This window comes from Erythranthe guttata, chromosome 4 (assembly GCF_056151865.1).
Source record: "Erythranthe guttata isolate IM_541 chromosome 4, IM_541, whole genome shotgun sequence".
Lineage (NCBI taxonomy): Eukaryota > Viridiplantae > Streptophyta > Magnoliopsida > Lamiales > Phrymaceae > Erythranthe > Erythranthe guttata.
In genome coordinates, this window is record NC_142536.1 from 8,955,001 (window position 1) to 9,057,190 (window position 102,190).

Consider the following 102,190-nt stretch of genomic DNA (forward strand, 5'->3'; position numbering starts at 1 on the left):
CGCACCGTAACTATACTTATGTGATATTTATAAGAGTTGGTCAAACAATTGGTGGAGAAAACTTATCTTGACATTCTCATTATAATTTGTCTTATATAATACAAGCTTGAGACTATCTAAGGAAATAAATCAAATTGATTTTGAATCAATTTACAAGGAGAAAGATCTGGAATGAGATAACGTAAATCATGGAATGTCTGATTCTATGTTGATTCCTTTATACGACGCCTCAAAATTAATGTTCCATCAGCAACATTAATTTTGCTACGCATCTTTTGAAAACGAGAACGTGCAAGGGGCTTGGTAAGTAAGTCTGCAAGTTGATCATCTGTATGTACATGTGCTACACGCAAACGACCTCGTTTAACAAAATCCCGAACAAAGTGAAGATCAATGGCTATATGTTTCATCCTGGAGTGCATGACTGGGTTGAGACTTAGTTGAGTGGCACCAACATTATCACAAAGCAACAACGGAGTCTCATGAAGCTTGATACCAAGTTCATTTAGAAGAGATTTAATCCAAGCCATGTCAGAGGCAGCAGTGGCAAGAGCTCGATACTCCGCTTCGGTGGATGAACGTGCAACACCTTTTTGCTTACGAGTGCGCCAACTAATCGGATTGTTACCCAAAAATATAATATACGCAATAGTTGACTTGCGGTCGTCTAGATTACCTCCCCAATCGGCATCGGAGAAACCACGAGTGATTGGATTAACTTGTCGTCGCAAAAGAAGACCAAAATGAATGGTATGTTTCACATAACGTAAGAGCCTTTTAACTTGCTGCCAATGGAAAACCGTAGGCTAATGCGTGAATTGAGCAAGACGGTTGACAGCAAATCCAATGTCTGGGCGTGTAAGAGACAAATACTGAAGAGATCCAATAATCCGACGATATTCAGTGGCATCACATCTTGGAGTGCCATCATTAAGAAGTAGTTTGGTGGTTACCGACATAGGTGTGTGAACCTCTTTCGCTCCTGCCATCTTCAATCTGCTAAGGAGATCATAAACATATCAATTTTGAGAGAGAAACAAACCTTGCTTTACCGGTATCACTTCTACTCCGAGAAAGTAATGCAAATCACTCAATTCTTTTAGGGAGAATTTGACACCCAACGACTTCACAACCTTTGGCAAGAACTGAGTGTTGTTTCCTGTTAGGATCAAGTCATCAATATAGACCAAAATATAAAAGAGAATGCCGTCACGATTGTAGATAAACAGTGAATGGCCTGACTTTGAATTGAAAAATCCCAATTCTAATAAACCGGACCGTAATGCATTGTACCAAGCTCTCGGCGCCTGTTTAAGACCATAAATAGATTTTTGAAGAGCACAAACATACTGAGGATGAGAAGAATCAACAAAGCCTATTGGTTGTTGCATAAAGACTTGCTCAGTAAGCTGGCCATGCAAAAATGCATTATTTACGTCGATTTGGTGGAGCGACCAACCATTTGAGAGAGCCAAAGATAATATTAGGCGAATGGTCGTGGGTTTTATTACCGGGCTGAAAGTTTCGGTGTAGTCCACCCCGGGGCGTTGATTGAACCCTTTCGCGACGAGACGTGCATTGAATCTGTCCACAGTACCATCTGGGTGACGTTTAACACGGAAGACCCACTTGCAGCCAACAATATTACAACCTGGAGGTTTTGGAACGAGTTTCCAAGTGCCATGGAAAACCAAGGCCGTAAACTCATCGGCCATAGCTTTGCGCCATTTGGAGTCCTTAAGTGCTTGAGAGGCACATGTTGGTTCCAAAGGTGATGCAAGAGGATACTTAGTGGTTACGGATGTTGGGGATTGCTAATTTCCGCCCCTAAATTGATGTGGACCAATGATGACATGTGGGTTTCTCAATTTAATAAGGGGTCGAATTGCAATTTTTGTATTGGTGAGAAGGAATATCAACTTACACATGGTTCTTATGCGTATTTGCACTTTCATCCACACAGGGGGTTCTTGAGCAATTTCCAAAAATTGTCCATATTAGACATAGTAATTTTTGTTTATGTCTTTTTTAACCCGTTTTTTGGGTTGTTTTGTAATCGATTGTATAGGACTTTGATTGTCCCGTTTTTATTCCGCTCCGATTGTAGGGGTACTCTTTTCCTTGTGTAGGCCCATAAGCTTTTTAACGAGGCCCCCTTGTACTTTCACAAGTATTTAATGGAATAAAAACATTTTGGCCAAAAAAAAAAAAAAAAAAAAAAAAAAAAAAAAAGTGGTTACGGATAATTGTTTCGGACAAAAAATATTATTTCGAGCTCTAGTTATCATTTGGTGAGTTCGCTGAGTGGCTACAGGTGCAGGAATTGTCGTTAAAGAATGCTCAATTGCAGGTAAAGATTGAGAAGTACAAGGAGCAGCCGTACCTGGATCACAAATCAGAGTGACGGTGGTAGGAGTGTCATGCACAATAGGTGTGTTAGTGGAGCCATCCAAAGAGCCAAGACGAACAGAAGGCACTGGAGAAGGCAATGTGGCATTCATAGGGGAAGGAGCATGAGCTATTACTTTGACTTGATCAGGTTTATTTTTTAAGGGAAACAAGTGTTCATCAAAAGTAACGTGTCGTGAAAGATATAATTTACCCATTTGAAGATCCAAACATTTGAAAGCATGTTGAGTAAGTGAGTATCGAGGAAAACACAAGGTTGAGACTTTGGTTCGAGCTTGTTTGTTCGGTAAGGAACAAGCCAAGGGTAACATTGACAGCCAAAAGTCCGCAACTTGTGATTATCGGGGGTACGATTAAAGAGTGCTTCAAAAGGGCTTTTTCGTGCGAGCAAAGGAGTGGGGAGACGATTGATGAGGTACACCGCAGTGGTTAGAGCATACGTCCAGTAAATAGAAAGGACCGAGGCATGATGGAGAAGCGTCATCCCTGTTTCAACAATGTGACGATGACGACGCTCAACCGTACCATTTTGTTGAGGTGTGTGTGGGGCGGTGGTGTAATGGCTGATACCACGGCTAGTGAGAAAGGACCGAAGTTTAATAAATTCGCCACCATTATCGGAAAAAATGTTTTTTTATTTTGCATAAAAGCTGATTTTCGACTATGTTGGTAAATTTGACAAAGATGGAGTAAACGTCGGATTTGTGGTGTAAGGGATAAAGCCAACAATACTTTGTGAATTGATCAACGAGTAAAATATAGTATTTGTAGCCATCAATAGAAGAAACTGGTGAGGGTCCCCACACATCCGCATATAAAAATTCGAAAGGAGCAGTACTCTTAAGAGAAGTTGAACTAAAAGGTAGTTTATGTGATTTATTGCATTGACAAGAAATACAAGATAATGTAGACTCGGAAGAAACAACAGGTAAGGCATGACTTCGAAGTAAGGACGACAAAATCTTTTGAGATGGATGCCCCAACCGATGATGCCAGAGGTCAAAAGTTACCCGAGTTCTAACTAAGCGAATTTGATTTGCTTGAGGTGATGAGGATGGAAAAGCTACAGGATATACACCATTCTCACACCTACCGCGCATGAGTGTTGCCCCCGTCCTCCGATCCTTCACAAGGTAAAAGAAAGGGTGAAACTCAATAATAACATTGTTATCAAGGGTAAATTTATGAACATAAATTAGATTTTTGTGAATAAGCGGCACATGTAATGTTTCTTTTAATGTAAGAGTTTGAGATGGAGAATGAAGGGTTGTGGAACCAATGTGAGCAATTTTTAAACCTGTACCATCTCCAAGAACCACCTCATCATGTCCCTCGTATTCGAAATGAATAGAGAGATTTGCTTTGTGAGACGCCGCTGAATCAAGAAGCCATTTGCCATTTGATGGTGTAGTCGAGGTAGCACAATTTGCAGCAGGATGTGACTGAAGTTTGAAAAATGTTTTTGTAGTGTGTCCAGGCTTGTCACATATTTGACAAACAACAGATGATTTCCTTGGTCCAGATTTGTTGGTGAAACCTTGTTTAGAGCGAGATCTGTTGTTTTGGAAACGAGTATTAGATGGTTTCGGTTGAGAAGAATTTGCCGTGACGACAAGAGCGGAAGCCTTGTTCTCCATTCGTTTGACGTAATTTTCATGACCAATGAGCAGATCATGCAATTCAACAAAAGAGAGAGAAGTTTCGCGGGTGCGAATGGGTGCGACTATATCTCTAAAGTCCGAACCAAGACCATTAAGCACGTAAAGTGTCAAATCATCGTCGGAAACTGGTGCATCAATAAAAGAAAGTTCATCGGCAAGTCACCTTGACTGCGGGAAGAAACTCAGACACCGTGCGAGAACCCCGTTGAATAAGGGTTAGATCCTCCTTCAACTGCATAATCCGAGCCCGAGATTTGCTTGCAAACAGACGGGCTAGATGTTGCCAAGCATCACGACTGGTAGTGGTCATTGCGATGAGAGGCATCACGGTTTCAGAAACCGATGAGAAGATGGCATTAAGTAGCAACTGGTCTTGTCTATAACAGTGTGCATAGTGAGCCAAATCAGCATCGGGGGACTTCTCAGTGGGTGTCGAAGGACACGGAAGGGTTCCATCCAAGTATCCCATGAGACCATAACCAAATAAGATGGTTGTGAATATTGCATGCCAAGAAGGGTGATTTGATGTTGTAAGTTTGACGGGAAGTTAGCTTGAGGTGTTAATGGTAATGAGAGGCAAGTCAGAAGAAGAGCTGGTGGGTGTAGACATTTTCCCAAAAAAAAAAGAGGATTGTTATTCTCGTAAGAGAAAAACATACTGATACCATATAAGAGTTGGTCAAACAATTGGTGGAGAAAACTTATCTTGGCATTCTCATTATTTGTCTTATATAATACAAGGATGAGACTATCTAAGGAAATAAATTAAATTGATTGTGAATCAATTTACAAGGAGAAAGATCTGGAATGAGATAACGTAAATCATGGTATGTCTGATTCTATGTTGATTCCTTTATAATATCTCTACTAGCTTTTTTCATACTAAATTGATCAATTTTGTGTATGATTCACTTAAAATCTCACCAACTCAATGCGTATAAGTGGTAGTTGTTGTCTTTAGAATACAATTTCAATCAATGCATTTGGAGTTGGATGAGATATGTGAGCAAAATAATGAACGGTGTAACTAAAACAACATATTAAAAACTTTATTATTGTTGTAAATAATATGTGTGTGTGGGGTTTCCTAACATAACCATCCAACTCCCCACTAAATCACTAACCTACCCCATGTCTTCCCATTATGTGTTAGTGGTAGAATAACCTCTTATGTAACTTCCCTTGTAACTCCCGGTGGTTTTTCACCTATATAATGGAAGTCTCCCTCCCCCATATTGACACCCTTATTAATCTCTCTACGGATTTTTGTCTTTGCATTCTCTCTCTATATTATATTATTGTTGTCATACTTTATTTTCCACAATCATCAAACCGAAGAGCAATATCATTAGGGCGATTTACAACACGTTATCAGCACGATTTGTTCGCGGTGATCGTGGAAGAACACTTGTTCGTGGGGCTAGGATACTTGGAGAAATTGTGAGCGTGGTTCGTTTGTGAGACGGTGATCTGCTTTAGAAGAACGTATAATCTTCCCGGTAGTAGTTGAATTTTATCAATTTTCGAGTAAGCCCTAATCCCATGATTTTTTTTATAAAATTTGAAATGTCATGAAATATATGAAGTATATGAGATCTCTTGATTATATGTGAGTAATCAGTATGCATGATTATTTATTTGTGATTACTATCGGATATTGATTATCTTTTTAGAAATGTCAGTATATTATAATGTCTTGCTCACTAGCCTCTTGATTTCGAATACTTCTCTTACCTGATGCGAAAACCACTATGAATGGTTCATTGGTAAGAAATTGTATATTAAAACAGATTTAAATCTGTGTATATACATGCAGTGATGAACGGGTTAGTTTAATAATCATTAACTGTTGGAATATTTTTCAAATTAAATCGGGAAGTATCATACATGTTATTTATGGTTATAGCATGATCAATTATATGATTTATCGAGCATGCTATGTTATGTTCAGATTACAATATAAAATTTAACTTGACTGGCCCAATGTTTATTTCTTTACGTGTAAATTCTTGACAATATTTGATTCGCATTTATACTTTGCCTATTTATATTAGGATGGAACATTTGAGCAAACTTGATTTCACCCCTTTGGATGTATCTGGTGAGAACTATGTGAGTTGGACAATGGATGTTAAGATCCATCTCACTAGTAAGAAATTGAGGATGGCAATTGTCAAGGAAAATCTGCTTAACGAAGCCCAGAAGGCTGAAGCTATGATTCTGATTAGGAGGCACCTAGATGAGGTCCTCCGTTTGGACTACTCATCGATTGAGGATCCCCAAATACTATGGGATGCCCTGGCTAGTCGATTTGATCACCAAAAGACAATCCTCTTGCCTGAAGCAAGAAACAAATGGATTCACTTACGGTTTATGGACTTCAAAACCGTTAACGAGTATAACTCTGAAGTATGTCGCATCAAATCCACCCTGGAGTTTTGTGGAGAGAAACTAACTGATGCTGAGATTCTAGAGAAAACGTACTCTACATTCCCTGCCTCACATATGATACTGTCTCAACAGTACAGAGCCAAGAACTATACTCAGTTTTCAGAGTTGGTCACAGTTCTGCTCCTTGCCGAGAAGAACCTTGATCTTCTTTTGAAGAACAACCAGGCTCGACCAGTTGGTACTCGACCTTTGCCAGAAGCAAATTTGGTCAATCGAAATCCTCAACCTTTGCCAGAAGCAAATTTGGTCAACAGAAACAATCGTGGTGGAGGCAGAGGCCGTGGGTTCAATCGTCGAGTGAGAGGAAGAGGTAATAGGGGCGGACATGTTCCTTATAATAGGCCACCTAATGGTCCCCCACAGTATGGGCAAGGGGGGAATATGCCAAGAGGAGGTAACAATGCTCGACCTAGAGGTGCGCAGCAGAATAGAGCCCCGAATCAGAATCAAAATCAGAATAGAGATACATGGCATAGGTGTGGTGGAACTGGGCATTGGTCACGCACCTGTCGTGCGAGGAACATTATGGTTGGTGGTGTAAATAACAATGCACCACCGGAGACCAACCTAGTTGAGATAGACGTTCTCAATGAGGAGCCCATTGCTCGACTCCCAAATCTGGGCACATCTGACCCAATGACCCAGTTTGGAATATGATTAGAATGTTATTTTATGAGTTTAGACACTATGTTCTTTTATGTTTCTAGTTTATCAGTTTTAACTTATGTTATTTATTTGGTCATGCTTATGAACCAATTTCGTATTTGGATTATGTTTGTGCTTTATTTTCTGGACTATATTTTATGTGGTTATGTTTTAATTCAATTTTTATGGTACTCGGTAGAGTTATCTTGTTTGGATTTTATTAAAATATTTTAAATTGCGGAATATATGATTAGATTTATTTATCTTTCTAGACATGGCATGTGGGGATGAATGTCTGGCAGATAGTGCGACAACGCACACTATCCTTAGGGATAAGTCATATTTTGATAGTTTCATGTCTAGTAAGACTTCTTTGACTACTATATCAGGCACATCTAGTATAATAGATGGTTATGGTAATGCCCATATTATGTTACCTCATGGCACAATTCTGAACATTAGAGAAGCTCTTTATTCTCCACGTTCCAGTAGAACGCTGCTAAGTTTTAAAGATATTCGAGCCAATGGTTATCATGTTGAAACAACTGATGAAAAGGGGATCGAATATATGTGCATCACCTCTAATGTGTACGGCCAGAAGCGTACCTTGGAAAAATTAGAGGGACTTTCGATAGGGTTATATAGGACCAAAATTCGAGTGCCAGAAGCACACCTTGTCGATTGCTCGAAGTCTAGTGATCCGAGCAAATATTTTCTATGGCATGACCGACTGGGACATCCGGGTCAAAATGTGATGCGCCGAATTATTAACACATCTATTGGGCATCCACTAACAAATAAGGATCTTGTACACAATGATAAGATATGTGTACCCTGTTCTATTGGAAAACTTGATCCTATGCCAGCTTATGCACAAACTAGTAAAGATTCTCTTGGTTTCTTGGAACGAATCCAAGGAGATATATGTGGCCCCATCTCACCACCATGTGGACCTTTTAAATATTTTTTGGTGATGGTTGATGCTTCGACTAAGTGGTCACAGGTCGATTTGTTGTCTACGAGGAATGCTGCTTATGCTAAACTCCTCTCTCAAATAATAAGATTGAGAGCACACTATCCAGATTATCCCATTAAGTCTATTCGACTGGATAATGCTGCAGAGTTTACGTCGCGGTCTTTCGACGAATATTGCATGTCTTTAGGTATTGACATAGAACATCATTTAGCGCATGTTCATACCCAAACTGGCCTTGCAGAGGCATTTATTAAGAATTTACAGAGGATTGCACGAACTTTGGTAATGCGCACCAAACTTCCAATCTCTGCTTGGGGCTATGCAATATTGCACGCAGCTATGTTATTACGATTGAGGCCCACTGCAACCCAACCATATTCCGCGTTACAGTTGGTGTCCGGAAGTACACCTAACGTTTCTCATTTACGCACATTTGGGTGTGCAGTTTATGTGCCGATTGCTCCGCCACAACGGACCAAGATGGGACCTCAACGTAGATTGGGCATTTATGTTGGTTACATATCACCATCTATAATACGATATTTAGAACCCTTGACAGGCGATCTCTTTACCGCTCGATTTGCGGACTGTCACTTTGATGAGACCGTCTTCCCGCCGTTAGGGGGAGGAAAGAACGTTCACACTAACGTTCCTGAAGAACGGCGTGAAGTTGTATGGAATGACCCCACTGTGTCTCATCATGATCCCCCTACTTCAGTCAGAGAGTTTGAAGTACGTAGACTCATAGATCTACAGAAAGTAGCCAATAATATGCCAGACTCATTCTCTGACTTAGAAAAAGTGACGAGATCTCATATACCAGCTGCAAACGTGCCTGCAAGGATAGAAGTCCCAGAAGGACAAAACGTGGGAAGGCCATCAGTCCCTGCTAACCAATCATATTTCCCTGCCCAGAAGAGGGGGAGACCAATTGGATCAAAGGATTCTCATCCCCGGAAGCGGATGAATGCCCAACAGTTGAATGAGGTTAGCAATAGCAATAATGGGATCCCACCTGATCCATCTCATGAAATAGTTCCGGACTATGGATCCGTCCTGGAGACGAAATCGGGGGACGCCTCGACATTAGTATCCATTCCCGAGAATAGAGAAATCTCGGTTAGTTATTCATGCATGAATGAGGTGTGGCATCGGGATGAAATAATCATCAATGATGTGTTTGCTTACACAGTAGCTACTGAAATTGTATCGAGTGATGATATTGAGCCTCGATCAATTGATGAATGTAAACAGAGGGATGATTGGCCGAATTGGGAAAAAGCAATCCAGACTGAGTTTGACTCATTGGTAAAAAGGGGAGTGTTTGGGCCGGTAGCTCCTACACCTCCTGGAATTATACCCGTGGGATATAAATGGGTATTCATAAGGAAAAGAAATGAGAAAAACGAGATTATGAGATATAAGGCTCGTCTCGTAGCACAAGGATTTTCTCAGCGACCTGGGATTGACTTTGAGGAGACATATTCTCCTGTTATGGATGTTATTACATTCAGATATCTAGTCAGTTTTGTTGTATCCGAGGAACTGACTATGCAGCTCATGGATGTGGTCACAGCTTATCTATATGGGGATCTAGATACGAGTATATATATGAAAGTTCCTGAAGGACTTCGATTACCCGAAGCAATTAGTTCCAGACCACGGAACACGATCTCAGTTAGGTTGAGACGATCACTTTATGGCTTGAAACAATCTGGAAGAATGTGGTATAATCGCCTAAGTGAATACTTGCTCGGAAGGGGATACGTGAACAATGATATTTGTCCTTGCGTGTTTATTAAGAAAACATGTTCTGGGTTTGCTGTTGTAGCAGTTTATGTTGATGATATGAATTTGATTGGGACTCCTGAAGAAGTCCGTGAAACAACCCAACTCCTAAAACATGAGTTTGAGATGAAAGATCTCGGTAGGACTAATTTCTGTCTCGGACTTGAGATAGTACATCGTGCTGATGGAATTTTGGTCCATCAATCGAACTACATCCAGAAGATGTTAAGACGCTTTAATATGGATAAAGCGAAACCATCGAGCACGCCTATGGTAGTCCGATCATTGGATAGGTCGAAGGATCCGTTCCGTCCTGTGGAGGAGGACGAAGAAGTGTTACCACCTGAAGTGCCGTACCTAAGTGCAATAGGCGCATTATTGTACTTAGCTCAATGTACTCGACCTGATATCGCATTTGCGGTAAATTTGCTAGCAAGATTTAGCTCAGCACCAACACGCCGCCATTGGAATGGTGTAAAGGATGTATTTCGTTACCTTAAGGGTTCAATAGACATGGGTTTGTTCTATCCCTATGCATCATTAAAGGATGCAGAGCTTGTGGGTTATGCTGACGCCGGGTATCTGTCTGACCCACACAAAGCTCGTTCCCAAACTGGATATGTGTTTACCATTGGGAACACAGCTGTGTCTTGGAGGTCTACAAAACAGACTTTAGTTGCCACCTCATCGAATCATGCAGAGATTTTAGCACTTCATGAGGCAGTGCGTGAATGCACTTGGCTTAGAGCCATGAATGGGCATATTCGAGATTCCTGTGGATTGGCTACCACAGAAGATCCTACGATCATATTCGAGGATAATGCAGCGTGCATTGAACAAATGAAGACGGGCTTCATTAAAGGTGACAACACCAAGCACATAGCTCCAAAGTTTTTCTTCAATCAGCAACAACAAGAGCTCAAACAAATAATGATCCAGCAGATCAGAAGTCAGGATAATTGCGCTGATTTATTTACTAAGTCATTACCTAAAGTCACTTTTGAAAAGCATGTTAAGGCTATTGGCCTGCGTAGATTATCTGAGCTCGCTCCCTTATAGACATTAGGGGGAGTTAACTTGAGGGGGAGTACCCTGTAGGTACTCAGTATCCAGAAGATACCTAGATGCCCTATTGTACTCTTTTTCCTTTTTGCGGGATTTATTTTCCCACAGGGTTTTTTGGTTATCCGCTAAAGGTTTTAACGAGGCAATATAGCTGATTGGAAAGATTGTGCGTTGTACTCTTTTTCCTAACCGAGGTTGTTTTGTCCCATTGGGTTTTATTACTCGGAAGGTTTTAATGAGGCAACATGAAATGCACAATAGTGGTTTTGATAGGAATCCCCAAGGGGGAGTGTTGTAAATAATATGTGTGTGTGGGGTTTCCTAACATAACCACCCAACTCCCCACTAAATCACTAACCTACCCCATGTCTTCCCATTATGTGTTAGTGGTAGAATAACCTCTTATGTAACTTCCCTTGTAACTCCCGGTGGTTTTTCACCTATATAATGGAAGTCTCCCTCCCCCATATTGACACCCTTATTAATCTCTCTACGGATTTTTGTCTTTGCATTCTCTCTCTATATTATATTATTGTTGTCATACTTTATTTTCCACAATCATCAAACCGAAGAGCAATATCATTAGGGCGATTTACAACAATTATACTATTCTTTGCAGTACTACACTGATTAGTTTGGTCCATGATCCAATTAAAATCTCAAAGCACAAAAGTTATAGTTTTGTTTGTTGACTTGAATCCATGCATTAAGAGATCGAATGAGTGAGTTATGGGTAAAATGTCGAATGTTGTCACTGATTTAAATGTTTTATATGTAAAGAAAAAAAAATCATGGCTTAGAGCTAAATTTTTTTCCCCTTATAATTGATAGACCGCTCTCATTTGAAAAATATATTGAATTAACTACCAAGGGATTACAATCTTGATGATACCTCTAATTTTTTTATTATTTGTTTGTAAATTTGACATACCCCTCGGCCACATGGAGTATCTATTATATTGTTTAGAGCATCATATTTAAACCCTGCCCAGCTACAATTGTCTCTTTCTATTCATTTTTCTCTCATATCCAAATTTCCGCCTCATAGTTTTGTGGCAGACAGTGGTGTTTCTGGAGTTATAACTTTTACTCTGGTGGTTGCAATTTGATAGTTTAAGCACCGTTGGATTCCTCTCCTCGAGCCCTTTCATTTGATGGTAACTTAGTCATTTTGGAGCTTTGGATTTATTCATTTGGCCCTTTTAACGGGCACATGTATTTTGAGGACGACGGTTCTTCTTGGACATGTAACTTGTTTTCTAGCGGTCGTAGGAATTTGAAAGTTACCTAGTGTTGGATTCCTCTTGTCGAGATCTATCTTTTAGTATTAATTTTGTTCAATTTTGGTTCTCAATTTTTTTTATGTGAGTTTTTCCATTGCGCAGTCTGAATATTGGGTGGTTGGCGGCGGCTAACTAGGGATTTGGTAAGAGGCACTTGGAGTGATGAGTCCTTGAAGGTTTGGTCTACAATTTCGTATCATTCGCAGTTATAGCTTCTCTCTCCATTTCCCTCTTAAATCGCGTTGATTTTGAGTGTTTTGAAACTTCGTCATTTTTTGTTAACTTGCACTAAAGTTTAATTGGAATAATACAACATTGCATTTAACGTTACTAGTCTTGTCTCCCCAAATAACATAACTAAATAATTGTTTTTTGTTTTGCAATTGCAGCTTCATGAAGCCATTGATCTTCTCCTTGAAGGTTCAAAATCTAGTTGAAGCTCTAGATGAATTTGGCAAATTTGACATATATTTCAAGCTATAGTCGACTGCATATTGCACGTTACTACATTTGACTATACTCCTATAGTCTTATATAGTGATATATACATGTGATTGTGTATTCCAATTTGTATTTCTTAGTTACAAGTTGATTTACGATATAATCGATAATATTGGTGTATGTACTTAATTGGCCGACCATAATTTTGGGATAAAAAGAAAAAACACAACTACAGAACTAAAGTTGACTATAGTCATTTGTAGTTGTTTTCAGTACAGTAAACATAACAAGAAAAAAGTTTAAATTTTATTTTCCAAAAGTTTAATAAATAATAAATAAAACAATATAATATATATATATATATATATATATATATATATATATATATATATATATATATATATATATATATATAATTTAGTGATGCGTCTGCATATATCTCAATGAACCATTATTTTTTCTTCTCTTCACTTCTTCTAATTCTTCTTTCGTTTTTGGTAGCAATTTGAAGTTCATTACCAAACACATGGGTCATGAAGATCCGCAACGACTTTGAGCTTCAATACCAACAACTCAGTCAAATCAACGCACCTATTTTCCAAATGAATAGACCAAACAATAATTATCCTTCTCTTTTACTTTATCCTTGAGCTATATTTCTGTTTTTTTATTATAATCCAATATCTTTGTTACATGACTAATAATTCAAATAATCACAACATTACTACTAATCATAAAACTTCAAAAAACAAACATATATTCAACAATTAATATGACACGTGGAATAATTTCATTGGACATTCTCAGACATGAAAATACCAACTTGTCCAATACGCAAACAAACCATTCTAGTTAGCTAAAATATCAAGTGGGTTTGGTCACTCTGAATATATCTACACCAAATATATAAAAGTCCACAAAAAAAAAAAGAACAAAAAAAGAATATAAAAGTAAAAAAGAAAAACATTAATTCAAAATATAAAAGCCAACAAAGCCCTTTGACAACAATAATTAAGCAACAAACCGTAATAATGTCTGTCATTGTCTCTTTGTCTATCACACGCCACTAATTCAATCTCCCTTTTGCTTTTATATATGGATGATCATTTACATAAACAATAAAAACCATACTTTTATTTCTTTCTTTCTTTCTTGTTAATTTCCACATACAAATAAGAACATAGTACTATTATATTGTTCTTAGTGCATAAATATCAATCTATATATCATTAATTCCTTACGTGATCCTCGACTTCGGTCGATTTTTCGTATAATTCAAGATGGCGAATTCGTTCGACGAAGAGTGTGATTATCTGTTCAAAGCTATCCTCATAGGTGATTCGGCGGTGGGGAAGTCGAATCTATTGTCGAGGTTCGCAAAGGATGAGTTCAGCTTGGATTCAAAGCCAACCATCGGAGTCGAATTCGCGTACCGGAATATTCGGGTGGGCGGTAAGCTGATCAAGGCTCAGATATGGGATACTGCTGGCCAAGAAAGGTCATTTCTACTATTCTCTTCCTCTTCCTTTTTTTTTTGCTTATGGATATAGTTTTTATTCTAATTAATATAATTAGCTGTATGAGGAAAAGTTAACTGATTTTACGGCTTTTTTTTTCTTTTCATTTGGAAAAAAGCATTCAATCTTGCAAATTACAAATTGGTCATTTGTTTAAAAGTTTTTCAGTTTGGGCTGAGAATTTGTGGGTTCAATCATCCAAGGTGAACGTCATAAATTTTGGATATTAGATGCCAGACCAATCGATAAGGCGTTTTCACTTTCGGATTGTACTTTGACTCGGTATCACTTTACCCCCTTATACTTTTGATTGCATCGATTTGCTCTCATGTACTTGAAAAATTTATCTCAATGTGGCCCCCACCGTTAGTTTTTAGACATTTGACCTTAATACTGTTTGATCTAACATTTCCCAATCTAAATAATTATTAAAAAAAAATAAAAATAAATAAATTGTGGCTGGGAAATGGAAAGAGAAACTTTTTTTTTGATTAAATAGATCATGCCCTTTTGAGAAATGGTTTCTAAAATAGCATAGTTTGGTTAATGATGTTTTGCTCTTTTCATGTATGTTCTTCTGGCAAACAAGTTAATTAGATTCAACCATACCATTAAAGTGGGATTCTTAGTCATCAATATTGCTTGAATTACGGCCACCCTACGAGGTAAGGTTTAATTACATAAATACCCCTCATTTTTTGGTAATTACAACTATCTCCTCAACTATGTATTGTTTTTCACGTTCACTCTGACGGCGGCAAAATTATCTACTAATGAGATATTTTTTCGTAAGATAATACCTAGTTTAGGGGGCGGTTGTAATTACCAAAATATAAGAGGTGTTTTCGTAATTAGACCTTACCTCTTGGAGTGACCGTAATCTATCCAATTTATGCTATATATAATGTTGAAATCCACTTGTGTACCTGCAAATAATGTTTTAATAATCAAGGTCAAATAACAGCTATACTCTTCTAATGAGAATTTAACTCAAAACCCATGTCATTATTAATATGAGATATATAAATATGTTCATCGGTTCAGATTTCGAGCAATCACGAGTTCATATTACAGAGGGGCACTAGGCGCCCTACTAGTGTACGACGTAACAAGGAGGTCGACATTCGAGAGCTTGAGAAGGTGGTTGAAGGAGCTGAGGGAATTCGGCAGCCCCGAAATGGTTGTGGTTCTCGTCGGAAATAAATCCGATTTAGAAAAATCGAGGGAGGTTAAGTTAGAAGATGGCCGGAGTTTGGCCCAACTCGAACAAGTCTCTTTTATGGAAACTTCTGCTAAGGACAATTTGAATGTTGAAGAGGCATTTATAGAAATGATCACTAGGATTTATGAAATCACAAGTCATAAAAAAAGCCTAGAGGCTAAGGAATGTGACCAAGACACCACTACTACAAGTGTTCAAATATTACAAGGGAAGAATGAAATTATATGTATTGATGAAGTATCTGCCACTAAACAAACTAGGACTTGTTGCTCCTATTGAACTTTTAAAGATTTTTTTTTTTTTTTATAAATATATTGAATTGCATTTTTTATTTTTTTTTTAAATATATATTATACTGTATTGTGGTGTTTCTGTTCAATTAAAATCTGTCTATTGACCTGTTTCTCTAATTAGTCGGATACTTGCAGCAACTCAAATAGTAAATATAAAAATTGAGATATCAAATGCTCACTTGATATTTGAATAATATATTAATATTTATTTAAAAATTATCTATTCCAACAATGATTATAAAATTAATTATCAATTGAATGTTTATGGATGGGTTTGTTTGAAATTGTCACTTGTCAACTTGTGATTGGATGTTTACGTTATAACTCAATTTTCAACAAGCATTTTTACATCCGAAAAGATGAATTATCAAAATATAACCCACATTTGATAACTCCATTGGATTTAAAGATTTTAAATTTCTAATATGTATATAGTGATTAAAAGTTTGAATATCTAATTTAATAACTCCATTCAAGTTGCTCTCGGTACTTACCGTCTTAAGTGGATATGTTGGAATTTCCAAGACATAATTTATTTTGCATTTAACCTATTAATTATTTTGTAATTAATGACAAGCCATTTTTCGAGTTTTGACATAAAACATTGTAAATACATTCAACTTTTGAGTAGATAAATGATAAATCCGTCTAACTTATTTGATGAAGTCTCACTCCCTCTCCCAACTCAAACGCCCAATGGCATTCTCAATCTCTCTCCGACTTGATCTATTCTCCATCTAGTATTACAAATTTTGAATAAAATACTATTAGCTTTTTTCGTTTTACATGTTTTTATGAACAATGAACTTTCAATATTATGGGCGATTTCCATAGAGTGAGTGATTTATTTGCACTCTTATCCAAACGAAATCAATCATACATTGACCCCATTCTCAAATTTTTCTCTAAACTTTTTTTAGGACACTAACCGGTGTTGATTTTTTTTGAATTATTTGGATTTGACTTCTTTTTTTGTCTAATATTTTTTTGAATTATTTATTTTACGCCATTGACCGGTCAAAGCAATAAGATTATTGTGAACACAGTACAATAATCTCACAGTATTACACAGTAATATTAATGTGCTCACAGTAATATTAAGTATATTTTTTTCAAGTATTTTTTTAAACAGCCAATGTGCTAATAGTAATATTATTTTATGAGACAGTAATATTGTAGGTCCATATATTATACAAAGTAATATTACTGTATTAACAACAATATTACTGTCTATTACTGTGTTAATATATACAGTAATATTGCAGGCCAAGGTAGTAATATTAGAGTATTAACAACAATATGACATTTTCAAATTTTATATTAAAATTTATAATACAATTATACCCTTAATCAAACTAATACCCACATTATTTAATCCTAGCCACACCGTCTCTCTCTCTCTCTCTCTCTCTCAAAGTGGCTCAAAGTGATTCGTTTTAGTATTTTGCATTGTTTATGGAATTTAAGTTGTAATAGGAGATATTGTTGAAACTTGATTTTGGGCATGAAATATTGGAATGTCAAATATTGAAATTTGATGGCGTAGAATCCACACCCTCAAGAGCTCACTCCAAATCCTACTTATTTTAGAACACCGGAAAGTGCATCGGACGTTGGATCTTGGACCGACGGTGGTGAGATGACGAACGAAATTTAATAAATATGAGAGAGAATCTAGACGAGAGTATAAAAGTATTCTTATTGATGTTGAATCGTGTCCTTAATCGGACTTATTACAAGACTTTATATAGGAAGATCTCTCTAATTGCTTCATAATTTAACTCGCTTTAATTATGTCGAGATTTACATTGATTGCTCCATTACTAATACTAATTTACATACTTTCCTTATCTATTTAGAAAAAAAGGCTCTTGTTGAGCTCGCCACCTACCCCGTTGATTTGTCTCTGGCATGTTCGGATGGGTTGGCGAGTTCGTTAACCGTGAGTTTCTAAATAGACCTTGTCTTTGATGTGTATTGGGTCGGTAGACCCAATAAATATTGTTCGGCCCATACATTTTATCCTTATACTATTTTAATAAGCTCAATATGGGGAGATTGACCCAAATCTGCTCCTCCCTAGTCTATAGTGATCCTTATACTATTTTAATAATATTTTATCGTCTTGTCCATCAATATTGCTGTCTTCGACAATAATATTACTGTCCCAAACAATAATTTAGATAGAAAAAAAAATTACAAAAAAAAAGTTAAAAAAAATGTCAACGCCGACTGTCTGGCCGGGAAAAAAAAATCAACGCCGGAAAAAACTTTTAGAAAAATAAAATAATTCCTCAAAAATTTGTGAAAATGGGTGTTAATGTGATATATTTGTTTAAATCCGGGGCACTGGGCAATACTGATGAAGTTAGATGGATGAAATTGATTAAAAAAATATATTATGAGAGGTATTTTAGATAAAAGACATGGGACTGAGTTTATTTGCAAAACTGTTTTTTATCTGAATCTATGTGTATATAAGTCCATTGTGATGAGCCTATATGCATTTTGCGCTTTAATTTATTAAAATATAATTTGAACTAAAAATTAAGGATAAATTACACTTACACCTCTGAGGTATACTAAAATAACTTTAAGGTCTCTGTGGTATCGATAATTACAATCACCCCTAAAACATTGTTAGAAACTCTAACAGAATAATATATTAGATACGTTATTCCGATAGAGTTCAAACGGACTATTAGTAGACAACATAGAGTTACGGCGGGCTGACATGACTCCCCTAATATTTTATAACTAAAATTTAAATTAAAACTTATTAAACAATATTTGTTTTTACCAACCTCTAGGTGTAATTTACCTCAAATCCGAAATCGAAATTAATATTACCTGATTTTCCTTGCTTGTGACATTCTGCGCCTCACAGCCGCACTCATTGCCCGACACGTTTACTCCACCAAAAAAGAAGAAAAGAAAAACAAAAAACCCGTCACCAGCTGCAAAACAGGAGAGAGAGAGAGAGAGAGAGAGAGAGAGATTTACTCAGTTCGCCTCCCGCTAAAATGCGCCGGACAGAACAGAACTAAATCTCGATACACCGACAGAAGCTCTCACAAATCAACGGCTTTCAATGGCTCACTGGATCTCCTCCAAGCTCAAAGCTGCCGAAACCCTACTCCACCATGTATGTATACAAAATCCCCTTGTCTAATTCCTTTTTTACTTTTCTATTTTATCAAGATTTTATTTTTTATTTTTATTGTTTTGACCTTGTGTTTGGATCACGATCAATTGACTCGTGATTAAATATGACTGATTCTGGATTTATTGTTTGTGGTTCGGATAATTAGAATTGAGTCATGAAACATTCATTCACAATGAAAATTAGTGTTGATTTTTTTTTTAATTAACAATGAGGGTTAGAGTTGATAAACAAAAACCCAATTAACTATCTGACAAAGCCATCAAGTAAATGCAGAGATGAGTATATAATTCACGTTGAACATTTGAATTACGAGAATTGTAAAAATTCTACATGAATATAAGTAACAAGAAGAACTATAACCTAATGATTCGATAAGAGGAGGCGAAATAATGTGGAGGAAGTTTTGTTTTTTTAGACATAGAGAAGAATGTTTTGTTGATTATATTTGAATTGCGTTGTGTATATATATATATATATATATATATATATATATATATATATATATATATATATATATATATATATATATATATATATATATATATATATATATATATATATATATGTCGTTCATTTCATAATTCGTAATATAAACGAAATATTATTTTATGGAATGGATGAATTAAAATGTATTGGTAATTCATGAATAAGTTAATTTTGTGTACAAAAAAGGAGTTATCAAAATTGATTTGTAAAATCCAACAGTACGGCATGATAGGTCTATGAAGCAATGTGAGTGAAGTTCGTTTTATTAAAACCAGAGACAAAGCAGTTCATTGAAAAATAGGATATTTAATATATATTGCACATGGTGAACTGTTAAAGAGGCTTTATAATGTAAATACAGTGCTTTACATTTTGACTCTGAAACTTCAGTTTCGTGATTCTCTGTGATTGTACTTGAGTGATTAATTATTGAACAAGTTTTCCCGTCTGATTGGGCGGTTCAGATTGATCAGCAAGCTGCAGAATCACTAGGAAAGAATGAAAAGCCGTTATCCGATGATCAATTTAGTGCTGAAAATTCATCCAGAACCCCTGAAACTAAGCCGTTGATGAAAGACCAGCTGAAAAAGAAAGCTTTGGAGAATGTGGGTAACCAAAGTATTACTCAGAGTGATAAACATAATTTAAATGTATTGAGCAGAAATAATAGTGATGTTAACGGGGATGATGAAGCTGAGGGATCATTGAACTTGAACTCAAAGTCCGATTTGTCAAAATCAAAGACAAATTTGAGTAGTGGGCTTACGGACAGTGACTGGACAGAATTACTGAGCGTGCCAGATAAAAAAGGAGTATCTGGGGAAGGGGGTATAAACCGAAGTAGCAATCGAGTTTCAGGGATTCGAGCTTTAAAGAAAGTGGGAAATTCTGGTACAAGGCCGAATCTTTCTACGGTTGATAGGAGTGAAAAAGTTAGGAAAAATGGTGTTTTGAAGGGTTCAAGAAAATCAAACAGTGAGTTGGAGAATAATGCCAGTGCCGATAGCGATGAGAAGGGAAGTAATGTAGGGGATTCTACACCAAGAACTTCGAGCGCACAGTCTCCAAGCAGTGGTGGTGAACTGGATCAAAGGGACAGTAATTCGACAATTGCGATTGATGACATCATAGATGATTCAGACAATTCTTCTCGGGTGAGGTCAACTTCTCGTGAAAGGGAGTTGGATAAGAAGGTGGGATTGAGTGATGGTAAGAAGCAAAAGGGAGGAATCAGTGGGGGTGATAGATCAACACTGGGTTCCAGGAGTTCTAGTTCTATGAAGAAGGTTTCTTCTTTACCCGACGATGGAGAGTCTAATTCTGAGACAGATACAAGTTCGTCGTCAGATTCGGAAAGGGAGAGAGAAAGGGAAGAAAGGATAAAGAGGAGGCAACAGATTCTGGCAGAAAGAGCAGCTGCAAAGGCAATTGAGGCAATCAAAGAGCGCGAGAATTTGGTTGCTCGAATGGAGGGGGAGAAACAGAGTTTGGAGAAAATACTCGACGAGCGAGCCAAACAGCAAGTACAAGAGGTAATTTGTAAATATTTTATTGTCGAACTTAGCACTTTTCAATAGGTTATGAACCGATGAAAGGTTATATAATTTTGTTAAATTGTTTTTTTTTTCTCTTGGATAATGATAGTGCTCTGTCGATATTCTTTTCATCGGTAATCACATGCGACATTCTTCATATTAATTTTATCCTCCGATAACTGTTAGCAATGTTCTTATGGTTTTATGTTCTTGGTAAATAATTGTAAACTCGTTGCGTCTCACGTTTCATTGGTTGATTCTTCTACTCTTATGATATGCAACTTAGTATTTGGTTTTGCTGATTATCCCAGGCTTCAGAATTACAAACAACAATGATGGAGACCATGGAAGCAGTTGAGCTGGAGAAGCAGAAACATAATAGTACTCGGATGGAAGCCCTTACTCGGTTATCGAAACTTGAGGTATTGCACTGAATGGAATCTATCCATATCTATACTCTTTTGTTGGATTTTCTAGAGTTACTTTTTGAAGTTCCTCAGTAAAACACGAATGATTCCACCTTGATGTAATTTTTCCATAAGAAAAAAGCAAAGAAAGGAAAAATCTGTTCCTGGGTCGTACAATTTCCTTCCATTAACATCTTTGAAAATCTTGTTTATTAAAATTTGCTTACTTTAATTTTGCAGAGGGAAAATGCTGATCTCACAAGGTCTCTTGCCAATGTACAGAAGAATCTTGATGTCGAGGTATTCATCGACGCCTTTTTATTGTCTAGTTTTTGTGTTCGCAACAATAACCTCATTTTCTTCCAAGCTTGCAATAGTTTTTAAGTTTCCTCACATTTGTTTTGTTCGCTATTTCTCCATAAAATTGACTGCCAATTTGTAAATATCTCGAGAGTCAAAATATGTATGTTACACCTATCGAGCGTTTCCACTGCTGCTGTTGACCAATGGATTTAGCAAACTAGAAAAGAACCTGCTCCACTTTATTCATTTTCATTCAATTTATGTTGTGCTTCTTTTTGTTTCATGTATGTTACATGCGAATGCAGACAGTTTAAATTATAATTTATGAATATATTACATTTGGATTACTGTTTAAAAACCATTTTTGGTGATTATTAGTTTTTTTACATGCTAAATTGCTAACAAATTGCTGGATTAGGTTGATCACATAGCTGAACTTCGGCAACAAATTCGTATGAAAGAAGCAACTCATGAAGGTTTGTTTATTCAACCTAAGCTGGAGAAGCATGTTTATTGATTGTCGGTTTTTCATGTCTGAATTTACGCTTATTCGTGAATGGCCTGTACTCCTAAAAACCTATCACGCGTATACAATACCTCTTTTTAGAACGTAGACCTGTTTAACTTATAGAGAAGAAGGCTGATTTTATTTTGTCATTCATGATATCGGGCGAATTACTGAACAACCTTTTGTTTTCTCCTCGTAGAATTGAGAAGAAAAATCTCAAATACACACCAAAATGGTGACAAAGTAAGTAACCGTTGTGCTTGCTTCTGTATTATAGCACATTAATTTGTGGTATTAAGTAGTTCAGCATTAATGATACTGCAGTTGCGAGCTTCAAAAGGTGTTGAATTTGAACTGGAGATGCTCGAGGCAGAATATTCTTTCACAACTGATAAATTGGAAAGAATGCAAGATCAGGTGACATCTCTTATCTGAAAAAACTTCGTTCAATGGAGTATGGACATCTGGATTTATTTGATTTGCTGTTAATAGAGTATACTTTTCTTTGGTAACGAGTTATTTCATATGCTGCAACTATATATCGATTTTCTTATGCAATGCAGGCCAAGACTCTAGAAACAAGCATTGAAACAACCCGAAGTGAAATGGAAAATCCAAGTGAAGTAGAAATTGAGCTCAAACGAAGGCTTGGTCAGTTGACTGACCACCTCATTCAGAAGCAAGCACAGGTTCATTTTTCAAACTTTACATCCTCAAATTGGTCAATTGAAATATGGTTTATTTAATTCAAAGCAACATAACAATAAACAGACTGCCCGAATTGATTTCATATCTGTGCTTTGCACGAATAAAAAATAAAATTTCTCTTCATTAGATTTTAGTTATTGGATTCCTTCGTTGAATATAGAATTTACTTCTCTATCAGGTGGAGACGCTCTCGTCAGAGAAGGCAATGCTACTTCTTAGGATGGAGGTAAATTTTCGTTCTTCATCTCGAAAAATCATTAGGCTAATATTAGCATGATGGATGATTTCTCTAAAATTTTCAATTAACGACCATAGGCTATTTCAAGATTGCTGGATGAGAACAAGTCGATGATTGATTCAGCTGATTTTCCCCGCACCTCGTCAAGGGATGACCTGGAATCGTCAGGTTTATGGCAAATCTCTAATTCAAATTTCAGGTCGTTATTCAAAGGAAAAATGCAATCAGGGCAGCAACATTTGGGCTCACTGGTTCGACAATTGGACTCCCTCTTTTGTACTGGTGCTGTGTTTCTGAGAAGAAATTCAACGGCTAGAATTTGGGCTATTGTCTATCTGGTGTGCCTTCATCTATGGGTGCTATACATTCTAACGTCACATTCTCCAGTCTCGGACGATAGTCGATCTGGTGCAGTTGTCTCCCTGCAGAATATTAATTACACAGGAGGAGGTGTTTAACTCTTATTTCGTTCGTAATTTATTTGTTTTCCTTAATTAGTTTTATCCAATATTCGGAAATGGCCTTCGGTGGGGTGTAGTGTATGTGATTTTCCCCTACCTAGTAGAAAACTTAAATGTATAGAACATCTTGAATCATATAGAAAATGGGGAAAATAGAGTAAAAAGATACAAAGCAAAACATTGCGGTAACTGTATTTTTGTAACGGAAAATTGCGTATATTATCAGGTAAAAAGTCCTTTTCACTTTCTCGAAAACACGAGATTTATTTATTTTCCCCTGCGTATGGATCCGAAATTAGTAGGATTCTAAGGAAGATGAATGGAATCGCGATGAATCAGCATTCACGGGTGGAAGAAGTCGAGGAAGTAGGCCTGGAATCTCTCCATCTCTACAGTGGGTAGAGAAACCAAGGCATTAACATCACCATCAACCACACCTGGAAAAAGAAAACAAGTTTCCGTGACAGTGCGTAAAGGGCCAAAGCATATTGGCTTCCCCCATGGATAAACCACCTCGTCGAACCCCAATTTCATCCAAGAACTCACGTTGTATTCTATATATGGCTGGACCTTCCCTCTGTTAATCCCCAACAAGTCTATCATAGATCTCCCGTACTCGTCATTAAATCCCTTGATCCCATCCGAAACCACCTTCACCAGCTCTAAAAAAGGCCAATTTTCGAGATGCTTGCATTCGGCAGAAGCGGGAGCAAACAGCACCGCATTTCCGCAGTACGATGCAGGCAGAGGCGGATTGAGCCTCTGCCTTATATCTATGGAAGTGAGAAGAGTGGACACTCTCTCTCTATCCATGCAGTTGGACGACAAAGCTTTGCACCGCCATATGAGTGCCGCCACTACGCTGTAGGTGGTGATTTTTCCTTCCGTCCTAGTACCATTATTCGCTTTGTCCTTCAAATAATTGACAGCACTTGGATTTAGCTTGAAGATTTTGGAATCCAACGAGTCCCCGACAAGGCCGCCGCCGCCATCATAGTTGTCGGGCTTCTTGCTGAACTCGGGGTGTTTGAAAGCCACGACCGGCGGAGATCTGGCGGCGAGGAGGTGGCGGTCGTTGCATGGGATAGCTTCGAGGGGCTTTTCGTCAACAAATGCTTGGGTTGCTAGATTGGCCATGAACTTTCCGGCTCCCATGCCGTCAAACAAGACATGATTCCATACGAAGCCAATTGCGAAACCACCACACTTGAAGGATGTTACCTTTGAATTCACAAAACAACGGATTCGTTAATCATCATGCGCGTCCATTTATTAGACCAAATTATGATCCACGACCAACGTGCTGATGATTTAATTATGTCAACTCGTTGTTGACTCGAACCCTTAATCGGATTTTTTCAACCCATTGTGATGTGAGGCCCAAGAACTAGAGAACCCTTGTTAGTCATTTATGAACTATGTCATGACTCATGAGCTTAAAATATGTTTATATGATGGTGTTTGCAAAAGTTTTTAGAAATAGATTATGAGTTTTTTTAGCTCGTTATCTATTTTTTAGTGTCTGCAAACTGAACTTTTGCTTTTGCTTCTCTTAAAATGAGCAACTTTAAACTATAATGTGTTAAGCACCCACGACCCTGACTTTTCTATTTAAGTTTATTTTCCAGTAAATTTACAAACACCTTCAACTTTTAGAAATAAGCACTTAAAACACAACTTAACTCATAATCTATAACTTCTAATTTTAAATAAGCTTTTGCAAACATCATCTCTCTCTCTATATATATATGTATGAAAATTTACTTGGAATTTCAAATAAGTACACAAGCATGTAACCTGAAAAATGCAGAGTGGACGGTCTTCGTCATCGCCCGGCCACAAATTATCCAGTGCAAGGTAGTGGAATCCCGGGTTGGAAAAGACGAAATCGTCCCCCAAATCATGAAGCGAATATTCCGAAGAAGCCACCACGAAACCAACTCCGGCTGCTGTGCAGTCTATTTCAAGACGACGGTCCGTGGAGTCCAGCTCGTTCGTTTTCAATCTTCCGGCCGCAAAATCGTACGGCACAAGAACCTTTTCCAGACCCATTTTGAGCCTCTCGGCCACAACCGCGGGAGGAAAATCTGCGTTTCCGTTGAAGAAATGCGCAGTGCATACGTAGTAATTATGCATTTGGTCTATGTTGGACAAGAAAATGGATCTTCTCTCTGTTTTCTCATTGGGTGAAACTAAGATTATTGGTTCCTCGACTCTAACTTTAAGGTCTTGCAGGGAAGGAGACGACAACACCGAAGCCATAGATTCCGGCAAGATGGAAGCGGCGTCGTTTGTTAAGATCCGTTAGTGTGACCTTAGTTTCTTCTTCTTTCATTAGAGATTGGAGATCAAAGTCGTTGTATACTTAAATAACTACATATATTTTTAAGGTTTATATTGCGTTTTGCACTCCTATATATAGTTTTTTAATTGTTACTAATAGAAAAGTTTCATGTTATTTATAAGTGTCATGTAAAATACTTGAGTTAGTAGAAGTTAAATTAGAATAATATACATATTACTTTGGTAACTGTTTGAAATATGGTTGTGTATATATGATATTTTGGTGCTTTGTATTTAAGATTATATTTATGTTTAGATTTCATTTGTTAAGTTTTCTTTTTTTTATTTTTTTTATTTTTTTTTTTATCAATGGAATTGATTTTTAATTGATATTTTATAATCTAATTATATTCAAAACTATATAATAATAATAAATAAAATAAAATAAAAATACAAAAATCCGATTGGACTCTGGTCGAACCGTGATCGAGTTGGTGGTCCGATTTTAATTTACAAGTGTTGGAGTTAAATGATACAATATTTATACTCATTTTCTTGATAAGGGGATCAGAGATCAAGCTCCCTTTCCAAAGCAATGATATATTTACTTTATTTCCTATGAATCAATTTTTAATAACCTAAGGGACGCAAAAGTATTCTAGGGACTCGATCAGACAACTATAATAAACAAGAGGACCCACTGTGAAATAAATAATGATACAGAGGACAGACCACTAGGTTTATATTTGAGAAGATGAAAGGTTTAAGAAAATAATGTCAGTATCGGATTGAAGCCCTTAATGAATATTATAATATCGGATTCCCAATCTGCTTTCGTTCCGTCTGGATTAATTTCCGACAATGTTCTCATTACTTTCGAAGTGAATCATTATATTAGAAAAGCTCGGCGGAACATATGTTAGTTAAATTGTACATGAGCAAAGCCTACTATCGAATTGAATGGATATTTTTACGGTTGGTAATGCTTCGGCTTGGTTTCCATATGCAAGTGGTTGATTTGATTATGAAATGTGTTTCCTCGGCAACGTACTCTTTTATGTTAAATGGTGGCGTTTTCGGGTCCATAATTCCGGATAGAGGCATTTGGTAAGGTGATCCACTTTCGCAGTATTTTTTTTTTTTTTCACGGAGGCACTAAGTGCATTTTTTCGAAGAGAAGAATCAATGAAGAATATTTTGGGATTATCAGTGTGTAATGGGGCGCCACCTATCTCCCACCTCATATTTGCCGATGATACTATTATATTTTGTTATGCAAACAAGCGTTCTGTTCAAAGTATTCGGGAGATTCTTAACTCTTATTAGGAAGCATCTCGACAAATGATTAACTATCAGAAGTCTAATATTGTGTTAGTAAGAACTCCAGGATTGAATCAACTGATAAAATAAAAAGAATCCTTCCACTGGAAATATTGGGAAAACATGAAAAATATTTGGGACTTCCTTTAGTTATTGTTAATCGAAATGGACAGCTTTCTCGCATACTCGGGACAAACTCTTCCAACGTCTTAAAGGTTGGAAAGAAAAATGGCTGTCAAAGCAGGGTAAGGAGATATTGAATATAGCGGTGAAACAAGCCATTTCATCCTATTTTATGGGATGTTTTAAGTTGCCAATTTACTTCTCAAGAGATATCGAAAGATTAATTGCGAGATTTTGGTGGGAGGATTCCTAAGGAAAGGGTATTCACTGGGCAAAGTCGAGTGATTTATGTCGAAATAAACAGTCGGGGGAATGGGTTTTCGCGACCTAGAGGCTTTTAACATGGCTTTACTCGCTAAACAACTTTGAAGACTTCTTGAAAAATCAGAGCGCCTTCTCGATCGAATATTAAGAGCACGCTACTTTCCATATTCTGATTTTTTGGGAGCTACTTTGGGGTCAAACCCTTCATTCACATGGCGTAATATTTTCGGAGCTAACAGCTTAGTGGAGACGAATTCGTTGGCGAGTGGGTAATGGTGAATCTATATTAGTTTGGAAAGATGAATGACTATACAACGGGACTACTTTTATGCCAAAACTCCGCGGGATATTATTCCAATCTACATGAGAGTTTGTGAGTTCATTAATGGTGATACGAAGCAGTGGACGATGGTCTAATTTCTAATATGTTTGTCAAAGAGGATAAACAGAACATTATCCTCTAAATTCTAATCGGGTTAGAGCAACTCCAATAGCTATTCTAAAATTTACCACTTCTTTCCAAATATACACAGTAAACAATGTTTTTTTTTTTTTTTGAAGAAAGTAAATTGCAATTCTAAAAAGGTCCATGTGATAACAAAAAAAAAAAAAAAAAAAAAACTCATTCAGATCTCCTATGGATTTTAGACAAAGTAAGTTTTGCCTAAAATACCCTTCATCAAAGTTGTAAACTTCACCGTCTTCTCAAACGCGTGAAAATACACACTCTGCATCACCCTCATTCATGATGAACAACGTTGACAACACTACTGGCACATGAGCATACGTGATTTCAATCCTCATACACATCCTCGTCATGCGGCCCAATATGATGACCCTAACATCATCAACTCTGTAGTCTCGGGGATCGCCACGTTCGTGGTGGTAGAAACACGAAGTGAGTTCCGATGGGCTTTGAGCTCAGACAATCATAGCTATCTCTGTGTATTGTTTCATGCAGCATCTCGACAAATGATTAACTATCAGAAGTCTAAAATTAAAAACAATTAAAAAAAAAAAGAAAAAATAGGAAATTAAAATAAAATTAAAAACAATTAAAAAAAAAAAAGTAATATGTTTCCCCTCAGCTCCGATTGCTCAAGAATTTTCAGCATTGATTTTTTAAAAATAAGTTAACGTATCCGGGCAACATGTAAGCCCACGCTGTTTCTCGGATTCCATGTAATGACTCTATGGAGGGTCTCGAACACCCTTTGAATTTCACGCTTACTGCCCAATAATATTTTTTTTTTGGTCCCCATCAAAATGAAAACGGAAGAAACAAAAGATTGGGTTTCGTATACTAAGCACGCACAAATGAATTTCCAATATTTTTTTTAATGATATACGTGAAATGGTGATAAAACTAGGGCAGAAGAACAATACACAGAGTCAAAGATAAAAGAAATCCTATAAAACCGTAGAAACACGAAATGGGGCAGAAATTGCCAGCTTTCGGGTCGAAGAGCAGCAGTTTGCAGATGGATCGTTAAAATCACTTAACTAATCTTCCCGGCATTGCTCCTTTGCTGGCTATTTCTATTCCTTGCACAGAGAAAACATAAAATAGCCTTGCTAATTAGTTCCTACAATGATTCAAGTAAATTACATAATTTCTTCTCACTTCTAAAAACTAATACGGGGAAAATTACACCCACCCCCTGAGGTAAGGTTAAATTACGAAAGGGTGATTACAACCACTCTTGCGGTGTCAAATTTAGCGGAATCTTTTAGATTATAGAATATTCTCCACTTTTTACCTGTTTTAACTCATTCGAGCTCCACATTTGGAAACAAGATGATCATAAGATGTGTCTCTTATGCCATACGTGGAGATGTCGAAGTCAAATGTTTTCATTTATGCTTTACAACAATCCAGTGTTAATTCTTTGAAATGGAATCAAATGAACTTTCAGTAAAACCTTTACTTAAAATAAATACATGAATTCTTTAGCAACTTCGAGGTACGACAGAAAAAAACAATTTGAATTTTCGTTACCAGTTTTCGAGGGGAAGACTGCGACTGTAGAGAGGAAACTCAAATAGAAAAGCAGTTTTAAACCATGCCGGCAATTTCCCGTACAGTGCCGGGGGGAGCAAGATGAGAGGACTGATAACAGAAAAAATAAAATAAAATAAAATAAATGAATTAAACCTTTTGTTTTCCCTTCAAAACATTGATATAGATAATAGACACAGAATCTGAAACAAACCTCGTCGTTCTTTTATAGTGCATGTATGTAGAAACATTCCCGTACTTTTTGTCCGCTGATTCCTGTATATATAAGATTTGTTTTTCAGAATAAGTGCATATTCAAATTACTAGTAACAATTTGAATAAAACCAAAAAAAAAAATTAAAATCAAGCAAACCTCGAGAAGCGGTAGACCGCTGATGAAAAGAAGCAATAATGTAAGAAATATCGGCCCTAAGATGACAAGCCATTCGGCATTTTTTAGTACAGGAGTTGCAGCCACAAAAATTCCCCACCACAGAAATATCTGAGCATTAAATACGTAAAGCGTACGTTAGGGAAGAAAATTGCCGTATTTAAATGCAATTTACAACTTCAAAAATTCTAAATGATATTAAACAGTTAGAAGAACAACCTAAAAACGAACCTACTCAACGCTTCCTAGATTCAAATTCTATCATCTGAAATAATCACATGCTCCTTATTCAAACTATGGGTGTAACGAGTTCGAGCCATTAGACTCAAAATGTGTTTTTTTTTAACATAAAATATATGTCAGAAATATAAAAATAAAAAATAAAAAACTCACAAGCCATTCCAGTTAATTTTTTTCTAATATAATAAATATATAAATACAAAATGAAAATTTCATGAGCCAGCTAGCCGACTTAAGAAAAACAAAAAATAGGCTGAAAGTCGAGCCTTCTCGACTCATTTACATCCTATTCAAATACACTTACGAGCATGCCATAGGAGGAAACAATTTAGTTTAACCGATTAAGTTAATATGAACTATTTATTTTGAACATTAGTCCAAGGAATAAAGACTTCAAAATGCTTCCAATAATAAGCATGCAATATATATATATATATATATATATATATATATATATATATATATATATATATATATATATATATCTTTATTTCGAGCAGAAAAAAGAAAAGAAAAAAAAAATTCACCTCGCCAAAATAGTTGGGGTGGCGGGAGTATTTCCAAAGTCCAACATCGCACCATTTCCCCCGATTTTCCGGAGCATTTTTAAATATTAATTTTTGCTGGTCCGAAGTTGCTTCGACAAAAAGGCCTATAGCCCACATAATCCACCCGATAATATCTGCAGCCTCAATGGAAGGATTTCGAGAACTTGCATTAACAACTGTCAGAGGTAAACTCACAGTCCATACCCACACAGCCTGCATTTATTTATATTTATATATTAAATAGACATACTCGTAGGCAAAGCTCCAAATAGCAATCATATTTTCAGAAGGTGAAAAAAGAAAATTCTGAAGAACCTGAAAAATCCAAAAGACGGCTAATTTTGCCAAATTATCGCGCATTTCGTCGAAGCGTCGGTCCTCCCCCCATCGCAGTATCCTGGTCAAAATCAAAACAACACTTTATCCTTAGTACTACTTCGATTGTAGTTTTCGATATTTCGAGTTCTCATTGAATTTCCAGTGTATCGATTATTCATATAGCCTCAGAGGCAACAAAAGATCCTCGAATGAAAGACGGACATTTTTCAGTTTGAGATATATATACCTCATTAATAGAAACAGTCCCAGACGAAGGCCCCAGACGACTACAAGCATGGACAAAACCACCTGAAAATTAACACTACAAAATCAAAATTCGAAACAAAGGTGGAAACAAACACTACGCTACATAACATATGTTACTTACACACATTTTTTCGTTATTAAATTTCTTACTTGATTACTTGTCCTAATTTAGATGCAGTATCTAATATCAACGTCTTACATCTTCGTATCCATTCTCAATATAAAATCATTTTGCATGTTCTTATTTTTCTTAATTACCACAAATTTTGTTTTCTAGTTGCTTCTTCCAAGTTACTCAAACATAGTTAAATTAAGTATCAAGAAATTTTGTGATAATAAAGAAACACACGGATAAGACTTATTTATGAGTAGCAATAACGAAGAAAAAAAGTCGAGATGAAGAAGTCGTCCGAATGAGAAGTTAAATAGAAGAAATCACCTGCCGAAAGTGCCATGATCCTTTCACAACCAAGGTCAACACAGCAAGTATAATAAAATTGGTGCTACCTACAAGGCAAGTAGAAGACATAATTACGAAAAGAAAAAAAAAATCAAAAAAATCACCAAACAATGATATTAAACAGTATTACAATAGGTCATCTTAAAACAAAATTGTCATTATCATTCATTTTCGTTCGACATCATAACAAACTCGTACACAACAACGTTGCAACTCCTCGGATACAAACTTCTAAACGTAGTTCTCGTGATTTCACTAATTACAAAAGGCCTAAAAGTACACTCACGTTCATTTCACAAATTTTAAGGCAATTAAAACAGAGTTATCCCTTCAATTCTTCTTAAACTCAGACCTTACTATAGTAGCAGCAACTTTTCCAATCAATTGAATTATGATTCAATCACTAACGGAGCCAGGAATTTAACTTCGAAGGGGCCGAATTCATTAAAAAAAATCTGAAGGGGGGCATTAATGTTATCATACACGATTTGTTTTAATATTTTTATATAAAATAGTAGGGATTTAAAAATTGTCGGGGGGCCATGGCCCCCTTGGCTCTATGCTGGCTACGCCACTAGATTGAATCATTACAAATATAAACATAATGGGTAGAAATGAAGGGAAAAAAATAGAATGAAAAAAAACCTGCAAAGTCTGTGACTTTGTCGAACTTAAGAAGCGCTGTGATAATAAAGAAGAGCAATTGATAACCCACCTGCAAAAAAAAAAAACAATAACAAAACCAACCATCTTTAAGCATTTTCACAAACACCACAGGCGCACATAAATATATACATAGATGAGACGAAAGAAGTGTGTTTTTGTGTGTGCGGCAGTGTGTGTAGTGTGTGGTGGGATTAAAGAAACAAAACGTACAGTGACAATGGCAGTGAGGGCCAAGAAATGGGAGTCGATGACGGTACCCATTGAACGAATTAAATGGGTATTTCCGATCCCGACCAACAATTTCTTAACAGAATTCAAATGTACTTTCGTTGTTTCTGTTTTGTTTTTGTTTTGTTTATTTGACTTGTCCCGAACTATATCAAGTAGTTTAGTTATTGAGAAGAGAGCAATTTCCTTTTTAGTTTTTTGCTTGAACTTTGAATGAATGTGTGGTTTGGATTGAATGAGGTGCTGTACTAATGCCCACCGTGTCTTATATTACAAAAATTCCTTCTTAAAGAATATTAGGTGGAGTGGTCTCATTAGCTTGTGGATGTCTATTTCTTGTACAAGTTTCTATAGATCAAATGTGAATCAATTAAATTAGAGGTGGTCAATCAGTAGTAAAATTTGGAGCTTTGTAACCTCACCAATTGGGCTGGCAATCGGGTCGTGTGCGTCGATCTTGAATTGGCTCAATCGGGCCATATTATCAGCCTTCACTTCATAGCCGAAAAGCAAAATCTATATAAGATTCACAAAGAACAAATAAGATAAAAATCACAGTTGCAAAATAAGATGAAAACCATAGTCTGTTTTTTGAAAGAAATGAAATTTAATGTTTCAATTATACGATTTACTATTGCCACCGCCATCACTTAATTCATTTTTATCTTTTACTTTTTTCTTATTATTATTATTATTATTAAAAAAGAAATTACAAAATAAAATGATCTAATGTAGTTGTAACATGTCTGTTGAGTCATATCGTTAAAATAATAAATATATTATATATTTAATTATTAACTTAAGTGAGGTACATTATTTGGATTGAACCATAGTAGGCTCAAGTTCGTCTTATAAATGAATCGGATTTAAATAAAATAGCTCAAACTCGCACGGCTTGCTAAAAATTGGATCCGGCTCACATATAATCGGATCGAGCCATCGAGCTTAATTTGGTTAGACTCAACTCAATTCTCGGTCCTATAATTGCCAAGAAAAAAAAAAGACTACGATGTAGAGAAGACTAGTTGGTTGTCTTTGCCTACTTCAAATTTATAATGTCGATGAGATTTTGGTCCATCAAATGAATTACAGCATGAAGATATTGAGACACTTTAACGTGAATGCACATAGCTTAGAGCCATGATTGGATATATTTGAGATTCCTGTGGATTGGTTACCACAGATGATCGTACGATCATATTCAAGGATAATGCAGCGGGCATTGAAAAAATGAAGACGAACTTTATTAAAGGTGACAACAAAAAGCATATAGCTCCAAAGTTTTTTATTCAATCAACAATAACAAGAGCTCACACAAACAATGATCTAAGCAGATCAGAAGTCAGGATAATTGCGCTAACTAACATAATAAATCGTTGCATGGAGTCACTTTTGAAAAACATGTTAAGGATATTAATATGCGTAATTATCCGAGTTTGCTCCCTTATAGACATGAGGGGGAATTAACATATGGGGGAGTATCGTGTAGGTACCCATTATCCAGAAGATATCCGAGTGCCCTATTGTATTTTTTTTCTTTCGTGCGAGGTTTATTTTTTCCATGGGGTTTTCGTTACTCGTCAAGGTTTTAAAAAGACAACTGAAAAGGTTGTGTGTTGTACTCTTTTTCCTAACCGAGATTTTTTTTCCCACTGATTTTATACTCGAAAGCTTTTAATGAGGCAACATGAAAAAGACAATGATGGTTTAATAGAAAAATACAAGAGATTCACAACTTTCCATAATACCATTATCCCCATTATTCCATGTACTTTGTAGTGGTGTAACAACTTTGTAAATTCTTGCAACTTAAGATGGTTTTAACTCTATATAAATGAATTTTATCCCTCCCAATGACACCCACAATTATCTCTTTATGAATTTTGTTCATTTGTATTCTCTTTCTATGTCTGTATATTGTTATTATTATACTTTGTTTCTACAGTTATCAAATCAAAGAGCAACACGAATAGGCCGATTTACAACAGTGTTGAATAAAATAATATATTATTTACACTAAGAAATTCAATGAGTTCTATTTTTTAAGACTAAATAATGTATATAATGATCAATGGACGATTGGAATTCAAAACAAAATAGAAGTAATTATGACAAAGTCAACGAAACAAAATTCAAAACAAAATAGAGGTAATTATGACAAAGTCAACGAAACAACGACAACAATGGCGGCAATAATCAACGAAAACAATGGCAACAATAATGAAAAAAATGAGAAATTAAGATTGGAAACAATCCTTAATGTTCAAGGAAAATTGTGAGATAGTTGAAATTAGAAGCAAATATTAAAAACAAGATAAGTTTAAAGAAAAAAGAAAAGGATAACCACTAAAGAAAAGGAAGTATTACTCTAAGTTTTGATAATAACAATTTCAAATAGTGGGCATAATGACAAATAGGCACAAAATAATATCGTCATAAATGTAAAACGAACAAAACCATAGGAAAAAAAATCTATGTCAACTAAAAAAATCACACACACACACACATATATATATATATATATATATATATATATATATATATATATATATATATATATATATATATATATAAAATTTTTTGTCAAAATCTGCTACAAGCTCAATGATCTTCATCAGTGTGTTTGTTTACTTTATATAAATGTTGAGGTGAATGTATATATTTACAATGAATAACGGTTACAATTTAGAGGTATACAAACCACACATCATGAATTTTAATTTCATGTCTACCGTCTATTAATATGAATCACATTAATTACCATGTAAATTCATGGATGTCTTTGAACTTGTGTAGACCTAATCATAGTATTATATTAATTAATATTGTAAGTCCTTTAATTCAATCAGTGCACTTTCGAATTCATCCAACTAGTTTATTAATATATTCAATGAAAGAAGTAGTATGACCTAGTTGCCCCTAAATATTTAATAAATTAAGGAATATGGTTTCCTCAAAAAATAGAAGAAACCATACAAGATTCGTCCTTTTAGATATAGTATAGATATAAATATAAATATTTATCAAAAAAAAAAAGATATAAATATAAATATAAATAGAGATATAGATAGATAGATTAGTCAAGTGCACGTGCGTTGCCGTGTCGAATTAATTGTCAAATTATTATTAATGTATTTTTTCCATCTTTTATTTGATATATCTTAAAATATTATTATATATTTATACATCAAAATGTATAAACATTCGTGCCATTATTTACAATAAAATATATCTTTTTTCACACTGAAATATTCAAATAGCTTTATTTTTATTGTATATATTTACTCATAAGTCCACTTTATTATTACCTTTATAGTTGAACACTTTTTTTTTTGCCGTTTTTGTTCCACAATTCTTCAAATATTTCAGCATGATCACTAAATCCACAATTCTTCAAATATTTCAGCATGATCACTAAAATTTATTAAAAATATTCACTGGATTTATTAATGATATTAAGCCTAGACAGGTGCACGTCCCTTGCACGTGTCGACTTATTTTTATTTTTATGTTATGATGTGTCAAATTATAATAATAGTATATTATATTTCAATATATATAACATTTGAGAACATTTACGGTCCTTAGTTATCAGGACATAACAATAACTTGAAGCATCAATCCGGTCCAATCCATTCTCCATCGTGTCATAATTGAACTCTTTGAGTTCCGGACATGTTTTAAATTATGGTTGCTAATCTACAAACATGTAGCATAAAGATAAAGCAAAATATTTCAATAGTAATGCTAAGAGAATGTTCTTAGTTTTGTTTAATTTATAGGTATTAGTCACTTTGGTCTTTCCGCAAAATTTTCATAGAGAACACTAATAACTATCAAAATATCGGATGATGGGCAATAGAGGAGATAGTTTAAGTTTAGCCCATGATTCCCATAGCTCATACCTTTTTGCTGATGAGTTCTCCCCTGGCGCCAATTTCCCTACGAAACATAACGTTCCAAATTCATATATATTGAAAGATAAATAATATAGGAATGAAAATTATATTTTTGATAGATAAAAATATCAGCATTCAAATATGTATAGTATATTGCCCATATATAACCTGAGAGCCCAAAAGACAACATTGCGCTCAAGCACTTTGATTTAAAATCATCGCCGATAGTATTCAATATTTTTTGTTGATTCCTGTAAATTTAAAACTTTTCGATCTAAAATATTTTTGTAGGGTAGCTGCCAAGCTCCATATCTAAAATAGATATGTATAAATTCTCCTTATACAGTATTGATTACTGCAAAGGAGAAGATATACTCAAGTATTATAGAAAAAGAAGAAACAAAGATGAATAAAATTGAAAGAGATTATAAAATAAATTATCAGCTCAGTTTTCCAATTTTTCCACACCAGAGATTCACACTGCTTTCCACAATACACCACCAGAGTACCACAAGAAGAACAGATCTTCTTTCTCTCTCACTCACAAACCCTAGTTTCACCTAGAATTCCACAAAGGAAAGAACAGATCAAGTACTCAATCTTACACCCTCACCAAAACCCCTTTTTCAGAACTCACAAAAGAAAAATTGAAGGATTTAGGTCGAGATTAGGTTTGAATTTGTATCTTATCTTCTTCCAGCCTTCATACCCATATTTATAGAGACATAAGTCAAATAGAGCCGGTGAAGGCTGTTCTGGAGGGTAAAAGTCAGCCATGTACCATGCACTTTGACCTCCAGCCATGACAGAGTCAAGGCAGTATAAGGGAGGAAGAAGACAGAAGCAGGAGCACCGGAGAAGATGAAGGAGTTAGGGTTTTCAGAGAATGAGAGATGAGAAGAAAGAGAAGAGAGTATTTAAGTGAGAGAATAAACGGTCTAGATTAATTCCAGAAATCCAACAGATGGATTAGGTTACATCTTATCTTGGGCTCACTAATCCTCTCTTGGAATCAACTCATGATGGCGTATTATAAGGTAGACTAATTGGGCTTCTGGCCCAAAACACATTTGGGCCAAAACCAACAATTTTATCTCACATCTCTTACGTATTTGAGTTCTCAGCTGAGTTAAAATTTCATAAGTGATATGGTGGGGGAGAGAAAGAGTAAATACATGCGAACATAAAAACGGATCAAGAAGATGATTAGCTCTAGAATGACATGTACATCCTATCCAATTCCGGTTGAAAGTTATATATATATATATATATATATATATATATATATATATATATATATATATATATATATATATATATATATATATATATATCATTTTCCGTTAAAAATTAACATCGTTAACTATAGAGGGGATTTTATGCAAGTTTCTTATAACATATGGGGATTTAGTGCATGGTTTTGCAACACAAGTGGGGTCTGCGCAAATTTAATTTATTCATTTAAAATTCAAATTATTTTCTTAAATTAAGTCAAATACATCTATTAATTTAAAATACCGAAAACCAAAAAAAATATTGGAGATGGAAGACGGAACGAATTCTCAAATTATTTATGTTCTTATCGCATATAATTAATCAAGAATAAATTATAAAAATAGATGATAATTCTTACAAAATAATTATATATTTTTGAAAATCAAAATTCTTAAATAAATTAATAAATTATATCATATAAAAATTGTATAAAATATGCGCTAAATCCCCCTATGTTATGCAAAAATTGCATAAAATCCCCTTATATTGTATAGAATATGCACTAAATCCTCCTATGTTATGCAAAAATTGCATAAAATCCCCTTATATTGTATAGAATATGCACTAAATCCCCCTATGTTATGCAAAAAATGCATAAAATCCCCTCTATAGTTAACGGTGTTAACTTTAGACGGAAAATGGGATTTCGTGCAAAGTAAAATGAAATACAAGGGGGCTTTACGCAAGAAAAAAAAAATAAAGAGGGGTTTGGCGCAGGTTTTTCTTAACACATGGGGGTTTTATGATGTTTACCCATAATCAATCAAACCTAACTCTATACAAATGTATGTGCTTTTTCCTTTTAATAGAGCTACTCATGCCAAATTGTGGGCAGCGATGTTGGGCTAGGTCTGGACCGGCAGAAAAGAACCACCACTTCAACCCAATTTACTATATCTAGTAAGCTAACGAAAAACACATGGAGGGGGAGAAATACCCAATCAATGTTTATGATGAGGCATTTGCCTAATAAGGGTCATGATTTTCACGCCTTTTCATTTTTGGGTTCTCGTTTATTCTATGTTCGGCAATAATGGGTTAGTCATAGATTGTTTGATTCTATTCGGAGTAGTCTGGTTGCCACATGGTGCCACATTTTTTGCAGTCGTTGTACATGTTCCATTTTTTGTGGAATTATTAGTGGCCTCGACTGTTGTGGTGAGGTGAACGGACTTTCTCGATTTTCTCAGGCTTTTTATGATTATTCTCATTCTTATATCTTCTCGTTAGTTTGGGCTTCATCTTTTGCCCGTGTTATTCTATTTTTGATAGGTTTTATTTATTTTTATTTTTTTTTTGCCGTTGCAGTTTTAGCCATTTTTCAGGCTTAGCATATTGCCTTAGACTCTTTATGTACTTATTGGGTTTTGATCTTTAGATAGGGTGGAGGTCCAGCCCAACCCCCACCCTCATCGGATGTTCGTTCTTAAAGAAAATTTATAATTATACTAGGAGAGATCCAATTCATAATCCCCAATAAGACAAGAAATGAGTTCATTTTTTTATAATTGCAGGTCGGCTGAAAAGTTATTGTACTAATTGTTATAAATCAATATAATGTTATAGATGTCCACCGTTTTCTTTTTTTGTTATATATATATATATATATATATATATATATATATATATATATATATATATATATATATATATATATATATATATATATATATATATATATATATTAGCTAAAAGGCTTTAATCTATTAACCGATAAAAGTATGAGGGGGGCTCGTTAAAAACCTTGTGGGCCTACATAATGAAAAGAGTACCTCTGAAAATAAGAATAAAAACTAAGCAACATTTCTAGCTAGAACACTAATGCTACAAACCTCCAAAAGTGTGGGAAAAAGATACGAACAAGAGTAATAGAAAAATCTACTTAGGATACGCACTAATTTCCCATTGGATTTTTTTTGGCAAGATTTTAAATGAATACGTACTATTTTCTCATTCGATTATGTTTTGTCCCACTGAGTTTTCCTAACAAAGTTTTTTAAGGAGGCATACACCGTAATGGTGGACATCCAAGGGGGTGTTATAAATCCATATAATGTTATTGATGTCCACCACTATCCTCCACCGTTGTCACACCATAATACAAATTAATGATCCTATTAAAAATTTTGTAACTCATGACCTTTGGAAGGTCTTTCTAGTGCCATTTATAGACCATCATGTAATATGGTCCATGTAATGTGTTCTATACACTTGAAGAAGAAGAAAATAATATACTTGTTTCCCTCTATATTATTATTTCAATTTCTGTTTTGTTATTTATTTATTAGTTTCTTAACACTAAACAAAATATCAATTATTTTTAATTAATCACGACTTATCTTAGTAACCAAACAAGACCATAATCTACTATCCAAGTAAAAGTTCAAGCTCAACTATGTAGCATGCTATTTTCTTTGGCTCCCATTAGAAATTATTTGCACATCACTCGCTGGAAACAAATATACATCAAACATCAATTACAAGCAAATTCATATGAATTTACAAACTGCACAATATTTTAATACAAAAAAGGGATACCAAAAAAACAAAAAAAAAAAAAAAAAAAAAAAAAGGAAACACTTGAAGAACAAGAATACGAAAGGATTTTCTGATCTGACTCAAACTTGTTCTGTACTTTTGTCGATAAATTTCAAACCTTTTTTGGTTCAAAGACAATGCTGCACACGCCTCTTTTTGTATAGGCATTCAATCGGGAGAAAAAAAAAATATGTTGAGAATCTTTCCGTTTATTAGCTTCTACGGTCGTCTAAATTTACAGAAGATTGACCACTTTTATCACTTCTCCTGCTCGATGGTCTTGGCGCTTGTGAACTTGTAATTGGCTTCTGAAGTGGTTTTAATGCTGCCATTATTTCACCGAACGATGGCCGTAAGTTTGGATCCCTACAACACACACACACAAAAATAATGGACTTTGTTAATAGCTTCATTACCAAAAATAAACATATATATGTAATTACAAATATGAAATTTGTTGCTTGCTAAATGATTTAAAACTCACGTTTGCCAGCATTTCATAATAATATCTGCAATAACTGGATCCATGTCTTGCGGTATTTCGAGACGACGGTGCTGAAAACCGACAGCACCAACAACTTGCATAGGGTTCATTCCTCCCCAAGGTTGCTGCAACGTACAAAGCTCCCATAGTATGACGCCGTAGCTATAAACATCACATCTGCATTTTATGTCAACTATTATTATTACAACATTAAAATAAATAAAAAAAAAAAACTTGCATATGTCAACTTTATGAGTTTAGTTTTGAGTTGTTTGAGTTCTACTATAAGCTGTATTTAAGAGATTACATACTTCTCGTTGGATGGCTCGTTTCTTAAAACTTCTGGTGCCATCCACTCTGCCTGAAAATGGGCAACACCAGAATAATTAATTAGCAGTGATATTACAAACCAATTATAATCAGATGCTGCAAGTTAAATGAATCTTAACTTCAAACAGAAAACCATTTGCGGGACTAGAAGTTGATCGGCAAAAGATGTAATAAAAAGATCCAATGGAATTCATATAATAAGTGCAAGGGTGCTAATAGTTTCACACATACAAAGAAAAAGCATGTACCACAAAATTAACCAAATAACAAAAAGGCCCAACTATTTAATTAATCATGGCTTTTCTTGGCCACCAAACGAGGTCTTATAGTACTATCACTCCGAAAGATGCAAAGGTAATTTGTTTCTATTCTGTAATATAACTTATATAGATATTGAATAATGTCCCAGAAATATACAAGGATACGGATAATTTATGGTTACGACTTACGAGAAAAGATTGAAGTAAAATAAGTGAATCAGCTCCAAATAACTAAAAACAAAAGACATATATGCTATATACAGGATACAAATTTGATTATGTTTTAAGTAATTGATACAAAAAAAAGTACACACTAAAATTCGCAGCCATTTCAACTTTTCACCAATTAAATATGAACCTAAATCACCAACTATAACTATGCATTCAGCGACTACGGTGTACTTGCCGATGCATAGATGGTTTATTGCGCTATCCCGTTTCTTCCACACGTCAACTATCTATGTTTATTTTTATTTATCATAAACTCTGCTTCCACACATAATTGAATATACCTTTGAGGAAAGATGCAAATATTAAGACACTAAGAATCGAAACTAGTCTTTTCCTACCACATATATAGAGGCGTAGTAAATTTGAAAATTTTATTTTTGAAGCATAGAACACGACAAAACAACCTTTTAGTGAAGGCGAAACTTGGCAATCAAACATCTCCAAAGGCGTGAGAGTAATAGGGATCAACAGCAATTTGAGCTATCTTCTACAAAAGGGGCTGATAAATTCAACAAAAATTAGCTGGTTGCATGCATGATTCGATCATGCAGCTATTTTTATGAAGGCAAAGGGCATCATAGTAAATAGACACAACTGAGACACGGGGGCGGAATTCGGACAAACATTTCCCACGGAAAAGGAACAAATATACTCCAACATAGAATTGTATTTAAACATCGAAACTCGAACCAGAAACTAGTTACATCAGCAATCTAAGAAACTCATAAGAAAAGAAGGGAAGCAAGGAAAAAAATAACTTATTATCGAGCATCGTAAAGATAACGACCGCAATAAAAGGTGTGAGAGAAGATTACCGTTCCAGCAGTAGACCTCGAAGAGAGAAATGTGCTGTGTTTCATTCTCGACAATCCAAAATCGCACACCTGACAGAAGAAAATAATAAAATGTGGATTATGATTAAATAGAATACGGCCACGCAAACATTATAAATTTAAAAAAGGCGTAACTAAGAAGATCACCTTGACAATCCAATTCTTATCGACAAGAAGATTCGGGGACTTCAAATCTCGATGGACTATCACTGGAGTGGAATTATGCAAATAATTCATTCCTCGGGCCTGTGATATTAATCGTAGTGCAATAATTAGCATAAAAATTAGAAGTTGGGGCGAATAATTAAAAGGCTTCGTAGCGCATTCGTACTGCATCGAGAGCCATCCTCATCCGTCTACGTTCGTCTAGTTGGTTGTTTGGGCGATGAATTAATCTGTACAAACTACCTCTGCAAACACAAAGAAATCGTCTTTTTCAATCCTTATCTTGTTGCTCTCGCTCGGTCAAATTAGTTTTAAAAAATTGTCAAACGCCACATGCAAATTACGATACGGAAAGTCGAAAGGATTCGAATTTTCGCATACCTAGGAAGGAATTCTGTAATAATGGAAAGATTTGGAGGACGAGTGATAGCTCCCATGAAGAGAACTACGTTTGGATGTCTCACTCTTTTCATGATCCGAACCTTGCAAAGAAACGTACAAATGAATTTAAAACAAAGTAGAAACCATTTATAAATAAGTCGAGGATGAAATAGTTACAATATATATATGCTACTGTTAAGTTTCAATCTCGTTACGGGACTAACTTGATCTTCGAACATACCTCGCTTCTGAATTCCTCGAGAGATTCGCCGGTTATATCTTGGTCGAGGAATTTCTTGACTGCAACTTCCTAAAGTTGGAATCAATGTGTAAATACTCTGTCGTCCAAAATCAGTTTGCTGATAAATGAATACACCCATAAAACACAATTGCAATACTTAAGAGATATACAAACGCATATGATCTTAATGAAAATATGAATTACATAACCACGAAAAAACGTAAATTTTAATTTCCAGACAGTAAGATTAGAAATCAAATGGACCGAAAACCAAGTTCTTGAAAACTCACAGTTCCATGCCAGTCTCCACGATATACCTCACCGTAAGATCCTGCAATAAAATATAAACAACATAATTCGGGTTCTTATATTTTTCGTCAAAGACCAATTAAATTTTGGCTGAATAAAAAAATCGAGGATTCGTACCAAGCCCAATACGCTCACCCAAGGCAATATCCTCCCAAGGGATTTCACAATCCGCCACATCATCAAGAGCTGCGTCAGATTTCGAACTCTCGTTCCCAGTCGACCTATCCGAAATCCTCTCACCTTCCAAATTCGCCCCTTGACCCTCCTGTTCCTCACAAACCGCCACATCAACAGCAGCATCACCGTCGCTCTTCACACACCTTGTATCTATCGAATGAACAGCTGCAGTTGTCGCCACAACCGCCGCAGCCGTCGCTGTGGCAGCAGCCGCCACCGGAAGCTGCAGATTCCGGTCAGCAATACTGTTCCCCTTCGAAGCTGCAACCACCATCGAAGAGGCCACAACTGCCGCCGCCGCAGCAGCGGCGGCAGCAACTGGAACACTCTTCGTTTCGATTGCCCCCTTTATACCGTAATGTGGCGGCAGCGGTGGAAGAAAAGCTCGGTCCGGGTTATTATTATTATTATTATTATTATTATTATTATTATTGTTGTTGTTATTTGTATTATTGCCCTTCTTTTTATTTTTGTCTTTTGTGATGGGCTTAACATCCGCCAGCTCGACATCTAACTGATCGGAATACATTTCGGTGAACAAGTTTGGGGGGGCGACCACCCCGCTTTCGAGTAGAACGTCATGGAGTTTCTGAGCTAACTGTGGGTTTTCTTTGGCGGCATCGATCATGTATTGTGAAGCATCTTTGACTTTCATTCTTCGTACAGCTGGCGAGCTAACACCTTCCGTCCAAGAAGGAGATCTTGCGTGCGCAAACGAATGATAAGGCCTGTTTGAGTCTTTCTTTGCATCCCAAAGCTTTTTTGAAGTATCGGCATCGTGTTTAGATTCCTCTACCACAGGAATATTCTCCGTAAACTTGGATCTTTTGTCGACTGCTCTGAACCCTGATGAGTCTTGAGATGAGTTGGTTATTCCGCCACTGGATGAAGAAGGGAAGGAGTATATGGTTTCATTAACGTGGGGCCCACCTGCTGCTGCGTCAGATGGAATGAGTGTGCCGGGGTCCGCCATCAAATCAACAATGCATTCCCTGAATCACATTATCTACTTATTCTCAAGACAGGAGTATATGTTTCGAAAGATACAAGTGTACCGCGTTATCAGCAATAATGCATTTATGGAATCAAAGGCTTCGTTTGGTTGCCAAGATAGGATTAGCAAAGATAAGACTCAATAATCTAATGAAACCCAATTATATTATTGAACCATGGAAGGTCCAATAAATAATCCATGAAAACATAATATTTACGGGTCGACCCGGGAAGTTATTGGGCATACCAAACATCAAACAAAGTTCAAATATTTAGTGAATCATAGCTAATCTCCCCAACCAAACGAAGCCTAAAACTATAGTATCGTGTATTAGAAACTTCCCGTGAATTATTCTTATTTCTTACCTTGCACCATCAATTTTCACAAAGTTCATTGCCACGTCATCAGAACCAGTAAACTGCTTTCCTTTCACTAATCGGCAAGGAATCCCCAAGCTATCAGCCAAAACCTGCACAAACATAACGAACAAAGAAAAAAAAAATAACAATTATATTTTCCAAATAGTTTATTCTTCGCACATCCGTGAGTGAGTTCAATGCTCGTTAGCATATACTCTATAGAGGACACTTGCATATAATGCATGCGACACCTTCGACTCCAATTTTCAACTCAAAAATCAATAAGATAATACCAATACGAACACTCTAGTACAATTTAAATCAGACAGAAAAGATAATCTCTCATGGAGAGAGAGATTTCCGAAAAAGATTAAATAGGAAGCAAGTTCTCTAGAGAAAATAAAGAAGTCACGCAAAATGTGCAAGCATGTATATTAATATACATATTTTTATGTGTATGTATACAAATTGCCAAAACCCAGAAAATATTCGATACCTTGAAAAGCAAAGCGCGATGACGGGCCAAACCAACGGTCAAGGAACCAATAGGCAAAACCATGCTACCATGGCCCGCCTTCAACGTACGGTTGAGATTTTTCCATGCAATCAACATGCTGTCAGGGTCGCCGACCGGGCCCCCCATGTGGTCAGAAACTAAATTAGCAAGCTTCTGCACCATACTGTGTGTTACGTAATTAACAGAATGCGACCGCAGCTTCGAAGCCATATCCATGGCTTTTTGTTCGATGTTCAACAACTTTGTGTCGGCCTCTCTGTTTACAAGAATGGCTTCCCAATTAATATTGTCGGCTACAGGTGTTCCTTGCAAATCGACTAGGGAAGGCATTCTAGAAGAAGTGGAGTCGATTAGGACGCCGTAAAGATCGTAGAAGCCGTCCATAATCTTGTCGTCGTAGCTTAGGGCATTGTAATTCTGTGAAGCATGAATAAATCTAGAATATGAGATTTATGTTAGAATGGAAGTAGAGAGGATCATTGCATAAGGTGGTAATGATTAGGAGGTTTTGGATTATATATTGGAGGAATAATTCTGTCTGTTCGAAAAAACGTTTGGTTTTATTTCGAGGAACTAAAACCAAACATTGTCTTTATATATGCAATAATATTGAGATGTCTCGGATTCAGGCCACAACGTAGATTTTGCATCGAATATAAACATGCGAGTGGGCCTAGTTGTTATTATTTAGAGTTTTCGGCAAATTTCCGTAATCCTATAGTCCTAAGCTAGTTGCTAGTTATAATGGTGTATCTATCCGCGATTGAGGTAGGCTAGAGTTAGCTCGCATAAATTGTAGACATTAAATATAGGACAACTGCAAATGAAATAGCTAAGACATCAAAGCAATTCGGATTAAGCTTAAATAAATGAGAAAAAAATATATCTTGATTATATTTTGCCATATTCAGCGATTTATTTAGAAACTTCTACACTACTTCTTCAATTTACTTATTGGGATTCGCCTAATTCTCTAATTTCAGCTTATGATGTTCGAGTTTATTAGTCGAGGCCAAACCTTAGCACTCAACCTAGTTGTATAGCTTGGCTTATTCTCAATTTTAGGACATGATTACTTATAAGTGACTTAAATAGGAAATCAAAAATACTAGCAATCGCTAACGTTCATTTTCTTCGATAACCAGAAATGCGCCTCGTGAAATTGCTTGAGCAAACTTTCTTCTGCACATAGCACATATTTAATCTACCAATAGGCTACAAGAGATCGGTAGGAAGAGTACTTTAACACTCGATATGTATTCGATTTCATAACATACCACATCTCAATTGAAGCACAACTCGTTCAACTAAACAGTCATTGCACTCAAGCTAACTCGACAATGAAACTGCTATTAATCGTTGTCAAGAAAAAAACAATATTTTGAAACTTACCCAATATCGATAAGCAACAACTTCAGCCGGAGTATTTTCCGGGGGGCAAGAACCCAAACTAATCTGTTTAACAGCTTCAATTTGAACAGCCTCGGGATCCTCTTTAGCACTCAACTCCAAAGCCAACTGAATTTGATACTCCTCTTCGATATCCTGATCCCTCGAATTGTTCGACCCCGAATCGCCCCTCACAGCATCTAAAGCAGCATCTAAGCTACTACTCCCCGCAGAATCGGAAGGTTCGATTCGTTCCCCTCTTGCGACATTCGAGGATGATAGTGGTGGACTGGGATTATTATTACTACTACTACTATGCCTATTCGTCACAGAATTCAACCATCCCGAAATCGCCGAAAAGGGTTTGTTATCGGACTTGGAGTGTGATAATAACAACAGCCTCTCACTCTGTGAACCATCATTCAATCTGCCGTTACCGTTACCGTTACCCCCCTTTGTTGATGAAGTGGAGCTCTCTGATTCCTCGGACTGGTTAGATCCTATGTGCAGTTTCTTTAGGAAATTCTTCATTTTCTTGTCCCTAAAGCTGAAACAGTCAATGCTAGAGAAGCAAGTACAACATGCAATCAAACCTCTCCATTGTGGTCTCAATCCCAAAGCATGAATGAATGAATGACAAAATTCAGAAAATCAAGAATTGGAAAAATAATAAAACCCTTTTGGTCAATACCCAAGAATTTGACCCCAAGAACAAAAACCCAGAATCCCAACTGAAAGAAAACACACACCCTTCTCACAGCAGAGCAAAACCCCAGATCAATAAAATACTACAAGAATTATCAGTTGGACTAAAACTAATAAAGATTGCTCCTTTTCTAATCATCTGATTAAGGTTTCGAAGAGAGAGATAGAGAGAGAATTGATGAGTTGTGAGAGGATAGAGAAACTAGAGAGAGAGAGAGAGAGTAAAATCAAAAGAAGCAAATGCAGCAGCTGCAAAGACAGCGAAGACCAACAAGTGGGAAGTGGGGGGGAGTAGGACCTTGGGCAAAAATGACCACTTCTTCCACAGAATTATTACAAAAGAACCCCTTTTTTTGCCCTTTCTATCTAATAACAAGAACCAAAACCAACTTCAACTTGTCCTCTTTCTCTCTCTCTCCTCTCACTAAACAAAGAAATTCGACCATAACAATCAATTTTAAAAGTCGGGTCTTTATCTGCATAACATAATTGCTAATACTCAAATTGGCGTTTCTTTAGTAGAGTTGGTCACCATAGACAAACTTTGGCTAAATTTTATTTTTCAAGAGTAATATTTTATTCCATATTGGTCAACTGTAATTGGTCAAAGTCTACTTATTTAACTTCTTGGTACATATCCCATATAGGTGGTAATGTATACGTATAATCTACAATATTTAAATGACTAAACCAAAAAATAAGGTTATGTATAGTTTGGTTCGCACATTATTTAGTTTAGGTGGTATGGTAAAATTACGAAAATTCCCCTATTGTTTGGGTAATTACAAAAACGCCCATCAACTATAAATATTTTTACAAGTTCACCATTGAGTATCAAAGTTAGTGGAATATTCTTGATTATATGGAATATTATTACTTGTGTATCCATTTTATCCCATTTGAGCTCCACATTTTGAAAAAAGATGATCATAAGATGTGTTTTTTAGCTTGTATATATCAGATTGTGGTGCATCAGAAACTATATTTTTACACAAAACGAGTACAAGCTAGATCACATTCCACAGAATCTAGATGATTATGTTGAATTTGACACCATAGGGTGGAAGTGTAAGAAGATTCATAGTTGATGGAAGTAGATGTAATTATTCAAACAAGAGGGGGTTTTTCGTAATTTGATCGTACCTCATGGGTGGTTGTAATTTATCCTTTAATTTATAACTTTGGCTTCTCAAATTTAATCGAACGAACATTTATACTCAATAACTATTAGTTATTAGTTGGGGGTAAGTACATATAAATCCCTAAACACAAATTTAAAGTACGGATCAGTCCCTACGAACGTTTCATAGACGTATCAGTCTATAATGCAAAGTTTCACATGCAGTTTAGTCCCTAGAGGCAGGTGAAAATTATAAAATACCCTTTAATTTAATCTAAAATTACATATTTTTTTTCATTTTCTCTCTCTTCTTTTCATCTTTCTTCTCTCTTTCCTCTTTCCTCTTTTTCTCTGTCTCTTTTCTCTCTCCTTTCCTTGCCGTTCCAATTCCATTTTTAGTTTTTTTTTTCAAACAACAAATGAAAATGAACATGAAAAGGCGCAAGAAAAAAAAACTCCTAAATCAATACAAATGAAACAATAAGAACAAAGAAAAGGAAGAACCAAAGTAGTAGAAGAAGAAAAAAACAAAAAGAAAAGAGGAAAGAGACCCATTTTCTAAGAATGGTGAAGGGGAAGAATAAGATTTGATTTTTTCCCCTAATCATTAAATTAGTTCCAATATCTGTTGTTTTGTTGTTTGAGTTAAAGATCGTTTATTTATTGTTGAATTGCATGATTTTGAATACTTTTTCTCCTGTGTATTATTCTTCGATGACATTAGCATGTTCCCAAAGCATTTTAGTCTTAACAAGGATTTGATGTATGATGTTTGATGACTTTGATATAGGATATGGGAAAAAGGCTTATTGTATTATTCTTGGTGATGCACAGTATATGTCATATGCTATAATTGTATTGTTAGTGCATTTGGATGGTGTTGAAACAACGTATTGGAAGAACTGATAACTGTTCGTTTTGCACGATTTTTGCTTATCAAATCTTCGAGTTTTGGGTCTTCGTTCGTCCGAGTTTCGGATTTATTTGTATATATTATTGCGTTTCTTGTTTTATTTCTATTTCAGGGTTTTATTAGGTATTTTTGCCGAGTCGAAGCCATTTGAAAGCGAAACCGAATTTTCAAGCTAATTTTGGGGCCAAGAAGACCCAGATCGCGATCTGACATCTCTGGATCGCGATCTGGTCGAATACCTTAAGCCGTATGCCATTCTAAGATTTTAAGTTATCTAGCTCGTTTTATCTTTGGAATTAATTGCAATGCTTTGACCAATCCGGCAACTTTGTGGGTGTGTTGTCTGAAAACCCTCACGAGACACAACTCGTCCTTTGGGGGTACCCAGGGGTTCAAAGGCTTGTTGCATACGCTAAATGCAATCGTGATTCTCTACGTTAGTGGCCTAGTTTAGTTTGTTGTTTTTATTTCCTTTTTGTTGTTGTTTCGTTTTGATTTACTCGGGACGAATAAAGATCTAAGTTTGAGGGTGTGATAAGTGTTCGTTTTGCACGATTTTTGCTTATCAAATCTTCGAGTTGTAGGTCTTCGTTCGTCCGAGTTTCGGCTTTATTTGTATATATTATTGCGTTTCTTGTTTTATTTCTATTTCAAGGTTTTATTAGGTATTTTTGCCGAGTCGAAGCCATTTGAAAGCGAAACCGAATTTTCAAGCCAATTTTGGGGCCAAGAAGATCGAGATCGTGATCTGACATCTCTGGATCGCGATCTGGGGGTTGTCACAGAGAGAAAATTGATCAAGATCCAGATCGCAATCCAGCAAGTCGGATCGCGATCTGGGGGGTCTTACAGTGCTGAAATGGGTCAAGATCCAGATCGCGATACACATTCCTGGATTGCGATCTGGCATGGCGGTGGGCAGTTCCCCGAGGCTGCCAGATCGCGATCCAAACAACCCAGATCGCGATCTGGGCACGCCTTTTGATAAAGATATTTTGTTTTGCAAAGCTTCTTGAGGAAGCTTTGCATTTCACTATAAATAGAAAGGCCATTTCATTCTTCACTCTTTCTTCGACTTTTTACGGTTTTCGACAGTTCTTCGCGGGAATCATCAACGGGGGTTTCGACTTGGGTTTTTCTTACGCAATTTCTTTACGTTTTGTTCTTCATTTTCTTTGTACATTCTTTTGACATTATGTTTTATGAACTAAGAACATTTTCTTCTAGGGCAATGAAGCCTTGTATATATTGATTTCGATCGTCATTTTTGTTATCTATTTGTCGTGTTTTGATTTCGTTTATATTTCCTGTATTAAATGCTTCTGATTGTTTGATCAGCTCTCAGATTGATATTAAATAGGAATGAACTCGAGAGAGGATTTCTCGTTTGAAGTTAGGAAAACATGGCTCGGAGTGTGGAAACGGAGACGTGATGCACTTCAGGTAGCCCTTAAGGGCTTGGCCTAAATGCTCTCTTAATAGCAGGTTCTGAACGGAGACGTCGGACCTGTGGGTAGACTCTAACTACACTGGAGACGGGGGTTAGAGTACATTAGCGTCTGGGTTAACGAATAGGAATGTGATTTTAGATAGCGGATTTGTAGATCGTTGTTGATTATACATAGGTGGATTTGGCCCTAGAAGTCCCCTTTAAATCGAAGTCCCCCCGCGTTGAGTTGTCGTTACTTTATTTACGTACATTATATATTTGCATGTTTACGATCTTGCATGCTTTTAAATTAGGGTTTCTCACCTTTCCAAATATTTACGATCAGCTAGATAATATAACGATAATATAATTACACTACTCAGCATGTGAATCTACAAGGTCCTTGTGGATAGATATATCCGGAACCACTGTTCTGCAAAATGAGATACTGTATACTTGCGGTAATTTATACGTGAGGAAAATACGTATCAAGTTTTTAGCGCCGTTGCCGGGGACCAATTTGATTTTATCTTTGTTGATAGTGTTACCAATTATCTGACTATTACTTTAGCTATTTACCTGCTTTATTTTCGATTTCTACCTTGATTTTAACCGATCACTTTGTTTATGCCCAGGCGTCGAAATTTGGAAATCATACCTTACGATCCCGAGATTGAAAGGACATTTCGTAGATGAAGGGCCGCGCGCAACCAACAAAGTGAACCAATGGCCGACGATCAAGAAAATCCAGAGCACCTGGCCTTTGAGTACGATCGAGAGCCAGGACGAGATCACGAGCAGCCAAGACCGAACCTGCCACCCGAGCGAACAATGCGAGAATACCGAACTCCAGCTGTGAATGAGAACTATTCGGGAATCAGGAAACCGACGATAGCCGCAAACAACTTCGAGCTGAAGACGGGGCTAATCAACATGGTCATGACGAACCAATTCTCTGGAGCAGCCACTGCAAATCCAAATCTTCATCTTGCCAATTTCTTGGAGATTTGTGACACGATCAAAGTTAATGGTGTTTCTGATGATGCCATCCGGTTGAAGCTATTCTCATTTTCTGTCAGAGACAAAGCAAAGAGTTGGCTTCTGAGTCTTAATCCAGGATCACTCACCTGTTGGGAAGAATTATCACAAGCCTTTCTGGCACGATTCTTTCCACCCTCGAAGACCGCACAACTATGAAGAGATGTAAGAAACTTCAGATAGATGAGCCAAGAGCCGATGCACGAGTCTTGGGAGAGATTCAAGGACTTATTACGACAATGCCCTCAACACGGATTCAACCCGTGGGATCAAATGGAGTTATTCTACAATGGGCTCGACCAACCAGCCTGATCTTTAGTTGATGCTGCTCAGGTGGATCATTGCAAAACAAGACTCCCACAGACGCTCGAGACATTGTCGAGCGAATGTGTGAGAATGCTTACCATTGGCCGTCCGAACGGAGTGGTGTACAAAAGGTGGCCGGAGTTCACCAACTCGATCCTTTAGCCGCAGTTTCAGCACAATTAGCTACTCTATCAAATCAGGTCGCCCAATTATCAGTTCGAGGGCCACAGACCGAACGAGTAGCAGCAGCAAGTACTTCACAAGCCACAAACGACGATTGGGAGCAGGCACACTTTATGAACCACCGATTCAACAATTTCTGGGGAACCAACAATCAGAACCAAAACCCTACTCATTACCACTCGGGAATTCGGAATTACGAGAACTTCTCCTACGCCATCCAAGGAATGCTCTACAACCACCTTCAGATTTCAACCATCAGAGAGAGCAACGAGGGCCAACGTATGACGAGCGTCTTCACCGACAAGAACAGGAAATGGAGGGCCTGAAATCAACAATGAAGAACATGGAGAAGCAAATAGGGCAAATCGCCCAATCCATGTCCACGATGGCAAAGGGTGGATTTCCGAGCAATACCGAAGTCAATCCAAAAGAAAGTTGTCAAGCCATAACCACCCCAAGTGGTTTGCAAATGACCGATCCTCCTTATCCGACTGACAAGTCACCAAGGCCAGCTGTACAACCGACCCCGGTCGAGCCGGAAATCACAATTTCAGGGAGTAGTACAAAGAGGCTAGTAAGCCCAATAACATTTCTTTTCCTGATAATCCCCCTCTTATGATAACTCCTATTTCTTTTCCAGAAAGACAGAAGAAGAAGAAGTTCAAGGATCAATTGAAGAAGTTCATTGAAAAGATCAAACAAATTCGAATCAACATCCCTTTTGCAGAGGCCTTGGAGGTAATGCCAAACTACACCAAGTTCATGAAGGAAGTCCTATTCAAGAAAATTCGGATCGAAGAAGACATACCAGTGACACTCACGGCAACTTGCAGTGCCATTCTTCAGTCGAATCTACCACCGAAAATGAAAGATCCAGCGAGTTACACTATTCCTTGTATTATTGGAAATTCTACTTTCGATAAAGTTTTATGTGATTTGGGGGCAAGTATTAATTTGATGACTATGTCTGTGTTTCTAAAACTGGGCTTAGGAAATTTGAACCGCACTCGCATGACTTTACAACTAGCTGACCGTTCATTGAAATATCCCGATGGGATTGTAGAAGATGTGCTAGTTAAAGTAGATAAATTCATTTTGTCTGTTGATTTTGTGGTACTTGAAATGCCTGAAGATGACGAAGCACCAATCATTTTAGGTCGTCCATTCTTAGCCACTGGTAATTAAGGCGATGATTGATATGGAATTAGGATCTTTAATGCTTAGGGTAAATGGGGAAGAAGTTGTTTTTAATTTGACAGATGCATTTAAACAATCTGAGCATGTTGAGCATTGCAGTAGAATAGACGTGATCAAGGACTGTGTTTTCTCCTTTTTTGATTTGTATGAATTATGTGATTCTGTTGAGCACTGCATTGTTAATTCTATTGATTTGCATTCTGCCTCCCCTGAAACTCCTATTGAAAATGATGTGCTTGATTGTGTGTTGTTTCTTGAGTGTGCCGAGATTTTAGGTGTAGACGAGGTAGGAATCGTCCCCGAGATACCAGTTAGTGTGAAAACGGCCCCCGTACTGGAATTGAAACAATTACCGGATTATCTTTGTTATGCTTTTCTTGGAGCAGACAAGCTTTATCCGGTGATTATTTCTTCTAGTTTGAGCGAGGCCGAAACAAACACACTGTTGGAGGTCCTTAGAGAATATAGGTTGGCTATAGGTTGGTCTATTGAGGATATTAAGGGAATTAGCCCGTCTATTGTTCAACACAAAATTCTAATGGAAGACGTCTATAAACCGAGAGTCCAACCTCAGAGGCGGTTAAACCCGTCAATGAAAGAGGTAGTCAAAAAAGAAGTCTTAAAACTGTTAGGCGCTGGTATGATTTATGCAATTTCTGACAGTCCGTGGGTCAGTCCGGTGCAGGTTGTGCCAAAAAGGGGTGGGATGACGGTTATTGTGAATGATAAAAATGAACTTATTCCGTCTAGAACAGTCACTGGGTGGCGTGTGTGTTTCGATTACCGATTATTGAATGCAGCCACTAGAAAAGACCATTTCCCCCTTCCTTTTATCAATCAAATGCTAGACAGGCTAGGAGATTTCCAGTATTACTGTTTTCTTGATGGTTATTCGAGGTACAATCAAATTTCAATCGCCCCGGAAGACCAAGAAAAAACTAATTTTACTTGCCCCTACGGTACTTTTGCATTTCGTAGGATGCCTTTCGGTTTGTGTAATGCACCTGCTACCTTTCAACGATGTATGATGTCTATTTTTCATGATATGGTAGAAGAATTTCTTGAGGTGTTTATGGATGATTTTTCTGTGTTTGGATCGTCTTTCGATCATTGTGTGCACAATCTAGAACTTGTTTTGAAAAGATGTACAGAAACGAACCTTGTTTTAAATTGGGAAAATGTCATTTTATGGTTCGTGAAGGTATTGTTCTTGGTCACAAGGTCTCGAAAAAGGGTCTTGAGGTGGATAGGGCAAAAATCGAAACGATTGAAAAATTGCCTCCATCGAAGGATGTCAAGGGGGTTAGAAGTTTTTTAGGGCATGCTGGGTTTTACCGTAGATTCATTAAAGATTTTTCGAGAATAGTAAAACCATTATGTCATTTGGTTGAGAAGGAAGCTGTCTTTGATTTTGATTCTGCTTGTTTGCAGGCTTTCACGTTTCTCAAGGAGAAGCTAACCCAATCACCGATTATGATTACTCCAAATTGGGAGGAACCATTCGAGATCATGTGCGATGCGAGCGACTATGCTGTAGGTGCAGTATCGGGATAAAGGAGGGACAAAATCTTCAAAGCCATCTACTATTCGAGTCGTACACTTGACCAAGCACAGAAGAACTATTCAACGACCGAAAAGGAAATGCTTGCTGTCGTTTATGCCGTTGACAAGTTCAGACCGTATATTTTGGGGTCTCAGGTGATCATTTACACCGGCCACGCAGCTATTCGATACTTGTTTGCAAAGAAGGACGCCAAGCCTAGACTTATGAGATGGGTACTCCTACTCCAGAAGTTCGACTTGGAAATCAGAGACAAAAAAGGAAGCGAGAATGTGGTAGCAGATCATCTTTCCAGACTCATACTAGAAAAAGTTCCAGCCGAACGAAATATTCAGGAATCATTCCCAGACGAGCAACTGCTCGCCATTAGTACTCACACTCCGTGGTATGCTGATGTGGCCAACTTCTTGGCCAGTGGAATCATTCATGACGATCTATCTTATCACCAAAAGAAAAAATTCCTTCACGACAGTCGTTTCTATCTATGGGACGAGCCGTTGCTTTTCAGAACCGGCCCCGATCGTGTCATCCGAAGATGTGGTCCGGAAACAGAAGTACGTGAGATTCTCACACATTGCCACTCTTCACCTTGTGGCGGGCATCACGGGGAATCTCGCACAACAGCCAAGGTTCTGCAGTCAGGCTTCTTTTGGCCAACCCTATTCCGAGATAGTTACGAGTTCGTGAAACGGTGTGATCGATGCCAACGAACAGGGAACCTATCCAACAAAAGCCAAATGCCTTTGAACAACATGCAAGAGGTGGAGCTTTTCGATGTTTGGGGAATAGACTTCATGGGACCATTCCCGTCTTCGAACGGGAAATTATACATTCTGCTTGCCGTGGACTACGTGTCCAAATGGGTCGAAGCAATTGCCACCACTGCCAACGATGCTCGTACAGTCCTCAAATTCTTCCACAAGAACATATTATCAAGGTTTGGGACACCTAGGGCGATCATTAGCGATGAAGGATCTCACTTATGCAACAAACTGCTCACTAATCTCACGAACAAGTTGGGGATCCGACACAAAATTGCATTTGCCTATCATCCACAAACAAATGGCCTTGCTGAGTTGTCAAACCGAGAAATCAAATAGATTCTGGAGAAGACCGTGAGCACGAACCGAAAAGATTGGGCGTTGAAGCTCGATAATGCACTTTGGGCCTATCGAACCGCATTCAAAACACCGATTGGGATGTCTCCGTACAAACTCGTGTTTGGGAAAGCGTGCCACCTGCCAGTGGAATTGGAGCACCAAGCTTATTGGGCAGTCAAAAAGCTCAATTTCGATCAAACGGCCACCGGTGATCGTCGATTGCTTCAACTCAACGAAATGGAGGAGTTCAGAAACGATGCCTACGAGAATGCCAAGATTTACAAAGAAAAGACGAAAAAGTGGCATGACAAAAGGATTACAAAGCGAGAGTTCCGGGCAGGTGACCAAGTCCTGCTATTCAATTCTCGGCTACGACTATTTCCGGGAAAGCTCAAGTCCCGTTGGTCAGGACCATTCGTAGTCCTGAGCGCCCCACAAGGAGTTATCGAAATACGAGGACCAGACGGTCCGTCGTTCAAAGTGAATGGGCAACGAGTTAAGCATTACTATCCGAATGGTGCTCCCGATGAAGTGGAGCGTGTTGCACTAATTTTCTCCCAATAAATCCAAAAGAAGTCGAGCCGTTGACTGTAAAACAGGCGCTAAATGGGAGGCACCCCATTATTGCTCATTCTCTGTCATTTTTCTTTTGTTCTTGCTTTCGTTTTCGTTTTTAGTCTTTTCTTGCATTTTTATATTTTTTAGGGTTCAATATCTCTATCTCACCCGTTTAAATTTCAAATTTTGTGCAGATTTGAGGACCCAGATCGCGATCCAGCAAGTCGGATCGCGATTTGGGGGGTCTTACAGAGAGAAAATTGAGGCAAATCCAGATCACGATCCAGAAAGCCGGATCGCAATCTGGGGGGTCTTATAGAGAGCAAAGTGGGGTCAAATCCAGATCGCGATCCAGAAAGCCGGATCGCGGTCTGGGGGGTCTTACAGAGAACAAAGTGGGGTCAAATCCAGATCGCGATCCAGGAAGTCGGATCGCGATTTGGGGGGATCTTACAGAGAGCAAATAGGTTGCGGACCCAGATCGCGATCCGGCCCTTCTAGATCGCGATCTGGGGGCAAAAACTGTACTTGTTCGAAAAACCCTTCTCTTTTTCTCACTTCTTTCTTTTACAAAATTCGAACACCTCCTTTCCCCCAACCCTAAAACTTCGATTTTCTTTCAAATTTCATCTTCAAACTTGCATATTCTTAGATTTTCATCAACTATTAACGATTATTGCTTGTTTATATTAAGAATTCTGGACGAATCTTCAACAAAGGTTTGTTCTTGACCCAATTTTTTTTAGTTTTGCTTGAAAATTTGAATTTCTTCCAATTTTCTTGTTTTGTCCCTTGGTTATTCAATTCTTATTGCTAGTACGTAATTAGGTACTTGATTTTGTGATTTAAAGACTTGTTTAATTGGTTGAACCAATGTTTAGATATATGAATTGCCCTATTATGCTTAATTTTGAATTTTTTGTGAATTTTTGAATGGGTCGAGTCATATTATGCTAATTTTTGCTCGTTGATCGTTATTAATTGTTGTTGTTGTGTTGATTGATGTAGGAGGGTTAGTTTTCGAAAGGAACTAACATTCAAGGAGTTTCAAAGAACTTGCGCACGCCAAGTGTTCGACGAATTGTCCGAGCCAATTTCAAGTTTCATTTTGCACCCTCATTTACACCATGACTTCACCGGCAAACAAACTCCAAAAGACGGGTGAGAATTCCAAGAAAGCCCAACCGAAGGGCAAAGGAAAAGCACCGGAAAAGAAGAAGGGCAAGGCTCAAGGCAAAAAGGGGGGAGAAGGCTCTTCACACTCGCCTTCACATTCGGAGGGACCAACCGAGCAAACCATGCTAAGAACCGGCGACGTGCCACTCAACACGGGCGCCCGAGCCAATCAACGCACGCTCGTGAGCGACATCACCTTCGACGAACACGATGAAGACATCTATGTGAATGTCGAAGCCAAAAGCGAGTTTATCGACCGCCTCCATCGATCGATCGTCCCAGAGCGTGAGTTATGTGTCCGTACGATTGGATGCCCCTCGATCGTGAACAACATCCAAGAAAGGTGTTGGAGAGTACTCGTCGACAAACCAGACACCTACAACGAGAACTTGGTCCGGCTCTTCTACGCCAATGCCGGTCAGTACAAAGGCTCGGTAGTTTTCATCCGGGGCGTCGAAGTTTGTTTTATCCATCCCCCCCCCCCCCCCCCCCCCCCCCCCCCCCCCCCCCCCCCCCCCCTCACCCCGTGTTCCGGACATCCCGACCGAGCCGTTTCAGGCACTGAAGATGGAGATGACGTACAAGGACCTCATTCAGGCCCTGTGCCCCCGAGGATCGTATTGGGCATCAGGAGATAAATGGTTCTATCGAGCCGAGCTCTCGAGGGAGGCAAAGATTTGGATGTATTTCGTCTGCTCCCGACTCATGCCGACGGTTGCAACGGTCCGGCCCTATGCCACTCGCCTCACGTTGATATACGCAATCATGAAGGGCACCCCTCTGAACGTGGGTGCCATTATCCACTCAGAGATTCGACGGTGCATGGGCGACACCTCTTTGGGCCCGATGTTCCCCTCCCTCATCACCGCCTTATGCAAAAATGCCAACGTGGCGATGTTTGCCGACGACAAAGTCACAAAGGCTCCGAAGCCAATCTTCCCGTTCGACAAACTCCAGCCAGCTTCCGGTCCACAGGGCGAGGGCGATGGCCGTGAGCCAGACGTGCCATCATCCGAGGATTCCCGACCAGCCTGAGCCACACCACGAGGCAGAAAAAGACAGCAGACAACAGCAGCAGCAGCTCCACCTCTTCCGAAGTATATGACCGAGTGGATGGATGCTATGGAGGAGAACGTGGGCTGGTTCAAGAAAATGATCAAGGTGATGGCAGCAGCACTCCAGTGCAGGACGGACGACGTCGTCGAGCCACGACCATTCCCACCACGGCCTCGTTTTGACGGAGCATCTACCTCCACCGCAGCCGCAGAAGAAGCTGCACGAGCGGCAGCCACCACACTGGTGAAGCCCGTCTGGGAGGAGCACGAGCGTGGACTTCGCGAGGACGAGGACCGAGCTATCGTGGAAGACCATGACTTCTAGGGACGTTGTGTTTTCCATCCCTTTTATTTTTTATTCTTCTTTTGAGCACATGGACTATGCTAGAGTTTGAGTTTGAGGGTGGTGTTTGTTGAACCTCTTTGTTTTTGTTTTTGTTTATGTTTTTAGTTCGTTTGTTTTGGGATAAGTCGTTGGATTGATATTTCGTTTACGATGTATCTTTGCTAGACTTTGTTTTTATTTTATTTTATTTATCTTATTTTGATTTGGTCTTTTGCATGCATATCATATAATTTAGTTTCGTTTATGTATTTCGATTTCCGTAATTGTGTTATGTTTAGGATCGAGTGTAATGCATTTCCGGGTTCTATTGAAGCAAAGCAATTAATGAATTAGTAGATGGGCTAGTTGATTTTAAAATTAAAATTATGGATAACCGGCTAATTATAGATGAACCTTCCGACTGCGTTTTTGCAACTTGTGTGGATAGCCTTTCAAATCCTTTCCGATTAAGCATGAGCGCACTTTTCAGAGGGGTATAATAGTCTGAGGTGTAGCGGGCGAGTTAGAATTGAATTATGTGTTCACGATTTCCAGTTGTTGGCTAAAAGTTCTATCTATGGTCTTTACGTTTTTTGTGTTATATTGTTAAAAAAAAAAAAAAAAAAAAGAGAAAAATAATAATTTGTGGTATTGTTGTGATTCACGCTCTGATTTCCCCGTCTTTCTGACTCGAGCTTAACCCGTTGGGTGCACCTCGTCGCCTAAGTCTCTCGAGCTTTCGTGCTTGGGGGTTTCTTGGACTAAAGTTCGATACATGGGTCAGGGAGATAACACAGTGGTGTCGAGCCTTGCACGAGTCACAATTATGCCCATTTCAAAAAAAAAATGAGAAAAAAAATTGTGATGAAAATCACCAAAAATATTGTTGTTATCATTTCTTATTGAATAAATAGACCTACTTATGCCCAACTCGAGTTTTTGAATTTCAGAATCAAAACTTGCTTTTCACCCACATTTCTACTCAAAACCCTCGATGATTGTGTTTATTGTTTAATTACGGATTCTTGAGTCTATCTTTCATTTTGGTGTAGAAACAACTAATTGCGTCGGTAGAAAAGTCGAATACCTTAAGCCGTATGCCATTCTAAGATTTTAAGTTATCTAGCTCGTTTTATCTTTGGAATTAATTGCAATGCTTTGACCAATCCGACAACTTTGTGGGTGTGTTGTCTGAAAACCCTCACGAGACACAACTCGTCCTTTGGGGGTACCCAGGGGTTCAAAGGCTTGTTGCATACGCTAAATGCAATCGTGATTCCCTACGTTAGTGGCCTAGTTTAGTTTGTTGTTTTTATTTCCTTTTTGTTGTTGTTTCGTTTTGATTTACTCGGGACGAGTAAAGATCTAAGTTTGAGGGTGTGATAAGTGTTCGTTTTGCACGATTTTTGCTTATCAAATCTCCGAGTTGTGGGTCTTTGTTCGTCCGAGTCTCGGCTTTATTTGTATATATTATTGCGTTTCTTGTTTTATTTCTATTTCAGGGTTTTATTAGGTATTTTTGCCAAGTCGAAGCCATTTGAAAGCGAAACCGAATTTTCAAGCCAATTTTGGGGCCAAGAAGACCCAGATCGCGATCTGACATCTCTGGATCGCGATCTGGGGGTTGTCACAGAGAGAAAATTGATCAAGATCCAGATCGCGATCCAGCAAGTCGGATCGCGATCTGGGGGGTCTTATAGTGCTGAAATGGGTCAAGATCCAGATTGCGATACACATTCCTGGATCGCGATCTGGCATGGCGGTGGGCAGTTCCCCGAGGCTGCCAGATCGCGATCCAAACAACCCAGATCGCGATCTCGGCACGCCTTTTGATAAAGATATTTTGTTTTGCAAAGCTTCTTGAGGAAGCTTTGCATTTCACTATAAATAGAAAGGCCCTTTCATTCTTCACTCTTTCTTCGACTTTTTACGGTTTTCGACAGTTCTTCGCGGGAATCATCAACGGGGGTTTCGACTTGGGTTTTTCTTATGCAATTTCTTTACGTTTTGTTCTTCATTTCCTTTGTACATTCTTTTGACATTATGTTTGTTATGAACTAAGAACATTTTCTTCTAGGGCAATGAAACCTTGTATATATTGATTTCGATCGTCATTTCTGTTATCTATTTGTCGTGTTTTGATTTCGTTTATGTTTTCCTGTATTAAATGCTTCTGATTGTTTGATCAGCTCTCGGATTGATATTAAATAGGAATGAACTCGAGAGAGGATTTCTTGTTCGAAGTTAGGAAAACATAGCTCGGAGTGTGGAAACGGAGACGTGATGCACTTCGGGTAGCCCTTAAGGACTTGGCCTAAATGCTCTCTTAATAGCAGGTTCTGAACGGAGACGTCGGACCTGTGGGTAGACTCTAACTACACTGGAGACGGGGGTTAGAGTACATTAGCGTCTGGGCTAACGAATAGGAATGTGATTTTAGATAGCGGATTTGTAGATCGTTGTTGATTATATTTATGTGGATTTTGCCCTAGAAGTCCCCTTTAAATCGAAGTCCCCCCGCGTTGAGTTGTCGTTACTTTATTTACGTACATTCTATATTTGCATGTTTACGATCTTGCATGCTTTTAAATTAGGGTTTCTCACCTTTCCAAATATTTACTATCGGCTAGATAATATAACGATAATATAATTACACTACTCAGCATGTGAATCTACAAGGTCCTTGTGGATCGATATCCGGAACCACTATTCTGCAAAATGCGATACTGTATACTTGCGGTAATTTATACGTGAGGAAAACGCGTATCAAGTACTGGTAGTGAAACTTTATAGTACGTTGTATTTGTTATAATTGTATTTATTTGTATGTTGTTGGAGGAATCTGCCCTTTTGCTGTAGAGCTAACAATACCATTGGTCAGCTCTACTCGTACTTTTATATTGAAAACATTGTACCAAATCTTTTGATGAATTGCACTTACCTGTTGAACACATGGTATTATATTTTGTGATGAATTGAGTTTATATGGTTGACTAGGCCCCAAAATAATGTAGATAATATAGGCGTACCATACTAATGGACAACAACTATTTTCTAGTTTATTCGAAGATACCGTGTCAATCCAAGACATGTACTTCACATGTGTATTCATTGTACTTACATGTTTCACACATCGCACTATAGTTTGTGATGAATTGAGTTGTATCGATTTCCTTGGCACTGTAATGATCAATTAGTATGGGAGATGCATAAATTATATTTTAGATGAGTACTTTAAGGTTGGTGAGCATTATTATTGCGTTTGGAGTACAAGATGCCATAAATATATTGAATTCCATACATTATACTCATCTAAGTGTACAAGATACCATAAACGTGTTGGATTTGTTACATGATAACCATATAAGTGTATAAGGCTCATGTGTATAGCTAATATTTTCCTCAAATGTTGTCTTAATCGATGTTGATCGACTCCTACATTATCTCATTTCATGTTAATAGTCTTAAAATGAAGAAATGTGTCTTAAAATGATATTATATGGATGCATTGGCCCTACAATAATATTAAAGAATATAACAGTACAATATGAATGGACAATATATCTTTATGAATGAACTCACAGTACTATACGCATGAATAACCCTAACTTTATCAGTTTATACATTGTATTTATTTGTGGAACAAAGCGTATTATGGAATTTGAGGGGCTATCAGTGAGAACCCCCTCTAATGTTTTTTTTAATAAGAGGATCCACCCACTTTGAGCGGGGGAGAGCAAGTATTACAACAAGGAGAGAAAAATGAACATTAGCATCGCATGATTACTGTGACCATTGAAGTGGATTTTGTTCAGTGTTTTTAATATCAATTACGATTCTTCCTTCGGACATAATCTTGATGTGGTTTTCCCTAATGTTCAAACATGTTGAGAACTTGATTTTTGTTCTAGTTTATTTTGTCCTGGTATAAAAACACAATATAGAATAAAAAAGAATCATATTGCATATTGTATTGACTTATTCTAAATATTTATACAACTGCTAACGCAACTATTAAAAACATGCAATTTTTAGATCAACTTCGATCCGTATTAACTATGTAATACAACTATAATTAATCACAAGAAACAACTTTTTTATGTAATCAACTATAACTCATAACAATCTATCAAAAAAAAAAAAGAACTATAATTCATAACAAGAAACAACCTTTTAAAGCAATCAACTATAATTCCTAACATAAACAATTACAAAATCAATAACTTCGTAACTTTTATGAGATCAACTGTAGAACTAAAATCGAAGTCAACTGTACAGTGATCGAAAATTAACTACAAATCATAAAAAACTACTACAAATTGTCGAAAACAACTAAAAAAAACACCCAAATTTCAACGAAAACTACTATAAATTCATTTTTTTCTATTCTTTGTCATTGCAGAGAGGGGGACCAATGCCATCCCACAACTCCCAACAATGTTGGTCTCAAGAAGCTAGCCTCCAGTATTTTAATACTACAAAAAAAATTATGAAAGTCAAAATCAATTACAAAAGTGACATAAACAAATACAAAAATAGCAAAATAATAACAAACTACCAAATACCACTACAAATATTATGCGAGAGCTCTGCAGGAAAAATATCAAAATCTCCTCCGATGAATCTCCCATAAAGCTCTACAACAAGCTTTCGGACATCTTCAAATTCAAGCATACTCAAATACTAACAAGACAGATTAAACATAAAAATTAAATTATTTACCAACACAGAAATCGACTATATAAACGTCAATGCATAAATTGACTATAAAGCCTCTGCATAATCAATACAGAACAATCGTTCACACATATGAATCCAATTACAAAAAAATATTTCTGTAATTAGTACGGAATGCAATTACAGATGAATTCCAATTTAAAAAAACAAAGCAACAGTAAAAAAAAAATAGTTCGCACATATGAACAAAATAAAAAATATTGCCTTCTTCAATAACATAATCGCCGAATGAACGCTCAATGAGATCCTCTGAACCGAATCACAAATAAATTGACATGGACTTCTTTGAATCGGTGCCAAAATCGCGTATGCCCAGAGAGATGAGACAGTTATGGAATCTGCAGATTTACCGTGATCTCAATGATTTTGGTTAATCACCTATTATAACAAAATTAATTATGCAGAGGGTACATTACTCGTGTCTAATTAATACAATATTAATTAAAAAGGATTTTATTTAATAAAAGTGGGTATCCACCTTAATATAAGTAAATTAGTTGGGGGTTTCACTAATTATCCCTATAATAATAGTTTACAAAATATATTACTATAAAGAAAATGTTATATCAATATTACAACAATCCCCTTAAAAACTTTTAAATTTGCAAAAGGTGATAAATTCAGAAAATTCCAATTTATATTACAATAAAAAAAAATGTTATATAAATATTACAACAATCCCCTTAAAAACTTTTAGATTTGCAAAAGGTGAAAAAATTGCAGAAAATTCCAATTTAGTGGTTAAAATGTATGATTTGAATAGGGGCAATTTTTTTTTTTTTTTTTGTTGTTGATTTAATATGGGGTTTTTAAAATGGTGTTATTTTGGGGGAGTTAGCAAATTGGTGTTGGCCGCCACCGGCAATGGCGGCACCGGCCAGAGACGCCACCGGCAACGGCGGCACCGGCTGGAGACGCCGCCACCGGTGGCGTCTTCTACCGGATTTTTTAATATTTTATTAATTTAATAATTTAATATTTTAATATTATAATATTTTAATATTTTAATATATTTTAATATTTTATTATTTTAATATTTTATTAATTTTTTATTTAATATATAGACGGTCCAGATTGCAATGGATAATTTCAATCCGACGGCCCAGATCAAGACTGCCATCTCGGGGACCGTGCTTGACCAGGAGACGCCGTTGACAACGGCGTCTTTAGGAGACGCCACCGACAACGGCGTCTCCAGTCTCTCTCCTCCTTTCTTTTCTTCCTCCAGCTCTCCTCCTTTCCTTTTCCTGCAAAATTTCAAAAACAAAAAACCAAATTTAGTTTTCAAATTAACAATAAAATATATAATATACCGGCTACCACCGACGCCGCCAGGCCGCCGCCGCTGCCCGCCGCCACTGCCTCCCTCACCGTCGCCTTCCCCGCCGTCGTCTCCGCCGCCGCCGGTGCTCGGTGGTGCTCTTCACCCAACGAAGGTAATTTTAATATTATTGTAAATAATTAAAAAAAAAGGTTATTATTATAATTTTTTATTATGTTCAAATTTTATAATTAATTATTGTAAATACATGTGATTAGTATTTTTAGGATGCATGTGGGTAGTTAGTTAGTTAGTTAGTTAGTAATTTATTTATTTTATATTAGGTATTAGTACTGTATATATTTTATAAGCATGGGCAAATTTTCTTTTTTGGTGTTGTTTTGTAAAACATCGGGCAATTAAATTAAATTGACTAATTAATTTTTTGGTGTGCTTAGTTAATTTTACGAGCTTTAGCGGAGTTGCCCGAATTTGCTCCCCCTAATGTTTTTCACAGGTTTTGCTTGAGACACGTGTGCTCCAATTTCAACAAACGTTTTAAGAGTGTAGATTTGAAGGATCTATGCTACAAGGCGGGAGCGGAGTCTCAAATTTGGAAGTTTAACCACATTCTTAATGTGATCAAAACTCGGAGTGTTGAAGCTTATAACTATTTGAAGGATATTGATCAAGAAAAATGGGCATTTGCACACGATGGGGGCAAGCGTTGTGGTCAGCTTACTACAAACATGTCAGAGGCTCATAATGGTGTTCTCAAGGGAACCCGAAAACTTCCCATCTCAACAATTGTTGACCTCGCATTCAACCGCATTCTTGGACTACCTGTTACTGGACATGATATTTCATGGTCGAAGGAGCAGTGGCAGGATTATTGTCAGACGTGGTTGGGATATACTCCTTCAGATCGAGCTTTCAAAGGGAGACGGCTCTATGCAACTGATCTGGCCATATATTTACGAGGATGCAAGATTACCGATGACAGCACGGAGCAGCGTGTTCAGCAGCATACCAGGTGTTTACTGTTATTGCTACTTGGGGGGGTTATGTGTCCTGACACATCTTCAAGTGCAATCTCGTTGTTGTATCTTCGTCATTTCGAAGATCTTGAGGCGGTGCATACTTTCAGTTGGGGTAGTGCAGTTCTTGGATATTTGTATCGTGAGCTATGCACTGGGGCTTTACTTAGGAAAGTTGTGGAACAAGACGGCACTGTTGAGTTGGATAAGAGGAAAACTAATCTAGGTGGTGAGCTTACTCTGTTACAGGTAATAGGATTTTTGATACTTTTAAAATTTAAATTAGTAGTTTATTATACTTGCGGTTTTTTATATTTTTTTATGTTTAATAATTAGTGTTGGGCACGGTCGAGGATCCCTTTACTCGCTCCAGCAATAGTACCAGTAGTAGAAGATGATCCCCGTCAGCTTGCATATCCCACCCTCCTTACGGTACACGGTAAACATCTTAGTACTAATAATTTATTTATATGAAGGTTAATATATTGACTTAGCAAATTTTCATATGATATTACAGTTGGATCAGACCTACTAGTCACACTCGGTCCTCGCGAAACAATATACGTGTTTATCGTACGACGCTCGATCGGATGCTCTGGGATCAGGTTATATATAAGTTAACAACAATTACGTTAATGTTTGTGGTATATTTAACAATATATTAAAAAAAAAAAAATCTAGTTTACATGGATGCCTTATAGTGAACTAGATCCTGAGTTTGACGCTTTACTTGAGTATCCTGAGATAGTGCATCCACAGCTTTGGTTGTCGAGTTGTCCCCTTATATTTTACGAGAGAGTTGAGATGCATCGTCCGTATAGGGTGCTACGTCAGTTTGGGAGGGTACAACATATACCACCACATCCTACTGATCACGATATTGAGATTAAGTTGCATTCTTATGATCGTCGAGGTGCAAGGGGTAGAGATTGGGCTCGTTTTCACGGTATCTATGTTGATAGATGGCATGGCCGACTTGATTCTCCCGTTGACTATCCATTTATTGAGTTTAGAGGGCATCAGACAGATCCAGGATACTACGAGTGGTATGAGAGGCACACACGTCGTTTGATATCACCGATTGACAATCTTGATGATATCGGTTTTCAGGTCGGAGACCCGATTTTACTGGATCTTGTGGTTAGTATTTTTCTCAAAACAACCATTACTTTCGATGTTTTTCAATTTGTTTTTTCAGTTTCTTAAGTTCTTAAACTTGTAATGCCTTTTATTTCAGGGTAATCAGCTTATATCCATGAGTCTTGCTGCTAGGGCAGTTTCTCGAGATGACTATCAGATATATGATCTGTTTCAGGACGACGCTACACGGATGTATGCAGCTGGGACTCAACTTCTACGTAGAGATGGTGCTTCGTCCAGCTTACCTCCGATACCTGCCATACCTCCTATACCTTCTCCGCATCGAGATAGACGTACCAGAAGAAGATCCAACGCTAGCGAAAGAGCTACTGAATTGGAGGATGACGCACTAGGCCAAAATGCAACACTGGCGACGTTTTTTTTCGCGACGGTTATGTTTTCGTCGCACGTTTGCGACGTTTCTGTGCTTAAATCGTCGCTATCAAGTTTTAATTTAAAACCCTAGCGACGATTCTGGATAAGCGTCGCTAGCAAGCGACGTAAAGTATACAAACGTCGCCAATACGGAAAAAAAAAAAAAAATATTTTTTGTGGCGACGAAAATAGTGTTTCGTCGCTACGTTACATATTTTGTGATTTTATATTTTAGATGTTGCGACGTAACAGGCGGATTAGTCGCAAATATTATTAAAAAAAAAAAAAAAAATATTCGCCGTAGGTACAAAGAGGGTAGTTTTATTCGAATGTGATTGGGCTAATACTCGCATGAACAAGACGGACGGTTTGGGCTTTACACTTGTGAACTTAACAAAGTCAGATATAAAAGCAAGTCCCTTTGTTCTTCCATGTCAAGTATTGCAAGCTTTTTACGTTAATGATCCACGTGATAGGCCATGGGTGGTTCCGATTGTTATTAAACCAAGAGACAACTTTGCTTTGACTCCTGATCATCTCAATGTAGTTGAAGATGAATGTTATGAGATACTTCCTATAAATAATGACATAAATGCTATAGATGATATGGAAGAGTGAATAATTATTTTTGTTGTTCTAATATTTTTTTGAAGTCTTGTTAATTAGCTTGTTTGGATTGTAATGTACTTGTTTTAATGTTATCATTTTATTTGCCATAATTTATTATTGTTATTTGTATATATATTTCTGTATTGTATCTTATTTGCTTTCTCAGGTGAGCAATGTCGACGGAAGACATTTCTGTTGAGCCTATAGGTGATGAGTCTACAAGTACCGACATAGTTGATTTGGAGTTTGACGGTATGGGTATTCCCGTTGCACCCGGGAGGTACAAGTTGGCGGTGGCAATTAGTAACGAGGTTACACATTGGGACAATTTTGATCCGTCTATTTCATGGCCTAAGCACAAGAAAGAGGGTCGTGTCGAAGGATTGTGGAGAGCATTTAAGGTATTTGAAAGTTCAAATTATTTTATTTATTTCAGTTATTATAATTATTTTGTTATCAATTAATTATGAATTTTTTTGTATGCCTTTTAGGTAACGTGGAAACTTCCTGAAAATGAGGCTACGAAGAAATGGTTCAACGAGACGGCCAATTGTCGTTGGAAAGATGCAAAAAATAAAAGATTGAAGGCGGTTTTTGATAAAGCGCCTAACCTTGCAGCTGCTAAGGCAAATCTTCCGGATAGGATTAGCGCTCAAACTTGGGAGAGGCTGTGTGATCAGTTTCATTCTATTTCTACTCCGGGGGATGATGGGAAGGTAATATGATTTTAATTTATGATTATATTTTCATATGTTTATGTGTATTAATTTGTGCAATATTTTTCACAGTCCAAGTCCACTAAATGCAAGGACTCAAGAAAGAAAGTGTCGACAGACCACCATTGGGGTCGAACAAGTATCAATAGTTGGTCCTATAATCATGTAAGTGGCTTAATCTATAATTTTAATTTATTTAAGTTTATATAAAATACATACTTATTGTATAATCTATTTTTTAGTTTAAAAAGTTTGGCAAAAATCCTACCGTGGTTGACACGTATAAGAAAGCCTACATGGGCATTGATGCGTTGAGGGAAACCGGACCATCTATTAGTGAGGAAGGAGAGACAGAGCCGTATAACGGGACAGCAACTCCTGAACAACTTCTCATTTCGGTAAGTAAAGTGTAATTATATTCTTCAATCGGTAGTATGTTTAGATGTGTGGCTATGGATTTTTTTTTTGAGTAAATATGGTTTTGGTTATGTTTAGATGTGTGGCTATGGATATTCTTTATATGTTTAGATGTGTGGCTATGGATATTTTTTTTTTTAATATGTCAAGTTGTTGTTGTGTACTGGTAAGGATTTTTTTTGGGTATGCTCGTATTTAGATGTTATGCTGTCGAATTTTTTGCTAAACTTTTGTACATAATCATTTTCAGGCTGATTTGGAGCGAATTTATGACGAGACCATGCGTGATGGAAGTGACGAAAGCACGGCCAACTCGACTGCAATTGAAAAGGTTTTGGGAAAGAGTAAAGGCCTTGGAATTAAAAGTTCAAGCACAAGGATTGGAAAGTCGAGATTTTCTTCGACTCCATCAGACGTGGAGATTCAACTGGAGATTCAAATGAAGGCAATGCAAGAACAAATGCAAATGAAAGACGAACAAGTGAATCGATTGGAACAACAATTGAACGAAAACCGAGAAACAAATAAAGTTAAAGATGAAAAATTTGATCGATTAGAACAGCAATTGCAGGAAACCCGAGCTCTTTTGAACAACTTGCTCGAGCGTTTTAATGGTGGAGTATAAAAACGAGATGAAATTAGTGTGCCTCTTGAACTAATACATTTATGGTTTCAAGTTTTTATGTAATTTTTGAATTGATGTTCGTGTTGTATTTTGATATTTAATTGGTAATCGTGGTTTTTAATATTTTTGAGTAAATATGGTTTTGGTTCTTTTTTTTTTATTTTTTTTAACAGGGGATTTTATTTGTAATAAAAAATAATTAAAATAAATAAATTAATCAAAAAAAAAAAAACGTTTGCGACGAAATATAATACAGTGTTCGTCGCAAAAAAAAAATAGAACCGGGCGACGAAGCAACTATTTCGTCGCCCACAGATTCGGTGAACTTGCGACGAATTAAACAAAATTCGTAGCAAATGCATGCGACGATATTAGTTTTCCGTCGCTAACAATAAAAAAATAATTTTTTTCAGAAAATACGGTTTTTGCGACGAATGTGTGGTTTCGTCGCCAATCTTTGCGTCGTAATTGAATTTTCGTCGCTGACTTTGCGACGGGGCATTACGCGACGAATTTTTAATCATTTGGCGACGAAATTAAATCGTCGCTAAAGGCGAAAAAACGTCGCTACGTGACGAATTTCGTCGCGAAATTTCGTCGCCAGTGTTGCATTTTGGCCTAGTGACGTGAGACAGACGAGAGAGGGGAACTATTATGCATCTATATCTCGGGTACCTCCATCTGGAGATGTTGCCGGTCCATTTGCTTCCCATACACCCTTTTATGCAGATGTTCCTGTGCATGGAGGTATGGACGATTTATCTACTACACAGGGATTTATGGATATGTTCGGTGCGTCTACATCTTAGGTACCCATATTTACAGATTTAGTTGGTCCATCTACGAATGATTACGTTCCAGATATGCCATGGTCCGATTCTCTAGCTACCCCACATCCTCCTGCTATTGATACCCGGTTCTCTTCATGGGGTCCACATTTGGAGCTCAATTTGGGATACTCAAGTCCCCAAGAGCGGATCCGACCACAGTATAATGTTTCCCCTGTTCCATATCCACCGGATGACACCCAGTTTGTTGATGATGTACCGGCAGATCCTGACATTCGTCGAGATGGTAGGCCGCGTAGGACTAGACAGGCACCTGCATGTGGCACTGGTTCACATAGGCACTGACTTCATAGTGTCAATTTTATTTTCTTGTACTCATTTTGTCTTTTTACTCATTTTGGACCTATTTATTTTATATAACTCTTTCATTGGACCTATTTATTTTATATAACTCTTTTATTTTCTAGAACTCCTTTTGTTTTTGTCTACATGTTTTTAAGATTGTACCCTATTTTATTGTGTTGATTAGATAAATATATGCAATGATTAATTTATTACTAATTGATAAAATGTAATAAATTTAATACTAACATCAAACCAATGAATGTAGTTAGAATTGTTTTATTTGTAAACAAATTAAAAATCAAAAAATATTAAAAAAATAGAAAATATTAAAATATTAAAATATTAAAAATTAATAAAAATATTAAAAAATATTAAAATAATAAAATATTAAAATATATTAAAATATTAAAATATTAGAAGACGCCACCGGTGGCGGCGTCTCCAGCCGGTGCCGCCATTGGCAGTGGCGTCTCCGGCCGATGCCGCAGTTGCCTAACCCCAATTTATTACTACTCCAAAAACAACACCATTTTAAAAACTCCATATTAAAACAACCCAAAAAAAAAAAATTGCCCCGTTTTGAATATATCTCTATAATCTAATAGAAATCATGAAATTTAGGGATTAGGTTGAAACATTTGAATTGAAAACTGAAGTGAAATCAGAACTAAGATAAAATTGTCGGCGTCACCAGCCCTAGTCCATTTCCACCGCCACGAAGAACACAGTTACACCACGAACACCGCCGGAAGCCGTTCGATCCCATTCTAGCCGTTCGCCGCCATACATTGCCGTTCCGGCTGATTCTACCTAATCGCCGCCATATATTGCCGTTGGCCTCCGTTCCGGTGTGTTCTACCTAATTTCTATTGAGTAATTGTTACGCTCAGAAATGAATTTCCACTGAAGCACGAAAATATTGCAGCAGGTAGTCGGAGTTTAATGTTTGTTTTCAATGGCAAATCCGCTGCTTCGAACTCTTGGGAGATTGTCTTCACTTCTTAATCATCGTCCTCTCACTTTCAGGTATTATGTACACATCTCTCTGCATCTACATCTGTATCAGTTACTACTACTACTTTCTCTTCACTGATTATGTTTATTCAATTATCAGACATGTTTTTCAGAAAAAAGAACCGATTTTTACTCTCCTAAGGCCTTCACCTCAACTGCATCAAATCCCACAAAATTCTTGCCAAGCAGTTTGGTTCTGTCAAAGGAGAAACTTCAGTCACGGTTCAGTTAGTTTGGTAATATCGCCAGATGGAAAACCCAAGTTCGAAACCCACGAAATCGAGCCCCCGAAAAAGGACAAGTGGAAGACGAAGAAAAGACTGAAGCTTCAGAGGAAGAGAGAGAAGCAAAAGCGAAAGACAGCCAATAAGAGAGACCCCAGAAGTCTTGGAGTTAAAGGCGCCGGCAAGAAGAAGAGGCAAAGGTTTGCTAATGCAGAGGAGAGGATCAAGTACAAGCTCGAAAACGTATGCCTACTAATTCTTGAATTAATCTAATTTAGCTTTCCTAATTGATTTATATATCGTCTTCCATGAATATCTCGTTTGTCAATGAATTTATTATTTAATAGTTGCTACTTTGACTAACAGATTGTTTGGCATGATCGATTGTTCGTCTTAGAAGGACTCGGTTTCTTGTGCATATTTTGTTGATTTTATAATTTGGTTTGATTGATCGGCAGGCAAGAATGAAGGAGGCCTTATTAGTTGAAAGGCTAAAGAAGTACGAAGTTCCCAAAGCGCAGGGTCCTGTAATCGAACCCCAAGTGCTAACTGGCGAGGAAAGATTTTATATGAAAAAAATGGCGCAGAAAAGGTCGAATTATGTGCCGGTTGGCAGACGAGGAATCTTTGGAGGAGTTATTCTTAATATGCATATGCACTGGAAGAAACACGAAACCGTCGAGGTCATTTGCAAACCGTGCAAGCCTGGACAAGTACAAGAGTACGCAAGTGAAATTGCTAGGCTGAGTGGTGGAACTCCGATCCATATAATTGGAGACGACACCATTATATTTTATCGAGGAAAAGATTACGTGCAGCCGGAGGTCATGTCTCCAGTTGATACATTATCGAAGAAACGGGTATGCATGCTTCTTTTAAACTATTAAGTGCGATAAAGTACATGCATTCTTAATTAATTGCTTATCGATCCCCGTATGATGTATTATTAATTTCTTAATCTCTTTTTATCAGTTGTTTGTGCATTTGGATTACTTACTGAATTAATCCAGCCACTGGCAGAATTGGTTATCGATAATGTCATCGGGACGATTTCTGACTAGTTAATAATCTATAGTAGAGTAGTGTTACTACTGCATTCATTTTCCTTCCGTTTTATATCTTTTGTTCTGTGTGGTTTTGTTCGTCTTTGGTAGTGTACATAATTGTGTTCATTAGACCTCTCACCTAATAATATATAATGTTCGTCTGAGATTGAATTGAAGCCACTTTTTCTTATGATGATTGTTGTATAAGGAAATAGGAAATACGAGCTTCTGCATTGTTTTCGTGTGGTATTTTAGTATCTTTCCTAAAATTTTTGATTGTTGTCCATTAAAAAAAAAGGTCCAAATGAATGTTCAGATGGGTAAATAAATTTTGTGCTGTTGTAATTTTTATACTCGGTTTTCATAATCTTATTTTCAGGCACTGGAAAAATCAAAATACGAACAATCACTGGAGTCGGTGAGACGGTTTATTAGTATTGCGGAGAAGGAACTAGAATTGTATTATCGACATGTTGCACTTTATGGTGATCCAAACAATAGGGATCCCAAATCCATCCTCGATCAATCCAAAACCAATGGCAAACTTGAAATAACAAACAACAATGTTGACGAGGATGAAATAATGTCTTCAGGTGATTTGTCTTGTGAAGATGATGATGATAGTGACATGTTCAGTGACGACTCTTCTTCTTCGTCTTCCTCTTCCTCGTCCATTTTCGAGGATATGATTGTAGATTAGGAAAAAGTCAGATGGTTATATTTCTAGCTTGTAAATATACATATTTAGTGTCGATCGAAAGAATGAACATTTGTTCGAGTTTCAAGAAAACGGTAGCATTTTTTCTTTTCAAGAAAATTTTGTATCCATCTTTTTGTTTTTTTTTTCTTTTGGGTAAATTACGGCCACCTCCTGAGGTAGGTTAAATTACAAAAAAAATTCCACGTATTTGAGTAATTACAACCACACATCAACTATGAACCTTCTTTTACGTCTCACGTGTTTGGGTAATTATAAGGTTTTCATAATTTAACCTTACTTCAAAGGGTTTAGTAGGGTTTAGTTGATACCTTCTTTTACGTAATTTAACCTTACTTCAAAGGGTGGCCGTAATTTACCCTTTTTTCTTTTAACAACAAATATATTACTAGTGGTCAAAAGGATTGTAGTGCATTTGATAATCTAGTAAATGCTGAACAATAACATTATTTTGCATCATAGCATTACACAAATACATGCATCTATTATAAACAAAAATAAAAAAATAAATAAATAAAGCAACTCATACAAACAAACATTTGAGAAAAATATTCAGGGAAATGAAATCCACAGCAAAATGAATGAACTGCAATCTGCATAAGTTAATATGAATAAATATCAGGTTAAATGCTGTGTTATGTTGATGCTGACAAAGGGTACAACAGAATAGTTAAAATATCAGAAAGATTTTACAGCTTCATACAGACAGACACAGCCACATTCAAATTCAAATCACATTTCTCTAAATCTTTACCTAAAAATATTTAAGACATAAATAACTACAAAGAAAACAAAAGATTCGCAATAGCGATTTCCGTTCCCTATGCGCGCGCGCCAACTCCCATCCTAAATCTTACGTTGCCTAAAAAGAAACCCTTCTTCTTTCTCCAACAGTCAGCACACTATAATAGCTTACCTTTCTCTCTCTCTCTCTCTCTGCAAATTAGCAACTCTTTTTAACTTTGGGCCTCGGGCGGCACCTGCTCCTGCGGTGGCTGCTGATTTTGAACAACGGGCGGTGCAACATTTACATTCATAGCTACAAATTCTAGCTCGTGCAACGCACTAATGGCAGCTTCGTCGTTCAACGATGGTACTATCGACGTCACAGTTTGCTTCACTCTCGATTGCTAGCACCAAGTTTGGGAAATTATAAAAAGAAAAAAAGAAACCATTATACAAGCAATCTTGAAATGTTATGGATAGTGCGTGAAAGAATAAACCATTATTGAAGTTGTACTAAACACAAACGGAATATTTTTTGTAACAGTAGAGCAACTAACCAAATGTTCGAGTTTTGATTTCAGATCAAGATAGGCCACCAGGAGCTGTGAGTCTGGAGTTCGAGCGGCCACTGCAGCATCGTTCTAGAATGAAAACATGAACAAATTTAGTCACATATATAGATCACTGCATATATATTATAATAATATATGCTTCAAGTTTTCACATAAAATAGGATAAGTTAATATGACAAGTTAAAAAAAAAAAAGAAAAAAAGAAAAAAAAAAAAAGATAACGATTGAGTGTTTGATTATATACTTGTAAGTCACGACGGTAATATTCTGATCACTAACAACAATCTCTGTGTATTAGATTGATTACAATAAACTTGTTTGTATTTCGAATTAAAGGTGAGATTTGTAATGTACTAAAGGCAGTGGTTTTCGTCGTGATAATAAGAAACAAAAAAAGAACATATGATGATAACACAATGTAATGACAATGATCTTTGTAATGATGAAACAAGGTCAAACTAGAGATAAGATTTAGAATAAAAGAAAGCCCATTTGAACTTTCTCGTCTTAAAAACAGAAATCCCGTGTTTATTGTTTTCATAAAATTTGGTGTCTTGTGTTTATTCAACTTTACATTCTTATATTAAAAACAAAACAACAATTACTTGTACAGTTTAGTATCATAAGTTTACTAAAAACAAAACTACAATTATTTATAGTAACGATGAATATCAAGATTGGTCAAGGTACCAGCTAAGTACCACAAAGACAGAAAACCTAAATTTAAATATCCATTTTGTTATCCAATATAACTTGAAGACACCTACATCAACATTTATAAATTAAAATACTGTTAAACGTCTATGAATTAATAGTTTTTGTCAACGTACTTAATCTTAAATAATCAATTAATTCACAATTACTAATTTATCTATTAATTTTATCAGTTATCACAACGCTCTCAATTATCTGCTAGCCAATCAACATTTTTACCAGAAAATGTTGTTAAAAATCCTAAGCTGTATTATGTACAATATATATTACAGATTCAATTCACATGACCAAAACTTACGTATTAAGATCTTTCATATCATTACACTAAAGACAATATAAATCTAATAATTATATCAATAAACAACATATGATGCAACACCATAACCAGACAAATCCAACAGCACACAACATCCACTGTAGAAAAAATCTCCATAAATAAATCAAATACAACTTTGTTAAAAATAAAACAAATAATATCAAACGTACTACACATCCATCATTTTTTTCTGCATAAATCGGAAAAGTAAAACCATGCAGCAAAGAGGTTACAGCGCCTTCTTCACCTTAACTTTAGAACAAATATTTTCACTTGAACGAACATTGATCTACAGCATATTCATCCAACTGAAAAAGCCTTACTGCGCACTCATAGCAAGAGCTAAAAAGAATGAAACTTTCCAAGTCATCTAATTTAAAAATTATTATCATATAATACTGATGAGTGGATGTATGGAATGGATACTCTCAGTAGAGTTCACTATTTTCTTAGCTTCATATCAAGCTATTACTCTAAAATGGCTTACAAATGAGATTATAAAAATCTTGGCTAAGATGATTGATAAAATCAACGTAATGTTATCTGTTAACTAACCTATTTTAGATTATAAAAAAAAAACAATAACTTGGCTCTTTTTAGTTTCAATTCTAAAGGGTAACATTGCTAACTAGAATTTATTGATGAATTATATTTTTAACCTGCTAATTAGTTTCGTCTCACCGCAAATTTTCGAAACTAACGACAGTGCAATTGTTCAGCTCAACCATTTTGCTAATTGCAAATGTTTCTCAGAAAAGACTAATATATTTTGAAGCTTTGCCTAAAATCAACATCTAGTTAATAACACTACTTCCAAAGTTCAATAATTAGATTCCAGCATAAATAAAAGATAATGAATTCTAGAGTTGAAAAAGTACGAAAAGTCCTTACCTTTCTAGGCCGGCCCAAAGGCCTACCAGAAAACTTTCTAGGTTTCTTTGGCTGCACAGCAAGCAAGTGCCTCTGCTTTTTAGCCGTACCATCTGCCCTTGGCGGCCGCCCTCTTCGCTTCCCCATCACTAGCGGTGCCGCAACTCCACCGCCAACCACAGGCATTGCAACACCAACATTAGCAGCAGGTGCCGCCGCAGCTCCGACCACATTAATCGGCTTAGGTGGCCTGCCACGTGGCCTCCCCGTTTTTCGAATAACTAAGGTAGCCATCTTCTTAGGTCTCCCTCTGCCTGTCCTACCAACACCACCGCTGCCGCCAACGCCGCCAGTGGGCTCACCAGTCTTGGGTGGACGACCACGTCCCCGTTTAAACCCTCCCTGCTTTGGCGGACGACCACGTCCCCGTTTAAACACGGGCTCAATCGCAGCAGCCCCGTTTTCGGGCCCCACAACAGGTACGTAAACGGGCCCTTGCCCAACATCAGAGCTGTGCGGCGGCTGCTGGGGTGCCGGAGCAATGTTCGGCAAAGCGTTCATGTCCATGGGAGGGGCGAAAACCGGTACCGGAGCTTGAATTGTGTCGGGCTTGGGTTTGGGAGGACGGCCGGGCCGCCTCTTGGACCCGGTAGAAGCTGGATCGGGCTTGACGGCGCCGTTGACGGCAGGAGGAGGAGTAGATCTAGGGAGCTTGTAAGAGTGTTTGACCATGAGAATCTGGCCGTTGATTTTCAACCGCTTGAGGTAGTGAGTCAACAGCGCCGAGTGGGTGGGTGGCAGATTCGAGTAGTGAGTCTCTATGTACTTTGCTACAGCCCTCTTGCTCGACCCGTTTCGCTCGTTCAACTCCGATATCGCCGCCGTTATCATCTGCACAATACACCTATACAATCAAAACCCAGAAAAAAAGGGGAAAACGAAAATCTATAGACAATTTATTAAGAAGAGAGAGAAAGTAGGGTTTTTTTTTTAAATTCATTTTAGGGGTCACTGGAAGAAGTGTTGGTACCTCAGCGTAAGGTGGGTGGTTGTGAGAAGGAGCTCGGGTAGGGGTAGGATTGGCGGCGGCGGCGGTTGGGATGGCCGGAGCAACCGTCGGTGGTTGAGCGGCTAACAGTGGTGGATCCGGCGGTGGGTCCATTCCCACTCAATTAAAAAAAAATCTAAATGAAATTTAGAGAGAGAAAGGGGGTGAGAATTTGGAGAGAGAGAGAGAGAGAGAGAGAAAGTGTGAGTGAGTGTGAGTGGAAGGATAGGGATGAAAAAAGGCGCTCCGGCTGAAGGGGTGTGAGGTGGATTGGACCGTTGGAGCCACTGTGTGAAGTGTGTGTATATGTTTTGTCTTTTTCTGCCCTTTATTTATTGCAGTGTTTGTTGTATTAGTATTAGGCTTAATTCCACTTTGCACCCTTGAAATATACCATTTTGGCACTTTGCACCCTCGAAATAAATTAATAGCACTTTGCACCCTCGAAATACAATAAATCATGCATAATGCATCCCAAATGATTTTTTAAAGCTAAAAAATATAAATTTAATATTTGTAGTGATATTTTTTTAGGATGCCAAATGTCAAATATTTTTTTTTATTCATCAATCATTTTGAAACTATAAAGTTCAAAAATAAAAATACATTCCATCAATATATTTAAAAATTATATTGTTTTATCAAAATAAAATATTTTACAAAAAAAAATCATTCAGCTATTACGTTATCAAGTTATCTGAAAATTATTTTTTCTTCCAAATATTTTACAAACAGTGACATAAAAGATCCACAATCGAATAATTTAGTGATAAAAGATTATTTTTTTTATATTTCTTTTGTAAGATCATGTAGTTTTTCCGGTGTAATTTTTATTTTCTCGCACTTTGTCCGCTCGAAATTAGGTTTGAGGTTCAAGAAAACAACAATTTTTTTTTTATTTTGTACCCCAAAAAGAAAAACACCAATGAAAAATAAAATTGCCTTTATTATTCAATTGAGGGTGCATTGTGAATGATTTATTGTGTTTTGAGGGTGCAAAGTGCTATTATTATTTTTCGAGGGTGCAAAGTGCCAAAATGGTATATTTCAAGGGTGCAAAGTGGAATTAAGCCTTAGTATTACTATTTAGAAGGTTGGTTTCAATTTAATAAAAAAAAAATTTATTTATTTATTGAGAAATTCAATTTAAATAAGTTGGCAGCAGGATTCATGTATGATGTATCCACTCACTTTGTGTTCCCTTCTTTAATTTCAATTATAAATGTTTTAATACAAGCAATTACTATCTTTGAGATGTTATAATAATTATATAAATGCATTTATTTATGAGTTAATACAGATATGTTTTGATCTCATTCTTTTGTAAACTGCAAAGACGTCCATTATATATAAGAGATAATTAGTAAAAAAACCCCAATTCATTTACTTATATTAAGGTGGATATAACATCCTTTTCATTATTAGAGAAAACCCCAATCTTATATTAAATAATTTTTGTTTTAATTAATATTGTTTTTGACATTACTAATATACCTAATTTGCCCTATTATATTTAAAATAACAAACCTATTTCACGTTCTCTCTATTTTCTTATTCTTCTCTCTCTTTTCTCTCTATATATCGGCGCCTCCAACTCTCTTCCATCTGTGTTCTGCCACCGCCTCCAACCCTCTTCCGTCTTTGCGCCGCCATCGTTACTCTCTTCTCCCAACGGCGTTCCTCCCTCCACCAACGCGAAAAGAAGACGATCTTGATCACCTCTGGGATTCTCTCGTCAAGGACGGCGTTAGGGTTTTCGCTAGGGAGAAAGACGAGATTATGCAGCGGCGCTAGGGTTGATATTGCGTCTGAGATTTCAATATAGACCACCGCCACATTGTTTCATTGTTGTTGTTTTTCTTCTTCGTCTCTGATTTTTTTTTTGGAACCAATTCTCAAATCTTAATTTTCTTAATTGGAGTTTTTGGTTGAATTCTTATATACAAGGCTAATTTTGTGTTCAATCATTAGTATAATGGATGTTTGTTTTTGTTGAAATTGTGTGGTGTTATTTACAGATTTATAGATATTTTCGAACATCAATATATTTGTTTTCGTACAGCAGTATAGTTTTTTTCGTACAGCAATATAGTTGTTTTTGTACAGAAATATAGTTGTTTTTGTGCAGCAATATAGTTGTTTTCGTACAACAATATAGTTGTTTTCGTGCAGCAATATAGTTGTTTTCGTGCAGCAATATAGTTGTTTTTATTACTTTTTAGTTGAATGTAATAGTTGATTTAACAAATATTTGATTTTGATAAATGAGAGTTGCTGGAGATATATAGTTGTTTTAATCCTATTGTTTTAATAACAGTTGTTTTAATAATAGTTGTTTTATTGAAATTGTTAGAGTAGGTGACCAACAAGCCAACTTTTGGCTGTGGTCTTTCGTATTTATTATGGTAATAAACGAACCTTTATTCGTATTAATGATAAAACACCTTGGCATTCTATATCTTTGTCCCTTTGTCACAAGCATAGATATAGTCCTTACAGTTATTACAAGTACTAGTAATTGATCGTTAGGATCGTGAGATATTTACTTATGTATTATAACTGTTAAACGTGTTCCTAGTCGAAGGGTTACGCCACCAATGAGGATATCGGCCTTTCCCATTAGAAGACTAGCACTTAGTGTATGTGTACTGCATCTCATCAGTAAACGGTATTGTGATATCGGCATGCATAAGTGGGTGCTCGTAAGTTGACGAGTTCACTGAACTCCCTCACCCTAGAAATCTCTAAGTGGTTCCCAATAATCGAGTAGAGATATCTATGGTATAGTTGTACACCATATCTATGGGACGAGTTTTGACCACAAAGATCTCGATGGTTCAGGTGTAAGCTAGCCGTGGGCCCACAACTCTTTGTGGTCAACTATACCATAGATATCTCTACTCGATTATTGGGAACCACTTAGAGATTTCTAGGGTGGGGGAGTTCAGTGAACTCGTCAACTTACGAGCACCCACTTATGCATGCCGATATCACAATACCGTTTACTGATGAGATGCAGTACACATACACTAAGTGCTAGTCTTCTAATGGGAAAGGCCGATATCCTCATTGGTGGCGTAACCCTTCGACTAGGAACACGTTTAACAGTTATAATACATAAGTAAATATCTCACGATCCTAACGATCAATTACTAGTACTTGTAATAACTGTAAGGACTATATCTATGCTTGTGACAAAGGGACAAATATATAGAATGTTCAGGTGTAAGCTAGCCGTGGGCCCACAACTCTTCGTGCACATGAGATCTTTGAATAAACGGTCAGAGATAAAATAGTTTATCTTTGCATGATTGGAAGTCAATATGATTGAGTCCAACATTCGTAATTTGGAATTATGAATGAGAATAAGAAAAGGAAAAGAATAGGCGAACGTATTAGTGAACTTTCTAAATCGGGAAGTTTCCAAATTTAGAAAGTGCACTGAACTAGGGTTTCCACTTTTGGAAAGTTGGAAAATGAGAGTTGGCACTCGTAATGACGAGGATATTATAATGATTCCGAAAATGTAATTGTTGCAATTTTCCGATCATTGAATTGAGAGAGACGAGCAAGTAAAGAAACTAACGAGCTTAAGCTGTTGGGCCCGGTCCAACTTAAGCCCGTTAGGGTTTTATGCAAGGGACTATAAATACTTGATTTATAGGCCTTGCACAAACACACAAGACCTAATCAAAACCCTAGCCGCTCACCCCACTCTCACGGCCGAACTCCTCCCGCGGCCACCACCGCGCCGTCGCCGGAAATTCGCCGGAATCGGCCATCCATTGGCCGATCGCTTTCGGTAATCTTTTCCTCTTTTCGTTTCTTCCGTTTTATTCTAACTACTTCGTGTCTAGTGCCACGTTTTAGTAGATCGAAGTATACGAGGTGAAATCCGAGAGGAGGAAGATCGAAGAATCGAGGAGCAGCCCTCAAGCCGACGACGCACGCGACCCACGCGCCGCCCCGAAGACCGCGCGTGAGATACACGCGCCGCCGTGCCGTCTCGCCGCTGCTGCCCCGATTGTACGGATTGGTTTCCGTAGCAATCTCGACTTGCTAAACGCTCCTACCTCACGCTTCAAGAGGTAAATACACGAAACCCTAGTTTCGATTCGTTTACGTTTAAACTATGAATTCATGTTTGCTATCGTATGATTTTATGTGATTATGTGTAATCGTTTTGATTTTTGCAAACATGTTAATTGGTTTAAACGCGAGCATGTTAATTGATTTAAATTCGGTTAAATTATTTAGCATGTATGTTGTTTTTAATTTCGCTGGAAGCGCAAAGGTACGCAATTAATTGATTTAATTTGTCGGGCATGTGCTTGTGTGCTTTAAAGTCGTTTAAATCACATTAAATTTTTGTTTTCCGCTGCGTACGCGTGCCCGAAACCCAACAGAAATATAGTTGTTTTAACTGAAGACAAAAAAATATAGTAAAAAATATAATTAAAAAGTTAAGAAAAATATTTTTTTAAAATAAGAAATAAATAAAAAAACGAAAATTAAAATTAAAATACAAAAAAATAAAAAAATAAAAGTGTATCAAAGTAGTGTATAATAGGTAGTAAATAGAGGAAGGGTAAATTTGAGAATAAAAAAAGGATGGGTCTCTCACTAATAAAGGAAAATGAGCTAGATCTATCCTCATTAAAATAAAGCTAGAGGGGGTTCCCACTAATAGTCCCTATATATAATGATTTTGCAAAAAATTCCTTATAATAATTGTTCATTGCACATCTCAGTTCGACTATAATATGCATAATTGGGCCAACCCAATGGGCTTACAATTCCTTTATTTACTGGGTTACGAACCCAATATTTAAGACAACTATCACTGAGGCCCAATCACCTTCAAGTAAGGTTTGGGCCCGGCAATCTCAACTAAGCTATAAATAAATGTTTGAACTCATTCCTTAAGGTACGTCTGATTAACTGAGCAATACTATAATATGTATTCTCTGGACCATTTATACTATCCGCACGTCTGACTTGAGCGTCGGAGGGGTTTCCGCCGGATCAACCCCCGGCCTAGTTCACGTGTTCTATGATCGCAGGTATCTCAAGGTCATCAAGCTCGTGAGACAGTGATCCACTCTGCTCTTCCAGCTCATCCTACTTCAACTATTTAAGGTGATCTAACTTTAGCATCATCATTTTGGCGCCGTCTGTGGGAAGGCAAACAAGATTACGTAGCGCGCAAGATGGCCTTGAGACTTCTACTTAGGAGAGTGTGACACTTGCTAACAACCTCCCACCTCGTGGAGGCTCTGGCTTGCTACTTCCTCCTCCCCATGCTCGGGATCCACCAAGAGACCCTCCTCGTGATGTCCCACTAGATCCTCAACAGGATCCACTTATTCCCGCCCCTCGATCGGTTCAGACAACCAAGGATGCCATTCAACGCTAGCAAGGGTTATGGACTACCTGGGGGCTTACATCTGCCCCAAAATATTTCGTTCGCCAAGGGTTATCGACTCCATGGGTGCTTACCTCTACCCCTAAAATAGTTCGTTCGCCAAGGATTATCGACTCCCTGGGGGTTTAATGTTCCCCCTAAACATTTCGTTCGCCAAAGGTTATCGACTCCCTTGCGACCTACCTCCGCCCCCCTCGAACGGTTCAGATAACCAAAAAGGACCTTCAGCGTATGATCGCCAAAGCTTCAACAAGATAAACTTCTACTTGCTCCTCGAACGGTTCAGATAACCGAAGAAGACCTTCAGTGTATGATCACGGAAGATTCAACTCATGCTGCCATTGAATCAGTGGCACCATACATCGTCAAGGTTGGGCATCTCATCCCAAGGTTTTGTGATCGCCTCATCCTAAAGTTGGGAGCTATCCCATCCGAAGGTGTTAGGCATCTCATCCCAAGGTTTCGTGATCGCCTCATCCTAAAGTTGGGAGCCATCCCATCCGAAGGTGTTAGGCATCTCATACCAAGGTTTCGTGATCGCCTCATCCCAAAGTTGGGGGCTATCCCACCCCAAGTTTGGGCATCTAATCACAAGGGTGGTACATCTACTTACCTTTCAACACCAAGTGGGTTCACATCCCATCTCAAGAGCCGGATATAGTTTCTCTACTCAAAAAATAGAACATCCCCAAGGGGTGAACATCAATCACTTAAAAAAAAAAAAAAAAAAAAGGGTGTCAAACCGCGCGCGCGCAACACAAAAAAAGAAGAGAAAATGGTCAAATCACGCGCACGATCCAAGAAGAAAGAAGAAAAAAAAATTGAGAAGAAACGCGCGTGCACAGCACGCGCACGCGCCAGACGCGCGCCCTCCAAGCCGCCCGCGCGCCTCCCAGCACCCGGCTCCCAGCGCGTCAGCCCCACATGGGCCGCCTCTTTCATCCTTGGGGCGCGCGCACCACAAAAAAAAAACAAAAAAACAAAAAAAAAATAGAAAAATAAAGAGGCAGTAGCACAGCAGGGCTCTATCACCCATCACATCATTGTCCTCATTTACATCATGCATCAGCTCCTCTCAATCGCGCGCGCCCCTCCCCATATTACATTAATTCGCGCGCGCCCTTCTTTCCACTCACCTAATCGTGCGTAATTTGCACTGCGCACCACCAAATTGCACCCAGATTTTTTTTACGCTCATCAACAAATCGCGCGCGAATTTCAACGCGCTCCACCAAATCACGCGCGCTCTCCAACATGCCTCACCAAATCGCGCGCGCTCTCCAATAGATAAATAAAAATTATTATTTCTCCACGCGACGACAACAATGAACGGAACACGACAACACCTACTACTCTCGACACGATTCGGTATCCTTTTCGACTTGTCTCCCACATCGAATCGAGAGTGGGGGGCTTGCGAGACAACTCCCACGAGGAGACAACTTGCTCGTACTACAACCCGCAACGAGACAACTCCCACGAGAAGCCAACTCGCTCGGCATTACAAATCCGTTGCAAGACAACTCTCACGAGGAGATAACTCCCTCGGGTCTACGAACCCACAGTGAGATAACTCCCACGAGGAGACCGCTAGCTCCGTCCTACAACCCATTTCGAGGCAATTCCCACGAGGAGCCAACTCGCTTGGTACAACAACCCGCAGCGAGACAACTCCCACGAGGAGTCAACTCGCCTGCTACTACAACTCGCTCAGAGCGACATTAATCCGCACACTCCTCAGTCGCGCGTCATCCAACGCTCCAACAATTTCGCTGCGAGACAACTCTCTCGAGGAGACAACTCGCTCGCAATTCACTACACAATCACAAGCTCAAGTTAGCACAATTACAACCCTAGAAACGCTTAGAGATATTATGGGAATCTATATAGCCTAGCCAGCTCAATTACTCAAATTTCTCTACTTGTCTTCGACGGGTCATTCATTAAAACGTGGCCACGGTCCTAACATAATTATGACCCACGAGGTCTAACAAGGGGCACGATCCCCATAAAAAAAATCTTGAGAGCTTGATCTCCTTATCAAATACATCACGCACAAGACTATATGTAAACACATATAAGCAACGCATCAAAACATTGACAATGTCAATAAATAATAACTCCCACGAGGATAATACTCGCTCCATGCTATTACATAGTCGCGGGACAACACCGAAAACTCAAGTAACTTACATCGCGACAACTTGGTCGCGCTACGCTTCAACGCACCTTCACGCCCCTCCGACACATGCTCCAACGCGTTTTCGCACACCATCAGGCCATACGCCAATGAGCGACTTCTACAATTTTTACTCTCGACACGATCTGGCACCCACGTCAACATGGCCCCCACATCGACTCGAGAGTGGGGGGCTTAATAATATGCATAATTGGGCCAACCCAATGGGCCTACAATTCCTTTACCTACTGGGCCACGAACCCAATATTTAAGACCACTATCACCGAGGCCCAATCACCTTCAAGTAAGGTTTGGGCCCGACAATCTCAACTAAGCTATAAATAAAGGTTTGAACTCATTCCTTAAGGTGCGTCCGATTAACTGAGCAATACTATAATATGTATTCTCTGGACCATTTATACTATCATCGCATCTGACTTGAGCGTCGGAGGGGTTTCCGCCGGATCAACCCCCAGCCTAGTTCACGTGTTCTATGATGGCAGGTAGCTCAAGGTCATCAAGCTCGTGAGCTAGTGATCCACTCTGCTCTTCCAGCTCATCATACTTCAACTATCTAAGGTGATCTAACTTTAGCATCATCAGACTCTGACTCTACGGTCAATGGGGACCCATCGGTGATTAAAGCTAGCGACCCGACTAAGCTTTTCAGAAGGTGAAGATGAGCAATGTGACGTCAGATGATGATGGTGATGATGTGATCTCAACTTCGAGTTTCACCGAAATCTTGATCGATCGTTGCACTTGCAACACTGGGAGGAGTTTTCCCGGTGTAGAAGCTCCGACAATCAAGTCAGAGAGTATAGATATATTTTCTTTTGTGTGTTTACAAAAAGAAGGTTTAGGTGTAAAAGTTTGTATGAACCACCCTTTTTATAGATACATCTTTTCTTGAGGTATAGAGACTTTCCTTTTAGGGTTTTTGACATAACTATTTTCATATTTGGGTCTTCTACCCTTTATGGGCTTTTAGGGTTCAGTGGTTTTAACTCGCGTAAGTCACTGATGTTGGAAATTTTATTATTAAAATAAAATTATTTTTTGAATGAAAATTAAAAAAAAAAGTTTATTTTCACCTATTTGATCAAATAGACGTGACAATATGAAGAGGTGTGACCACACCTTTTTATTTGTTTTGATATCCTAAGGGTTGTATCTATTAATCACAACCATTGAAAACTTATAAATAAAACCATGTATGAATTTTACAACATATAAATTTATTCAATTCCATAATTTTGTTCTATGGCATTATTCTTTCTTTAGCCGAAAATATTCTTCATAGAATAATTTCTTCCGTATTCGGTTCGAGAGTTTGAGGCGCAAAGTAACGTTCGTTGTACTTGGGATTTTGAATGCTCATATTCCGAGTTTTAGCTGTTGTATCTTGGGAGATGATTGTCAAATAACCGTAAGCACCGTAGCGGGGCAATATCGTCTTAAGAAAATAGATTACTCGCTTCGGTTAATCTTTTCGTATTTTAACCAACTAATATGTTCGACTATTATGCTAAATTCACTACCCGTTTTATACATCGGGAACAACAACCGAGGTAAGAACAATCTCGTTTCTCGAGCCTCATTCCGGGTCCCTAGGTAAGGCATGTACAAGGCTCATTTCTTAGGGCTTGGCGTGTTTCTTAGACCTTCTTGCTTTTGGGTTCTTAGGGCAACCTTTCCTAATCTTCGTATAATCTCATAGCGGCGAGGCCCATTAGAGTGAAATGACCCATATCAACTACTTCCACCTACTCCAAAATTTCAATTTCTTTTACGGAGTTCCAAAGCCCCGCTATCTTTTTAACTGACCACGTGCCCTTTGTCCAGAGGTTGTTCAAGATGGCACGCGTAAGCCAAGGCCTAACTGTTCGTATGTCGGGCATATTATTTATCGAAGCGTGCGTGAGGCATATTTCGCAAGAATCCATGCACTTCCCTTGATCTTATTCGTCTGTTTTAAGCGGGTGAGATCTTTTGTCGTTTTGGATTCCAACCTTATAAATACTCCTCCCCCCTCCCCCTCTTTTTATACTTATTTTCTTCTTTTACATTTCTCTTATGTTTCTCATCTCTGTATTATTTCTTCCAACGAATTTTGTTTTCAGGCCTTTCCTTTTTATCCCAACGAGTTTAGCTTTATTTCATACCTCATTCTTTCATCTGTCTAGATATAGTTTATGATAGTATAGTTATGGTACATGGTAAATTTAGGAACTTAATTCCCTGTGGATCCATATATGGATTTCACTATTCTACAAAACGCGATACTATACACTTGCGGTTTTTCATATGTAGGTTTTAAACGTATCAACTTTTTGGCGCCGTTGTTGGGGAATTAGTTAATCTTGAATTTATTAATATCGTTACCAACTATCCTTTCTTTACTTTAGACATTTTTTTTTGAATTTTTTCGTTTATTTTCACAGATTTGTATACGTTGACGGCCTTGATTTCTGACCTTTCACTTTGCGAGCTTCAATCCAGAGCTGATTACATTCAACAAGAGTTTGAGGATATTGAGAGATATAGTAAGCTGAATCTAGAAAATGGAACTGCACAGACAAATGAGCACTTCTCCTATCTACAAGAAGAACTCAACTATCTGGCAAATCTTTTCAAAAAAAACCAGAGATGTCACAGTCCCAAACCACTTCCAAACTATCCAATATGAAGATAACGAGGTATTTACAGATATTCGTATGAATGACGAGGCTGAGCGCCTTGAGGGAATTTTTCATCCCTGTTCTGTAGATACTTTTGCGTGTGATGAGAGTGGGATGAAGATGATGGTAGATGTGGAATTTGACGAAGAAAATCCTATACACATTGTAACTTAGGATTTGATTGTACCCGAGGAGATGAGTATCAAATTTGAGGTAGAGCTTACTCCAAAACTCGAATATCTTGTGTACGAGTTTGAGAGATCGGTAGGCAAGAAACCCATACTAATCTCCTACCGACTGACTCCCAAAGCAAACGACAAGTACCATGGATTGGGATGGTCGTTACAAGATTGCAATCTAGTCCATGAAATGATTGCAAAGTATGTATCAAGATTGATGGATGAATGCGCAATTTAAAAGGTTTTAGATTAGACATAATCATTCCAAATAGTGAGGAGCCGTCGACAATAAAACAAGGAGGCAACCCATTATTTATTTCTCGTCCTTTTGTATTTCTTTAATTTTGTCATTTTTGCATTTTTGGTTTAAAGCTGAATTTCATCCATTTTTTTCTTGATTTTTGCCGCTATCTCGTCCCCAATGAAAGAAGAGTAACAAGTGGGGAATTCTAGACAACTCCGGCAATTCACCCTCGGTGCCAAAATCCACGACACCCCGTGCAACCAAAGAACACTTTCGCCACCGCAGAACAGTGATCAATCTGCTCACGAGTGTTCAGGGCATATTTATTTCTCGTCTCTTTTATTTTTTGCGTTGAGGGCAATGCATGATTTAAGTTTGGGGGTGAGTTTAGCTTATTTTCTTTTTGATCTTTTGCATGCATATCATATAAGTTAGTTTCATTTATGTATTTCGATTTTCGTATTGTTGTTATGTTTGTCACAAGCATTTCACATAAGATCGAGTTTAAGTTGCATTTTCCGGATTCTATTGAAGCAAAGTTGTTAATGAATTAGTAGACTTGTTAGCTAACCTTAAAATTGAAGTTGTGCATGACCGGCAATTAATAGATGAACATTCCGATTGCGTTTCTGTAACTTGTACTGAGAGCCTTTCGAATCTTTTCTGATTAAGCATGAGCACACGATTCTGAGGGGTATAATAGTCTGAGTTAAAATTGAACTATGTTTTTTCACGATTCGAGTTGTTGGCTAAAAAAATCAATAATGGTCTATTCGCTTTTATTTTATGTTATTTCTTTCATTGTATTTGTAGTGCTATCGGACCCATCTATGTTGGTCGAATACTACCCCATTGGGTGCTTGATCACTCGGTCTCTCGGGCTAGCTAGTTTCGGGGTTTCCTGGACCAAAATTCACTATATGGGTCATGGAGTTAACTCAGTGGTGCCGAGCATATATAAAAAAAAAACATAGCGATGTCATATTAATAAATGATGTTATACAATCAAAAAATATATAATGTATAATGTGAAAAGAAAAAAATTGGATGAAAAATCAGCAACAAAGATTGTTGTCGTTCTTTCATTGAATAAATAGACCTACTTGTGCTTAATTATAGTTTATGAATTTCAGAATCAGAACTTACTTTTTGCCCACATTTCTCCTTAAAATCCTCGATGATTGTGATTTTCGTATGATTACAGATTTTAGAGCCTATCTAAGATTTTGGTGTAGAAACAACTAATTGCGTCGATAATAGGGAATTCGAATATCTTAAGTTGTATGTTATTCTATGATTTTAGGTTATCTAGCTCGTTTTATCTTTTGAATTAATTGCAATGCTTTGACCAATCCGACAACTTTGTGGGTGTGTTGTCTGAAAACCCTAACAAGACACAACTCGTCCTTCGGGGGTACCCAGAGGTTCAAAGGCTTGTTGCATACGCTAAATGCAACCGTGATTCCCTACGTTATTGGCCTAGGATTAGTTTTTTGCTTTTGCCGTTTTTTTTTGGGTTGTAGTTTTGTTTTGTTTACTCGGGACGAGTAAAGATCTAAGTTTGAGGGTGTGATAAGTTTTCGTTTTGTACGACTTTTACTTATCGAATCTTCGTGTTTTGGTCTTCATTCGTCCGAGTTTTCGGCTTTATTTGTATATACTATGTTGTTTTTGTTTTACTTCAGTTTTAGGTAAACATAAGATATTTTTGCCAATTCAAAATGATGTTGGAAGCGAAGCCGAGAATCAAAGCGAACAAGTGAAAAACATTCTAGCGGACTATGGTAATGTTCGGTATCTGATGCATAACTCTCTCATATGACCTTCGATTGAGCTGATTGAAGCAGAATTGGAAAGCCAACTATGAGAGCTACAATTTTAGTGAAATGCACATTTGTCAAATTCGAGTGGAAAAAGGATCAAAACAGTCTTTGCATTTTACAAAAATTGTAGCCCTCGTAATTGGCTTTCTAACTCCACTTGAATCACCTCAATCGGAGGTCATATGAGAGAGTTATACGTCAAACACCGAACACTGCCATAGTCCGCTAGAATGCATTTTTGCACGTGTTTGGTTTGATTGTCGTCTTCGCTTCCAAAATCGTTTTGAATCGGCAAAATTAGCTTCTCTTTACGTAAAACTGAAATAAAACAAAAATAACATATTATACACAAATAAAGTCGAAAACTCTGACGAACGAAGACCAAAACTCGAAGATTCGGTAAGTAAAAATCGTGCAAAACGAACGCTTATCACCTGATCCTGAGTCATACCTTCCCCAACATATTTCCGGAGTGTTATGGTTTTAAAAAAACTCGAGCCCATATCACGTCTCTATCTCTTCTATTTTAAGTTCATAATGCCTCCTAACAAAACTGATTGGGTGGCAAGGTCACTATTTCTTTGAAATACATATATCCTTCTAATACACTATATCTCCACCCTTGGACTGTTACTTTGCCCGAGAAGAGGATAGGAAAATCCCTTCCTGTTGACGATTGGTTGTTACGACTCATAACTCACTTTCAGCCGAGTTTTGGCTTACCCGAACTGCTCGTTAAATACCCTCAATTATTATGACATTTTTAATTCCATATTAATAAGACCCAACATATGTCGCAAGCTGCACTGGGTAAGCTCGTTAATTACACCAACTTCACCAGGACCCAGGTAATCCATCAATGGTTATTACGATAAACTTTGTTATATTTGAGACCAAACTGATCTTTCGGACCGTATTTGGGCATGCCCAAAATATGTTGTTGTTCGAGATGAATTTCTACTTTATGAGTTTTTAATGTCTCTTGACAAAGTATTTGAGCCCATCTGAGGTGGTCGTAACCCTTTTTTATCTGTTGATATAGTTGTAAATGAATTGGTACGAGAAAAATCCCATTTAACTACATTTCAAGCCAGAAATAAGTAAATATTTTGTCGGTTACTCCCAATACTATTATAGAGCAACTTTCTCAATCAGGGATTGATGTTTCCATCAATCGAAGAAAGCACCCTAACAAAAGGTTCTGTAATTTATGTAGACGCCTTGGACATACTATTAAGACATGTTATTGCCGCAACAAAACTACTGTTGATGTTGTCGAATCGACTCCGCCGAGGCCTTCCAACCTGGTAGAGTCTCAATCTTCTGGATCCACTGTCCATCTCTCACAAAATGAGTTGCAATATATAATAGCACATGATATTCTATGGCTGGTAATGCATCTTTCTCTACTGCTCTTCCTAATTTGCCTAGAAAGTCTCAATCTTGATTTTTTGATTCCGCATGTTGTAACCACATGACTCCACACTCGTCTTTGTTTTTTAAACTCGAACTCGCACCTCAACCTATTGACATTCATATAGCCAATGGTTCCACTTTGCATGAAAAATTGCTACGGTCTCTGGAGTCTTTCATGTTCCTGATTTATCTTACAATTTATTCTCCGTGGGACAATTATCTAAACAAGGCTATCACCTTACCTTTGATTATTCTGTTGGTAGAGGATTTGAGGACAGGACATGAGCTTGGGACCGGTCCTAGAATTGGACGTATGTTTCATATGGTTAATCTTTATCATCCATATGTTGCTACTATCGCCATTGTTGTTGTTGCCTCTATTGGATCATCTCATTTATACCTCTCTTGCCCTTTGGCACTCTCGTCTTGGTCATGCACCCATGTCTCGTCTAAAACTCTTAAATTTTAAAAGTTTGTTAGGTTATGCCTCTAAAAATCATTTTGATTGTAGTTAATAGTTGGGTAAACAACGAGCCTTATTTTTTAATAATAGTGAATATGTTTCTAATAAAGCTTTTGAATTAATCCTCACTAACATTTCGGGGCCTTCTCATGTTACTAGTATTGATGGTTCTCGATATTCTTTATTATTCTTGATATAGTTGGATTTTTAAAATAAAATCTCACTCAAGACTATTGTCGATACATAGTAACTTTGCAATCAAAACTTTTTTTTTTTTATCATATAGTGCTCTTGAATATACTCAACATGTTTTTAAATCTATCTTACATTCATATGGCACTATTAACCATCTAACTTGTCCAGGAACTTCTCAGAAGAATGGTGGAGCAGAACGAAAACTAATCATATTCTTGACACCGTTTGTGCTCTCTTTCTCTCTACTTAGATTTCTGCACATTTTGGGGTGAATCTACTCTTCATGCAGTTTATGCTATCAATTCTATGCCAAGTCATGTTATTCAAAATGAGACTCCATATAAACGCCTTTTCATGAAATCTCCAGACTATAGTTAGATTCGCTATTTTGGCTCAACATGCATTGTTATTCTTCAACCACTCAAGCATAACAAACTGAACCTCAATCGAGGCTTTGTTACTTTCTTGGCTATGGAGAAACCCAAAAGGTCTATCGGTGTTATGATCCTCTCTCTCATCGTCGTCGTGTCTCTTGTAATGTGGTATTTTAGGAACTTCGCCTCTTTACTGAATCATATCGATTCTTTATTTCTTCAACTTCTTCATCCTGTTAGAAGTATTTACAAATGAGTCTCAATATCATGTTGATTTATTTGAATATATTTTTAACCGTCCTTCTAGTGTGCCCCTTAGTGAACAAGTGGAAAGTGAGCAAGTGGAAAATGAACAAATCGAACAGAAACTAGTCTGTTTGGACCACAAGTCTCATACTTCTGCTCCGCTTGAAGATCTTGCAAAAAATACATCACCTCATGTGGATAACCTTCATATTCCACTTATTGCTTCTATATCCATTGGTGTTGCTGGCCAATGGGATCTATTCCAGAGATGGATGTTAAAAATGCATTTCTTAATGGAGAACTGTCCGAAAATGTTTGTATGCAACCTCCATTTGGACTATTTGTTGACCCTATCAAGGTTTGTCATCTTCGTCGTGCTCCTTATGATCTTAAGCTAGCTCCGCGAGCCTGGTTTGCCAAAGTCTGCTCCACTGTGTCTTAATTGGGTTACTCTACCAGTTCTTATAATTATGTATTATTTCTCTGTCGTACCGACAAATGCACCATCTTACTTATTCTATATGTGGAGGATATGATGATCATAATTGGTGATGATCCTAGTGAAATTCAAGAGTTGAAGAATTTTTTCAGTCAACAGTTTGAAATGAAAGATCTTGGTCATTTAAGCTATTTCTTGGGAATTGAAATTACTCATTCCAAAGACAGTCTTTATATTATTCAGGCTAAGTATGCTTCTTAACTCTTATATCAAGCTTGTCTCGTTGATTGCAAGACTATTTTCACTCCAGTTGAACTCAACTCTCACCTTACTCCCTTGGAGGGAACACTGTTATCATATCCTTCTCTTTACATGTTTGGCAGTTCAGTCTATCTTCTTCATGTTTCTCGTCTGAATATCTCATATGCGGTTCATCAAGTTTCAAAAATACCAAGCCTGCGGAGCTTACTTACTGAATACCTTACATACCTAAATATGAAGAATGGCTAATTTATTGTATGATTGAATGTTCAAGTTGTCGAATGAGGAAGTAAGGTATATTTATTTTTTATTTGATAAAATAAAATGGGATGAAGAGTGTAAAACACAAAACAATTTGTCTTGCATGATTAATATTTTAAACATAATATTCGAAAGGGGTAATATGTTGTCAGCCCCTAAAATAAAATCTAATATGAATTGTATCCTATGAACTATATATTCACGTTTTTTTCTCAGATATCTCTCTCCACTCCATGGTTGAGGAAGGTGGTGGCTAGGGCGATGGCGGCGGCGACATAGAGAGGACAATTATGAAGGTAAGGAAGCGATGATTATGGGGGAGGCGTTGGGAATGGAGTATGGGGCGATGGCGGCGTGGTGGGGTGGGTGGTATCCTCAGCGGCGTGGGTGGGGGGGGCCTTGGCGCCGAGATCTATTGGTGGGGTAGATCTAAGATTTTTCGATTTGATGTCTATAAATGTTTGTGAGTGATGGGTATCTGGCGGTTAGAGTTCAAAGAAGAAGTTAGTGTTTCGAGAATATGTGACCACAGATGACTAGATGACTATAGGTGAGGTGTCTATAGACAACTACGACCGAAAAAAATTAAAAAAAAAAAAAAAACCATAATTTTCAATATTATATGTAGAAAAAAGAAGAAGAAAAATAGATTTTTATAATAATGAAAAAATACAAAATTGAAAAAAAAAAGAGGAACGTGTTCTACTTAAAAAAAACTAATAACAAAAATGCTAGATGTAAAAATAAAAATGTAAAATGGAGAATAAAAAAATGATAAATGCTGTTAAGCTATTACCTGGTGATGCAGATTTCATTTTTTGTGTATGAAGAACATGTTTGAATGATATTTATAAAATATGTGAAGCAAATATTTAGTTGAACTAGTTTTCATTTAGTTCCAATAAGTTTTTTCAAAAAAAACCTATGTTTTAAGCCCCTATCCGAAAACAAATTAATGAAGCATAGAGAAACGAAATACTCATCACTGAACATTAATTAATAGCCAAAGATCACATGCAATTGTTCTATATCGATTATGAAACAACTAATAATATACTGAACACTAGCTCATCCCAATACATCTTAATAAACGAAACTAGAATATATATAAAATGATAATTTTAGCAATAATACATGAGCTAGTTGTTTAATCTATTTGCATAAAGCAGCCAAGACCTTTCTAGGTGGAAGGGAAGGCCTTCTACCATGAAGCAAAGCATAGTTATCCAAGAAAAGAACATCTCCCTTTTCCCACTTGAATTGTATGCTTTCCTCTTCCAAAATCTCGGAGCATCTCTTCACGATTTCCTCGGGGATCTCTGTACCGTCGGCCATCGTAACGTTGCTTACCTCCTTTCGGTGCATCCCAACCATGGTGTTGAACCACATTCTCCTCCCTTTTCTTTCTTCAAACACCCTTGTCAAACTCAGTGGTCCCAATATTGTCTTTACACCACCTTCCGGTAGCCATTCCACACCAAAACCTAATGCGTTAGCTCTGCGTTCGTATTTGAAGTTAGTTAGCAATGAGATGGAGTTACGTGTCGATTGAAATCATAAGATATTTGTGTCATTTTTCAAATTGGTTTGAATCTAGAAATAATTAGGATCAAATGCACAGAGAGAGAGATTACTATCGTCCACATACTTCTTTTCTGCTTCGGCTTTATCTGATGTTCCAAAGGCGTTCTCCCAACCTCGACCTTTCGTGGAAGATGAATCCTTCTTGCCAAGAACTTTGAAGGTGTATTTGAGCCCCTTGTTGTCCAATTCTTCAACAAACTCGGGGAACTCCTCAAGCATGCGTTCCGTTACACGAAAACTAGGAATGAAGGGCGTCTCTCCGCCATGCGGCGGAGCTACTTCACAAAACAGTATTACTTTCTCCGGAAATACTTTTACCTAGCAAAATTATCAAGAAAATATTAATTATAGGACACATTATAATTATAATAAGGGCAAATTACGCCTACCCTTTGATGTAAGGTCAAATTACGGAAAAAAAACTCCTCATGTTTGCATAATTGCAGTCATCCCCAACTATGTAATATTTTGCAAAAAGAATCTGTCTAATTGGTAAAATTAGGAGCGTTCATTATGTAAAATAGTACCGAAATTTCGGTATGCCAAAATTTCATACCGTTTAGTGTTTGGTTCAGTAAATAACCAAATTATCAAAATTTTATTAAAAATACATAAATTATTGAATTTTAAAAAAAAATTAATTTTAGTTTAAATACTAATAATTCATATATATAAAATAAATAAATAAACTGAATTACTGGTTCGATAATCGGCATATACCCAATTTTCGTTCCACATAATAAAATTACTTGTGCTTACTCCTACAAAATCTTAGAAATTATGAGGCTCTATCAAATCCCGTGGTCCTATTTAAGTAGGAATATACTTCATCCAACATAAATTAATTAACGTAAGCGCGCGCGCACGCACACAAATATGTAGTAATACTGACCGAGAGCATCTCATGGTGATAGTGTATGAACTCCGACAAGTCACCTTCATTGGCTGTCCAAATTCTCTTGTGAACCTGAGTCCGAGGTGCGGGCCCCACGTACCTTATCTCGTCCCACCCGAACGCCTCCACCACGTCGTTGAAGTCCACAGCATTCTTCACATCAAATCCCCTCAAAAGAACTGCGCTGTTCTTCACTAACATCTGATGAAACCAATCCTTGTTTTTCCCAATTGCCTCCAACAAACACTCCAACTGGTTTTTATCCTCCGCGGGCGGCCGCAGCACTAGCGGTATGGTCTCCCCTTCCACCAGCTTCTCCCCTTCGCATTTTCCCACCTTGAATTCTTTGCAACTGAATTCCATCTTCGTCTTTTCTTTTTTTTCTTTTTTTCTTTTTTTTTTATTTGTAATACTTTAACTTCCTATATATTTTCTTGTTTGATTATTATGTGGTTTATAAGTAGCTGATTTTTATAGGAACGTGGAACAGGCTGCCTTGTTAATTAGATCTTAGACATGGAATCTAAGGTTGATCGGCTTCATCTATATTCGTTTCTGTCGTTTTACTAAACCTAATACATACATATATATACATGTATATAATTAGTTTTTGTCCAAGTTTAATTTGTCTGACTTCTTTGTCCAATATTCTAATTATTGGCCCCAAGCATTACAAATTTATTATTTGGTTGATGGGTTGTGTTAGCAACAACCCAAGTATTTTTTGTTGGAAACCTGCAGTATTTACAATATTAGATAAAAAAAATAAAAAAAAATAAAAAAAATGAGCGAAATCGTATTCCTAACTATGCTTGATTTGGACCTTTACTGTTCCATTTTGAGGAATAAAGATGAACATGAGTACGAGTATGAGTCAGCTACATAATGTCGATCGAATCACTCCTTCTATAATAATATGTTTTTAATGAAATTGAGCTAACCATTAAAATGTAATCAATAAATAGCATATGGATAAGATTTTACTCCATCCGTTCCCTTTTAATAGTTGTTCTTAATTTTGCACACGATTTAAGAATTTCGTTAAATATGTCTTGATTTTATAAAAAATGTACGCCTTTAGACTAAAATGACAGTATCTTATAATCAATAAGAGAGAAAATGAATTAGAAAAAAGTATTAGAAAGAGTTAATAAGGATATAAACTCGAACTTAACTAATTAACGCACTATTTGAAATTTAAAATAAAAGATAATAATGAATAAAATATATTAAAAAAGAGACAGGTTTTTAAAAAAAAAAAAAACCCATCTCTTTTTTAATATATTTTATTCATTATTACATGTTATTTTAAATTTGCAATACTGCATTTAAAGTAACTTCTTTTATGGAAGAGTTATTATGGAAAATATAAAAAAACTTCGGTTCGGTTAAAGTAACTTCTTAATATATTTTCGTTTTTTTTTTAATTTTTCTGTAATACTTTTATGGAAGAGTTATTATGGAACAGATGTAGTACTATGTAGATATGACCTCGGTTCGGTTCAGTTCCAGTTCCGGTTCCAAACCGTCGGTTCCCCGATTTTGGAGGAACCGGAACCAAACCGAATATATCCGGTTCTTTGCGTTTCGGTTCTTTACAGTTCCCGGTTAGAACAGGTAGAGCCGGCCTGTTTTCACTATATATATATATATATATATATATATATATATATATATATATATATATATATATATATATATATGTGTGTGTGTGTGTGTGTGTGTGTGTGTGTGTGTGTGTGTGTGTGTGTGTGTGTGTATAAATTAAACTTAAAAATAGTTAATTTAAAAAAACAGTGGAAAAAAATGCTTCAAAAACTTAAAAAAATTAATGTTTTTTTTAAATACTTAAAAAAATATTTTTTTTTAGTTTTATAAAAATTGAAGGAATTAGTTTTAGTTTTAAAAATTAAAAAAGGAAAAGGAAAGAAATTGAAAAGACTTGCACTTAATTTTTCAATTTTAAAGTTTAAAATTAAACATTAAATTTTAATTTTTGAAAATCCGACCGTTTATCTTTGCCACATGGATTTTAATTTGTTTTTTAAATCCAACCCTTTGGAGCTGACACCGTGGGATTTCATTATTTTTTTGCCTTTTTTTTTAAATCCGACCGTTTGAATAAATTAAAAAAAAATTGGTTCCTATCGTCGGTTCTCGGTTCGGAAAATGGGGAACCGGAACCCAACCGATTTTCTCGGTTCCGGTTCCGGTTGTGGTCAAGACGGTTCCGATTCAGTTCAATAACAATTGACCCCGGTTCAGTTGCGATCCTAACCGAACCGGTGGTCATATCTAGTACTAGATATATACAAGTGTTTTACACTTGCTTAATTAATTCAATGTAATACTTTATTTTTTTATAATATCTGTTACGTTTGAGAATTTTTTTTAGGAGAAACTTCATTTTATACTTCTAAATTATGGTGTGTCTCAAACATATTCCTCAATTATAAAATGTACCAAACCCTCTCACCATTTACATTCCGTTTCAATATTAATATGTTGATTCCACCTGTTTAGTTTCTTGTTATCAACATTTATTATAGTCTTTGGCCTTTTTCCCTTTTCTTTTTTTTTTTTTTTTTTTTTTTACCTCTCTATTGATTGTATATATATATTATGTAAGGTTTGAGAGCTTATATATGCCTCATTTTTTCTTTTACCTTTATATGTCTTATTTATTCATTTGAAATTAGTTTTTTTTTGGCTCATTTTTTTTCTTTTTAATTTTACTATAATGTCCGACTCTAGTTATCATCATGAGCTCAATTTCATATGGTAATTCGAACCGAACCACATTAGTATATTGGATATCTAATCTCTTTAATTAAACCAAGTATCTCAAAATAGGACATTAAACTAGAGTAAATATTTCTCAATATAAGTCAAACACCCAACATATTCAAACTCCTAAAATAGGTCTCCATGATGGATTTTCATTAAAAAAATTGACATGTCATTATAACCTAAACAAATGCTCAATTTAATATAATATTAAAATAAGCTAAACAATTGCTTAAAATCATCCAAGTATTGTTTGCAAGATGAGTTATGTTGGAAAAAAAATGAAGGAGATAGTGACTTTGTATTTCTTATTATGCCTTCAATATTTCTAAATACTAAAATTCACATATATTTTCCGTAGACTACATGTGGGGGTAAGATTGTAATTAAAAAAAAACAATACAGACTAATGTATTTATATTTTTGTAAGTTTGATCAGAAATGTATGGGGGTATTTGGTACGTTTCGTAATTGAAGGGTGTGTACACGACACACCCCATAATTTAGGGGTGCAAAGTGAACCTTGCCCTTTTTTTCGGTTTCATATAAATGTCACTTTGTAATTCCAATATTGCATTAGTTACATAATTCTTAATTCTACACATATAAAGAGTCCATTTGGCTAAGCTTATTTAGAACATCTTATAAGCTCCTACATCTGATAAGATGTTTTATGAACTGATATGGTATTACATCTTATTTTAAAAATTATTTTTTAAGGTGTTTGGATAGTACTAATAAGTAACTTTTAGTTTTTAAATGTTGTCACGTGTTTGGAAACACAAGGTCTATTTATCGACCCAATGACAAGAAAAATACATGACCGGCCATTATAACTGTTAAACTTATTTGACTCATATATTTTTTTACCTAAAACATTATTATAATATTAGTGAGAAACATACCTAGATAATCTCTGATAACAAAATATTTGCGGGTCGACTCGACAAGTTACTAATGATACCAAACATCAAATAAAATCCAATTATTTAGTTAATAATGACTAATCTCCCCGATAAAAAAAAGCCCTTAGTTTCTTGGTTTACCTTTCCATGATTATATTGATCGTTTTTCAAAGATGCAGCAAATTAACACAAATGGGGTGGATGAAATTCAAACCTTTTTTCATTATTATACATAAATAAAATTGCAGAAGAAAACCAATTATGTAGAAATCATGTGTTTGTGTCATCCAATCGGTTTAAAGTGATTGGGCATCCGCTTTGTAATCTAGGTATGTGAGCTTTCCTTTCTAAGCTAAGATCCTCGTCGTCAACCGTCCACCTACATCATGTCACAATAATAAACACAATCTAATTACTTCATCTTGTTCCTTAATTGTCGTCTTTTTTCCATGTTCGTATACGTATTAAGAAACTCAATAAATGTCACTTCATTTTAAGAAAAATACATACAAAATTCAAAACACCATTTATTATTTATAAAATATAGTTAATGTTTGAAGTGAATTAATAAGGTTAAAACAAAAAGAAAAAAAATGCATTTAATGTAGTATTAGTGGACAAAAGTATTTTTAAAAAATGTGGGTTATTGTGGATCAAATGCAGTAACCATGGTAATGTTTAACAAACTATTTTTTTTTTTTTTTTTTTTTTTTGCGTAAAAGTATGAAGGATTGGTATCAAAACCATCACTCTAATCGTTAAAAACTTTAATTCCTATTATTCAACTTATTTAACAAATTATTTCTAAAAACTCACA

The 102,190-nt window shown here is 37.0% G+C and overlaps 11 protein-coding genes, 1 non-coding gene and 1 pseudogene across 15 annotated transcripts in view; 6 read left to right on the forward strand and 7 right to left on the reverse strand.

Annotated features, from left to right (window-relative positions):
* The first annotated feature begins 13,863 nt into the window (after nucleotides 1-13,863).
* LOC105972788 (ras-related protein RABA6b) lies at nucleotides 13,864-15,945 on the forward strand. Its single transcript, XM_012997768.2, has 2 exons — nucleotides 13,864-14,217; nucleotides 15,281-15,945. The coding sequence occupies exons 1-2, from the start codon at nucleotides 14,000-14,002 to the stop codon at nucleotides 15,735-15,737; spliced, it is 675 nt and encodes a 224-aa protein (XP_012853222.2). The 5' UTR covers nucleotides 13,864-13,999; the 3' UTR covers nucleotides 15,738-15,945.
* Nucleotides 15,946-18,570: 2,625 nt separating this feature from the next.
* On the forward strand, nucleotides 18,571-23,818 carry GC2 (golgin Putative 2). The gene is made up of 10 exons (XM_012997779.2): nucleotides 18,571-18,896; nucleotides 19,868-20,935; nucleotides 21,250-21,360; nucleotides 21,586-21,645; nucleotides 22,067-22,124; nucleotides 22,356-22,399; nucleotides 22,481-22,573; nucleotides 22,720-22,845; nucleotides 23,043-23,090; nucleotides 23,180-23,818. Exons 1-10 carry the CDS (start codon nucleotides 18,843-18,845, stop codon nucleotides 23,558-23,560), a joined length of 2,043 nt encoding a protein of 680 aa, XP_012853233.2. The 5' UTR covers nucleotides 18,571-18,842; the 3' UTR covers nucleotides 23,561-23,818.
* Nucleotides 23,812-24,795, reverse strand: LOC105972757 (acyltransferase GLAUCE). Its single transcript, XR_016030833.1, has one exon. It is a non-coding gene; the product is annotated as an acyltransferase GLAUCE (transcript).
* Nucleotides 24,796-25,170: 375 nt separating this feature from the next.
* LOC148771073 (acyltransferase GLAUCE pseudogene) lies at nucleotides 25,171-25,825 on the reverse strand (annotated as a pseudogene).
* Nucleotides 25,826-28,832: 3,007 nt separating this feature from the next.
* LOC105972803 (uncharacterized) lies at nucleotides 28,833-67,938 on the reverse strand. 2 transcript variants are annotated; one of them, XM_088816820.1, is made up of 11 exons: nucleotides 67,920-67,938; nucleotides 32,653-32,763; nucleotides 32,422-32,491; nucleotides 31,756-31,823; nucleotides 31,297-31,358; nucleotides 31,047-31,128; nucleotides 30,711-30,944; nucleotides 29,926-30,054; nucleotides 29,767-29,828; nucleotides 29,553-29,663; nucleotides 28,833-29,098 (listed from the first exon to the last, which is right to left on the reverse strand). In XM_088816820.1, exons 2-11 carry the CDS (start codon nucleotides 32,701-32,703, stop codon nucleotides 29,053-29,055), a joined length of 915 nt encoding a protein of 304 aa, XP_088672946.1. In that variant the 5' UTR covers nucleotides 32,704-32,763; nucleotides 67,920-67,938; the 3' UTR covers nucleotides 28,833-29,052. The 2 variants fall into 2 exon arrangements, with proteins under 2 accessions (XP_088672946.1, XP_012853235.1); XM_012997781.2 differs by lacking the exon at nucleotides 67,920-67,938 and having other exon boundaries at nucleotides 28,833-29,092; nucleotides 32,653-32,997.
* Nucleotides 40,437-48,307, reverse strand: LOC105972805 (putative serine/threonine-protein kinase SIS8). 3 transcript variants are annotated; one of them, XR_016030834.1, is made up of 14 exons: nucleotides 47,056-48,203; nucleotides 45,643-46,080; nucleotides 45,153-45,256; nucleotides 43,734-44,785; nucleotides 43,598-43,638; nucleotides 43,308-43,376; nucleotides 43,067-43,167; nucleotides 42,852-42,930; nucleotides 42,668-42,766; nucleotides 42,503-42,571; nucleotides 42,092-42,186; nucleotides 41,178-41,227; nucleotides 40,867-41,043; nucleotides 40,437-40,748 (listed from the first exon to the last, which is right to left on the reverse strand). XR_016030834.1 is itself a non-coding variant. In XM_012997783.2 (13 exons), the coding sequence occupies exons 1-13, from the start codon at nucleotides 47,581-47,583 to the stop codon at nucleotides 40,595-40,597; spliced, it is 2,961 nt and encodes a 986-aa protein (XP_012853237.2). In that variant the 5' UTR covers nucleotides 47,584-48,307; the 3' UTR covers nucleotides 40,437-40,594. The 3 variants fall into 3 exon arrangements, 2 of the variants coding, with proteins under 2 accessions (XP_012853237.2, XP_088672945.1); XM_012997783.2 differs by lacking the exon at nucleotides 42,092-42,186 and having other exon boundaries at nucleotides 47,056-48,307; XM_088816819.1 differs by lacking the exon at nucleotides 42,092-42,186 and having other exon boundaries at nucleotides 45,643-46,099; nucleotides 47,056-48,001.
* On the forward strand, nucleotides 56,704-57,168 carry LOC148771074 (uncharacterized). The gene has a single exon (XM_088817473.1). It carries the CDS (start codon nucleotides 56,704-56,706, stop codon nucleotides 57,166-57,168), a length of 465 nt encoding a protein of 154 aa, XP_088673599.1.
* On the forward strand, nucleotides 67,444-68,886 carry LOC148771075 (uncharacterized). Its single transcript, XM_088817474.1, has 3 exons — nucleotides 67,444-67,893; nucleotides 67,991-68,302; nucleotides 68,629-68,886. Exons 1-3 carry the CDS (start codon nucleotides 67,444-67,446, stop codon nucleotides 68,884-68,886), a joined length of 1,020 nt encoding a protein of 339 aa, XP_088673600.1.
* A 21-nt stretch (nucleotides 68,887-68,907) lies between these two features.
* On the forward strand, nucleotides 68,908-70,770 carry LOC105977305 (uncharacterized). Its single transcript, XM_088816821.1, has 5 exons — nucleotides 68,908-69,278; nucleotides 69,369-69,593; nucleotides 69,666-69,758; nucleotides 69,836-69,991; nucleotides 70,261-70,770. Exons 1-5 carry the CDS (start codon nucleotides 69,051-69,053, stop codon nucleotides 70,633-70,635), a joined length of 1,077 nt encoding a protein of 358 aa, XP_088672947.1. The 5' UTR covers nucleotides 68,908-69,050; the 3' UTR covers nucleotides 70,636-70,770.
* A 1,701-nt stretch (nucleotides 70,771-72,471) lies between these two features.
* Nucleotides 72,472-74,869, forward strand: LOC105972823 (RNA-binding CRS1 / YhbY (CRM) domain protein). Its single transcript, XM_012997803.2, has 4 exons — nucleotides 72,472-72,794; nucleotides 72,883-73,249; nucleotides 73,465-73,866; nucleotides 74,432-74,869. The coding sequence occupies exons 1-4, from the start codon at nucleotides 72,724-72,726 to the stop codon at nucleotides 74,750-74,752; spliced, it is 1,161 nt and encodes a 386-aa protein (XP_012853257.2). The 5' UTR covers nucleotides 72,472-72,723; the 3' UTR covers nucleotides 74,753-74,869.
* A 479-nt stretch (nucleotides 74,870-75,348) lies between these two features.
* On the reverse strand, nucleotides 75,349-79,321 carry HON4 (winged-helix DNA-binding transcription factor family protein). The gene is made up of 4 exons (XM_012997785.2): nucleotides 78,999-79,321; nucleotides 77,990-78,859; nucleotides 76,054-76,137; nucleotides 75,349-75,900 (listed from the first exon to the last, which is right to left on the reverse strand). The coding sequence occupies exons 1-4, from the start codon at nucleotides 79,128-79,130 to the stop codon at nucleotides 75,727-75,729; spliced, it is 1,260 nt and encodes a 419-aa protein (XP_012853239.2). The 5' UTR covers nucleotides 79,131-79,321; the 3' UTR covers nucleotides 75,349-75,726.
* A 16,960-nt stretch (nucleotides 79,322-96,281) lies between these two features.
* On the reverse strand, nucleotides 96,282-98,078 carry LOC105972792 (clavaminate synthase-like protein At3g21360). Its single transcript, XM_012997770.2, has 3 exons — nucleotides 97,679-98,078; nucleotides 96,851-97,104; nucleotides 96,282-96,700 (listed from the first exon to the last, which is right to left on the reverse strand). Exons 1-3 carry the CDS (start codon nucleotides 98,042-98,044, stop codon nucleotides 96,355-96,357), a joined length of 966 nt encoding a protein of 321 aa, XP_012853224.2. The 5' UTR covers nucleotides 98,045-98,078; the 3' UTR covers nucleotides 96,282-96,354.
* Nucleotides 98,079-101,501: 3,423 nt separating this feature from the next.
* The window catches only part of LOC105972754 (abscisic acid 8'-hydroxylase 1), a 4,145-nt gene continuing 3,456 nt past the window's right edge, over nucleotides 101,502-102,190 (reverse strand). Inside the window, exon 9 of the mRNA XM_088817652.1 lies at nucleotides 101,502-101,752. Within this exon, the coding sequence (XP_088673778.1) occupies nucleotides 101,644-101,752 (109 nt within the window). The 3' untranslated portion in view covers nucleotides 101,502-101,643. The remainder of the gene's footprint in view (nucleotides 101,753-102,190) is intronic.

What these genes read in the sequence shown, in the direction of transcription:
- LOC105972823 (XM_012997803.2), top strand. Translation starts at nt 72,724, where the DNA reads ATGGCAAATCCGCTGCTTCGAACTCTTGGGAGATTGTCTTCACTTCTT. An exon ending in CATCGTCCTCTCACTTTCAG is followed by an intron (nt 72,795 to 72,882) that starts GTATTATGTACA and finishes TTCAATTATCAG; the next exon opens with ACATGTTTTTCAGAAAAAAG. An exon ending in ATACATTATCGAAGAAACGG is followed by an intron (nt 73,867 to 74,431) that starts GTATGCATGCTT and finishes TCTTATTTTCAG; the next exon opens with GCACTGGAAAAATCAAAATA.
- LOC105972805 (XM_012997783.2), bottom strand. Translation starts at nt 47,583, where the DNA reads ATGAAGAATTTCCTAAAGAAACTGCACATAGGATCTAACCAGTCCGAG. An exon ending in GGGTGAGCGTATTGGGCTTG is followed by an intron (nt 43,639 to 43,733) that starts GTACGAATCCTC and finishes ATTTTATTGCAG; the next exon opens with GATCTTACGGTGAGGTATAT. An exon ending in CGAGGTCTACTGCTGGAACG is followed by an intron (nt 41,228 to 42,502) that starts GTAATCTTCTCT and finishes GCCCATTTTCAG; the next exon opens with GCAGAGTGGATGGCACCAGA.
- LOC148771075 (XM_088817474.1), top strand. Translation starts at nt 67,444, where the DNA reads ATGCCTTATAGTGAACTAGATCCTGAGTTTGACGCTTTACTTGAGTAT. An exon ending in CGATTTTACTGGATCTTGTG is followed by an intron (nt 67,894 to 67,990) that starts GTTAGTATTTTT and finishes CTTTTATTTCAG; the next exon opens with GGTAATCAGCTTATATCCAT. An exon ending in CGGTTATGTTTTCGTCGCAC is followed by an intron (nt 68,303 to 68,628) that starts GTTTGCGACGTT and finishes CGCATGAACAAG; the next exon opens with ACGGACGGTTTGGGCTTTAC.
- LOC105977305 (XM_088816821.1), top strand. Translation starts at nt 69,051, where the DNA reads ATGTCGACGGAAGACATTTCTGTTGAGCCTATAGGTGATGAGTCTACA. An exon ending in ATAGTTGGTCCTATAATCAT is followed by an intron (nt 69,759 to 69,835) that starts GTAAGTGGCTTA and finishes TCTATTTTTTAG; the next exon opens with TTTAAAAAGTTTGGCAAAAA. An exon ending in CTGAACAACTTCTCATTTCG is followed by an intron (nt 69,992 to 70,260) that starts GTAAGTAAAGTG and finishes AATCATTTTCAG; the next exon opens with GCTGATTTGGAGCGAATTTA.
- LOC148771074 (XM_088817473.1), top strand. Translation starts at nt 56,704, where the DNA reads ATGTCTCCGTACAAACTCGTGTTTGGGAAAGCGTGCCACCTGCCAGTG.
- LOC105972803 (XM_088816820.1), bottom strand. Translation starts at nt 32,703, where the DNA reads ATGGGTACCGTCATCGACTCCCATTTCTTGGCCCTCACTGCCATTGTC. An exon ending in CCCTCACTGCCATTGTCACT is followed by an intron (nt 32,492 to 32,652) that starts GTACGTTTTGTT and finishes TTTTTTTTGCAG; the next exon opens with GTGGGTTATCAATTGCTCTT. An exon ending in ACCCCAACTATTTTGGCGAG is followed by an intron (nt 30,055 to 30,710) that starts GTGAATTTTTTT and finishes TTTAATGCTCAG; the next exon opens with ATATTTCTGTGGTGGGGAAT.
- LOC105972788 (XM_012997768.2), top strand. Translation starts at nt 14,000, where the DNA reads ATGGCGAATTCGTTCGACGAAGAGTGTGATTATCTGTTCAAAGCTATC. An exon ending in GATACTGCTGGCCAAGAAAG is followed by an intron (nt 14,218 to 15,280) that starts GTCATTTCTACT and finishes TCATCGGTTCAG; the next exon opens with ATTTCGAGCAATCACGAGTT.
- GC2 (XM_012997779.2), top strand. Translation starts at nt 18,843, where the DNA reads ATGGCTCACTGGATCTCCTCCAAGCTCAAAGCTGCCGAAACCCTACTC. An exon ending in CACACCAAAATGGTGACAAA is followed by an intron (nt 22,400 to 22,480) that starts GTAAGTAACCGT and finishes ATGATACTGCAG; the next exon opens with TTGCGAGCTTCAAAAGGTGT. An exon ending in TCATTCAGAAGCAAGCACAG is followed by an intron (nt 22,846 to 23,042) that starts GTTCATTTTTCA and finishes CTTCTCTATCAG; the next exon opens with GTGGAGACGCTCTCGTCAGA.
- LOC105972792 (XM_012997770.2), bottom strand. Translation starts at nt 98,044, where the DNA reads ATGGAATTCAGTTGCAAAGAATTCAAGGTGGGAAAATGCGAAGGGGAG. An exon ending in ATCACCATGAGATGCTCTCG is followed by an intron (nt 97,105 to 97,678) that starts GTCAGTATTACT and finishes TAATTTTGCTAG; the next exon opens with GTAAAAGTATTTCCGGAGAA. An exon ending in AAAGCCGAAGCAGAAAAGAA is followed by an intron (nt 96,701 to 96,850) that starts GTATGTGGACGA and finishes ATACGAACGCAG; the next exon opens with AGCTAACGCATTAGGTTTTG.
- HON4 (XM_012997785.2), bottom strand. Translation starts at nt 79,130, where the DNA reads ATGGACCCACCGCCGGATCCACCACTGTTAGCCGCTCAACCACCGACG. An exon ending in ACCACCCACCTTACGCTGAG is followed by an intron (nt 78,860 to 78,998) that starts GTACCAACACTT and finishes TGTATTGTGCAG; the next exon opens with ATGATAACGGCGGCGATATC. An exon ending in AATCAAAACTCGAACATTTG is followed by an intron (nt 75,901 to 76,053) that starts GTTAGTTGCTCT and finishes ACTTGGTGCTAG; the next exon opens with CAATCGAGAGTGAAGCAAAC.